This window comes from Pristiophorus japonicus, chromosome 1 (genome assembly GCF_044704955.1).
Source record: "Pristiophorus japonicus isolate sPriJap1 chromosome 1, sPriJap1.hap1, whole genome shotgun sequence".
NCBI classification, from domain to species: Eukaryota; Metazoa; Chordata; class Chondrichthyes; family Pristiophoridae; genus Pristiophorus; species Pristiophorus japonicus.
In genome coordinates this window covers 92,708,191-92,852,369 of record NC_091977.1, presented here as the reverse complement: position 1 = coordinate 92,852,369, position 144,179 = coordinate 92,708,191, and the positions used below count along the sequence as shown (strand labels likewise).

General features: G+C 44.4%; 2 protein-coding genes and 1 non-coding gene across 4 annotated transcripts in view; 1 reads left to right on the top strand and 2 right to left on the bottom strand.

The window, feature by feature from the left end:
• LOC139228082 (tyrosine-protein kinase transmembrane receptor ROR2-like) overlaps positions 1-30,142 on the bottom strand; it is a 304,606-nt gene extending 274,464 nt beyond the window's left edge. The window contains exons 1-3 of one of the 2 annotated variants that reach the window (XM_070859290.1): positions 3,044-3,336; positions 2,764-2,926; positions 4-40 (exon numbers count right to left, since the gene is read on the bottom strand). In XM_070859290.1, the coding sequence (XP_070715391.1) occupies positions 4-40; positions 2,764-2,926; positions 3,044-3,217 (374 nt within the window). In that variant the 5' untranslated portion in view covers positions 3,218-3,336. Of the gene's footprint in view, positions 1-3; positions 41-2,763; positions 2,927-3,043; positions 3,337-29,749 lie in introns of those variants that run through there. The other variant, XM_070859350.1, reaches the window with a different exon arrangement.
• A 48,264-nt stretch (positions 30,143-78,406) lies between these two features.
• sptlc1 (serine palmitoyltransferase, long chain base subunit 1) lies at positions 78,407-131,953 on the bottom strand. Its single transcript, XM_070881690.1, has 16 exons — positions 131,780-131,953; positions 131,478-131,675; positions 116,257-116,364; positions 116,074-116,168; positions 114,895-114,988; positions 114,448-114,520; positions 106,550-106,682; positions 103,743-103,872; positions 103,536-103,625; positions 103,218-103,325; positions 101,432-101,527; positions 100,787-100,883; positions 98,541-98,595; positions 92,632-92,749; positions 91,897-91,970; positions 78,407-80,325 (listed from the first exon to the last, which is right to left on the bottom strand). Exons 2-16 carry the CDS (start codon positions 131,529-131,531, stop codon positions 80,232-80,234), a joined length of 1,419 nt encoding a protein of 472 aa, XP_070737791.1. The 5' UTR covers positions 131,532-131,675; positions 131,780-131,953; the 3' UTR covers positions 78,407-80,231.
• A 288-nt stretch (positions 131,954-132,241) lies between these two features.
• LOC139279958 (U6 spliceosomal RNA) lies at positions 132,242-132,348 on the top strand. The gene has a single exon (XR_011596565.1). It is a non-coding gene; the product is annotated as a U6 spliceosomal RNA (small nuclear RNA).
• Positions 132,349-144,179: the final 11,831 nt, after the last annotated feature.

Here is a 144,179-nt window from a genome sequence, read left to right as displayed (position 1 = left end):
TACTGTGAACTGTGATGTGGACTGAGAGTTGGAGACTGACCTATAAAGAAAGGAATAGAATAAAATCAAAATTAATAGCAGACAAATTAAAATATTTGACAAAACATACATAATGTTTCAAACATGTTTGATCCATGCCATCATGTTTTATTGTCTGAAGAGTATTTACCTTCCAGAGTAATTCCCTTAAGATTTTCCCTCCCATCACAGGATGATCTCAGCTCCACTAAACATCTTCCAAAACAGTTCAAGATCAGAATGGGGTGGGGGTGGAACCAGTGACCTCCAATGTACCATGTCACTTGCAATCTTACAATATTCATGGTGTAGGTTATAAATTACATGCAAATGTAGCTGTGAAATATGAAAGGTCCATAAATAAGTTTTACTGCAGTAAGCACTGAATAATTTGTGTTGCATTATTTACTTTTGAAACATTCCTCCATTAATTCCCTGGTGACTTCATGATGCAGCATGGGGTCTCTATACTGCGCATCTTCACTGGCCAAAATGTCCTGACCAACCCTGCACCTGTGCAAAACACTGCCCATTTTCACAATACAATACAACCAGTTTACTGCAAGGCCAGCTACATAGATTTAAAGTAGTTGATAGAAGGATTAGAGGGGAGAAGAGAAAACATTTCTTCACCCAGAGGGTGGTGGGAGTCTGGAACTCACTGCCTGAAAGGATGTAGAGGCAGAAACCCTTATCACATTTAAAAAGTACATGAATGTGCATTTGAAGAGCCGCATCCTACAAGGTTATGGACCTAGTGCTGGAAGGTGGGATTAGGCTGGGTACCTCTTTTTCGATGGGCCAAATGGCCTCCTTATGTGTCGTAATTTTTCTATGATTCTACACACTTTTCAACTAAATGTCGAAGAGGAGTTCGACAGTTAGCTCACCCTTGCATAATATTCAGGCTACATTGTAAAAGCAGCTAAAAGCTGTTCTAATGAACCAAAGCTGATAAGTACTTAGATAAAAAAAACATTTTGCACAATTAACTACATTCTAAAGTACAGTCATTGTTGATGAAGAGGTATCAGACTTTATGGCAAGTTTAAATAGCCTGTTTTTGTTATTTTAGGTTTCCCAGTCACAAGCTGCCTTTGTTATTGGGGCTACTTAAGCCTCCATTGTTCCTGAGCCTCAAACTTATTTTGAAGTTTGTTTGCACAGTTCACAACAGACCGATCCTGTCACTGCTTTCGAAATGCATTGATATTACATCTTTAATAATTGATTCCAACATTTTCCCCACTACCGATGTCAGGCTAACTGGTCTTTCATTCCCTGTTTTCTCTCTCCCTCCTTTTTTTAAAAAGTGGGGTTACATTAGCTACCCTTCAATCCAAAGGAATTGAACCAGAATCTATAGAATGTTGGAAAATGACTACTAATGCATCCACTAATTCTAGGGACACTTCCTTAAGTACTCTGGGATGTAGAATATCAGGCCCTGGGGATTTATCGCCCTCAGTTCCTTTAATTTCCCTAACACCATTTCCTGACTAATAAGGATTTCCCTCAGTTCCCCCTTCTCACTAGACCCTCAGTCCCCTACACTGCACCCACCTCTCCTCCACCTTATTCAAAGACCAACCGCTGCGTTTGGACTTGTTGATTCCACCCCTGCCCACAGGCGGTGGCGCAGCATTTCTCAAGTTGGTACCAAGCTTATTCTTTCGAACATCTTGGGTAATGAGCACTTCTTGATGGTGGGGTGTGGGCAGGCCCTAATGTGGAAGGCCCGGTCTGGGGATTGGAGTGGGAGTGGCAGTTGATTCTGTCAATGGCTGTGTGGTCTGGGTGTGTTCCCTTATTGCAGCAGCCAACTGCGACATTCCCTCCCCTATGTGCCCTAACAGTGTCTCAACTACCTGCAACATTCCCTCCCTCGTGTTTGCCGACAGTGTATCAGCTACCTGTGACATTCCCTCCCTCATGTTCATCAGCAGTGTGTCAGCTACCTGCGACATTCCCTCCCTCATGTTCACAAACAGTGTTTCAGTTACCAGCGACATTCCCTCCCTCATGTGCCGGACAATGTTTCCATTTCTCGTGAGAGTGTTGTTACTTCTCCCAACAGTCCCGATACCTTATCATCTACCCTACTGATGGTGTCCAGGAGTGATCGCGTAAGGTCAATGCTCTCCATGCTCATTGCCAGCATCTGAACCACATCTGTTAGATCCTGCACCTCAGGAAAGCGCTGTTGAGCTCTCCTTCCCCTTCTCACCCTGGGTGTACCTCGCTGCATCCCACTGGGACCCGCAGTCTCGGACTGTGAGAAACTATGCAATGTCCCAACACTCGTACCACTCAGGAAAGAGCCTGGCACCTGCACCTCCTCCAGAGTGAGTACAAGAGTGGGGGCTTCATCCATCCCCTCCCCCTGCCCCTCCCCCATGCTCTTGGTCTAGAAGGTGGGATTGGAAGATATTCTCTTCAGACTCCTCCGCATCTGAATCTTCTTCTACATCGGCTTCAGCCTTGTCAGGGTTGGCCTTAAGTTCCGCAAACTATAACAGAACAGACAAATGGATAACAACAGAGGAGGGGGCAGGGTGGGTGGCATGAGTAGGCTCACACAGCGCAGGCCAGGCAGCAGGCTCATTTGATGGACCACGATGAACGATAGCACATTGCACCAACCAAAGCGTAGCTGACGCAGACATCCCCATGAACTGAAGCATAGCTAGCCAGCGCAGTACTTAACATTTAGCAAAGCCAGACTGTGGAATTTGCAGAACTTACCCTCTCCCTCGAGTGTGTGCCCAGCTTGTGCAGTGCTGGTTGCTTTTCTCCAGGCAGGACCCATCAAAGCAGTGACTCTGTCTTCTAAGGGTGTCAGTGGATGCAGATTTGTGGGGCCTCCTCCTGTTTGAGTTCTTTCCCTTTTGTTGTGTGCCACCTTCCTCTGCAAAGATGAAAATATAATTTTTTTCAGAAAGGGTGTCTATCTGCTCGTTGGGACATATCCAGATGGTCACGTTTACAATTTCAATTCCAGTGAATAAATGAAAATATTACTTACACTAACTACTTGACCAAGGTGGTCCTGCCATTTCTTTTTGCACTGGCCTCCAGACCCCGGGGTGGTCACCATTGCACAGTAATTTTCTGCAAGTTGGTTCCAGTATTTCTTCATTTCTTCATTTCTTTGGGTGAAACTTTTATGTGACCTCTGCTGGTGTCCACCTCGTGCCATCTGGCCTCAATTACAGTAACTAGTGCCTCCACTTCATCCCGTGAGAAATTCCTGGTCCTTGCACCGCATTGTATGGCAGCTCTGATTTTTCGACTGAGAATTAAAGTTCGCACACACAACTGGCTCTTCAAAAATGGCTGAATGCAGACCGGGAGCTGTACTGGGCATGCACGCCCATAGCAGTCACGTAAAAAACGTCTTTTTTTTTTGTGCATGCAAGAAGTAAATGAGCAAATGTTATCATGTTGTCATGAAATATGTAAAACGTTGAATCTATTTTAAAAGATTTTGAAAATCAGAAATTTCAGTTACTTAGCCAAAAGAAAGCTTGGCATTTTTTTTTTCCAAAAGCATTTTGAATGATTTAATTGCATCTATAAAAAACTGTGGGGTTGCTAGTTAAAAGCTGACATGTTGAGCTGTTTGGCCGGAATTAGCTGGGGAATTAATATTGGACAAGGTATAAGGAGAACTCCCCTGCTCACCTACAATTCATATATCAGTGCCTTTCCCCTACAACAAACTTTGTTTCCTTGCCACCGAATCCACCCACTTCTTGGGCACTGTTTCAGGTTGAATCAGACTGTTTGCAACCTTGGCGTCATATATGACCCCTAGATAAGAACATAACAAATAGGAGCAGGAGTAGGCCTTTGGCCCCTTGAGCCTGCTCTGTCATTCAATAACATCATGGCTGATCTGATCTTGGCCTCAACTCCACTTCCCTGCCCGCTCCCCATAACTCCTCTCTTATTGTTCAAAATACTGTTTATCTCCACCTTAAATGACCCAGCCTCCACAGCTCTCTGGGGTAGAGAATTCCAAAGATTCACAACCCTCAGAAGAAATTTCTCATCATTTCCATTTTAAATGGGTAACCCTTTATTCTGAAACTATGCCCCCTAGTTCTAGATGCCCCACAAGGGGAAACATCCTGTCTGCATCTACCCTGTCAAGCCTCCTCAGAATTTTATACGTTTCAATAAGATCACCTAAACTCCAATGAGTATAGGCCCAACCTGCTCAACCTTTCTTCATAAGACAAACCCTTCATCTCAGGAATCAATCTTGTGAACATTCTATGAACTGCCTCAAATGCAAGTATATCCCTCCTTAAATAAGGAGAATAAAATTTCACGCAGTACTCCAGGTGTGGTCTCACCAATACTCTGTACAGTTGTAATAGGACTTCCCTACTTGTATACCCCATCCCCCTTGCAATAAAGGCCAACATTCCATTTGACTTCCTAATTATTTGCTGCATCTGCATTCTGATTTTGTGTGTTTCAGAGGGAGAGCGAGGCCCATAAAAGGGCGGCAGTCGGGAAAGCGGCTCAACAGAGGCCTATAAAAGGGTGGCAGTCGGGAGAACGGCTCAAGAGAGGGAGAGCAAAGCCCATAAAAGGGCAGCAGTCGGGAGAGCAACTCAACAGAGGGAGTAGGTTCAGGTTCAAAAGGCAAAAAAGATATAGAAAGAAATCGAGTGTGACGTCACAGCCAAGCGGGTAAATGATTGGCTGCTCGATTGGTGAGTAGTTTTTCTTTTTTCTTTATCTTTTTCTTATCAGCAAGAAACCTTTGGCGTTGTTACCAATTAGGTTAATTTAAGGATTAAGTCATGGCAGGAGAGCCCAGACCTGAATATTGTAAACCAATGAATTAACCTTGGGAAAGTGAGTGGTAGTTAGACCTGGAACAGATATAATGTTGTTATTTGACAGTGTGCAGCATGAAATGTTACCTGTGAGCATAAATGTAACAGCCCAATACATGCCAGAAAAGTTTTGCCCAAGACTAAAGCATTGTACACACGATTGCTAGACACAATCCTGAGAAAAGCGAGTGACGCAGCAGTAGCAAGGGAGATCACAAGCAGCTGAGACACAAAGGGGGAAGACAGAGGAGATCTATAGGGAATGACGTATTAACTGGAACAAGTACAGGGACCTCTCTAGTAGATGCACTAAATATACAGGCAATCCAGGCAGGAGTAGATAGTTTGAGGGGAACTAGGGAGGTACTAATGAGGAAATAGGCCAGGACAGGGATAGAATCTTCAGAGTTCAGATCTAAAACATCAAAAATACTGCTAGAGGATATATCCATATTGGAAGACCATACACGAACAATTAACAAGGTAAATAAGCAGGAATGAGAGGACAATGCCGAGGACAGGAAAAGAGACACATGTCATGCCTATGGGAGATGGATGATCGGTCAGGTGAGACACAATATGGATCAGATACAAACCGGGCGAGTTCCAGATTGGATAAATAGCACCCAGTTGAACGAAATGACACAGCACACTGGTCCATTAGACGCCTGCACCCTGAAAGGAATGACTAAGGTGCATGCGGTTACAGGAAGATGTGAGGGGATACAAACATAATACGAGGGGAAGAGTGCATCCGCAATGGACCAGTATGAGACCAAAAAGAATGGAAATACAAGGGGAGTATCTTTATCCGGGTGCCGGAGAGAAGGATGCCAAACTATGTGCCCTCACCCAGTGGGAAACGGGAGCAAGGATAGCCGCAGGTTTGACAATACTACGGAAGGATGTGTCATTGGAATAAGCCCTGCCCGAACCGAACCCACATATTACACCTATCAAGGGCGAGGAGAATATTGTGTGGTAATTAGCATGGGAACTTACGATTACAGAGGCTTGACTTGTAACATTACAGTGCATCATTTTTTGCTTTACTCCCAGAGCGTCGGTGGCAGTGGGAAGAGCACGCATGACATATATACATGCCAGGAAGACAATGACATTAAATATAAGCGATGAGATGCAGCAAGATATTGATGATTACATGGAAGAGCAAGCATCACCAATTCCCCTGAAGATTTAACAGCTCAAAGGACGATTAAGAAATAACCTTAAAAGATATTATTAAAGGGTAAAGGCAAAGAACTGGACAGTGAAATAAAGAATAACCTGAAAAACCCGCCTTGATACTTGAGATTATACATCTGTGGATAAGGATCCTTTCACGTACCCTAGTGGCAGTACAGATAGTAATAGCCTTGAGTTGGTTGGTGATGTTATGTAACAAGTGCAAAGACAGGAGAGGCATACCCGAGTAAAGTAACAAGATAGGGATTAGAATTATATCCCATGTGTTAGTCCTAGTGCAGCAATATTGGTGCTGATGCTCCTGGGAGAATGTGCAGGCAGATACAAGAGACGCAGAGCGAAGAAGTTGGCCAAGGCCCGTAACAAAGAACGCAGAACGCCTTTGCTTGATCAAAAGAGGGGTAATCAAACACAAAGATGGCATGAATACCTGATATGAGTTGTGAGTGTCCCAATCCTACCGCCTGATCAACGGAACCGAGGCGGGAGACACACGAATCAAGACAGGAAAAGGAAAAATTGTTGTTCATGGTGGGTATTAGGGATTACAACCTGATCAAATGGGGGATTGTAAGGGCAAAAAACCTTAATTAGGGGTAAAGTAATTCGGTGTAATTAAAATAAAGTAAGAAAGACTGAGAGTAAGGTTTAAAATGCGTTCATGGTAGAATAGCTGAATTAGGCAGAAAAACTAAGGTCAGAGAAATTCTCTTAGGAGATAAGAACACCCACAAGATTTACGTAGACAGCTCACAGAAATAATGAGAGAAGGCCACGATGTTCTATACACAGGAGATAAGAGGGACAAAAGCCTCTTTAAAGCAGAGTGTAACCAGACTCTGCCAAAGATAACAAGCCTGGGAAGACGTTCCCAGGAAAGTACACATAATCTGCAGGGGCTGTTCCCTAGCAACAGCAGTCAGAACTGACTGCACCAATAGAATCATTAGAAATTACTGTAACCAATGAAATTGCCTGTAACCTGTATCAACCAATGTATTAGTAGTAGGTGGGCAAGGACTGGTAGCAAATAACCAATGGAACACTTCCCCGCCTAGTTTCTGTATTTCAACTCTATAAACATGTAATTGCACCGCCTGTCTTGTGAGATCGGAGTTGAGAGCACTCAGTAACGGTGCTGATGAGGCTGGATCTCCCTTGATTAATCAGGTTTTAATAAACAACTCTTTTCTCTATAAAAGACCTTTCGTGTGAGTGTTATATTTTTAATCCTCCACAACATGGAGCAACAGTTGTAAAGATAACAGCAGAACAAGGAATGCCTGTGAGCAAGGGAGGATGAGTTCTGTTCTGCTTATCATTCTAATTATCATCTACAAGGAATGCTTGTGCAAGGACACACCATAAGGTGATTACCTTTAGTGATTAGTGTAATAAACATATACAGTATACAGACGTGGACCATATACAGTAGACAGCTGTGGAAGCTGGGACATTGAATAAATTTAAGACAGAGAAAGACAGTTTCTTCATCATAGGCAGTCTCTCTCTGAATCGAGGAAGACTTGCTTCCACTCCTGAAGTGAGTTTTTGGTGGCTGTACAGTCCAATACGAGAGCCACATAACCTGTCACAGGTGGGACAGACATTCATCGATGGAAGGGGTGCGTGGGACTGGTTTGCTGCACGCTCCTTCCGCTGCCTGCACTTGATCTCTTCACCCTCTCGGCGTTGAGACTCGAAGAGCTCAACGCTCTCCTGGATGTACTTTCTCCACCTTGGGCAGTCTTTGGCCAGGGACTCACAGGTGTCAGTGATGATGTCGCACTTTATCAGGGAGGCTTTGAGGGTGTCCTTGTAACGCTTCCGCTGCCCACCTTTCGTTCGTTTGCCGTGATGGAGCTCCGCATAGAGCATTTGCTTAAGGAGTTTCGTATCTGGCATGTGAACTATGCGGCCTGTCCAGCGAAGCTTCAATGCTGGGGATATTAGCCCGGACGAGGACACTCCCATGGATCTTCTGGAGACATCGTTGGTGATATATCTCCAGCGACTTGAGGTGTCTTCTGTACATCGTCCATGCCTCTGATCCATACAGGAGGGCAGGTATTACTACAGCCCTGTAGACCATGAGCTTGGTGGTAGATTTGAGGGCCTGGTTTTCGAACACTCTTTTCCTCAGGCGACCGAAGGCTGCACTGGCGGCGTTGTTGAATCTCCGCATCAATGTCTGCTGATAAGAGGCTCCCGAGGTATGGGAAATGGTCCACATTGTCGCGGGCCACGCCTTGAATCTTGATGACTGGGGGGGCAGTGCTGTGCGGCGAGGACAGGCTGGTGGAGGACCTTTGTCTTACGGATGTTAAACATAAGGCCTATGCTTTCATATGTCTCGGTGAATACATCGACTATATCGTGGAGTTCAGCCTCAGAATGTGCGCAGACGCAGGCGTCGTCCGCGTACTGTAGCTCAACGACAGAGTTTGGGCCGATCTTGGACCTGGCCTGGAGGTGGCATAGGTTAAACAGCTTCCCACTAGTTCTGTAGTTTAGTTCTACTCCAGCGGGGAGCTTGTTGACTGTGAGGTGGAGCATGGCAGCGAGGAAGATTGAGAAGAGGGTTGGAGCGATGACGCTGCCTTGTTTGACCCCGGTCCGGACATGGATTGGGTCTGTAATGGATCCGTTGGTAAAGATCACAGTCTGCATGTCGTCGTGGAGCAGGCGAAGGATGTTGACAAACTTTTGGGGGCATCCGAAACGGAGGAGGACGCTCCATAGACCCTCATGGTTGACAGTGTCAAAGGCCTTTGTAAGATCGAAAAAGGGCATTTAAGGGAATAAGGAGTTATGGGGAACGGGCAGTGAAGTGGACCTGAGTCCATGATCGGATCAGCCATGACCGTATTAAATGGCGGAGTAAGCTCAAGGGGCCATATGGCCTACTCCTGCTCCTATTTCTTATGTTCTTATGTTCCTATGTAAGACAGCACCTCTGGGAGTGCAGCATTCTTTCAGTACTGCACTGAAATGTCAGCCTCTGCTCAAGTTCTTTTGTTCTTTCCTCTACTTGCCCTTTTCTCTGCATGTGTACATGCTTAAAACCAGTTACATCTCTAACTTTTTCCAGTTCTGATGAAAGATCAACGACCTGAAACGTTACCTTTGTTTCTCTCTCCACAGATGCCTGACCTGCTGAGTATTTCCAGCAATTTCTGCTTATATTTCAGATTTCCAGCATCTGCAGTATTTTTCTTTTGTATCTCTTATATAAGAGTCTGCAATAACTTCACAGCTAACTGAAGTACAAATGTAGGTTGCCTAGTTTACAACCAAGCTCACAGGGGAGGGCATTCTTCAGAATTGAATTTTGTAATTGGAGGTTAGGTCATAGATGTATTGTGTGAATGTGTGAATGGGTGAACAGCAGTGAGAGAATTGCTACAATTGAAAGAAAGCTGAGAATTAAAACTAACATTGGAAACTCACCATGTGAGAATTTCAGGCATGAATGAGAATCCGAATGCTCAGCATGCCCACTTACTACATGTGGTGCCACTAACTGCTGTCCACAACATTAAATAATAACTTGTGATGGGGTGGAAGGCAGGAGAGATTAAATGACAAAAGGGATGATGGTGCAAGGCAAAAGTGGATGGTAATGGGACAAGTAAAGCAACAAAAGATAGATCTAGAGGATGTGTAAATGGCATATTCGGGCCCCAGCACGGCCCACACCACCAGCAACAGCAGGAGAGCCACCATCGCCGCTCAAACCATGGTGTTTGGGGCCTGCACAGAGTTCTTCACCTATGCCCACAGCATTGGCAACAGCAGGCCGAGGACACCATCGACAGGTTGGCTGTGAATTCGGAGAGCATCGCCCAGCAACTGCAGATGACCAATGAGATGGCCAGTGAGATCATCGAGGTCCAGAATGCTACACTGAAGACCCAGGACGAAATTCTGCGCAATGGCAACACACTGAGGCACACGCTCCAGGAATCGACGCAAGGTGTACGGCAGGTATTCCGCGAGATGCAGGAGTCCACACAAGACATCGCCAGCTCTTTGCCGAGATCTTCCACCGCCTCTCGTACCTGCACCAGTTTGTCATGGTTGAGCCGTCCGCCTTCTACTCCTACCTCTGCAGTCTGCTGGCTTTCGCCGTGGTGTTCCTGCTCAACTCCGCCCAGAGCACCGCTGCCGCATGGTTGATGCTGTTTCTGCTGACTACCTTCAGTGTGTATCTGGAAAGGCTTGTATATTCATCAGAAATCGGGCTCTTGGAGTCGAGCTTTGAGTACACGGAGCGTATCTACTGCTGAATATGGCTGCTGCGGAAGGCGGTGATGTTCGCGGGAGCGCTGGTGTTGGCCTACTTCATCGCGACCTACCAGGACATGGCGAGGCAGAACCTGGAGCTCCTATGTAGCCTGAGGCAGACCCAGAGCAGCCTGCAGCACGTGATCAAGGAGGCGGGTGAGTGCCCCGTGAGCGTGGAGGCCCTGACCTGCGTGAGAACACCAGCGGCAGGTCGGAGCCATAAAAGGAGCGGCGTGGAGGCCTCAGAGAGCAGCATGGAGGCTTACTACTCCAGGGAGCAGCGCGAGTTGGTGCAAGAGGGCGACGGCAGGGAAGAGGGACGTCATCAAGGTCCAGGTCGGTGATTGGAGCATGGGCAGATACAGCAGGAGCGGCGAGGTTGGGGCGAAGGAGCTGTGAGAGACTGTGGAGGGACGTGATCGGGGCCCAGGGGAGGCGTGAGTTCGGGGCCAGGGGCCCAGGAGCAGCACAGGCCAGCCCAGACTGCAATATGTGTGCGCACTAGGTCCGTGCAGCAGAGCAGGTCTCCAGTCGTCTTGGTTAACCCTTGCCGCTGGACCAAGACCCAGCTCTGTCAAGCCCGTGTGGTGGCGAGTGTGCAACGGCCACCACACGTTAAAAAAATTCACGCATAGGCATTTTCCACCCAGATCCTTCATTGAAACACCTGTGAACTCATCCCTTTTTTGGCGTGGAAACAAGTCATTTGCGTTTCAAGGGACTGCCTATGATGATGATGATGATGCTCAAGTATCCAAAATGGGGGCTGAGCCGACCACCTTTTGACTCGAGGCTGATACCTGTCGGTATCGTCATTACAGTCTTTTGCTAAATAGTTTTAACAATAGGGCTAACAGCATTATTTCTTGCGCATTAATAGGAGAATTTTTTTTAAATGAGGGACCAGAAAATTTAATAGCATCATTTGATGAATCGCATGTTTAAGTAGATCTAGTCCATTATGTTCATTCTATTTTGTTGTCTAATAGAAAAACTAATTAACACTAGTCACTTCAATAGCGATGTTTTGTTGGACGATCTCCATTACTTGATAAATGTAATTTTACAGTCCTGGGCAGTCTATTGTGTTCTATTTTCTCCTCTGTTTCTATTTTTTCTATCACTAAATTACAGTTTTGGAGTTTAATCTTTTTATTCGGAGCCTGCATTCCTCATTCTCCTTCTTTATTCTTTGTCTTGCCTTTTTTAAATCGCTTCTGCTTGTACCCAATACCTCACTAAGCTAATTCTAAGCAAGTGATACAGAAACATTTGGGTTGAAATTCCGATAGAGGTTTTCTTGTGGGAAAACTAAAGAAAAAAAGGTAAAGAAACTGCGCCCGCTCGAACTTCCGAGCCTGTGCACGTTGGGACATACGCAGGGCTGGAACTGTAGTCACATGGCTCTGGGCAGCCAAGCAAGGTACAGTATTTTCTCATTCATAATAATGGGAACTCCGTAAGTTGGGAGTTCCCATTATTATGAACGAGAACCCCCCCCCCCTCAACACACAAGAAAAATCAATAAAAAATAGAAAAATACAAGACATATTTAAGAATCATTTAAATTAAAGTGGGGAGGGTTTTTAAACAATAAAGTATGTTTTCATATGTGTTTATTTAATTTAATTTTAATGTTTGTATGTATTTTTAAACACTTGCGCCTGTAAAAGTAGGCTATACTTTTGTCCGACTTTGTACGGACCCGGGACATTGGAATTTCAGGGAAAAATATTAGCCAAAGTTTTGAATTTCTTGATTATTTTTGGCAGCGAGTATAACTAACAGACTTTATTAATATAGCATAGGTGATCAATCTATATAATAGAGTAGCTTTGGGTCTCTCCCTCTCTCTCTGGCTCTCCAATTAGCCCTGGAAAAGTATCTTCCTTGCTCATCGTTGTTTTCTTACTTCAAAAAGGTACATTTCACAGATAAGACTTCATGATTTATTGTTCTTGGATCCTCTCAAGAACAGTGAACAGCTTATTTACGTAAATAGTCTTGGTTCTTTACTTCAAAAGGTACCTTCCACAAACAAGACTTCATGATTGATCTGTTCTCCAGAATACCTTAAGGATGGCGTATTTACCTAAATTGTAACAGACACACTCTGCACTATGTTTAATTGATCTCTCTGCTTATGTTTTAGATGCCCCCAAAGGTTCGGCACCATCCTCTGCCTGCTTCACAACGACATGCAGGCTGTGATCCTTACCAACGGATACATCACAGACCCAATCCACGTCCGGACCGAGGTGAAACAGGGCTATGTCATTGCCCCAACCCTCTTCTCAATCTTACTCGCCGCCATTCTCCACCTCACAGTCAACAAGCTCCCCGCTGGACTGGAACTAAACTACAGAACCAGTGGGAACCTGTTCAACCTGCGCCATCACCAGGCCAGGTCCAAGACCACCCCAACCTCTGTCGTCGAGCTACAGTACGCAGACGACGCCTGCGTCTGCACACATACAGAGGCTGAACTCCAGGATATAGTCAATATAATATATTTACTGAGGTGCATAGGCCTTAAGCTAAACATCCGTAAGACAAAGATCCTCCACCAGTCTGTCCTCACTGCACAGCACAGCACTGCCCCCCAGTCATCAAGATCCATGGCGCAGCCCTGAACACTGTGGACCACTTCCCATATCTCGGGAGCCTCCGATCAACAAGAGCAGGCATCGACGACGAGATCCAACACCGCCTCCAGTGCGCCAGTGCAGCCTTCGGCCGCCTGAGGAAAAGAGTGTTTGAAGACCAGGCCTTCAAAACTGCCACCAAGCTCATGGTCTACAGGGCTGTAGTAATACCTGCCCTCCTGTGTGGCTCAGAGACATGGACCATATACAGCAGACACCTCAAGTTGCTGGAGAAATATCACCAACAATGTCTCCGCAAGATCCTACAAATCCCCTGGGAGGACAGGCGCACCAACATCAGTGTCCTCATCCAGGCTAAGATCCCCAGCATTGAAGCACTGACCACACTCGATCAGCTCTGCTGGGCAGGCCACATAGTCCGCATGCCAGACACGAGACTCCCAAAGCAAGTGCTCTACGCAGAACTCCTTCACGGCAAACGAGCCAAAGGTGGGCAGCGGAAACGCTACAAGGACACCTCAAAACCTCCCTGATAAAGTGCGACATTCCCACTAACACCTGGGAGTCCTTGGCCCAAGACCGCCCTAATTGAAGGAAGTGCATCCGAGAGGGCGCTGAGCACCTCAAGTCTCAACGTCGAGAGCATGCAGAAATCAAGTGTAGGCAGCGGAAAGAGCATGTGGCAAACTGGTTCCACCCAACCCTTCCCTCGACGACTATCTATCCCACCTGTGACAGAGTCTGTGGCTCTCATATTGGACTGTTCCGCCACTAAAGGACTCACTTCAGGAGTGGAAGTAAGTCTTCCTCAATATCGAAGGACTGCCTATGATGAAGAAACTGTTTTTCTCTGTCTTAAATTTATTCAATGTCTCAGCTTCCACAGCTGTCTACTATATATGGTCCACGTCTGTATACTGTATATGCTTATTACACTAATCACTAAAGTTAATCACTTATGGTGTGTCCTTGCACAAGCATTCCTTGTAGATGATAATTAGTACTTGGAGCAGAACAGAACTCATCCTCCCTTGCCCACAGGCATTTCTTGTTCTGCTGTTATCTTTAGAACTGTTGCTCCATGACCAGTGAAAGTTATATAATTGGGTTTGATTATTAACTCTTAACTTTCCATCATGTCCAACAGAGATGAGGGAGGTGGAGCGATTTAGGAAGAAAATTCCAGAGTTTAGAGCCTTGATAGCATGGCCGCTAATGGTTGCCGAATGAAGTGGGGGTGTACATGAGGCCAGAACGAGGCAGGAACACCAAGTTCTTGGAGGATTGTATGGCTGGAGGTGGTTACAAAGGTAGGCAGGGCAAGGCTATGGACAGATTTAAACGCTAAGATGAGAATTTTAAAATCGAGGTGTTGGTGGACCGTAATCCAATACAGGTCAGCAAGCACAGAGTGGATGGATGAGCAGGACCTGGTGGTTAGGATACAGGCAGCAGAGTTTTGGATGAGTTCAAGTTCATGGAGGGTGGAAGATGAACATAAAAATATAAGAACATAAGAAATAGGAGCAGGAGTAGGCCATACGGCTCCTCAAGCCTGCTCCGCCATTTAATACGATCATGGCTGATCCGATCATAGAGTCAGGATCACGTCCCTGCCCGCTCCCCATAACCCCTTATCGGTTAAGAAACTATCTGTCTCTGTCTTAAATTTATTCTGCTATGTAACCAGTATTATATCGCCACCAGAGGGCATACCTGGTGGAGTCCCAAGGGATTCCTGCATCCCTTGGGAGCACTGTATATAAGCAGGCCTCCCAGGCTGTACCAGCACTCTGGAGTTAGAATAAAGGAACTAAGGTCACACTTACTCACGTCTCCAATACTTTATTTGAGACATAAAATATTCAATATCCCAGCTTCCACAGCTCTCTCAGGCAGCAAATTCTATAGATTTACAACCTTCAGAGAGAAGAAATTCCTCCTCATCTCAGTTTTAAATGGGCGGCCCCTTATTTTAAGATTATACCCTCTTAGTTCTAGTCTCCCCTATCAGTGGAAACATCCTCTCTGCATCCACCTTGTCGAGCCCCCTCATAATCTTATACGTTTCGATAAGATCACCTCTCATTCTTCTGAATTCCAATGAGTAGAGGCCCAACCTTTCCTCATAAGTCAACTCCCTCATCTCCGGAATCTAGTGAGCCTTCTCTGAACTGCCTGGCTAGGAGAACATTGGAATAGTTAAGTCTAGAGGTAACAAAAGCATGGATGAGGGTTTCAGCAGCAGATCAGCTGAGGCAGGGTTGGAGACAGGCTATGTTATGGAGGTGGAATTAGGTGGACTTTGTGACGGAGAGAATATGGGGCTGGAATCATGAAACTATAGACCAGTTAGCCTAACATCTGTCATTGGGAAAATGCTGGAGTCCATCATTAAGGAAGCAGTAGCGGGACATTTAGAAAATCATAATACAGTCAAGCAGAGTCAGCATGGTTTATGAAAGGGAAATCATGTTTGTCAAATTTGCTGGCATTCTTTGAGGATGTAACGAGCAGTAGTTGCTGTGTATTTGGATTTCCAGAAGGCATTTTATAAGGTGTCACAAGATAAGAGCTCAACAGGTTGGGGGTAATATATTAGCATGGATGGAGGAATGACTAACTAACATAAAACAGAGAGTCGGGATAAATGGCTCATTTTTAGGTTGGCAAACCGTAACTAGTGGGGTGCCACATGGATCAGTGCTGGGGCCTCAATTATTTACAATCTATATTAATGACATGGATGAAGGGACAGAGTGTAATGTAGCCACATTTGTTGACGATACAAAGATAGATGGGAAAGCAAGTTGTGAGGAGGACGCAAAGAATCTGCAAAGGGATATAGATAGATTGTGAGTGGGCAAAAAATTGGCAGATGGAGTATAATGTGGGAAAATGTGAGGTTATTCATTTGGTAGGAAAAAGAAAAAATAAAATTATTTAAATGGGGAGAGAATACAAAACGCTTAGATACAGAGGGATCTGGGGGTCCTTGTACATGAAACACAAAAAATTAGAATGCAAGAATGCAGGTGCAGCAAGTAATTAGAAAGTCAAATGGGATGGAGTATACAAGTAGGGAATTCCTGCTACAACTGTACAGGGTATTGGTGAGACCACACCTGGAGTACTGCGTACAGTTTTATTCTCCTTATTTAAGGAAGGATATACTTGCATTTGAGGTAGTTCAGAGAATGTTCACGAGGTTGATTCCTGAGATGAAGGGTTTGTCTTATGATGAAAGGTTGAGCAGGTTGGACATGTACTCATTGGAGTTTAGAAGAGCGAGAGGTGATCTTATTGAAACATATAAAATTCTGAGGGGGCTTGACAGGGTAGATGCAGTCAGGATGTTTCTCCTTGTGGGGGAATCCGGAACAAGGGGGCATAGTTTCAGACTAAAGGGTTACACATTTAAAATGGAAATGAGGAGGAATTTCTTCTCTGAGGGTCGTGAATCTTGCTATCTGTTTTTATATTTTGTGCTAGTTTACTTTCATCGTCTATCTTCCCTTTCTGAATCATTTTTTTAGTCATTCTTTGCTGGCTTTAAAAGCTTCCTAATTTTCTGTCCTCCCACTAGTTTTGGCCACTTTATTTCTTTAGTTAGCCACAGATGGCTATCTTTTCTTTTACACCCTTTCCTCCTCACTGGAATATATTTTTCTTGAGAGTTATGAAATATCTCCTTAGAGCAGTTAGCCGAACATCTGTGGTTGGGAAAATGTTGGAATCCATTATTAAAGAAGCAGTAGCTGGACATTTAGAAAAGCAAAATTCGGTCATGCAGAGTCAGCATGGATTTATAAAGGGGAAGTCATGTTTGACAAATTTGCTGGAGTTCTTTGAGGATGTAACGAACAGGTGGATAAAGGGGAACCAGTGGATGTGGTGTATTTGGACTTCCAGAAGGCATTTGACAAGATGCCATGTAAAAGGTTACTGCACAAGATAAAAGTTCACGGGGTTGGGGGTAATATATTAGCATGGATAGAGGATTGGCTAACAAACAGAAAACAGAGAGTCGGGATAAATGGTTCATTCTCTGGTTGTCAACCAGTAACTAGTGGGGTGCCGCAGAGAATAGTGCTGGGACTCCAACTATTTACAATCTATATAAACGACTTGGAAGAAGGGACTGAGTGTAACGTAGCCAAGTTCGCTGACGACACAAAGATGGAAGGAAAAGCAATGTGTGAGGAGGACACAATAAATCTGCAAAAGGACATAGACAGGTTAAGTGAGTGGGCAAATATTTGGCAGATGGAGTATAAAGTTGGAAAGTGTGAGGTCATGCACTTTGGCAGAAAAAATCAAGAGCAAATTATTATTTAAATGGAGTAAGATTGCAAAGTACTGCAGTACAGCGGGACCTGGGGGTACTTGTGCATGAAACACAATAGGATAGTATGCATGTACAGCAAGTGATCAGGAAGGCCAATGCTATCTTGGCCTTTATTGCAAAGGGATGGAGTATAAAAGCGGGGAAGTCTTGATACAGCTATATAAGGTATTGGTGAGGCTACACCTGGAATACTGCATGCAGTTTTGGTTTCCATATTTACGAAAGGATATACTTGCTTTGGAGGCAGTTTAGAGAAGGTTCACTAGGTTGATTCTGGGGATGAGGGGGTTGACTTATGAGGAAAGGTTGAGTAGGTTGGACCTCTACTCATTGGAATTCAGAAGAATGAGAGGTGATTTTATCGAAATGTATAAGATTATGAGGAGGCTTAACAAGGTGGATGCAGAGAGGATGTTTCCACTGATGGGGGAGACTAGAACTAAAGGGCATAATCTTAGAATAAGGAGCCGCCCATTTAAAACTGAGATGAGGAGAAATTTCTTCTCTCAGAGAGTTGTTAATTTGTGGAATTTGCTGCCTCAGAGAGCTGTGGAAGCTGGGACATTGAATAAATTTAAGACAGAAATAGACAGTTTCTTAAACGATAAGGGAATAAGAGGTTATGCAGAGCAGGCAGGGAAGTGGACTTGAGTCCATGATCGGATCAGCCATGATCTTATTAAATGATGGAGCAGACTCGAGGGGCCGTATGGCCTACTCCTGCTCCTATTTCTTATGTTCTTATGTACGCGACTGTTCATCCACCGTCATACACTTTAATCGATTTTCCCAGTCCACTTTCCCCAAAATAGTCGCCTTTATTTAAGCTTTGCACGCTGGTTTGAGAGCTAACTTTCTCACCCTCCATCTTAATTTGAAATTCAACCATGCTATGGCCACTCGTTCCAAGGGGATCCTTTGCTAGGATCAGATCTAAGATAGCCTGCCCCTGGTTGGTTCCGTTACAAAGTGCTCAAGGAAGCCGTCCCTTATGCACTCTATGATCTCTTCCTCAATGCTCCACTGACCAATATGATTTGTCCAATCAATATGGAGGTCAAAATCACCCATGATCATTGCTGTTCCCTTTTTACAAGCCCCCACTATTTCCTGGTTTATACTCCGACCAACAAAGTTGCTACTGTTAGGGAGTCGATAGACTACACCTATAAGTGATTTTTTTCCCCTTGTTATGCCTTATCTCCACCCAAACTGTCTTATGTCTGCCAGTTCAGGTGGATGAAAAAGAATTCATTGCACTTGACGAAGAGTAGAGAAATCTCTGTATCCTGGCGAACATCTATCCCTCAAGCACCAACAATAAAACAGATTATCTGGTCATTTTTCACATTGCTGTGCGCAAATTGGACACCATATTTGCCTACGGAACTACTTAATTGGCTTTGAAACACTTGGGACTACCCAACGACAAAAAAGGTTTTATATAAATGAATGCTTTCTTTCTTTCACTGAATTCTACTGGAATAAGTGCTGCAGTAACTAGTTAAACAGCCAAGTTTCCAGTCTCAGGTATGCTGCCACTGAGAGCTTCTGATAATGGAAGGGCCAACCCCAGTCAATTGCACTTATAATCGAATGACTGTCTCAAAGCAGCACTTGGACATATTGGAAACAAATTGGTGACAGGATGTGTATAAAGAGACTGCGGTAGAAATACAAATAATTCTTTTACATTTAAAGTATTTTCATCAGCTAATTCAATTATGAATCAGTTGCAGTGCAAATTAAGAATTGTGCATACACCATATCTTAATCTAGCACCCCCCCCCCAATTAAATTGTTCCATAACTTGAAATATTTTCCACTAGAATGCATCAAGCCTGAATCCATGCTCACAAAACTGTCCCTATAACTGAGCATGAACAGTATGTACAGTCTGTTCCTCTCAATTCAAAGTTGCTTAATTCAAGTTTACAAATAATTCAATTTTCTTAAGTACGAATTTCCTTATGTTACTCATATTCCTTAACTCATGTTCCTGTGTTAGTCATATTCTTTAATTCAATATTTTAGATAATTTAATTTTTGTAGTGCAAAATATGACTTTGAATTATCAGGAATAAGCTGTATTGTGATTCTAAAATTCAAGTATATATAGAAACATTTGCTACATAATAATTTTAATTTTTAAATGCATTTTCCTGTCAGTTTTCTTAGCTTCAAAGTTAAGTACAAGTCATGCCTGATAAACCTGATTTCTTGAAAAGGTGACTAAAGTAGTAGACAGGGAAATCTGTGAATGTTATTTATATAGACTGCCAGAAAGGCATTTGATAAAGTCCCTCACAAGAGACTGCTAGCTAAAGTTGAAGCTCATGGAATTGAAGGCAAACTATTGAACTGGTTTGGAAATTAGCTAAGTGGCAGGAGACAGAGGATAGGGATAATGGGCAGGTGCTTTAATTGGCAGGATGTGACTAGTGGTGTCCTGCAAGGATCTATGTTGGGGCCTTAATTATTCACCGTATTTATTAACGACTTCTATGATGGGATAAAAAGCCACATATCCAAGTTTGCTGATAACACAAAGATAGGCGGGATTGTCAGCAGTGTAGGTAGAAGCTTAAAATTACAAAGAGATATTGATTAAGTAAATAGACAAAACTGTGGCAAATAGATTTCAATGTAAGCAAATATGAAGTAATCTACTTGAGAACTAAAAAGGATAAAACACGAGTACTTTCTAAATGGTGAAAAACTAGAAACAGTGGCGAGACTTGGGGGTCCACATACAAAGATCATTAAAATGTCCTGAACTGGTGCAGAAAATAATTTAAAAAGGCTAATGGAATGCTAGCCGAGGACTAAAATACAAGGGGACAGAAGTTATGCTACTACTGTACAAAGCCCTGTTTAGACTACACCTGGAGTATTGTGCGCAGTTTTGGGCACCGCACCTTAGGAAGGATATATTGGCCTTGGAGGGAGTGCCACGTAGATTTACCAGAATGATACCTGGACTCCAAGGCTAGAATTTTGGGTTTTAGCGATTTTGCCCATTTTTGGCCAATAATCACAGCTAAAGACAATTTTTAGCGCTGGAGTACCTTTACCGCCAGTGCTCTCAAAATTCGCCAAACGTTTAAGAGCAATAGCTATAGCAATAAATCCGGCGTTGCACAACTGAATTTATGCATCGAAAAAAAGAATTAGACCGTCTGCGCATGCGCGAATTTTGGGGCGGGGAGAAGAATTTTTTTTGTCATTTTTCTTCTTCGCGCATTTCTGGTCAGCGGTTAGGGAATGCCCACGCGTGCGGAGTACACCCAGGGCTGAATCAGCCATTTTTAGATTGCATTCACGATGGAAGGAGATGGGAACAGGCAGCGGGCCAGAAAGTTTAGTAATGAGGCCAACGAGGCCCTAGTCACTGCTGTGGAAAGGAGATAGGCGGAATTAAACAGGAGGGATGCAAATAAACCCCTCCTGGCGGTTTTCGTCGCATTTGGACCAGCATCGCTGAGGAGGTGTCTTGTATCGACGACATCCGAAGGGCCCACATCCAGTGCCACAAGAGGTTCAGTGACCATTGCAGGGTCCTTAGAGTAAGTAATATTTTTATTGATGCACTCCTTCATTACTTAAATTATAAATCTCGGTAGGTAGGCTTAGTGTTGCACCTTATTTGCCATGAATGATCTTTACACATTATTAAGATTGTTTTCTGAGATCTTAAAAGATGTTTCTGCACTTTGATGTCATCCTCAGGAACCATGTGCAACTTCCAGGGCCATTAAACAGAGATCTGTATTAAATGCACACAGTATGGTATAAGTGTTTTGATGGCTATCTGTGTGTGCCACAAGTGCAGATGGGCCCTCTGGTAACCATTCCCATTGTCATCTTTGCAGGGAAAGATGTCCCACCACCGCCGGGAGCAGCGGCAGACAGGCAGCGGTCCACTCAGAACCATGTCTCCGACAGAGTGGCTGGTCTGATTGGTGCCTCAGGGAGGGCAACTGCCCATGGGGGCTGCTGAGCCCCTATTTGAAAGTGAGAGTAAATCCTGCAAAATCCCTGGGCTAGGTTCAGGTAATGTGATGTAATGTCTGTGGACTAGGGTTGGGGCAATGTGATGCAGTGTCTCTGGACTACATATAATGCAGTAGCGGCAGTCCTTCAAATGAGCCTGTGCTATGTGACCTTACTCATGTCACCCTGCCCCCTCCCCTGCTGCTAACCACTCGTCTGTTGTTTTCTATTCCCAGATGAGGAGTCGTCCTCCAATCCATTGGGACCGCTCCAGAATCCAGGGAATTTTGGTAAATTGCATCTACTGTCTCTGCAGCCACTTCTTTTAAGACCCTAGGACGCAGGCCATCAGGTCCACCATTCGTCCCATTAGTTTGCCTCGTACTTTTTCCTCTCATGATAGTGATTGTTTTAAGTCCCCCCCCCCCCCTCCCCCACTAGCTCCTTGATTATCAATTATTGGGATGCTTTTAGTGTCTTCTACTGTGAAGACCGATGCAACATATTTGTTCAAAGTCTTCGCCATTTCCCTGTTTCCCATTATTAATTCCCCAGTCTCATCCTCCAAGGGACCAACGTTTACTTTAGCTACTTGCTTCCTTTTTATATACCTGTAGAAGTTCTTACTATCTGTTTTTATATTTCTTGCTAGTTTACTCTCATAAGCTATCTTCTCTCTCTTTATCATTCTTTTAGTCGTCCTTTGCTGGTTTCTAAAAATTTCCCTCTGGCCCTCCACTGTTCTTTGCAACATTGTATGCCTTGGTTTTTAATTTGATACCATTCTTTACTGCCCTAGTTAGCCATGGAAGGTTCAACCTTCTCTTAGAATCTTTCTTTCTCAATGGAATATATCTTTGCTGATAGTTATGAAATATCTCCTTAAATGTTTGCCACTGCTTTTCTACAGTCTTACCCTTTAATATATTTTCCCAGTCCACTTTAACCAACTCTGCCTTTATACCTTTGTAATTACCTTTATTTAAATTCAGGATACGAGTTTGAGACCTAGCTTTCTCACCCTCAAACTGAATTTGAAATTCTACCATGCTATGATCACACTTCCCAAGAGGATCCTTCACAATGAGATCATTAATTAATCCAGCCTTGTTACACAATACCAGGTCTAAAATAGTCTGCTCCCTGGTTGGTTCCACAACATATTGTTCCAAGAAACCATCCCGCATACACTCTATGAACTCTTCCTCAAGGCTACCTTTGCCAATTTGATTGCTCCAATTAATAAGATTAAAATCGCCCATGAATATTGATGTAGCTTTCTTACAAGCCTCCATTATTTCTTTATTTATACTCTGTCCTTCAGTGTGGCTACTGTTTGGGGGGCCTGTAGACCACTCCCACCAGTGACTTCTTACCCTTATTATTGCTTATCTCCACCCAAACTGATTCTACCTCTTTTCTCTCCACAGATGCTGCCTGACCCGTGGAGATTTCCAGCATTTTCTGTTTTTATTTCAGATTCCAGCTTCCACAGTATTTTGCTTTATATTCTACATCTTGATCTTCTGAGTCAATATCATTTCTCACTACTGAATTGATCTCATCCCTTATTAACAGAGCTATCCCAACTCCTTTTCCTTTCTGCCTATCCTTATGAAATGGCAACGACCCCTGAATATTCAGTTCCCAGCCTTGGTCACCTTGCAACCACGTCTCTGTAATGGCAATCAGAACATACCCATTTATTTCTAATTGTGCCATCAACTCATCTATCTTGTTACGAATGCTGTGTGCATTCAGATATAGAGCTTCTAATTTTGTCTTATGTGTATATGCTCTGTCCCTTCCTGTCACACTCTGGTTATCATTATCCCTATCGCTACCCTGCACTTTTGCCTTCTTCATTCTGTTTGACCTTTTTAATTTCTGCTCACCGGATCCCTCCTCCCCACTATTTAGTTTAAAGTATCATTGACCAGTTATCACCATCATGCAACAAAAGTGCATCCAATTAAATTAATTCTGTTTCATTCCATTTGTTTCCAATACATACAAACTATTACATCAAGAAAGTTTTCTTCAAATGAGGAAATTTGTTGCCAGCCATCAATGGTTTATTGGCTGCACAGAAATGAAACCTTCAAGCATGCACACACAATGCTGCTCCCAAATGGGATCACATTAAGGAACTGTAGGCTTTTTTTCCTTTCAAAAATTCCTGTTGCAATGCCACTCCTTCCATTTTAACGTCTGCATAGTTAAATAAAATGCAGAAAATCTCTCTACCAAAATTAGCGTCAAGTGAATGCAATCATCTCATTCCTTGGGTACTAAAACCTTCGCAACCACATTACAAAAATAAATGAATCTGCTCTTATGGAAGACTTGCAAGTACAAAATGGAAATCTGGTGAAAATGTAACTCACAAACAGAAGTCAAATGTTAATCATATCATCATCATAATCACCGAGTTTAGCAACCTCTAAAAACAATTGCATTGCTTGTTAACGTGAAGCCAAGGACGGATTAAGGGAGGAGGGGGGCAGCAGATGGGGCAGTCGTCCGGGGTCCAAACCTAGAGTTAGAGTGGGGCCCATACATGGTCAGATTAAATGTAAGGGTGAGCAGTATTGATGTAAGTGGCATAGCAAGAGCAGAGTCAAGCCGCGAGGGCTTAGGTGTATGTTGTTCTCGACTTGATGCCTTTTTCTAGAGATGCATTCTACACACAAATCGGGGGTAGGGCAGTTATGTGAGGAGCAAAAGAGATGAGAAGTAGCTAAACTGCTTAAACTAGATCATTTTTTCCAACTAAAAATGCAAGATCATGAAGATGAAGGCCAAGACGACGCTGTGCAGTCAATTTCAACAACAGAACCACTAGTGGCACCGGACCCGGAGTTGGCCAAGTTGGAGTTCTAAGTCCAAAAAAATTGAAGATAAAGAATTCCAACTGGTGCATACAGAGCTGAAAGAGGCGCAACTTACGAGTGACATTGGGCTGTGGGGAGACAATATCTCAGAAAACATGCAAAGCCATTATATTGCAAAAGGTAGTGAGGACTGCCGAAACTGTGATAAAGACTTCCAAAACTCCGGCTTGATTCATGCCAAGGAAGGATGCTGCCGATGCTGCTCGAAGTCCTACTTCACACATGTGCATCCATTGACAGTGGAGTGTATGGAGTGAATGTGGCTCGGTTATTCACCTTCAAACTGTGTATACTGCTTTGCTTCCAAGGTCACAGTACAAACAAGTAGCCACTTTACTCATAGGTTTAATGACTGGAAGCATGGATAGGATTTCATATCACGAAAACAGCCACCAGCATAGAGAAGCCATAGTAGTAATGTGCACTAGACAAGCAGGCACTGGGTGTATGGATGGTCATATTATCTTCCAGTTTCAAAATGAACGGCAGTACTGGTACAAGGTGCTACAGGAAGGTTGTCTGTGTAATAACGTTTCTCCGTGAATTAGGTCTTTCATTGAGAGGCAGAGACAAAATCGTTGAGTCTCCAAGTAATGGTAATTATCTGGTTGTGTTGGAGGTTCTTGCAAACTACGATGCATTTCTTGCTGAACACATCAAGTGATTCACCGACAAAGGCAAGGGGCATACTTCATACTTGTCTTCCACCACTTGTGAAGAACTGATTAGTCTGATGGGTGGCAAAGTACTTGAGACGATTATCCAGCAATTGAAATCAGCAAAGTTCTATTCATTATCAGTTGATTCAATGCTAGATGTCACACACTCAGATCAGCTGACGTTTGTCATCCGCTATGTTCTACCGACTGGTCCTGAGTAAAGGATCCTAAAGCCCTTGCCGATATTCAGTCATACTGGACAAGAAATAGCAGAAATAATACTGGCCTTTCTGGATGAGAACGGTATCGACATACAAAATTATCACAATCTGATGATAATGCTCCAAATATCAGTGGGAAATACATTGGTGTCCAAATTATCATCAAAGAGCAATGCCCATATGCAACGTTTATACCATGCACAGCGCACTCACTCAACCTTGTGGGGAAAAACAGTGCCGAATGCAGCCCAGTGATCAACAGATTTTTTGACATTAAACTTTTCTCTCTATCGATTGCTAGCGACTGCTTTATGAAAAACGAAAGCCTTTAGGGCTGTCTGTTGTCAAACAACTTTCTGCTCCTCGATGGTCAGTGTCAGCCATGCTCATAGGTTACACTCCCATATGCGAAGTGTTGGAATCCCTGGCAACTGACGTGGAACAGCAAGTTGAATGCCAAAATAAGAACATAGGAACATAAGAAATAGGAGGAGGAGTTGGCTATATGGCCCCTCAAGCCTGCTCCACCATTCAATAAGATCATGGCTGATCTGATCATGGACTCAGCTCCACTTCCCTACCCGTTCCCCATAACCCCTTATTGTTTAAGAAACTGTCTATTTCTGTCTTAAATTTATTCAATGTCCCAGCTGCCACAGCTCTCTGAGGCAGCAAATTCCACAGATTTACAACCCTCTGACAGAAGAAATTTCTCCTCATCTCAGTGGCCCCTTATTCTAAGATCCTGTCCTCTAGTTCTAGTCTCCCCCATCAGTGGAAACAACCTCTCTGCATCCACCTTGTCAAGCCCAATCATAATCTTATACATTTCAATAAGATCACTTCTAATTCTTCTGAATTCTAATGAGTAGTGGCCCAACCTACTCAACCTTTACTCATAAGTCAACCCCGTCATCTCCGGAATCAACCTAGTGAACATTCTCTGAACTGCCTCCAAAGCAAGTATATCCTTTCGTAAATATGGAAACCAAAACTGCACACAGTATTCCAGGTGTAGCCTCACCAATACCCTGTATAGCTGTAGCAAGACTTCTCTGCTTTTATACTCCATACCCTTTGCAAAAAATGCCTAGATTCCATTGGCCTTCCTGATCACTTGCTGTACCTGCATACTAACCTTTTGTGTTTCATGCACAAGTACCCCCAGGTCCCGCTGTACTGCAGCACTTTGCAATCTTTCTCTATTTAAATAATAACTTGCTCTTTGATTTTTTTCTACCAAAGCGCATGACCTCACAATTTCCAACATTATATTCCATCTGCCAAATTTTTGCCCACTCACTTAGCCTGTCGATGTCCTTTTGCAGATTTTTTGTGTCCTCCTCACACATTGCTTTTCCTCCCATCTTTGTATCGTCAGCAAACTTGGCTACGTTACACTCAGTACATTCTTCCAAATTGTTTATATCGATTGTAAATAGTTGGGGTCCCAGCACTGATCCCTGCAGCACCCCACTAGTTACTGATTGCCAACAGAGAATGAACCATTTATCCTGACTCTCTGTTTTCTGTTAGTTAGCCAATCCTCTATCCATGCTAATATATTACCCCAACCCCGTGAACTTTTATATGATATAGTAACCTTTTATGTGGCACCTTGTCAAATGCCTTCTGGAAGTCTAAATACACCACATCCACTGGTTTCCCCTTATCCACCCTGTTTGGTACATCCTGAAAGAATTCCAGCAAATTTGTCAAACATGACTTCCCCTTCATAAATCCATGTCGACTCTGCCTGACCAAATTTTGCTTTTCCAAATGACCTGCTACTGCTTCTTTAATAATGTATTCCAACATTTTACCAACCACAGATGTTAGGCTAACTGATCTATAGTTTCCGGCTTTTTGTCAGCCTCCTTTTTTAAATAGGGGCGTTACATTTGCAGTTTTCCAATCTGCTGGGACCTCCCCAGAATCCAGGGAATGTTGGTAAATTACAACCAATTCATCCTTGACAAACTGAACAAATTAGATTCAGCTATTCTCATTGTTATTTGGAACACAGTCTTTCACCTGATCAATCTCTTGCTTCAAGAGACCAGCTTGAATCTGAATATCATGGTGGATAGGCAATGGCAAACATTTAAAATCGCATGGATGAACTTCAACAATTGTAAATCCCTGTCTGGCATAAAAATAAAACGGGGAAGGTGGCTCAACCGTGGCTAACAAGGGAAATTAAGGATAGTGTTAAATCCAAGGAAGAGGCATATAAATTGGCCAGAAAAAGCAGCAAACCTGAGGACTGGGAGAATTTTGTAATAAAGCAGAGGAGGACAAAGGGTTTAATTAAGAGGGGGAAAATAGAGTATGAGAGGAAATTTGCTGGGAACATAAAAACTGACTGCAAAAGCTTCTATAGATATGTAAAGAGAAAAAGATTAGTGAAAACAAACGTAGGTTCCTTGCAGTCAGATTCAGGTAAATTTATAATGGGGAACAAAGAAATGGCAGATCAGTTAAACAAATACTTTGTTTCTGTTTTCACGAAGGAAGACACAAATAACCTTGAGTATAGGAGCAGGGAGGTCTTACTGCAGTTGTTCAGGACCTTGGTGAGGCCTCATCTGGAATATTGTGTTCAGTTTTAGTCTCCTAATCTGAGGAAGGACATTCTTGCTATTGAGAGAGTGCAGTGAAGGTTCACCAGACTGATTCCCGGGATGGCGGGACTGACATATGAGAAGAGACTGGATCAACTGGGCCTTTATACACTGGAGTTTAGAAGGATGAGAGGGGATCTCATAGAAACATATAAGATTCTGACGGGACTAGACAGGTTAGATGTGGGAAGAATGTTCCCGATGATGGGGAAATCCAGAACCAGGGGACACAGTCTTAGGATAAGGGGTAGGCCATTTAGGACTGATATGAGGAGAAACTTCTTCACTCAGAGTTGTTAACCTGTGGAATTCCCTACCGCAGAGAGTTGTTGATGCCAGTTCATTGGATATATTCGAGAGGGAGTTAGATATGGCCCTTGCGGCTATCGGGATCAAGGGGTTTGGAGAGAAAGCAGGAAAGGGGTATTGAGGGAATGATCAGCCATGATCTTATTGAATGGTGGTGCAGGCTCGAAGGGCCGATTGGCCTACTCCTGCACCTATTTTCTATGTTTCTATGTGTCCTTACTTGAGTGCCTTGTCGATTTTGTCAAGACCCAGCGGACAGAGTTTGAGGACTTTGAAGACCTAGGGATTAAACTGTGTGGCCACAACGAGTACAATTCAGCTCAAGGCATGTCCGGGTATGCAACCACCGCTATAACAATGGAGATGCTGAAAACACTGTGCTGTCTCCCAAGGAGAAATTCAAAACTGAAATGTTCCTTGTCATCATTGATTAACTAATCAGTACCTTGAAACATCGTCTTGAAGCATGCAAGGAAATCAACTGTAAGTTTGGATTCCTGTCCAAGCTAGCCGTTCTCTCGACTCATGAGATCAAGCAAGCCGCAGCAAATCTTGCCCACTCCTTTCCCAATGATCTGGAACCTATGATTGAATTAATCCAGTTTTCTAGCTTGGTGGCATCCTCAACAGAGCTTCAATTTGTGTCAAACAAACTAAGTCAGCAGAGCTGAGAATGTACCAATTCCTCCATACACACGCCCTCATCCAAACCTTTTCTAACATTGAAATAGCTCTTCAGATATATCGGTCGATGATGGTATCATATTGCAGTGGTGAGCGGTCCTTCTCGAAACTAAAACGCATCAAGGATGAGGTCAGGAACCGAATGGAACACGATCGACTTAATAGTCTTTCAATCATGAGCAAAGACAGCGAAGTACTGAGAGGACTTGTCTTCTCGAAAATCATTGATGAATTTTGCCATCAAAAATCTAGGAAAAGACCAATGTAATGTTATACTTGTAGTTGCCTCTGTGGAGAAAATGGAATGCAAATGACAAATGATGGTCTTCCAAAAAAAAATCACACTGTCTTGTTCTAAATTGTTGTCATTGTCGGTTTAGTTTCACAGTGTAAAGATTTGTTTTTATTAAAGCGTTGTTGTTTACTGTTTAGACAGGGTTTTTATCAAGGTATCAATGTGATTGTTTGGAAACATAATAAAATATTAAATGTATCATCAAAGTATCAATGAGGACATAACCTGAGATGTGGACCTGAACTGACCTTGACTTGATTCATACTCGGTATAGTGCCCTGTGATAGCTCACCCGTGTCATTTACTGCAGGATGTGACTGGGAATAGGAGGCCCATAGCCGGGGTACTGGCCGGGGCCCGGGGCACCCTCAATCTGTCCCTGCGTGAAGCTTCCTGATTCCAAACATGCATTCGGCAAAACAGATAAGAAATGAGAAGAGTTTATTCGAGTTTACCTTTTCCAGCATTGTTTACTGAACACATAAAGGGAGAGATAACCCACAAGAACCTCGCGACTTTCTCGCTGCAAACATTTTACAGAAAGTGAGCCTGACGTTTGATGAGTGCACATAAACCCCGGAACTTTGTTTCAAAATGATTGCAGAGGCACAATGGGCCGAATGGCTTTCTATATTTATTGTTCTGTTCGGGGAGTTGTAAAATACAAGCAGAAGATTCAAGTTAATCAATCTATTCTTTCCTGCACTAAAATTACATTCTGTTGTCCGTCTTTTCTCTTTTAAAATCCTTACCTGTCGACATCTCGCCGAAAAGCGGGCAACACATAAACAGAAGTAGCACGAAGTGTTTTCCAAAACATGTTGACTTTATCCTTGTTTTGTACATCACTCGTTAGTTAAATGCAGACCACACTAAGTATAAAAAAGCGACCTGATCGTGATCATCCAAAGAGACCGAGCGGTCCCCCCGAGGGAGGCACAGAACCACGAGAAAGGGCAACACAAAAAAGAGCCGCTATACAAAGCCGTTCGCTTCTTCTTCACAATTAGCAGCAATCAGGGATAAAATTCTAAGTTGTTTGTAGAATTCGGATTATTCCTTTGCCGTCTTCTCAGGAAAGCTTTTGCAACATCTCCAGCAGCAGCAGTGAGAGAGCGGAAGATTTATGGTCCTGCGGACTGTCTCTTCTTGCACTCAAACTTTGTCTGTGTACGTGTGCGCGCGGAGCAAGACCTGGGCTGTGCGCGTGACCCAGCGCGCGCTGTGCTCGGTCTGCGCTCGCGATCCCAGAGCGCGCGCCCTGCCTTCTGCTGCCGCTCGAGGCCGGCCCTCAGTGTCCAGCTTTCCCCAAGTCTCCGCAAAAGTTAACAGCGCATCCTGGTGGGGGAAACCGTAGCACCATGGAACTTTGAAAGGATGCTCGAAATAACTGAAATAATGAATATAAGCAGCAACAAAAAATAGGAAATGCAAAGCACGTTTTGGATGGGCCCTTCATCAGATGTCGATTCTGTTGTTTCCATATGCACAGATATGCTAACCTAGAAAATTAGCAAAAGCTGACCAATAGTTTTTAAAAAGCTGACAACTGAAAAAAACAAAGTCACAAATGACATCCTATGTAATGGTGACTGTGATGAACTATTCCTCTTCATCCTTCTCCACCTGTCTGCAGCCTTTGGTAGACCACACTATCCTCCTCCAATGCTTATCCTCCTCCAATGTTCAGCTAGGTGGGTGAGTACCCTTGCTATCCACTTTGATAGGAAAAATTGAAAAGCAGAGTATTTTTTAAATGGTGAGAGATTGGGAAATGTTGATGTTCATAGGGACCTGGGTGTCCTTGTACATGAATCACTGAAAGTTAACATGCTAGTACAGCAAGCAATTAAGAAAGCAAGTGGTATGTTGGCCTTTATTACAAGAGGATTTAAGTATGAGTAAATATGTCTTACTGCAATTATATAGGGCCCTGGTGAGACCATACCTGGAGTACTGTGTATAGTTTTGGTCTCCTTACCTAAGGAAGGATATACTTGCCATTGAGGGAGTGCATTGAAGGTTAACCAGACTGATTACTGGGATGGAGGAATTGTCCTATGAGGAGAGATTGAGTAGACTAGGCCTATATTCTCTACAGTTTAGAAGAATGAGAGGTGATCTAATTGAAACATATAAAATTCTTACAGGGCTTGACAGGGTAGATGCAGGGAGGATGTTTCCCCTGTCTGGGGAGTCTAGAACCAGGGGTCACAGTCTCAGATTAAGGGGACAGCCATTTTGGACTGAGATGAGGAGAAATTTCTTCACTCAGAGGGAGGTGAATCTTTGGAATTCTCTACCCCAGAGGGCTGTGGAGGCTCAGCCGTTGAGTATATTCAAAACGGAGATCGATAGATTTTTGGATATTTAAGGAAATCAAGGGATATGGGGATAGTGCAGGAAAGTGTTGAGGTAGAAGACCAGCCATGATCTTATTGAATGGCGGAGAAGGCTCAAAGGGCCGAATCCTGCTCCTATTTCTTATGTTCTATCTATCCAGTCATAACTAGAAAATCTCCTGCAATGGCTTCTCTTTGAACAACGTTACCTCTGGCGTCCCCTAAAGATCTATCCTTGGCCCCCTCCTATTTCTCATCTACATGCTGCCCCTTGGTGGCATCATCTGAAAACACAGCGTCATATTCCACATGTACATTGATGACACCCAGCTCTACCTCACCACCACCTTTCTTGACATCTCTACTGCCTTTGACTTGTCACACTGCTTGTCCCATATCCAGTATTGGATGAGCAGAAATTTTCACCAGTTAAATATTGGGACGTGCAAAGCCATTGTCTTCGGTCCCCACCACAAATTCCTTTCCCTAGCCGCCGATTCCTCTATCCAGCCACTGTCAGAAACTGAACCTAACTGTTCATAATCTTGGCATTCTATTTAACCCTGGGCTGAACTTCCGACCCCATATCCTCTCCATCACTTAGGCTGCCTACTTCCACCTCCGTAACATCATCCATCTCCGCCTCTGCCTCAGTTCATCTGCCGCTGAAACCCTCAACCATGCCTTTATTACCTCTAGACTCGAATATTCCAATGCTCACCTGGCTGGCCTTCTACCTTGTAGCCCCCGTAAACTTGAGCTCATCCAAAACTCTGTTGCCCATATCCTAACTTGCACCAAGTCCTGTGCACTGCACTGCGCATGCGCAATTTTTATTTTGCTTTTTTTTTCAGAGAAGCTTTTCACCCACGATTTTAGGGGTCAGGGGTCACCCGCACATGCGCAAAGAGTTGAAGTCGAGGAAAAAAGAGTGAGAAGGAGCAGCAAGCTAGTCGAGGGTCAGTTGGTTTAATCACAAATTCCAGAGTTAAAAAATATTAATAACAAATAATAATTATACAATATGAACAATAGTAATACATATTTTATAAATCAAAAATCATATAATAATATAAATATAATGGAAATGCTCAAAAAGAAGTCAAAGCGCAGGAACATCGAGAAGGACAGGAGGTTGAGGGTGCTGCCTTCGCCGAGACGGAGCTACCTGCCCTGCTGGAAAATATTATGGAGAGATACTCTGACCTAACGAAGGATGGTCGTGGAAAGCTCCCCCAAAGAAGTACAACAGAATATGGAATGAGATCGGGGAGGCCATGTCCTCCACTAGTACCATGGTACGCACCGGGGAAAGGTGTGAGAGGTGAAACGACCTGGTGAGGGTAGCAAGAGTAAGTAATGATTTTATTTATGCACCCACCATGTGCCATGCACCAAGAAAATGTAAGTTCAGTGTCACATGGATGATGTTATTTATCCCAAGGTTACGGCGATGTATTTGTGCTTTCAGTCAATGACAAGAGGATCAACGCTGTGTTTTGATGTGTGTGTGTATGTGTCTGTGATGTTAAATGGATTGAAGATTTTTACTTTCATTTACTTCACTTTCTGCAGATGAAGGCATCTGCAATAGCAGCAGATCAGCGGCGTACGGGGGGAGGGCCCACAACACAAGAACCATTGATGGAGATAGAGATCCGTGCCCTGTCGCTGGTCGGGGATAGCAACCGTGCCACTACCAGCGTTGGAGCTGACCCACCCACACGGGATGTTCAGTTCAGTACAATCCCCAGTCTGTGTTGCGGTCCTGTAATGGTATGTAATATAACTTTAATGTTGGCCTCATGTAATGTAAGTTTATTGCACTGTAATATCGGGCTCATGTGATGTACTGCAATGTTGGGGGCATGTAACACAATGCATATGTATATGTATATATGTATTGTCTGCCTGCAATATGTAATGCAGTAATGCAGCAGTGGTGGACATTTAAGTAAGACTGCGCTACATCACTGTACTCATGTACTCATGTAACCCTGACACCCGCCCCTGGTGCCAAGCGTTTTTAAATGTTGTTTTGTATTTCCAGACTCGGACGATTCAGACCAGACCTCCGCAGAGAGACCAGACGACAGACCCACTGCCTCCACCTTTGGCATTACCCAGCCCTCTCCCGACTTCACCACTACCAGAGATGATGAATATGAAGAGGAAGAGGAAGAGTCGCTGATCCTGGAGCCGGTGGAGATGGAGGTGGAGATGGAGGAAGATACACCAGTTCCATCTGGGCCAGCTGGAACATCCTCCACCACCGAGTCTACATTCATGGGATTCCCCCATGGCTCCTCTGATTTTGCGGGACCAAGCGGTGCGCAGCAACGCACCCGCAGCGCCTTTTCCACAGCGACGGAGGTTGGTGCAGAAAAGGTCGGTTGCTGCAAGACAGATAGGTGTGTACCAGGATATGGTGCATCTGCCACAGGCCAGCGTCGACATAGGTCGAGAGCTGCTCAAGGCCATGGCTATGATAGCCGGAAACATCGCGGCGCTATCAGAACGACAGTTGGATGATATGTCGCGTCTGATCACCGCGATAGAGCGAACCGCCCACTCTGTCGATGCCATGCAGCAATTGACAGCATCGGGACATGGCACAGAATCCCGCCATGCCATACTAGTCAGGTCGACAGCACCTGAGGATGGGGAGCTGCCAGCAGATTCCAGCCCTAAAGCTATGCCTTTCGGATCATGAGCTTCTCCTGAGGCCCCATTCATTGCGCCTGCAATGTCTGACCCCCAACGACAGCAACAGCACTCAGGGTGCACTGCTGCATGCCAGCTTGGTACCACCACTGGGAGATCCGGGCTCAGGGGCAGTGAGAAAGGGAAGGGCGGGACTAAGAAAGGTGTCCGAAGGGTGGTGGAGCACACGGTTGAGGTCGAGGTCAAGATCGAGGTCGAGGACAGTAAAGGGTGTTTTTTGGAGTCAAGTGTTAATTGTTCATTTCAAATAATTGAAGTTTGATTTTTAAAAGTTTATTTCAAGTTTTTAAAGTTTTGTAAAAGTTGTTATTTAAGTTGTTAAAGTTGTTACAGCTGTTCAAAGTTATAGTTATAAGTTTTACAAAGTTTTAAAATTGTTGTACATTTTTTACATTTTTACGTAAACGTTTGAATTGAATTTAAGCACTCTCTTGTACAGTGTCAAACTTTTGGGGTAACAATCATCAGGGTCCCAAAACTCAGCTCTCCACATTCAAGCAAAGCGTTTATTTACGAGCTGCTGACATAACAATTTTGCAGTGGCATACACTCCGCATGCCCTCCGCTGTGGTGTTTGCGGGGGTGGGGGGGGGGCAGGGGCAGGGGGGATGCCATGGGTTCATCTGGAAGCTCCTCCTCATCCTCATTTTTCTCTTCTTCCTCCTCCGTCTCCTGTATTCTCTCCTCAGGTGGTCCCGCAGTCCCCTGTGGCAATTCCTGTCCCTGCATGATTGCTAAATTCTGCAACATGCAGCACCCCACTGTGAACTGAGCAACCTGCTCAGGGCGGTATTGCAGCCTGCCTCCCGAGTGGTCCAAGCATCGAAAGCACTGCTTCAGCACTCCAATTGTCTTTTCGATAATATTACGTGTGGCTATATGGCTTTTATTATATCATTGCTCGGCTTCTGTCTGAGGGTTCTGCAGGGGAGTCAAGAGCCAGGTGGCACGGCCATACCCTTTGTCCCCCAGCATCCAGCATTTACCTTATGGCTCAGACCTCAACAGGTCAGACACAGTGCTCTCACGCAAAATGTGTGCATCATTGGTGCTCCCTGGAAAGTAGGCATTCACTGCCATTATGCGCTGTTTGTGGTCGCAGACGAGCTGCGCGTTGAGGGAGTGGAATCCCTTACGGTTTCGGTACACCTCCGCCTCCTGTAATGGTGCTCGCAGGGCAATATGCAGCCAGTCAACAGCACCCTGCACCTTGGGGAAGCTGGCAATGCGTGTAAATCCCAAAGCCCTCTCACTCTGTGACTCCCTGGTCATTGAGAAGTTTATAAATTCCATCCGGCGTGCATACAGTGCTTCGGTTACCTGTCGAATGCAGCGATGAGTAGCGTACTGAGAAATACAGCATATGCCCCCAGCTGATGCCTGAAAAGAGCCACATGCATAAAGGAAAGTGCCGCAGTCACCTTCATCTCAACAGAGAGTGCAGTAATGTTGGTGGGACTGGGCTGCAGGTTTGCCTTAATGAGCTTGCAAATCTCATTGATCACCTCTTTTCGGAAGCACATCCTTCGAACGCACTGTCAATCGATCAGGTCCAAGAATGAGCGCTTCTCCATGAAAATCCTTTGGGGGTAAGGCCTCCTCCTCATCATCAGTCTGCAACCTCCTCCATTACCCTAATAACTCTGCTCCATAAATCTTCTCCCATCTGGATCCTGCATTAGACAAGTAGTCAGCAGTACAGGCTGAGATAGTACAGGCTCGATTCTTTTTAAATCTCCAGAAGATTTTTCAATGAAAAAAATATAACTAAAATGCCTTCTATCTTAATAATATACTCAATACCAATAGAAAATACCTTTCCCACTGTAAATCGCACTGTAAAGTCACTGTTTACCTCAGAAATACTGAGGTGGTGTTTTTGCTGACTGTTCCCGATTTCAAAATGGCAGCTCCGAGCACTACTACCCATTCTCACCCACTTAACATCGTGTAAAACCACCTTTTCCAGGACGTTATGCAGCTCCAGTAGTATGTCGGCGGTATGCCATGAAAATCGGATTTATTGGGCGGTATGCGAGTGGTTCTGCATGGCGGACGGTGTGCATACCACTCAGCAGTATGATGATGATGAATGATGAATATTCCGCCGAGCGGTATGTCAGCGGTATATACGTGTTTTTTGACCAAACTTGCATTTTTGGGCAGTAAGTGGGCGGCGGTATGTCGATGAATTTCGGGCCCCAGGAGTGCAGACCATCCGACTGAACCATTCACTCATTCTCAGGGCCTTGTCTATATCTTTTATTTCTCTCATTTCTCTCTTCATGCTTGCTGTTGTCTAATGCTTATCACTTCTGTCATTCAATCATGTTCTGTTCTCTACCTAATCATTTTACAGATCATTCTTTTTCTTTTCTTGTGTAATTTTTTCTCCCAACCTCCTTTACCCTTGCTCTGTTCCTCCTTATAAACTGTTCATTTGTAACATTTTACGGATCTGACAAGGGTAATTCTGGTTTTATTACATAGGATTCCAGTACTTTGGGGATCATATTCTAGAACTCTGTCTGCTTTTCTGCAAAAACTGAAACTGAAAGGTCTTGACTAAAAAATGAAAACAGTTACACTGAAATTACATTGGAACATGAAATAAGTCATACTTAATATTAAACCATTTGCATTACACAAAAATGTAAAAGTACACAAAGTGTATTTTTGCATACATAGGGCCCAAGTTTCCACACGCGCCTAGAACGGCGCAGTCCCGACCTGGATGCCCGTTTTACGCGCCACAAAGTGCGCCTAAAAAAATCCTCGGTATTCTCCAGCTCCCTGCAAGTCCTCTGGCCCTCGGCGCAGCGCAGCACGAGCTGTGGGGGGGCGGAGCCAGGTCCCTGCGCTCAAAACAGTGTCGGGACCTCTGCACATGCGCGCTACAGTGGGCGCACAAGTGCAGTAGCTCCAGGCGCCCGAAACTGTGTGGGAGGGGCCTGAAGCACGCAGCCCCTAACCCTGGCCGAATGGCCTCACTGGGGCTGCGTGAATAAGGCTCCTCCCACGCCCAGCTCCTGCTTCCCCCCCCCCCCGACCAGACTCGACACCCGCTCCCACCCCCCCCCCCCCGGACTGGACCTGACCCGATTCCCGCTCCCCGCCCCCCACCCCGGACCAGACCCGAACTGACCCGCGCTCCTGCTCCCCCCCCCCCCCCCCGATTGGACCCGACCCGACCCGACTCGACTCCTGCTCCCCCGACTGGACCCGACCCAACCCGCGCTCCTGCTCCCGCTACACCCCCCCCCCCCCCCGACTGGATCCGACCCGACCCGACTCCCGCCCCCCCGACCCAACCCCCCCTCCCCCGACTCGACTCCCGCTCCCGCTCCCAGTCCGCCCCCCCCACCCCCGACTGGACCCGACCCATGCTCCTGCTCCCGCTTCCCCCCACCCCCCCCCAACTGGACCCGACCCGACCCAACTTCCGCTTCCGCTCCCGCTCCCGCCCCCCCCCCGACTGGACCCGACCCAACCCGACTCGACTCCCGCTTCCCCCCCCTGCCCCCGGACTGGATCCGACCCGTACCTCCCCCTCCCTGACCTCCCCCTCCCCGACCTCCCCCTCCCTCCCCCCCTACCCCCTCTCTCTCCCTCCCTCCCCCCCTCTCTCTCTCTCCCTCCCCCCCCTCTCTCTCTCTCTCCCCCCCCTCTCTCCCTCCCCCCCCCTCTCTCCCTCCCTCCCTCCCCCTCTCTCTCCCTCCTTCCCCCCCCCTCTCTCTCCCTCCCACCCCCCGACCCGAACCGAGCCTCTCCGACCTGACCCAACGCCACCTACCTGTAAATCTGGTGCTGGGGACGGGCCCTGCCCGAAGTCTCGGACCGGCCTGTTCAGCCTTCGGTCCCGAAAGGCCTGCCTGAAGCACTTTCACACAGGTAGGAAGATGGTTTATTTAATCTTTTTTTTGCTTATAAATGTTTATTCAGGTTGGATTTATTTATATAATATTTGTATAAGTATAAATAAGGATTTATTATAGAATTTAATGACTTCCCTTCCCTCCCCCTCCCCCCCCACCTCGTTCTGGACGCCTAATTTGTAACCTGCGCCTGATTTTTTAATGTGTAGAACAGGTTTTTTCAGTTCTACAAAAATCTTCACTTGCTCCATTCTAAGTTAATTTGGAGTACGTTTTCACTGTGGAAACTTTGAAATCAGGCATCAGTGGCCGGACACGCCCCTTTTTGAAGAAAAAATTCTGTTCCAAAGTGGAACTGTTCTACCTGACTAGAACTGCAGAAAAAAAAATGTGGAGAATTGCGATTTCTAAGATATTCCGTTCTCCACCAGTTGCTCCTAAAAATCAGGCGCAAATCATGTGGAAACTTGGGCATAGAAATTTTTGAAAGGGGATGTGAGCACTGAACTTAATTCATAGATGTTGGGGAACTCTCCCCAACATCCTGCCCCCATCCTCACTGAAGCAAATTATGCAGTTTAATATTTTTTGATGCATTGTCAGTGCTTTGGAGTTTACTGTAATTCTGCTTTTGAAGGCAAAAAATAGCGGGCCTGAAATTCTGGCCTCACCGGGTCTGTACGAAGTATGTACGGACTCAGGGAGGCATCGCAAAAGCATACGTCGAAAACCAGCTTTTCAGATCTGTCAAGTTCTGGCTTGACAGATCCAACGCATCTTGGGGAGAAGAATATTCACATGGCGAGATTGCACTATTTGCCCATCTCTTGCCCAGCGAATGTCCTTAAAACTCTTGCACCTGGTAAAAGCAGGCGCATAGCCTACTTTTACCAGCATAAGAGTTTTAAAATATATAAAAAACATATAGAAATAAAATTTTAAAAAACACATTTTTATGTTAAAAACACTGCCCACTAAGGTAAGTTTATTTTAAACCCTAATTACAAAACTTTAAAAAAAAATCCAAAAAATATATATTTTTTATGACACATTTATTAACTTTAATTTAAATTAATGTTAAATATGTGAGGTGTGTTTTTTATTTTTTATATTGTGTTTAGTGTGTTTGTTTTTTCATCATTAATAGCAATAAGAACTCGTAGATACGGAGTTCTCATTGCTATTAATGAGAATACTATATCTGCACCTTCCGCGTCTGAACGTCGAGGACGGGAGCGCGCTCCGTAGCGCGGGAAGAGAAGGCCTCCCCACTGCAATCACAGGTAAATTCGGAAAAAATTCTCCGGTCGGAGGCATTCGTCCGAAAGAAGCCTCCGACTGTAATTTCAGGCCCAGCATCTCAAAAGGGTTACATATTTTAAAAAGTAATTGTTACAAGTTGTAATCGACTCTTGATTTTTGCACTATCGGAAGGTAATACATCGTGAGTATTAAATCAGAGAGAGAGTATCTGCAATACAGAATATTCAGACACAAGCATTATTAGTTTTAATTGAATAATGTACATTAATTGTTTGAGTTTTTTTAGTATGGAAAATCACCACTTGTATTCATACTCAGTGTTACTACCATCATTTTCAGAAGTGACCCAGTGGAGCGTAATCTGAAGGTACTTAGCAGAGAAAAGTTTGTATAAACCAAGCATGCAGTCGTACATGGCTGGTCCTGACTTTTCCTGGCTCAGGTCCCTTTGTGATAACAATGCTGGTGGGACAGATTGAATTCCATGCCAATGAACAGAGATACTGCAGGGCATATGTAAATATGTGCCCCATAAATCACATAATTTGAAATGCTCTGGGCTCAGCTGGGGAGACAAATGTTACGTCGTCATAGGGGAAAACTTGCACTTTGAATTTTTCCTATTTGCTTAATGTTTAGGCGGGGTGGGGATCGTGGGACCGGCACTTTCTCCACTGCTGAGAAAATGTAATTACAGCACAACAAATTTACATAGGTCATTTCCATTATAAATATGGACACAGGAATTATAATGGAAAAAGCTAACAGGAATTTATTCCTATGCAAGATTTTTAATGTATTAGAAGCAGATCTCTTGTATCATAACTCTTTGCCTCTGTGGCTGACATTTTGCTATTCCCTAAATCTATCTTTCTCTGCATTTTTCAATCCTGATCTGTGTAGCCCCTGATGTTTCCCTCTCTGCTTGATTTGTTTCTCTGTCCCTGACCCACCTCTCCATATCTTACTTTCATTTTCTCTCTCCTCAATATCTCTGTCCTTCCCCCTTTGATCCTTCTCCAGCCTCAATCTTTTACTCTCTTTCTATCCAATTGACCTCTGTTCAAACATGGAAACATAGAAAATAGGTGCAGGAGTAGGCCATTCGGCCCTTCAAGCTTGCACCACCATTCAATATGATCATGGCTGATCATACATTTCAATACCCCATTCTTGCTTTCTCTCTCTACTCCTTGATCCCTTTATCCGTGAGGGCCACATCTAACTCCCTTTTGAATATATCTAATGAACTGGCCCCAACAACTTTCTGTGATAGAGAATTCCACATGCCCACAACTCTCTGAGTGAAGAAGTTTCTCTTCATCTCGGTCCTAAATGGCTTACCCCTTATCCTTAGACTGTGACCCCTGGTTCTGGACTTCACCAACATCGGGAACATTCTTCCTGCATCTAACCTGTCCAATCCCGTCAGAATTTTATTTGTTTCTGTGAGATCCCCTCTCATTCTTCTAAATTCCATTGAATACAAGCCTAGTCGATCCAGTCTTTCTTCATATGTCAGTCCTGTCATCCCGGGAATCAGTCTGGTGAACCTTCGCTGCACTCCCTCAATAGCAAGAATGTCCTTCCTCAGATTAGGAGACCAAAACTGAACACAATATTCAAAGTGTGGCCTTACCAAGGCCCTGTATAACTGTAGTAAGACCTCCTTGCTCCTATACTCGAATCCTCTCGCTATGAATGCCAACATGCCATTTGCCTTCTTCACCGTCTGCTGCATCTGTATGCCAACCTTTAATGACTGATGTACCATGACACCCAGGTCTCGTTGCACTTCCCCCTTTACCAATCTGTCATCATTCAGATAATAATCAGCCCTCCTGTTTTTACCACCAAAGTGGATAACCTCACATTTATCCACATTATACCGCATCTGCCATGTATTTGCCCACTCACCTAACCTGTCCAAGTCACCTTGCAGCCTCTTAGCATCCTCATCACAGCTCACACTGCCACCCAGCTTAGTTTCATCTGCAAACTTGGAGATATTACATTCAATTCCTTTGTTTAAATCATTAATGTATATTGTAAATAGCTGGGGTCCCAACACTGAACCTTGCGGTACCCCACTAGTCACTGCCTGCCATTCTGAAAAGAACCTGTTTATTCCTACTCTCTGCTTTCTGTCTGCCAATCAGTTCTCTATCCACATCAGTACATTAATCCCCAATACCATGTGCTTTAATTTTGCACACTAATCTCTTGTCAAAAGCCTTTTGAAAGTTTAAATACACCAGATTCACTGGCTCTCCCTTGTCCACTCAATAACCCTTGTTTCCCTGATCTCTCAATCGTTGCTCTCTCTGATGATATCTGTGATTTTGTCTTCCCGTGATCTCTCTTTCTGTCTCTCCCATCGCTTTCTCTCTGTCCCTAGCTCTCTCTCTCTCTCTCTCTCTCTCTCTCTTTGCCCTGACTGTTTTTCTTTATCCCTTTTCTATCTTTCTGCTGCATCTCATATCTGTGCCTCTATTTCTCATTTCACATCTTACCCCTGATTTATCTCCCCCACCCATCTCTCTCTCTTGTTGCTGTTTTTCCCCTTTCTTTCGCTCTGTCTGCCCCCTTAATTTTTCCAATCTGTTTTTTCTTGATGGTCTATCCCTCTGCAATGAGCCGTATGAATTTGCTGCTTTGCTCTACAATCCTTCAAGTAGCTGCCAGGGAAGTGGTGATCTTACTGTTTGTGGTGAGGAGCTCATGGACTTCTTTGTCACTAAGATTGAGATTATCCGATCAGCGGCCTCTGTCTCCCTTCCCCTAGTCCACTGGGCCAAATTTCCTGTAAGGTTCCCCCCTACCCTAGCCCTGAATTTGCATCTTTCTCTAGTTTCTCTCCGACCTCCCCTCATGCCCTCGCCTGCTCCCTCGACCTTATTCCCACTAAACTGCAGACGACCCAAATTCCCTTCCTGCCTCCCATGATATTGTTAACAGTTTTCTCTCTTCAGGTACTATCCCCCTCTCCTTCAAATCTGCCATCATCTCCCCTCTCCTCAAAAAAACAACCCTTGATCCCTCCGTCTTTGCAAACTACCGCACCATCTCCAATCTCCCTTACCTCTCCAAAGTCCTTGCTGTCGCCTCCCAAATCCATGCTCATCTTTCCCGGAACTCCATGTTTCAATCCCTCCAATTAGGATTCTGCCCTTGCCACAGTACTGAAACGACTCTTATCAAAGTCACAAGTAACATCCTACATGACTTTGACAAAGTTAAACTATCCCTCCTCATCCTTCTCAACCTGTCTGCAGCCTTTGACACAATTGACTGCACCATCCTTCAACGCCATTCGACTGTTGTCCAGCTGGGTGGGACTGCACTCACCTGATTCCATTCTTATCTATCTAATCGTAGCCGGAGAATAAACTGCAATGGCTTCTCTTCCAACCCCCGCATCGTTACCTCTGGGGCTAGACTTTCCACTTAAATCGCTAGTTCCCCAAAAATGGGCAATGTTCCAGCCTTAGCAATGTTTCAGCCTTCATGATCACTGGAACATCGTTCATTTTTGGGATTGCGACTTTTGGCTTTTTTGGGGGGAGCGATAGCCCAGCAATAGCCCAGCGATGTGAAATGGGCCCTAGCAATGTGAAACGGTCCTCGGCAATGTGAAATGGGCCCTAGCAATGTGAAACGGTCCTCGGCGATGTGAAATGGGCCCAAGCAATGTGAAACGGTCCTCGGCGATGTGAAATGGGCCCTAGCAATGCGAAACGGTCCTCGGCGATGTGAAACGGTCCTCGGCGATGTGGAAGGCAAGGCTTTCCTAGCAACGGCCTTCTGTGCATGCGTTTTTTTTTTGCAACCTAGTTTTCCTGCGATTTGGAAGGTCAGGGGGTCATCCACGCATGCGAAGAAGGCAAAGGGAGGGAGAGAGAGATGGAGAGAGAGGAGGAAGGCAGAGACAGATATGAGAGAGAAAAGAGCAGTTTGAGCAATAAAATAGAGATAAAGAGCAGTGTTTTTTGAAATGTCGGATTCCGATAGCGTGCAAGATGTGGAAGAGGGCCAAACCCTTTAGTGACGAGACTAATGAGGCGCTGGTCCAGGAGGTGCATTCCCGGTAGGCCCAATTAATCCGGGGTGGGCGTGGGAAACCCCCACCCTGGGCCTACAGAAAGATTTGGGGCGAGATCGCCGACCTGGTCTCTTCGGCGTCCCACGAGGCAAGGGGGTCCGACCAGTGCCAGAAGCGTTGGAACAGCCTGGTTGCTTCAGCAAGAGTAAGTATAGATTTTAAATTGTAATGATGCCAATTGTAATTATAAATCTCCCGGATTGAAATTAAGCTTCTTATTCTTACATATATTCCCTGCTAAGATCTGGACAGGGCTATGAACCTGTGCCCTGTTTAAGTCTCTCCGGCTGCTGTCACTTACACAGTGACCCAGCCTGGACTGGGGGAGAATTACCCTGACTCACTGTCCAGCTCTTGTTATTGGCGAGTTCACCAGCTATCCTGATTCCCACCACTCCCGGGGGCCCTTCAATGGAGATTGTAGTCGAGAGAAATGTTTGTGTCAAGCATTAGATCCTAAACACGATCTTTGTTATAACCATGCATCAATTGTGGATACAAACCCTATTAGCATATAACGTTGGAGACTGCTGTCTTTCCATGATAGTACCGAGTCAATTAGCTTATGCCATGCTCTTGTCATGTTTGCAGAGGAAGTTATCAAAGGCCCTGCCCAGCTAACTCCAATCACGGAATTAGAGGAACGCGCTGCGGGACTGGTCGGAAGCCATACTCAGTCGGCCACCCATGGTGAGGCAGAGCCCTCACTTGCGTCACGTGAGTAATGCGTCAAGCAGTGTTAAACATCATTTAATTATAATATACGAATGATTCCCATGCAGCCTCTGTGCTACTCTCAGGTTGACAACATAAGAAATAAGAGCAGGAGCAGGCCATCTGGCCATCTGTCCCCTTCTCTGTCTGCTCACCATAAACCTTCACTCCCTTATCATTCTGTCTTTTTCCGACTGATCTGGCCTCCACAGCTCTCTGGATTACTGAATTTCAACTTGGATTTACTATGTACTACGGTGTTATGCGTTATTATGTAATGTCTCTTGGTCTCATTGTAGTAGTGCTGCTATTCCTTCATATGCCAGCACAGAGCAAGAATGTGTACCCTCCCATTCTAATGTACCAATGGATGTGGTGTATTTAGATTTCCAAAAGGCATTCGATAAGGTGCCACACAAAAAGTTACTGCAGAAGATAGAGGTACGCGGAGTCAGAGGAAATGTATTAGCATGGATAGAGAATTGGCTGGCGAACAGAAAGCAGAGAGTCGGGATAAATGGGTCCTTTTCGGGTTGGAAATCGGTGGTTAGTGGTGTGCCACAGGGATTGGTGCTGGGACCACAACTGTTTACAATATACATAGATGACCTGGAAGAGGGGACAGAGTGTAGTGTAACAAAATTTGCAGATGACACAAAGATTAGTGGGAAAGCGGGTTGTGTAGAGGACACAGAGAGGCTGCAAAGAGATTTGGATAGGTTAAGCGAATGGGCTAAGGTTTGGCAGATGGAATACAATGTCGGAAAGTGTGAGGTCATCCACCTTGGGAAAAAAAACAGGAAAAGGGAATATTATTTGAATGGGGAGAAATTACAACATGCTGAGGTGCAGAGGGACCTGGGGGTCCTTCCCCAAAAGTTAGTTTGCAGGTGCAGCAGGTAATCAGGAAGGCGAATGGAATGTTGGCCTTCATTGCGAGAGGGATGGAGTACAAAAGCAGGGAAGTCCTGCTGCAACTGTATAGGGTATTGGTAAGGCCGCACCTGGAGTACTGCGTGCAGTTTTGGTCACCTTACTTAAGGAAGAATATACTGACTTTGGAGGGGGTACAGAGACGATTCACTAGGCTGATTCCAGAGATGAGGGGGTTACCTTATGATGATAGATTGAGTAGACTGGGTCTTTACTCGTTGGAGTTCAGAAGGATGAGGGGTGATCTTATAGAAACATTTAAAATCATGAAAGGGATAGACAAGATAGAGGCAGAGAGGTTGTTTCCACTGGTCGGGGAGACTAGAACTAGGGGGCACAACCTCAAAATACGGGGGAGCCAATTTAAAACCGAGTTGAGAAGGAATTTCTTCCCCCAGAAGTTTGTGAATCTGTGGAATTCTCTGCCCAAGGAAACAGTTGAGGCTAGCTCATTGAATGTATTCAAGTCACAGATAGATAGATTTTTAACCAATAAGGGAATTAAGGGTTACGGGGAGAGGGCGGGTAAGTGGAGCTGAGTCCACGGCCAGATCAACCATGATCTTATTGAATGGCAGAGCAGGCTCGAGGGGCTAGATGGCCTACTCCTGTTCCTAATTCTTATGTTCTCATGTACGATTGTTTTTCCCTGTAAGTTCGTCGGGTGTATGTTCTCCTCCTCCGCCTCCGCATTAGTCTGCCACCTCTTTGATTGGGCCCTTCACTAAACCCAACTTCAGACTCCAGCATATGAGCATTTACAAGTAATGGTAGAGAAGTTACAGACTCCATCATCTATCACTATTCTATAAATGCCCTCTGTACTAAAATAAATATAAATATAAATGTGAGTGGATCAATCAGTAACTAAGGCCCTTAAATAACTCACAAATTATCAGCCCCTTCTTTAAGCAGCCTCTCACTTCCTCCAATGTTCAAAATGGCATCTGTAGTGCCGAGTTCTGTGAGAAACGTCAGGTAAGAGCAGCTTTTCTCCAGCGATATCCAGCGATCTTCTCGGCGAGTGATCAGCCCAGCGATGTGTGGGCGATGTGCCGAAAGTTGCGCTGGGCGATGTGTGGGCCGGAATATTTTGGCGATGTTCCGGCCCAACTTTCCACTTTTCAAGCGAAATGGGCGATAGCCTGCCTTTTTGGGCGATAAATAGGCCTAGCCCACCGATCTCAAGTGGAAAGTCTAGCCCTTGGTGTCCCCCAATGATCTATCCTTGGCCCCCTCCTATTTCTCATCCACATGCTGCCCCTCAGCGACATCATCTGAAAACACAGCATCAGGTAGTTCTACATGTAAGCTGATGACACCCAGTTCTACTTTACCACCATCTCTCTCAACCCCTCCACTGTCTCTAAATTGATAAGACTGTTTGTCCGACATCCAGTACTAGCAGAAATTTCCTCAAACTAAATATTGGGAAAAAATAAAGCCTTGCATTTATATAGCACCTTTCACAACCAGCAGACGTCTCAAAGTGCTTTTTAGCCAATGAGGTATCCCCCCCTCCAGGCAATTGTTTGAGGCTGAACCATACTGTTTGCAACCTTGGTGTCATATTTGACCGCGAGATGAGCTTCCGACCACATATCCATGCCATCACTAAGACCACTTACTTCCATTTCCAGAACATCGCCCAACTGCGCCCCTGCCTCCACTCATCTGCTGCTGAAACCATCATCCATACCATTGTTATCTCTAGACTTGACTATTCCAACGCACTCCTGGACAGCCTCCCACATTCTACCTTCCGTAACCTTAAGGTCTTGCAAAACTCTACTGCCCATGTCCTAACTCACACTAAGTCCCTTTCGCCCATCACCCCAAGATTGGCTCCCAGTAAAGCAATGCCTTAATTTTAATATTCTTAGCCTTGTTTTCAAATCCCTCCATGATCTCCATTATCTGAATGGTGACAGATTAGGAAAAGGGGAGGTACAACGAGACCTGGGTGTCATGGTACATCAGTCATTGAAGGTTGGCATGCAGGCACAGCAGGCAGTGAAGAAGGCAAATGGCATGTTGGCCTTCATAGCTAGAGGATTTGAGTATAGGAACAGGGAGGTCTTACTGCAGTTGTACAGAGCCTTGGTAAGACCACACCTTGAATATTGGGTTCAGTTTTGGTCTCCTAATCTAAGGAAGGACGTTCTTACTATTGAGGGAGTACACCGAACGTTCACCAGACTGATTCGCGGGATGGCAGAACTGACATATGAGGAGAGACTGGATCAACTGGGCTTGTATCCACTGGAGTTTAGAAGAATGAGAGGGGATCTCATAGAAACATATAAAATTCTGACAGGATTGGACAGGTTAGAGGCAAGAAGAATGTTCCCGTTGCTGGGAATTCCAGAACCAGGGGTCACAGTCTAAGAATAAGGGGTTAACCATTTAGGACCAAGATGAGGAGAAACTTCTTCACTCAGAGAGTGGTTAACCTGTGGAATTCTCTATCGCAGAAAGTTGTTGAGGCCAGTTCATTAGATATATTCAAATGGGAGTTAGATATGGCCCTTACGGCCAAAGGGATCAAGGGGTATGGAGAGAAAGCAGGAAAGGGATACTGAGGTTGAATGATCAGCCATGATCTTATTAAATGATGGTGCAGGCTCGAAGGGCCGAATGGCCTGCTCCTGCTGCTAATTTCTATGTTTCGATGTTTCCATATCACTTTAATCTCATCCAGTCCCACAACCCTCCAAGAAACCTGTGCTCCTCTAATTCTGGCCTCTTCAGCATCCCCAATTTTAATCATTCCACCATTGATGACCATGCCTTTAGCCTTAAAACTCTCTGCCTCTCTACCTCTTTTTCCTTCTTTAAGATGCTCTGTAAATTTCCTCTTTGACAAGCTTTCGGCCATCTGCTCTAATATCTCATGTTGCTCGCTAAATTGTGTTTTATAATGCTCCTGGAAGTGCCTTGGGATGTTTTACTATTTAAAGGCGATAGAATTTGTTGTTGTTAAGCAGCTGGAACACATGATGGGAGGAGTAGAAGAGGCAAGAAAAGGAAAGGTTTTCAATATTAGGTCAGAGATTCTCTGGCTTCACTGAGAATTTCTTACTCACCACATCTGGTTTTGCATCAGCCATGAATGCAACAGTGGATTAATCGTAGCAGAAATAATATTTAGCAAATAAACATTTATTCATTGTGAAGTAATATTTCCAGTGAGGGGAAAAACAAAAGATCAACAAAGTCAGGTTAGCTGATCTACAGTAGTGCAGGAACTGGATGATGGTTCAGAAGACATGCTGCTGGGATCCCAGCAGTGGGGGTGGAACTACAGCATGTCAAGCTTACATGGGCTAAACCCATTTTTAACATGGATATTGTCATTTATAATGGATAAAATTTGACACAAAAATTGAGAAAAACATGACATGAAGTCAAGTGGAGCAGACAGGAAGTATGCACAGATATACTGGTGGGACCAGTACAAACCGGATGGTCTGCACTTGGGCAGGAACGGAACCAATGTCCTAGGGGGAGTGTTTGCTCGTGCTGTTGGTGAGGAGTTAAACTAATATGGCAATACAGGGAGACAGAGGGAAACAAAAAGGAGACAAAAACAAAAGACAGAAAAGAGATGAGTAAAAGTGGAGGGCAGAGAAACCAAAGGCAAGAAACAAAAAGGACCACTGAATATAAAAGGGCTGCAGGAGGGGTAAAAACTAAAAATCATGGTTTAAAAACTAGGATGAAAACACTCTACCTAAATGCACGCAGCATTAGAAATAAAGTAAATGAGTTGATGGCACAAATCATTACAAATGGGTTGCAAGGTGGCCAGGACTGGGAATTAAATGTACAGGGGTATCTGACGATTCGGAAAGATAGGCAGGAAGGGAAGGGAGGTGGGGTAGCTCTGTTAATAAGGGATGATATCAGGGCAGTTGTGAGGGCTGATATTGGCTCCATTGAACAAAATGTTGAATCATTGTGGGTGGAGATTAGAGATAGTAAGGGGAAAAAGTCACTGGTCGGCGTAGTTTATAGGCCCCCAAATAATAACTTCATGGTGGGGTGGGCAATAATCAAGGGAATAATGGAGGCATGTGAAAAAGGAACGGCAGTAGTTATGGGGGATTTTAACCTACATATCGATTGGTCAAATCAAATCGCAGGGGGTAGCCAGGAGAAGGAATTCATAGAATGCATACGGGATTGTTTCTTAGAACAGTATGTAACAGAGCCTACAAGGGAGCAAGCCATTTTGGATCTGGTCCTGTGTAATGAGACAGGAAAAATAAACGATCTCCTCGTAAAAGATCCTCTCGGAATGAGTGATCACAATATGGTTGAATTTGTAATACAGATTGAGGATGAGGAAGTTGTGTCAGAAACGAGAGTACTATGCTTAAACAAAGGGGACTACAGTGGGATGAGGGCAGAGTTGGCTAAAGTAGACTGGAAACAAGGACTAAACGGTGGCACAATTGAGGAACAGTGGAGGACTTTTAAGGAGCTCTTTCATAATGCGCAACAAAAATATATTCCAGTGAAAAAGAAGGGCGGCAAGAGAAGAGATAACCAGCCGTGGATAACCAAGGAAATAAAGGAAAGTATCAAATCAAAGACCAATGCGTATAAGGTGGCCAAGGTTAGTGGGAAACTAGAGGATTGGGAAGATTTTAAGCAAGAGCAAAGAATGACTAAAAAAGCAATAAAGAAAGGGAAGATAGATTACGAAGGTAAACTTGCGCAAAACATAAAAACAGATAGTAAAAGCTTTTACAGATATATAAAACGGAAAAGAGTGACTAAAGTAAATGTTGGTCCCTTAGAAGATGAAAAGGGGGATTTAATAATGGGAAATGTGGAAATGGCTGAGACCTTAAACAATTATTTTGCTTCCGTCTTCACAGTGGAAGACACAAAAACCATGCCAAAAATTGCTGGTCATAGGAATGTGGGAAGGGAGGACCTTGAGATGATCACTATCACTAGGGAGGTAGTGCTGGACAGACTAATGGGATTGAAGGTAGACAAGGCCCCTGGTCCTGATGAAATGCATCCCAGGGTATTAAAAGAGATGGCGGAAGTTATAGCTGATACATTTGTTATAATCTACCAAAATTCTCTGGACTCTGGGGAGGTACCAGCGGATTGGAGAGCAGCTAATGTAACGCCTCTGTTTAAAAAAGGGGGTAGGCAAAAGGCAGGTAACTATAGGCCGGTTAGTTTAACATCTGTCGTGGGGAAAATGCTTGAAACTATCATTAAGGAAGAAATAGCGGGACATCTGGATAGGAATAGTGCAATCAAGCAGACGCAGCATGGATTCATGAAAGGGAAATCATGTTTAACTAACTTACTGGAATTCTTTGAGGATATAACGAGCATGGTGGATAGAGGTGTACCGATGGATGTAGTGTATTTAGATTTCCATAAGGCATTCGATAAGGTGTCACACAAAAGGTTACTGCAGAAGATAAAGGTACGCGGAGTCAGAGGAAATGTATTAGCATGGATAGAGAATTGGCTGGCGAACAGAAAGCAGAGAGTCGGGATAAATGGGTCCTTTTCCGGTTGGAAATCAGTGGTTAGTGGTGTGCCACAGGGATCAGTGCTGGGATCACAACTGTTTACAATATACATAGATGACCTAGAGGAGGGGACAGAGTGTAGTGCAACAAAATTTGCAGATGACACTAAGATTAGTGGGAAAGCGGGTTGTGTAGAGGACTCAGAGAGGCTACAAGAAGATTTGGATAGGTTAAGCGAATGGGCTAAGGTTTGGCAGATAGAATACAATGTCGGAAAGTGTGAGGTCATCCACCTTGGGAAAAAAAACAGTAAAAGGGAATATTATTTGAATGGGGAGAAATTACAACATGCTGCGGTGCAGAGGGACCTGGGGGTCCTTGTGCATGAAACTCTTTTGGAGTCCTTGTGCATGAATCCCAAAAGGTTAGTTTGCAGGTGCAGCAGGTAATCAGGAAGGCAAATGGAATGTTGGCCTTCATTGCGAAAGGGATGGAGTACAAAAGCAGGGTGGTGTTGCTGCAACTGTATAAGGTATTGGTAAGGCCGCACCTGGAGTACTGCGTGCAGTTTTGGTCACCTTACTTAAGGAAGGATATACTAGCTTTGGAAGGGGTACAGAGACGATTCACTAGGCTGATTCCAGAAATGAGGGGGTTAACTTATGATGATAGATTGAGTAGACTGGGTCTTTACTCCTTGGAGTTCAGAAGGATGAGGGGTGATCTTATAGAAACATTTAAAATCATGAAAGGGATAGACAAGATAGAGGCAGAGAGGTTGTTTCCATTGGTGGGGGAGACTAGAACTAGGGGGCACAACCTCAAAATACGGAGGAGCCAATTTAAAACCGAGTTGAGAAATAATTTCTTCTCCCAGAGGGTTGTGATTCTGTGGAATTCTCTGCCCAAGGAAGCAGTTGAGGCTGGCTCATTGAATGTTTTCAAGTCAAAGATAGATAGATTTTTAAGCAATAAGGGAATTAAGGGTTACGGGGAGAGGGTGGGTAAGTGGAGCTGAGTCCACGACCAGATCAGCCATGATCTTATTGAATGGCGGAGCAGGCTCGAGGGGCTAGATGGCCTACTCCTGTTCCTAATTCTTATGTTCTTATGTTCTTATAAGATTTTTAATAAAATATAGATCGATTGTAAATAGTTAGAGCAGCTGCATTTCTTTTATATATCTGTACTTGAAACAGAACCCAAATGTAACCAACAGAAAAAGGCTGAACATTGGAGCAGTAAATTCTGGAGGGACTGGTTCATTATGTAAGTTTGTGGGGAGATTTTGAATAATTTAAACATGTTTTTTTAAGCAGATCCTTTTAGTTACACTAAGTACTATTGCAGAGATATTCAGAAAAGATGAATATTGAATTAATTTACATCTCTTACATTTTATATTTTTTGGTCCCAGTTATATAAACACAGATCCCGAGCAAATGGGCCCATTCTAGATAATGTTCTGCTGTAACTTGTCTCAGAAAGTTTTTGAAGGGAAATATAATTGGTGTTATTTTTGCTCAAAACATTATATTTTATACCCCTCATCAACAAGGAGGAACTGTATGGCAAAATATTCATATTTATAGCTGTGTTTGAAACTGAAGGCAAAATTGTTGGTTAAAACAGGGAGCTGTAAAGTGGTTTACATGCTTTTGTTCCTGTATTCTACAACAGTTTAATGTATATTTTATATTTGTGACTTTTAGTTTCCTGAGAAAATTTCCAGGGGATGAAATTCAACTTTGATAGGGGCACAAAATGGGCAGTAACAAATTGTCTGACTGATTTTCCTTTCCATTCACTTCAGCTTATTGTATCTGTTCTGGTTCTTTGTCGAGCGCAAGCTCATTGCTTTTCTAACATCATGACCTGTATGAGCACAATTTATAATAAATCAGGAAGACAGAACCATCATCTTTGACACCAACACAAATTCTGCTCCCTTACCACTTCCATTTCATTCTTCAGCCATTCCCTCATGTTGAACTGCATGGTTCACAGTCTTGGCATCCTGTTTGAGACATTGACCCTCCATGAACTCTGACTTGTCCAAAATTCAGTTGATCTTATCCTATCCCACACTAAGTACTGCTTATTCATCACTCTGGCCTTGCTAATGTACACTGGGTCCATGTCTCGTTACATGTTAAATTCAAAATTCTTGTCCTTGTCTATAATTCCCTATATGGCCTTCCTCATAATCTCTGCAATCTCCTCAAGCACTATATGCCCTGCAGAACATTCTGTTCCTCTGGCTTCAGTCTTCTGAGCACCCCACGTCCCTTCGTCCAACCATTGGTAGGAGTGCTTTCAGCCATATCAGTCCTATTCTTTGGAATTTCCTCTCTAACTCTCTCTACCTCTAGACCTATTCCTCCATTTTTATAAATCTCCTCAAGATCCATCTTTTCCACCAAGCTTTTGATCATCAGCTTAATCTCTGCCTTCCTGGTGTCCATTTTCCTTCTGCCTATTGGTTAAGTGCCTTGAGATATTAAAGGCATTATATAAATGCAAGTTGTTGTGATTGAACAAAAGCAGAAAATGCTGGAAATACTCAGCAAGTGAGGCACAGCATTTGTGGAGAGAAGCAATTGCCCATCAAGCCTGAATCATTAACTTTGCTTCTCTTCACAGATGCTGTGTCTGACTTGATGAGTATTTTCAGCATTTTTTGCTTTTGTTTTCGGTTTCCAGCATCTGCAATATTTTATATTTTGTGTCAGGAGAACTAGCTTGGAAGAATTACTAAATGTTTGAAAGTTGAATTCACATCAGGAGACAACAGCGTCTTCAACCCAAGATGTTTTAAAGATCATGTAATTTCAAACACTTTAATTTATCCATCTTCACACAGTCTTCTTCAGTTAATCCTCAAAGAAAGTTCAACTGACATCATCAGTGCTTACTACTAACCAAAAAATATGAAAAAAACAGAAAAAATAATTGTTAGTTAATCTTTGTAATATTTAGGGGCCGAAATTTAGTAGCACAATAAAGCTGGCGCACTTATGGTTTTTTTTGGGTGTATTTACCGCAGGGATCCATGATGCGGTCGGAAGATCGATTTTCAAGACTTTGACATTTTTTTAAAGTGGTGACGTCACAGCACATGTGCATCACCACATTCTCTCCCCTCCGTTAAAGGGGAGAAAATCGGGCATTTTAAATCTTTGGCCACTGGACCACCAGGGAGGGTTTCGACCGAGCCAATGCCCTGGCACTCAAGAGGGGGTGTCAGGCTGCCCGTTGGCGTCCCGGCCGAACCCAGGGGCATTATTTTGCCGTCCAATCGGGAAGTCACCGGCAAAAATAAATACATGGCGGCCGCGGCAGGGGCCCTCCCCTTGAAGGGCCGCTGCACTGCCGGGCCGCACACAGTCAGCAGAAGGTGCACCAACAGAAAAACCTGTCAAGCTGAATTTTGGTCGCAGCATTTTTAAGGTGAGGGAAAGCGGCAGTGCGCATTCTGATGACATGCTTGCGGCGGTCATCAGCACGGGTGGTATCGGGTCCAGGCCTAAAAATCCCCGACCTGAATTTGGGTCGGGTCAGCCAGTTGACCACAAAGCGGCGGCCATGGGATTCCGACACATGGCCACTGCAAATGGATAGTAACAGGTCTTTTTGAGACCCTGAATTTTGGCCCCTTAGATTTTTATAAAGAGTACTGTTGATGTAATTATTTTTTTTTACTTTTGAAAATTAAAAAACTCTTCTTATGTAAAGTTAAAGAAAATGAAGTTGGAAGATGATACATATATTTCAGAAATTACATTCTATTTTGTGCATGTTTGTTTATTTTTGTTTTCCTCTACTCAAGGCTGATTCTTAGAAAAGTTAAAGAAATACAGTACAGTTGTCCATGACAGTTGAATGTACTAATCTGTTTTTCATTTTGTAATGACACATCACCTCTATTTTCAAATATCTTGCAATGGTAACCCAATAATTGTTTATTCAAACAGACTAGTTTAACAACTTGATATCCCGGTCTAACTATGGAAATGGAATTACAGCAGATAGCTCCGATGTGGACCTAGCACCAGCAGAAGCATGATGGGATGAAAGGCCTCCTTTCACGTCCTTATGAAAATACGACATCTTTAAAATAATTCATAAATTATTACAGGATTTTAAAAAAAATAGTTTGATGGTTCCAAAAACTTTGCAGAAATTAAATGTACAACATTGTTTGAAAAACAACAGGATCATTGGACCCAAATTTTCCCATGAGTTGCTGTTTTTTTTTTGGAGCAACTTGATTTTTCTGGAGTATCTTAAAAATCCCCATTCTGCACGTTTAATTTGCGCCAGTGGAAGTGAATTCATTAGGATTTGTTTTAGTTTAGTTTATTTTTCAAAAGGACAAAGGGTGTTAAAAAAACAAGCCTGAAGGCTTTGTGTCTTAATGCAAGGAGTATCCGCAATAAGGTGGATGAATTAACTGTGCAAATAGATGTTAACAAATATGATGTGATTGGGATTACGGAGACGTGGCTCCAGGATGATCAGGGCTGGGAACTCAACATCCAGGGGTATTCAACATTCAGGAAAGATAGAATAAAAGGAAAAAGAGGTGGGGTAGCATTGCTGGTTAAGGAGCAAATTAAGGCAATAGTTCAGAAGGACATTAGCTTGGATAATGTGGAATCTATATGGGTAGAGCTGCAGAATACCAAAGGGCAAAAAACGTTAGTGGGAGTTGTGTACAGACCTCCAAACAGTAGTAGTGATGTTGGGGAGGGCATCAAACATGAAATTAGGGGTGCGTGCAATAAAGGTGCAGCAGTTATAATGGGTGACTTTAATATGCACATAGATTGGGTTAACCAAACTGGAAGCAATACGGTGGAGGAGGATTTCCTGGAGTGCATAAGGGATGGTTTTTTAGACCAATATGTCGAGGAACCAACTAGAGGGGAGGCCATCTTAGACTGGGTGTTGTGTAATGAGAGAGGATTAATTAGCAATCTCGTTGTGCGAGGCCCCTTGGGGAAGAGTGACCATAATATGGTGGAATTCTGCATTAGGATGGAGAATGAAACAGTAAATTCAGAGACCATGGTCCAGAACTTAAAGAAGGGTAACTTTGAAGGTATGAGGCGTGAATTGGCTAGGATAGATTGGCGAATGATACTGAAGGGGTTGACTGTGGATGGGCAATGGCAGACATTTAGAGACCGCATGGATGAACTACAACAATTGTACATTCCTGTCTGGCGTAAAAATAAAAAAGGGAAGGTGGCTCAACCGTGGCTATCAAGGGAAATCAGGGATAGCATTAAAGCCAAGGAAGTGGCATACAAATTGGTCAGAAATAGCAGCGAACCCGGGGACTGGGAGAAATTTAGAACTCAGCAGAGGAGGACAAAGGGTTTGATTAGGGCAGGGAAAATGGAGTACGAGAAGAAGCTTGCAGGGAACATTAAGACGGATTGCAAAAGTTTCTATAGATATGTAAAGAGAAAAAGGTTAGTAAAGACAAACGTGTGTCCCCTGCAGTCAGAATCAGGTGAAGTCATAACGGGGAACAAAGAAATGGCGGACCAATTGAACAAGTACTTTGGTTCGGTATTCACTGAGGAGGACACAAACAACCTTCCGGATATAAAAGGAGTCGGAAGGTCTAGTAAGGAGGAGGAACTGAGGGAAATCCTTATTAGTCGGGAAATTGTGTTGGGGAAATTGATGGGATTGAAGGCCGATAAATCCCCAGGGCCTGATGGACTGCATCCCAGAGTACTTAAGGAGGTGGCCTTGGAAATAGTGGATGCGTTGACAGTCATTTTCCAACATTCCATTGACTCTGGATCAGTTCCTATGGAGTGGAGGGTAGCCAATGTAACCCCACTTTTTAAAAAAGGAGGGAGAGAGAAAACAGGGAATTATAGACCGGTCAGCCTGACATCGGTAGTGGGTAAAATGATGGAATCAATTATTAAGGATGTCATAGCAGTGCATTTGGAAAGAAGTAATATGATAGGTCCAAGTCAGCATGGATTTGTGAAAGGGAAATCATGCTTGACAAATCTTCTGGAATTTTTTGAGGATGTTTCCAGTAGAGTGGACAAGGGAGAACCAGTTGATGTGGTATATTTGGACTTTTAGAAGGCTTTCGACAAGGTCCCACACAAGAGATTAATGTGCAAAGTTAATTCACATGGGATTGGGGGTAGTGTGCTGACATGGATTGAGAACTGGTTGTCAGACAGGAAGCAAAGTGTAGGAGTAAATGGGTACTTTTCAGAATGGCAGGCAGTGACTAGTGGGGTACTGCAAGGTTCTGTGCTGGGGCCCCAGCTGTTTACACTGTACATTAATGATTTAGATGAGGGGATTAAATGTAGTATCTCCAAATTTGCGGATGACACTAAGTTGGGTGGCAGTGTGAGCTGCGAGGAGGATGCTATGAGGCTGCAGAGTGACTTGGATAGGTTAGGTGAGTGGGCAAATGCATGGCAGATGAAGTATAATGTGGATAAATGTGAGGTTATCCACTTTGGTGGTAAAAACAGAGAGACAGACTATTATCTGAATGGTGACGGATTAGGAAAAGGGGAGGTGCAAAGAGACCTGGGTGTCATGGTACATCAGTCATTGAAGGTTGGCATGCAGGTACAGCAGGCGGTTAAGAAAGCAAATGGCATGTTGGCCTTCATAGCGAGTGAATTTGAGTACAGGGGCAGGGAGGTGTTGCTACAGTTGTACAGGGCTTTGGTGAGGCCACACCTGGAGTACTGTGTACAGTTTTGGTCTCCTAACCTGAGGAAGGACATTCTTGCTATTGAGAGCGTGCAGCGAAGGTTCACCAGACTGATTCCCGGGATGGCGGGACTGACCTATCAAGAAAGACTGGATCAACTGGGCTTGTATTCACTGGAGTTCAGAAGAATGAGAGGGGACCTCATAGAAACGTTTAAAATTCTGACGGGGTTAGACAGGTTAGATGCAGGAAGAATGTTCCCAATGTTGGGGAAGTCCAGAACCAGGGGACACAGTCTAAGGATAAGGGGGAAGCCATTTAGGACCGAGATGAGGAGGAATTTCTTCACCCAGAGAGTGGTGAACCTGTGGAATTCTCTACCACAGAAAGTTGTTGAGGCCAATTCACTAAATATATTCAAAAAGGAGTTAGATGAAGTCCTTACTACTAGGGGAATCAAGGGGTATGGTGAGAAAGCAGGAATGGGGTACTGAAGTTGCATGTTCAGCCATGAACTCATTGAATGGCAGTGCAGGCTAGAAGGGCTGAATGGCCTACTCCTCCACCTATTTTCTATGTTTCTATGTTACCAGCCACCTACGCCTGTTGTGGACTTTTAAGCTAGTTAGGACAGCTAATAGTTGCTCCAAACTAACAGGCCAGCGTATGTGGTCACTTGTGGCCGCACAGAAAACCCTTGCTGAGAGTTAAGAAATCAGCGCAGGTAGCCAGAGATAGGGGGAGGGGGAAGGGAAGTGAGAGGACCTTGCAAAGCACTAAACACCTTCACAACAACATTAAAGAAGCATAAAAACCATCAATAATAAATAATAAATAATTCAAAAATAAAAAGTAAAACTTAAGTCACCAAGGGCTCAAGGCTGGGCCAAACAACGTACATTAGTTCACACAGATTAACTATTCTATCAACATTAAATGAAAACTCTTTTATAGTCTAAAATGCTCTGTCCATTTCAACATATTGACACCCAAAATCTCGTTAAACGATGGATTGACCTAAGAGTTTCTCACTGAAATTAAGCAGCATCGATGCCAGCATGTCTTTGGACTAGCTATGACTTCCATCTCTGGATAGCATATTAATGTTTCAGATCACCACTAGCCTCGCTCTATGCTGCTAGCTTATTGTTACGAAAATTCAGAATTTACAATTACAGAAATATGTTTAACTGCATCAGAACTGGACTTTCCTTTAAAGTCAAAATGCTATCCCTCCCACCCGGCTAGAAAAAAAGTTCCTTGTACGCGAGTCCCAACGGCTCATGTATGCAACTGTGCACACTCTGCTAAGCAATTCACTATGGCTGCTGGTGCTTCTAAACAACAGGATTCCATGAACTCTGTGGGAACCTGTCTGACAGACATGCCACTCCTGCTCACCCCTAACTTAATTCAACCATGGCTCTGTGTTGTGCAGCTTAATTTACCAGTGCAGTGCTGTTAAAGAGTATCGGGTCATCCCTTCGGCCAGGGATAAGGGCGGCGAACCTCGGGTTATCCCTTCGGCCAGGGATGGGGGCGGCAAGCATCGGATCAGGCTCACAGCCTGCAGGACAAGCTGGGAGGGCGAGGAGCGCAGACTCCACTGCACATGCGCGCAGCTGCCAGCACTGTTTTCGTCGCAGGGCTGTAGCTCCGCCCCCCCCACTGCTTTTGCCATGCCACGCCAAAGCCTATGACGGTCCACGGAGCGGGGAGAATACCAAGGTAAATTTTCGGTGCCGTTTTTGGAGTACAGTCGGTGCACCTCAGGCAAGTGTGCTGTTTTAACCGGAGGGCCAAATTTTAACCCATTAGAAGTAATCCAAAATTCACCACTAAACCAAGATAGATTAATTACAATTAATGTTCTTTAGTTCATTATTTTAATTATATTTAATATTGTTTAATTAATTCACATCCATGTATGGTATAAACAGAATATATATAGAATAACATGACATAAGATTTATGTCTCACAAGGGTGCTGGTCATAGCTCATTTGTGACTTTGGTACACATGAGTTATCAATTCAACTTATGGCCGGAATCTTCCCAGCCCTGCGAGTGCAGGTTTGGAGGCAGGCCCGCTGTCAAAATGGCCCTGATTGATAGTGGGCCAGTATCCCACTCTGAATCCGCCTCCGTGTGAGTTTCTCAGCTGTCAGATGAGCGCTCAGATAGCAGACCCAACAGCAAGCGGCAGGACAGGTAATTAACATCATTAGAAGGTACTTAAATGCTAGTTAAGAGGCTTAAAAGCAGGCACTTACAATTTTACCAACCTTTTGATGGGTTTGTCATGCCTCGGATTTCATGCTAGGTAAGTGGAGTCGGGTTCTCAGTGACTCTCTATTGCTTTGGTTAGTTGATAGCTGCAGAAGTGGTATAAAAGCTACCATTTCACAGCTGTTCACTTTCCAATGTCAGAAGCTGAAGCCTTCAGGTTTTGGAAGAATATTTGAGCTGTATGCAGTTTGGAAGTATTTGCAGTGAACTCTCTATTCACTGTCACCTCCTTGGAGCAACCTTTCTCATCATTGATGGAGGTACAAGGTAAGTTGGTATGAGTAAGATTTTGCAGGGAAGAGTAGGGAAGGCAGAGTGATGGGGATGTGATAAGTGGCACAGCAGGATGAGGTTGAGTGTAGCTTTGCAGTAACGTTTTGAGATCTACTGAGATCAATGAAAGGTTTGTACCACTGCAGCCAGCTCCTCCCGATGATATCCCTGCTTGTACCCTCATGTGCAATATGCAACCAGGCTGCATTGGTGTCCTGGGGAGGTCTCTTCCATCCATTGGAAGGGAAGAGAACCTCCCTGGGTGCTGTGACTCCCTCCATGGTTGATTAGGTTGGGCCTCTACTCAGTGGAATTCAGAAGAATATGAGGTGATCTTATCAAAATGTATAAGATTATGAGGGGGCTTGACAAGGTGGATACAGAGAGGATGTTCCCACTGATAGGAGAGACTAGAACTAGAGGGCATGATCTTAGAATAAGGGGCCGCCCATTTAAAACTGAGATGAGGAGAAATTTCTTTTCTCAGAGGGTTGTAAATCTGTGGAATTCACTGCCTCAGAGAGCTGTGAAAACTGGGACATTGAATAAATTTAAGACAGAAATAGACAGTTTCTTAAACGATAAGGGGATAAGGGTCCATGATCAGATCAGCCATGATCTTATTGAATGGTGGAGCAGGCTCGAGGGGCCGTACGGCCTACTCCTGCTCCTATTTCTTATGTTCTTATAAGCATCTGGAGAGAGTCATGGGAGAGCCTGGGTGTAGCCGTGCTCCTTTGTGCAGTGTTTGTCAGTGTTTGCAGTAGCTCAATGCTGCAAAAGACTGAGAGAAAAACTGTAAAAAAAAAGTTGGGAATGGTCCCTTTAAGGAAACTGGCTAATGACCCGTCATCAGATGACATCATCAGACTGGCTTCCAGTAAATTGAGCGGGAAGCCCACAAGCCCCAGCCACGAAAGATTGAAGGGAGAGAGCGGACTGCACTTCGGAATGGGTTTCCCACGCGGTACCACTGCTGCCCACATCGAACTCGCCTCTGTTGGCCAAATCCCAGCCTTTGTGTGGGATATAAATCATGTCCCATGTAGCTCATTAATGTATCTTCTATGTGTATTCAAAATAAGTGAATAAAACATTGTTGAAAATGGATTGTATCATGTATTGTTCTCGGAGACCTACTGCAGTTTTGGACATTAAAGATAACAGTATTAATTGTATGTCAAAAAGCTGTTTTCAGTCGAACTTCTTTAGCTTAGTCTTTTTACAGCTTGAAGTGACATTGGATTGTTGCTAAAATAGTTTGAGAATGAGTTTCAAATACAAAATTTGCTCAGTTTCTTTACGTGGAATGGCTATGAAAAATAAGGGTACATTTTATGAATTCGGGCTCCCAACAGGCAAAGCTTGTAAAATTATCCCGTATTGTTCAGAAGAAAATACTTCGATATTTTTATTTGAACGTGACATTTCTGACAAAAAGGGGGCAAAATTTGCATCATTTGTGCCTCCTGTAACAGCGTGCTAACGGCACATAAATGATTTCTCGCCCAGGGTGTAGAGCCGCTACCGCCTCCCACAAAATTCCGCGGGAGTTAGTGGCGGTGCAAACCGGCAGAACCCGGCACTCGTCAGTAGCACCCCGGGCCTATGCGCTGGCGATGATGACGTCATTGGCGTGCGCAGCGACTTGTTTTTGCCCCGGAGCGGAACTTCGGGAGTGCCCCATCAGGCCGCCATGGATGATGTCTGCGCCAGCCTTGCAGGTCGCGAATGGGGCCATACTCTGCTCACGGGGTGAAAATTAAAGGGGAGGTGTGTGGTACCATTTTTTTTCAATGGCTGACCTACCATTGCATTGACGAATTCGCAGGGTCCATGCCACCATGTTGCAGCCTGGCACCTTTTCCTGTGCCGGACTGCTGCCACGGCACCCTGCTCCCAGGTGGTGAAGTGGCGGCTCCTCGCCCTATTGCAAAGCTTTCAACGTGCCCTCCCTTTTAATGGAAATTCCAGAGCTTAGTGCCCCGGTCCTGCCCCCGAGAGAAAGTGGAGCGCTCGATATTATGCTCCATTTCCTCTTGGGGCGGTAACCACAATTTCGCGGCTGGGGCGGGACTTTTGTGCCAGGTGCAGTAAGTCATGCCTCGCCTCGGTTACCGCCCCCAAACGGGGCGTTGCCGAATTTCGGCTCCAAAGTCTTTTGTTTTAACAAAAAACATTGGAGACATTACATAGAATTTACAGCACAAAAACAGGCCATTTGGCCCAACTGGTCTATGCCAGTGTTTATGCTCCACATGATCCTCCGCCCACTCCATTTACTTCATCTCCCCCTATCGACCTATTCCTCATTCGGGCAGATGTTTTAAACAGACCATTAAACAAGCATTTCTCACGAGGTGCATTATTAGCACTTGATTGATTGTTAATTTACTGATCTTGCCTGATTTTGTGGAGTCAACTTCATTTACATAATGTAGCCAAGCTCTCAGTCCTGATGTTAGGACTCATCAGGAGAGCCAGTTACATGGGGTGATGCGTAAATTTAAAGGGATTCAGTCACATAACAGTAGGTAGCCACATATGGAACACAAATGTTGATATCCTTTAAGAAGGTCGCTATATTTTTAATGAAAAGATATTTCAGCCTTTGCAAAAGTTGTCTGCGTCCAAACAATAACTGTCCCCAAACACTTGGCACAAAGCTTCCTGACCAACTGAGTAGAAGCAGAAAAGAAACAAGAGAAGTTCAGAAAAGGTTTCCAATTGCTTCCATGAATCTAACAATGGGGGTCTTTAAATTTACTTCTGTAAATAGCACAATACCTGGCAGCCCTAGAAACGCAAGCCTATAATTTCTGCTCCTTTCTAGGGAAATATCAGATATTCCAGGAGCGAAGGGTTTAAAATTTGGGCAGAATCTATCTCAAAGTTATCACCTCTTACTCACTAAGTGGCTTTATACCTACTTCCTGCATCCAGAATCATGACTATACCCACCCCCTGCGATCGGAGACCCCCTCACAAGGCCTCTGATCACCTTCCCAGACCTCTCCCTCTCACGCCAGACCTCTTCCCCAACGATGATGATGAGGCCAGCCCCGAACCTCTCACCCTCGCCCCCCCCCCCCAGCTGATCCCTGGTCGACCATGCAACCACTGCGATCCCCGCCCCCTGCTGATGCTCTTACTCCTCCCACCCTGATTCCCGACCCCTTGCCGATTCTCCTCCCGTGATCCCTCCCCTGCATTAGCCTCTCGATCTGGCTGGCTGCGGGTGGGAATCAGGCCTCACATTCAAATCAGGCCCTGCAGGAAAAACTAGTCTTCCGGGCCCCCTGCCCCCAACCCGCCTCCCTTGAGAAAATTCTGGCCATTGTCTCCTTCATGAAGTGGAAGCAACAAAGAGCTTATGTTGAAGGGCAGGCAGGGCAGTGTGGACTTACAAGAAAAGATGCGGAATTTATTACAGCTCCAAAATTTTCTTTGTGACTATAAATAAGCAAGCTTGTTTTTTTTTGGAAATTCGTAGCCAATCGTTCCAATTCTTTGTCAAATCACAAACGCCAGAGGTCACCTTGGGCCCATTCAAGAATCACTCTGCGCCAATGCTCTTAGCCAAAAGGCCTAGAGCCACTGCACCGTTCCTGGAAGTACTGCAATACCAGGTTCGTGCCATGGAGGTGGATGGATCAGGTCCCCCACACACCTCCGTGGAGGTGGATGGGTCAAGCCACCCCACCCACCTCCTATATAAATAAGCAAGCTTGTTGTGCAGCTTCAAAATAACGATACAATTCTTCTGCTGCCAAATCCAGTGTGCGTCACTGCCAGTTTACCTGTCTCATTCCATGCTGTGCATGTGCTGGCTGCAAGGGACTACTACATGAACCTTAAGATCTTCATAATTAGCAACATTGGAGATCAAAAAGGAGAGCTACGCATGGAGGCAGAGGATATGGCTAAAGTACTAAATAAGTAATCTGTCTTGGGATGCATCCTAGGATGCTGAGTGAAGGAAGGAAGAAAAGTGAAGTAGGAAATCGCGGAGGTACTGGTCATAATCTTCCAAACCTCATTTGAAATGGGGTTGGTGCCAGAAGACTGGAGAATTGCAAATGTTACACTCATGTTCAAAAAAGGGTGTAAAGATAAACCCAGCAACTATAGGCTGGTCAGTTTAACATCGTTAGTGGGGAAGCTTTTAGAAACAATAATCAGGGACAACTCTTTTAGGGAGTACAAAACAAACATTAGATCGAGTGCCCCCCGATCTGGGGGACACTCCAGACACTTATACCTGCCCTCTTTTTTTGTTTTTTTTGGTTTTTTTTAATACTTTTTTTTGGTGATTTTTTTAGGCAATAAAATCATAAAGTTTACAAGTGCCCCCTATAAAAGGGGAGGGGGGACACTAAAAACCCCGGCAATTAAAACAAATTAAACTTTAAATCATAAAATCAAATTAAAATTTGGTTGCCGGGCGTGATGATGCACTCCAGTCCCTCCGGCGCTCACCTCTCGCGGAAGGCCACGAGCGTACCGGTGAACACCGCGTGCTCCATCTCCAAGGACACCCTGGCCCGGATGTAGGCGCGGAAGAGAGGCAGGCAGTCAGGCTGAACGACCCCCTCGACCGCCCGCTGCCTGGACCGGCTGATGGCACCCTTGGCCGTGCCCAGGAGCAGTCCTACGAGGAGGCCCTCGGACCTACCCGCTCCTCTGCGCACAGGGTGCCCAAAGATCAGGAGTGTGGGACTGAAGTGCAGCCAGAATTTCAGGAGCAGCCCCTTTAAATATTGGAACAGGGGCTGCAACCTCGCACACTCCATAAAAACATGGAACACGGACTCTTCCAGACCGCAGAAATTGCAGGCGGCCTGGGAGCCCGTGAACCGACTTAAATATTTGTGCACGGGACTGCTCCGTGCACCACCCTCCAGGCCAAGTCCCCGATGAATAGTGGGAGGACTCCCGCTAGAGTGCCCTCCATCGGGGACCCCCGCCTCCTCCGGACGGCAAGATGGTACGCCATGGCATGTCCGGACGGCAGGCGAGGATGGCAAAGTAGAGAGTGTGCAGGAGCAGCCCGTACAGGAAATCCCTCCGCGCAGAACTGAAAGGCACGGAGGGGATTTCCCCGAGGCGGCTCAAGTTGTGAGGCGCCGGCTCCCGAGGGAGGTTCCGGGGTTTGGCGCCGATGAGGAATTCCGTCCGGACGGGGGTCAGTTCGGACGGGATCTCCCCACATGCTTGAGCCTCCTCGATACATCTAACGGAGTCAGGGCCCAGAGCTGTTTTTAGCGACTCGATGGCATCGGCCGAGCGGCGGACGTCGGCCGAATTTAGGCGTCGCGCCAGCGTGTCTGGCGCCATCCAGCCCGCTCCTCCGCCGTCGAGCAGGTCCCTGACCCTGGTCACCTCACCAGCCACAGCCCTCTCGTCCGACTGCCACCTAAAACCTCAGTCATGGAGGTACGGATTCCCGAGCAGCGGCTCTTGCAGGACAGCCGCCACTCCAGCCGGTGGAGAGCTGCGCTTGGTGGAGACTTTGTTCCAGACCCTGGTGAGTTCCTTGTAAAAGACAGGCAGCTCCCGGAGGGCGGTCCTGACACCCCCCACACTCACAAACAGGAGCTGCGTGTCGTAGTTGAGGCCGTGCTGCTGGCGGAAGAAATACGTCGCCAGCGCACGCCACCTAGGAGGGGGCTCGACGTAAAGGTATCTCTGCAGGGTCTGAAGACGGAAAGTCGCTAGCTGTGTGCTGATACACACCAACGACTGACCGCCCTCCCTAAGCGGGAGACTCAAGACCGCGGCAGAGACCCAGTGCTTCCTGTTGTCCCAGAAGAAGTCCACCAGCTTCTTCTGTATCTTGGCGACAAACACAGGGGGAGGGGTCAAACTGACCAGCCGGTACCACTGCATCGCGGCCACCAGCTGGTTTATGACTAGCGCTCGACCCCTGTAGGACAGCACTCAGAGCAGTCCTGTCCAGCGCCCTAGGCGAGCGGCGACCTTGGCCTCCAGCTCTTGCCAGTTTGCCGGCCAGGCTTCCTTGTCGGGGCTAAGGTAGACTCCCAGATAAAGGAGATGGGTCGTGCTATAATCAGGGACAAAACTAACAGTCACTTGGACAAGTGTGGATTAATTAAGGAAAGCCTACACGGATTGGTTAAAGGCAAATCGTGTTTAACCAACTTGATCGAGTTATTTGGCGAGGTAACAGAGAGGGTTGAAGAGGGCAATGTAGTTGACGTGGTGTACATGGATTTCCAAAAGGCGTTCGACAATATAATAGGTTTACCAGCAAAGTTAAAGCCAATGGAATACAAGGGACAGTGGCAGCATGGATAAGAAATTGGCTAACTAGCAGGAAACAGAGTGTAGTGGTGAACGGTCGTTTTTCAGATTGGAGGAAGGTTTACAGTGGTGTTCCCCAGGGGTCAGTACTAGGACCACTGCTTTTCTTGATATATTTAATGACTTGGATGTGGATGTACAGGGCACAATTTCAAAATTTGCAGATGACACATAACTTGGAAGTATAGTGAACAGTGAGGAGGATAGTGATAGACTTCAAGAGGACATAGACAGGCTGGTGGAATGGCCAGATACGTGGCAGATGAAATTTAATGCAGAAAAGTGAAGTGCAGGAAGGAAATATAAACTAAAAGGTACAATCCTAAAGGGGGCGGATGAACAGAGAGACCGAGGGTATGTGTGCACAAATCATTGAAGGTGTCAGGGCAGGTTGAGAAAGCAGTTAAAAAAGCTTACGGGATCCTGGGCTTCACAAATAGAGGTATAGAGTACAAAAGTGTGGAAATTATGATGAACCTGTCTAAAACACTAGTTTGGCCTCAACTGGAGTATTGTGTCCCATTATGGGCACCTCACTTTAGGAAGGATGTGAAGGCCTTAGAGAGGGTACATTTTACAAGAATGATTCCAGGGATGAGGGATTTCAGTTATGTGGATAAACTGGAGAAGCTGGGATTGGTCTCCTTAGAGCAGAGAAGATTGAGAAGTGATTTGCTAAAAGTGGTCAAAATCATGAGGGATCTGGACAGAATAGATAGAAAGAAACTGTTCCCATTTCAGAAGGACCGAGAACCACAGATTTAAAGTGATTGGCAAAAGCACCAAAGGCGACATAAGAAAAAACCTTTTTACACAGCGAGTGGTTAGTATCTGGAATGCACTGCCTGAAAGGCAGACTCAATCACTGCTTTCAAAAGGGAGTTGGATAAGTACCTGAAGGAAAAAGATTTGCAGGACTATGGGGAAAGGGCAAGGGAGTGGGACTAACTGAGGTGCTTTTGCAGAACTTCGACATGGGCTCGATGGGCCGAATGGCCGCCTTCCGTGCTGTAACCATTCTATGATTCAATGATTCCATTCTCCCCTCAAGTTCCTGGCCTTCCCCCTACCCCGAGTTCCTGAATTTCTCCCCTGAATTCCTGATCTTCATCCCCCAAGTTCCTGATCTTCTCCCCTCACCGCCCCCCCCCTCCCCAAAGTAATTGCCACTTCCTTATTTTAGAGACAGATTTTCTAATAAGTTACACCCAATAATTAGGTGAGAAATGTGTTTCATTAATTGTAAAAAGAGGTGGAGATCAATGTTTTGCATGGTGTAGGAATCGCTTGCTACTTTCTAGCGTATTAGTCAAAAATGCAGTGATTTGCGGCACTGCCTTTGTTTTCCAATGTCTGCACAATGGCCTGAGTTTCTCCATGGGAATCCCCCTTTACTTGTACTTTTTTGGGGAAAATAGGAAGATGCCCATCATTTCTCTGCCAGCTCTCCTGCGCAATCGTGGCATGCTATTTGTCTCTAAGCTAAGCCTTCTACCTGATATTCTCTCTATCAGAATGGCTTCCTACTTCCACCTCTGTAATATTGCACATCTCCACCCCACTTCAGCTCAAATTCTCATCCATGCCTTTGTTACCTCCAGACTCGACTATTTAAATGCTGTTCTGCCAGCCACCCATTTTCCACACACTATAAATTTCAACTGATCCAAAACTCTGCGACCCATCTCCTATCCTGAATCAAGTCCCACTCACTGAAACCTCCTGTCCTTCCTGCCTACATTGGCTCTCAGTGTCCCAACACCTCAACTTTAACTCCCTTCATGGCCTACATTAAAGGCACTATAGAAATGCAAGTTGTTGGTTGATTACATACTTGAAGCAGAAATGTTCTGATGGTTTCTGAGAATTATGAATGTGTTTTATACTGTGCTTGCTCCCAAAGATGTACATCTACAGTAAAATATAAGAAATTATATTAATTACCAATAAGAATATAATAGAAATTCTCAGACTGGAGGTAATCAATCAAGTGCTTCTGAGAGTAAATTATTCAGTTCCCCACTTCAGTTAATGGGAACCACATTTTTCTTTTGTGTATTTTACATTTTTTAATGATTGCAGTATATGATGATAGAATTACCATTTTTTGATATATTTGGAAGAGCATATAGGCTCGCAATTGGTCTTGGTGGCAATAGTGGATGAAAGCTTAACATGTTTGTTTGAATTTCTCTACCTATTACTTTAACGGATCATGTTAACCAATTATTTTTGACTTTATCCTATAAAGTTGTATACAACTAGTTTTATTTTCATATTTAAAATATCTGTAATCCTTCCATGGGAAAGTGGATAGATTTCTGGTATATAATAAATCAGAAAAATAGATGATATCCCCCTGCCTCTGATTTGCACCCCCAGTGTTGCTCCTGTTTCTTCTCCTAAAGTTTTTAGGATCTGCATATTATTGCACCTCAGGGAGATGTTTGTATTGAAATTGAATGTAAATATAGCGCCAGTGATATCTTCCTGCCCTGTGACCATTTCCCCAGTATTTCCACCAGTCAGAGACCAAGTGCTGTTTGTCCTCATTTATGTTGATTGCTGTGATCCAGGAAAGTCCAAGTTTTAGTCACTGACACTGAGGGAACCATTGCAAAACGGCCTTTGTTTCAATAAAAGATAGTTAGATTTGCAATGTAATATTTTTAGGGGCTTGTAGTTCCCAGCATTATTTAAAAACTTTGGGCCCAAAATTCCAGGGTTAGGGAGGGCAGAAAATGTCCACACCCCTGGGAGGGCTGTAATTTGGATGGAATCCAGATTGATCAGGTTCAACCTGTAGGTTTGTCCTATTATGTCCATCAGGCACCTTTGGGGAATATCTGGATGCATTTCCAGGCTATCCCAGGAACTCAACGCAGCTTGTCACCTGAGAGGCCCAGTGGGACCGATGCTTGCTGAGAATAGGCTTAAGTCCTGTTTTGGGCCATTAAGAAAGTTAATCAACCCCAGATAGATCAATTACACTTAAAAGCCTGCTGTTTTACTCCCTGAAGAACATTTAGAAAATGTTGTAAATATATATTTTTGGGCCATTTCTGGCCTTGCATTCCTCCTGTTGGGAGTGACTCTGTCACATATTAAAATGACTCCCTCCCTGGGATTGAAGACCGAGTCAATGGCATTGATAGGTGGGCCATCCCATCCCTCTCTTAGTCTGATATCAACATAAGAACATAAGAATTAGGAACAGGAGTAGGCCATCTAACCCCTCGAGCCTGCTCCGCCATTCAACAAGATTATGGCTGATCTGGCCGAGGACTCAGCTCCACTTACCCGCCCTCTCCCCGTAACCCTTAATTCCCTTATTGGTTAAAAATCTATCTATCTGTGACTTGAATTCATTCAATGAGCAAGCCTCAACTGCTTCCTTGAGCAGAGAATTCCACAGATTCACAACCCTCTGGGAGAAGAAATTCCTTCTCAACTCGGTTTTAAATTGGCTCCCCTGTATTTTGAGGCTGTGCCCCCTAGTTCTAGTCTCCCCAACCAGTGGAAACAACCTCTCTGCCTCTATCTTGTCTATCCCTTTCATTATTTTAAATGTTTCTATAAGATCACCCCTCATCCTTCTGAACTCCAACGAGTAAAGACCCAGTCTACTCAATCTATCATCATAAGGTAACCCCCTCATCTCTGGAATCAGCCTAGTGAATCGCCTCTGTACCCCCTCCAAAGCTAGTATATCCTTCCTTAAGTAAGGTGACCAAAACTGCACGCAATACTCCAGGTGCGGCCTCACCAATACCCTATACAGTTGCAGAAGGACCTCCCTGCTTTTGTACTCCATCCCTCTTGCAATGAAGGCCAACATTCCATTTGCCTTCCTGATTACCTGCTGCACCTGCAAACTAACCTTTTGGGATTCATGCACAAGGATCCAAAAAGAGTTTCATGCACAAGGACCCCCAGATCCCTCTGCACCGCAGCATGTTGTAATTTCTCCCCATTCAAATAATATTCCCTTTTCCTGTTTTTTTTCCCAAGGTGGATGACCTCACACTTTCCGACATTGTATTCCATCTGCCAAACCTTAGCCCATTCGCTTAACCTATCTAAATCTCTTTGCAGCCTCTCTGTGTCCTCTACACAACCCGCTTTCCCACTAATCTTTGTGTCATCTGCAAATTTTGTTACACGACACTCTGTCCCCTCTTCCAGGTCATCGATGTATATTGTAAACAGTTGTGGTCCCAGCACCAATCCCTGTGGCACACCACTAACCACCGATTTCCAACCCGAAAAGGACCCATTTATCCCGACTCTCTGCTTTCTGTTCGCCAGCCAATTCTCTATCCATGCTAATACATTTCCTCTGACTCTGCGTACCTGGGGCATTGGAACCGGTTCTGGGGGAGGTGGGACCAGTACAATCCGGACGGTCTGCACCTGGGCAGAATCGGAACCAATGTCCTCGGGGGAGTGTTTGCTAGTGCTGTTGGGGAGGAGTTAAACTAATATGGCAGGGGGATGGGAACCAATGCAGGGAGATAGAGGGAAACAAAAAGGAGGCAAAAACAAAACACAGAAAGGAGATGAGGAAAAGTGGAGGGCAGAGAAACCCAAGGCAAAGAACAAAAAGGGCCATTGTACAGCAAAATTCTAAAAGGACAGAGGGTGTTAAAAAAACAAGCCTAAAGGCTTTGTGTCTTAATGCAAGGAGTATCTGCAATAAGGTGGATGAATTAACTGTGCAAATAGATGTTAACAAATATGATGTGATTGGGATTACGGAGACGTGGCTCCAGGATGATCAGGGCTGGGAACTCAACATCCAGGGGTATTCAACATTCAGGAAGGATAGAATAAAAGGAAAAGGAGGTGGGGTAGCATTGCTGGTTAAGGAGGAGATTAAGGCAATAGTTAGGAAGGACATTAGCTTGGATGATGTGGAATCTATATGGGTAGAGCTGCAGAACACCAAAGGGCAACAAACATTAGTGGGAGTTGTGTACAGACCTCCAAACAGTAGTAGTGATGTTGGGGAGGGCATCAAACATGAAATTAGGGGTGCGTGCAATAAAGGTGCAGCAGTTATAATGGGTGACTTTAATATGCACATAGATTGGGCTAACCAAACTGGAAGCAATACGGTGGAGGAGGATTTTCTGGAGTGCATAAGGGATGGTTTTTTAGACCAATATGTCGAGGAACCAACTAGGGGGGAGGCCATCTTAGACTGGGTGTTATGTAATGAGAGAGGATTAATTAGCAATCTCGTTGTGCGAGGCCTCTTGGGGAAGAGTGACCATAATATGGTGGAATTCTGCATTGGGATGGAAAATGAAACAGTTAATTCAGAGACCATGGTCCAGAACTTAAAGAAGGCTAACTTTGAAGGTATGAGGCATGAATTGGCTGGGATGGATTGGCGAATGATACTTAAGGGGTTGACTGTGGATGGGCAATGGCAGACATTTAGAGACCGCATGGATGAACTACAACAATTGTACATTCCTGTCTGGCATAAAAATAAAAAAGGGAAGGTGGCTCAACCGTGGCTATCAAGGGAAATCAGGGATAGTATTAAAGCCAAGGAAGTGGCATACAAATTGGCCAGAAATAGCAGCGAACCTGGGGACTGGGAGAAATTTAGAACTCAGCAGAGGAGGACAAAGGGTTTGATTAGGGCAGGGAAAATGGAGTATGAGAAGAAGCTTGCAGGGAACATTAAGATGGATTGCAAAAATTTCTATAGATATGTAAAGAGAAAAAGGTTAGTAAAGACAAACGTAGGTCCGCTGCAGTCAGAATCAGGGGAAGTCATAACGGGGAACAAAGAAATGGCGGACCAATTGAACAAGTACTTTGGTTCGGTATTCACGAAGGAGGACACGAACAACCTTCCGGTTATAAAAGGGGTCGGAGGGTCTAGTAAGGAGGAGGAACTGAGGGAAATCCTTATTAGTCGGGAAATTGTGTTGGGGAAATTGATGGGATTGAAGGCCGATAAATCCCCAGGGCCTGATGGACTGCATCCCAGAGTACTTAAGGAGGTGACCTTGGAAATAGTGGATGCGTTGACAGTCATTTTCCAACATTCCATTGACTCTGGATCAGTTCCTATGGAGTGGAGGGTAGCCAATGTAACCCCACTTTTTAAAAAAGGAGGGAGAGAGAAAACAGGGAATTATAGACCGGTCAGCCTGACATCGGTAGTGGGTAAAATGATGGAATCAATTATTAAGGATGTCATAGCAGTGCATTTGGAAAGAGGTGACATGATAGGTCCAAGTCAGCATGGATTTGTGAAAGGGAAATCATGCTTGACAAATCTTCTGGAATTTTTTGAGGATGTTTCCAGTAGAGTGGACAAGGGAGAACCAGTTGATGTGGTATATTTGGACTTTCAGAAGGCGTTCGACAAGGTCCCACACAAGAGATTGATGTGCAAAGTTAGAGCACATGGGATTGGGGGTAGTGTACTGACATGGATTGAGAACTGGTTGTCAGACAGGAAGCAAAGAGTAGGAGTAAATGGGTACTTTTCAGAATGGCAGGCAGTGACTAGTAGGGTACCGCAAGGTTCTGTGCTGGGGCCCCAGCTGTTTACACTGTACATTAATGATTTAGATGAGGGGATTAAATGTAGTATCTCCAAATTTGCGGATGACACTAAGTTGGGTGGCAGTGTGAGCTGCGAGGAGGATGCTGTGAGGCTGCAGAGCGACTTGGATAGGTTAGGTGAGTGGGCAAATGCATGGCAGATGAAGTATAATGTGGATAAATGTGAGGTTATCCACTTTGGTGGTAAAAACAGAGAGACAGACTATTATCTGAATGGTGACAGATTAGGAAAAGGGGAGGTGCAAAGAGACCTGGGTGTCATGGTACATCAGTCATTGAAGGTTGGCATGCAGGTGCAGCAGGCGGTTAAGAAAGCAAATGGCATGTTGGCCTTCATAGCAAGGGGATTTGAGTACAGGGGCAGGGAGGTGTTGCTACAGTTGTACAGGGCATTGGTGAGGCCACACCTGGAGTATTGTGTACAGTTTTGGTCTCCTAACCTGAGGAAGGACATTCTTGCTATTGAGGGAGTGCAGCGAAGGTTCACCAGACTGATTCCCGGGATGGCGGGACTGACCTATCAAGAAAGACTGGATCAACTGGGCTTGTATTCACTGGAGTTCAGAAGAATGAGAGGGGACCTCATCGAAACATTTAAAATTCTGACGGGGTTCGACAGGTTAGATGCAGGAAGAATGTTCCCAATGTTGGGGAAGTCCAGAACCAGAGGTCACAGTCTAAGGATAAGGAGTAAGCCATTTAGGACCGAGATGCGGAGGAACTTCTTCACCCAGAGAGTGGTGAACCTGTGGAATTCTCTACCACAGAAAGTTGTTGAGGCCAATTCACTAAATATATTCAAAAAGGAGTTAGATGAGGTCCTTACTACTAGGGGGATCAAGGGGTATGGCGAGAAAGCAGGAATGGGGTACTGAAGTTGAATGTTCAGCCATGAACTCATTGAATGGTGGTGCAGGCTCGAAGGGCCGAAAGGCCTACTCCTGCACCTATTTTCTATGTTTCTATGTTTTATCTTCTGCAGTAACCTTTTGTGTGGCACTTTATCGAATGCCTTTTGAAAATCTAAATACACCACATCCATCGATACACCTCTATCCACCATGCTCGTTATATCCTCAAAGAATTCCAGTAAATTAGTTAAACATGATTTCCCCTTCATGAATCCATGCTGCGTCTGCTTGATTGCACTATTCCTATCTAGATGTCCCGCTATTTCTTCCTTAATGATAGTTTCAAGCATTTTCCCCACTACAGATGTTAAACTAACCGGCCTATAGTTAACTGCCTTTTGTCTGCCCCCTTTTTTAAACAGAGGCGTTACATTAGCTGCTTTCCAATCCACTGGTACATTGCCATAGTCCAGAGAATTTTGGTAGATTATAACGAATGCAGCTGCTATAACTTCCGCCATCTCTTTTAATACCCTGGGATGCATTTCATCAGTACCAGGGTACTTGTCTACCTTGAGTTCCATTAGCCTGTCCAGTACTACCCCCCTAGTGATAGTGATTGTCTCAAGGTCCTCCCTTCCCACATTCCTGTGACCAGCAATTTTTGGCATGGTTTTTGTGTCTTCCACTGTGAAGACCGAAGCAAAATAATTGTTTAAGGTCTCAGCCATTTCCACATTTCCCATTATTAACTCCTCCTTCTCATCTTCTAAGGGACCAACATTTACTTTAGTACAGACCCAGAAAAACTGTGGATGAGCCACGCAGAGTGCCTCTTTATCTATATTAAATGTGGAAGGATAAGGATGAACTGGATGCCGTATTAGAAGTCAGACACCACCAAAAGTGGAAGGTGCATGTATGCTACTGCCCAGCAACACGAATATGCTGGCCAGGGATGGTATCCCGAAGCCTTTCTTGGGAACAGTGACTTAGGTGCTGCAGCTTCAGTAGGGAAGTTATATGGAAGCTCAATGATCTGCTGAGGGGTGACCTACAGCCTTTCTGCATGACTTTCTCTATCACCATGAAGGTAACCATTGCCTTTAACCTGTTTCTAGAAGCTTTTGAGAGGTCCAGAGGACATGGAAACATCTGTCAAGGTGCACATTTACATCACGATCCTCATGGAGGCCCAGGTGCAGCAGACACAAGCTGTAATGTTCAGGATAACTGGGACAATGGGTGGAACACATGCCTCTACAATAAGAGTGCTCTATATCAGATGAGGAAGATAGCACCAAGCAGGATCTGGAAGCAGTGCCAGCACATCGGCCAGTCAAGCACTCCAGACCACCAAGCACCAGCCCAGATACATCTAATTGGGGGAATTAGAGACAGGAGAGATCACCATGTGAGGCTTTTAATGGGGTAATGCTTGTCCGGTTGTGAATGAAGAAAGTCGTCCAGGTAAAGACTGGGGGTGTAAAGGACACCATGATCTCCTGGGCATGATCGTAAGCTCTTTCAATACTTTTAGTTCGTGCAACATCAGATGATTGTAATTTGCTGACATGTTTGAGACAATGTATTCTTGGAAGGGGTGACTGGCTCCTCTTACCTTGCCAAACCTGTTAAGGTCGTTAAAAGTTTTTATGGCACTGACTGCATTGGAGTCATCCTTCCACAGCTGCTGTGCCTCCCTCCTCTGCTGTGCTTCATGAAAAGCTGCCAGGGCTTTCTCTTTGAACCTGAAGGCTTTGGTCCCTTCTCCAGACATTGGTTCTTCAAGAAAAAGTTACATTTTGTTTCTGAATCCAAAAATAGTTTTTGTCCCTTTGAGCTGCTGCAGGCCTTTAAATTCTGCAGCAGTAATTTAGCTCTCCCTCCTGCAAATGGGAAGCTCCTAATGACTGGAGTTTCTAACATGAGTACCTTACTATCATTATGAGAATTAGGCTGACTCCAGAAACTGTCACATGCTGAGACTTCTCATTTGCCATTTTTCTGCTTGGGATTTCACATGAGCAAATGGGGGGCATTTCAACCACCCCATGACAAAAGGAGAGGATCCGGGGTGAACGATTAAATGGATAAATGTGTGAAACCCGACCGCAACACACTACGAAGTTGGCTACTTCACGTTTAACCGCGGCAGAATTTGGGGCGTCTGAGTTACCCGCTGTAGAATTGTGGGTCCCTTCCTCACATTTTGGGAGCCATTTGAGTTTAACAACTATCGGCCGGGTTGGGAAACCCAGCAACTAAAGGGAGGTGGGAGCTGGCAGATCCAGCAGATATGTGCTTTTTCTAGCCCTCCTTGTAGACCAAGAGTGCTTCTCCCGGCCCCTCAACCAAATCTTTTGCCGCAATCTGCCAACACCATCCCCACCTCACCAGCAATCAACCTTCCTCCCCCTGGTCTTCAGATTACCTCCATTGATCTTTCAACCATCCCCACGATCTCTCCCTCCCTCTTCTCCAATTGCCAGGGATCTGCCCCAGCGATCTCTGGCTACAGCCTTCTATCGCTGGCTTTCTCAACCAGCATCCATTCAGCCTCTAAATCTGTCAGGCTGCAGGGTGAGAAATGGAGTAAAAAATGCTAATGCATTGCTGCCAACAAATTCAGCAGGACCTCAGCATTCCCAGCCATAGACAGGCTCCCCATAAATATTGGGGTCGATGTGTCTGCAGACTATTCAATTGTGGATGGCATCACATCTCAGTCGGATCTTATCCTTAGCCTCAACCACACACGCATAGTTTTCAGCAGGAGTCACTGGATAACAATTATGAGCAGGATGTCTGGCTGATTTTTTTTTTTTCATCCTCCCTAACCCAGCAGTGTGGTGTAGTGAAGGTTGAACTATTTCAAAAGTACATCATATACCTAGTCAGAAAGCTGGACTCTGCACAGGTAAATGCATCTCAATTTTTCTCTGAGAACAATTATTTCTTCAGGCATATGTTTTGATGTTAACTGTGAATTTAAGTAGAAAACGCCTTACACACAATGCAGATAAATGTATTTCGTGTGAAAGTTTACTTAAACCCTTGGCACCACTCAGTGCAAAACATTGCAGTCTTTTTTCACAAAAGTTTGGAATTCTGGCATGGTATTATCAGACACAACACATCTTAGTGCAGCTTCTAGGTAAGACTGTCAATTCATCGCAGTTAACTCCTGTGATTAACATTAAAAATATAATTGGCAACAAAATTAACATTACGCGGGATGCGGGGATGGAAAGCTTGAGAGAGGCCGCCATACGACGAGGGCAGAAACGGGAAAGCCTGAACCATTTAGCAGTGTTCTGGATCGAGCAGCATGCCACACATTTCAGTTACACCACACATTCTACTCAGGAACTCAGTGAATCATATGCAGCAAATGGTCTGTCATCCAAGGTTCAGATCAGCTCATCCTCCTGGATCCTAAGGAAGTTTTAAACAGTGAGGCCAATAGCATCGCCAATATTTTTGTGAAAATGCCACAGCAACTTTAGTCGCGCATCTGTCCCTTCCTGAACACGGAAATCACAAAGTTGCTGTCCGAAAACTCCGCTGTTAGTTTCGTGAAAACGGCATCTTGCTGGCGGGCTCCTTATTTCAACTGCATTGAGCAGCGTGAAGTTCCTGTACTTGGACTGTACATACAAAGTAAACTCGCCACAGAAAGTTAATTAATTTCCAAGTCTAAATGTCCTTTTAACAGCGTGATGTCTCAATTACTGCCAGTCTTCCTCTTTGGCACTGAAAAGTAACTATAAGTGTCAAAATTGTTGGGTAAACATTTTCCTTTCGGTCTTTTTCTCTCTCTCTCAATTCAGATTTTCTTTTCCTCTATTTCTCTTTCTACCCCAATTGACATTTAATTCACCCACTCTAACTTACCCTCATCAGTCCTTGCACTATTAATGCTTCAATCCGATTGATTAAGGAGATACGCAGTTGTTTGCCCTATTCACTCAGATCCGAGATGCCCTGTAAGTCATCGTGGTGTTTCCATCTTGCACTTCCAGTAATTTGCAACATAAAATATAGTCGACATTAAACGGGCAAGGGTACAGGACATTTTGAGCCAGTGTGTTTAATTCAAAATGTCATCATCATCATAGGCAGTCCCTCGGAATCGAGGAAGACTTGCTTCCACTCCTGAAGTGAGTTCTTTGGTGGCTGAACAGTCCAATACGAGATTCACAGACTCCGTCACAGGTGGGACAGATAGTTGTTGAGGGAAGGGGCGGGTGGGACGGGTTTGCCGTATGCTCTTTCCGCTGCCTGCGCTTGATTTCTGCATGCTCTCGGCGTTGAGACTCTGTGCTCAGCACCCTCCCGGATGCACTTTCTCCACTTAGGGCGGTCTTTGGCCAGGGACTCCCAGGTGTCAGTGGGGATGTCACATTTAATCAGGGAGGCTTTGAGGGTGTCCTTGTAACGTTTCCGTTGCCCACCTTTGGCTCACTTGCCATGAAGGAGCTCCGCGTAGAGTACTTGGTTTGGGAGTCTCGTGTCTGGTATGCGAACTATGTGGCCTGTCCAGCGGAGCTGATCGAGTGTGGTCAGTGCTTCAATGCTGGGATGTTAATCTGGACGAGGACGCTGATGTGGGTGCGCCTGTCCTCCCAGGGGATTTGTAGGATCTTGTGGAAACATCGTTGGTGCTATTTCTCCAACGACTTGAGGTGTCTACAATGTGCAAGTGCCTGTTAGGTGTCTAAAGCAACAAGTCTCGGCTGGGGCGTTGGTGAATTGAGGGAAAGTGGGAGATGAGATTCCAATATAAAGTGTAAATCTGTGCGTTATGATCGAGGATATACTGCATCATTTGAGGATCATGAAGAGACCATTAACAGAATTTAGGTTAGGATCAGGTTAAAAATGACAATGCTTCAGACTGCACTCAGTATAAAATTTTATTGTGGTACACATTCTGGCAAGAATTAAAAAAATATAAAACACACACTTTTACTCGTGATTTTTGGTTTTATTATGCAGCTGGCAAGTCAACTGCAAGGTTATATAATGGTACCTATATTTTAACTCCAATGAAAATATCAGTCGCAATTTCACATATTGTTACATATCTGACTAAGTGTTGTGCAATTTTCCAGTGCACATGTACAGTGCAGTTATGAAGCAGAGGTATATAACAAATGCAGCTGTAAATAGACAAGCCCTTTCCCCTGAAAAAAATCCTAAGTAGGAAAGACTTGATGTTTTTAAGTCCTGGATAAAGTAGTGCACTACATCTAACAGTAAAAAGCACAAATTACAAAAATAACCTTCCCAATCACCAAGAGTGCAGAACACTTCTAAAGCACAATTTGCTTACCTCTTTTCACTCAATATTTAAATAAGAACTTTTTAGCAATTACTCTTGCAGTTACAAACATTTGAAAAATCTTGCACAGTTTTCGCATTTAGTGCTGCAAATCTTGTAAACCAGTATTAAAATGGACATGAAACCAATTTCATCTGAAAACTAACATCTCTATACAAATCTCCTGAATAGCACAAAAATGTCACACTTTTCTGGATTTCCTACACTTGCCAAAACAAAATGCTGCTGATGGTAACCTTCAGTAATGTCAAGGTACAAATCTATAAATTTACTGTGCAAAGTTCTGCATGACAAAGTTATCAGCAGTAAGCCAGACTTTAAAAGGAACACTGCTGAATCCTGATGGAAGCACAACTAATTTGTTGAGAAATGTTGTACATGCTATTACATAAAGGACTGGACCAGTGCATTGCAAGGTTGAACAGGACCATGTATACCCTTATTCCACTGTATTTTACAATAATTTGGAAAAAGGTCAGACTCTGCAGAGCTAATCTATAAACATTTGGGGCTGGGAAATTTAGCCAGGTCCTTCTCCAGTTAGAGCCTTGCAAGAGAACTTTGCGCACAGACATCCTGTCAGCCAGTAGTACTATATTGCCCAACTGCTCTCAACTTACTGTATCTCTCTAGCTCCAACTAAAATTAAGCACTCTACTACCACTTTTAAAATATGGGTTGATCACATGGCCAATTAGTATTTTTTTTAAACCTAAAATTAAGTTGACAAGTAATAGTTCTTCAGGTACCTCCACCCTAATATCAAACAGGATAAATAATATAATACATGCACACCAATGTGAATGAGGGTAATTGTTCTTGTAAATGTGTGGCAAGCATAAAAACAGCCAAATTCTCTTACAGCAGATACTGAAATTAGTTTTATAGTATAATTAGTAAAGTTGGTAATCTTAAATAGGCAATACAATTGAGTTCCATATACAATCTTACAAAAACCATTACACCACATTCTCATTTAAATATGAATTTACCAACCAATTCCTTTAGGAATTTCCCTACAGCTCATTTAGGCACAGAGTTATGAATGTTGCAAAAAATACATTTATTACTACAAAATGAAAGAACATTTTGGACAAGAAACTGCAGGATAGAAAGTTTTCTGGGCCCTTAGCTGACCACACTTTGAAACAATCATTTTTTTTGCACTTATTTGTAAGACAAATGTACTCAAGTTCATTCGTACAATTTCCATAATTTTAACAAAATATGTAAAAAATAAAATACATTAAGTTCATTTACTGTAGTTCGGTCATCCTTATTTTCCATAGATAGTGATCTGTTTCTGCACATTCTGCAAGTACAGTCCTTTAGGGCACGACATCCCTGTGCGATTTCTGGTCCACAAAGATCATAAATATCAGGCCATCCTACTGAAGGATGCATTCCGATGCTTCCTTGATTAATGCTGCTGCCTTGTCCAACTCTTCCTTCGTCAGATCTACAGTAACCACCACCCGCACACTACGGAATACATTTGAAAAGCTATATTAATATTTTGCAGACCTGCAAATGTTACAATGGGTCCACTGGTCTATGAGAGCTAATTACTATAGTATCTGTATACAGTTGAAACAAATTATTATTTATAACAGAATTATTCAGCAGACACCTCCTTTTAGTCATGTGTAAATTGGGATTGTATACTCCAGTCTTTTCTTTTATGAAAATACCTTGGGATACCACATCATTCTCAAGAAACTATGGGGCCAAGTTTCGGCCTGAGTTGCTCCTGTATTTTTTGGAGCAACTGGTTTAGAATGGAGTATCTTAGAAATTTGAATTCTCGGCATTTAGTTTGCTCCAGTTCTAGTCAGTTAGAACAGTTTCACTTTGGAACAGAATTTTTTTTCCCAAAAGGGGACATGTCCGGCCACTTACGTCTGTTTTCAAAGTTTAGGCAGTGAAAACTTACTCCAAACTAACTTAGAATGGAGTAAGTGAAGATTTTTGTACGTTCGAAAAAACCTTGCCTACACTTTAGAAAATCAGCCGTAGGTTACAAATTAGGCGTAGGGAATGGGGGGGGGGGGGGGTTTAAAGGGAAGTTTACAAACATTAAACACTTCAGTTTTACAAATAAAAAGCCATCATCAATAATAAGTGATAAATACATCAATAAACCAACCAATAAATCAATCAAAAAAAAATAATAAAAATTAATTTAAAAAAAAATCAATAAATAAAACATTTTCTACTTACCGACTGCAGCACCGGGAGTCCTCCAACAGCGTGCTGGGACGGCCCCCCCAGTGTGTCTCTCACTCTCTGTCAGTGTCTATGTTTCTGACAGCGAGGGGGGGGCGGGGGGGAGAGGGGCGAGGAGGAGAGAGAGGGGCGAGGAGGAGAGGAGCGGAGGGAAGAGGAGCGGAGGGAAGAGGGGGAGAAGGGGAAGAGGGGGAGAAGGGGAAGAGGGGGAGAAGGGGAGAAGGGGAAGAGGGGGAGAAGGGGAAGAGGGGGAGAAGGGGAAGAGGGGAGAAGGGGAAGAGGGGGAGAAGGGGAAGAGGGGGAGAAGGGGAAGAGGGGGAGAAGGGGAAGAGGGGGAGAAGGGGAAGAGGGGGAGAAGGGGAAGAGGGGGAGAAGGGGAAGAGGGGGAGAAGGGGAAGAGGGGGAGAAGGGGAAGAGGGGGAGAAGGGGAAGAGGGGGAGAAGGGAAGAGGGGGAGAAGGGGAAGAGGGGGAGAAGGGGAAGAGGGGGAGAAGGGGAAGAGGGGGAGAAGGGGAAGAGGGGGAGAAGGGGAAGAGGGGGAGAAGGGGAAGAGGGGGAGAAGGGGAAGAGGGGGAGAAGGGGAAGAGGGGGAGAAGGGGAAGAGGGGGAGAAGGGGAAGAGGGGGAGAAGGGGAAGAGGGGGAGAAGGGGAAGAGGGGGAGAAGGGGAAGAGGGGGAGGAGGGGGAGAAGGGGAAGAGGGGGAGAAGGGGAAGAGGGGGGGGAAGGGGAAGAGGGGGAGAGGGGGGAGAGGGGGGGGAGAAGGGAGGGAGGGAAGGAGAGACGAGGGAGGGAAGGAGAGACGAGGGAGGGAAGGAGAGACGAGGGAGGGAAGGAGAGACGAGGGAGGGAAGGAGAGACGAGGGAGGGAAGGAGAGACGAGGGAGGGAGAAGTGGAAGGGGGGGGGGAAGAGGGGGAGAAGGGAGAGAGGAGGGAGGGAGGGAGGGAGAGAGGAGGGAGGGAGGGAGGGAGGGAGGGAGGGGAGGAGGACAGGAGGGAAGGGAAGGAGGGAAGGGAAGGAGGGAAGGGAAGGAGGGAAGGGAAGGAGGGAAGGAAGGAGGGAAGGGAAGGAGGGAAGGAGAGGGAAGGGGAGGGAAGGAGAGGGAAGGGAAGGGAAGGAGGGAAGGAGAGGGAAGGGAAGGGAAGGAGGGAAGGAGAGGGAAGGGAAGGAGGGAAGGAGAGGGAAGGGAAGGAGGGAAGGAGAGGGAAGGGAAGGAGGGAAGGAGAGGGAAGGGAAGGAGGGAAGGAGAGGGGGTAGGGGGGAGGGAAGGAGAGGGGGTAGGGGGGAGGGAAGGAGAGGGGGTAGGGGGAGGGAAGGAGAGGGGGTAGGGGGGAGGGAAGGAGAGGGGGTAGGGGGTAGGGAAGGAGAGGGGGTAGGGGGAGGGAAGGAGAGGGGGTAGGGGGGAGGGAAGGAGAGAGGGTAGGGGGGAGGGAAGGAGAGAGGGTAGGGGGGAGGGAAGGAGAGGGGAGAGGGAAGGGGGAGGGAAGGAGAGAGGGTAGGGGGAGGGAAGGAGAGGGAAGGGAAGGGAAGGAGGGAAGGAGAGGGAAGGGAAGGGAAGGAGGGAAGGAGAGGGAAGGGAAGGAGGGAAGGAGAGGGAAGGGAAGGAGGGAAGGAGAGGGAAGGGAAGGAGGAAGGAGAGGGAAGGGAAGGAGGGAAGGGAGGGGGTAGGGGGGAGGGAAGGAGAGGGGGTAGGGGGGAGGGAAGGAGAGGGGGTAGGGGGAGGGAAGGAGAGGGGGTAGGGGGGAGGGAAGGGAGAGGGGGTAGGGGTAGGGAAGGAGAGGGGGTAGGGGGAGGGAAGGAGAGGGGGTAGGGGGGAGGGAAGGAGAGAGGGTAGGGGGGAGGGAAGGAGAGAGGGTAGGGGGGAGGGAAGGAAAGGATAGAGAGAGGGGAGGGAAGGAAAGGAGAGAGGGGGGGAGGGAAGGAAAGGAGAGAGAGGGGGGAGGGAAGGAAAGGAGAGAGAGGGGGAGGGAAGGAAAGGAGAGAGAGGGGGGAGGGAAGGAAAGGAGAGAGAGGGGGGAGGGAAGGAAAGGAGAGAGAGGGGGGAGGGAAGGAAAGTAGAGAGAGGGGGGAGGGAAGGAAAGGAGAGAGAGGGGGGAGGGAAGGAAAGGAGAGAGAGGGGGGAGGGAAGGAAAGGAGAGAGAGGGGGGAGGGAAGGAAAGGAGAGAGAGGGGGGAGGGAAGGAAAGGAGAGAGAGGGGGGAGGGAAGGAAAGGAGAGAGAGGGGGGAGGGAAGGAAAGGAGAGAGAGGGGGGAGGGAAGGAAAGGAGAGAGAGGGGGGAGGGAAGGAAAGGAGAGAGAGGGGGGAGGGAAGGAAAGGAGAGAGAGGGGGGAGGGAAGGAAAGGAGAGAGAGGGGGGAGGGAAGGAAAGGAGAGAGAGGGGGGAGGGAAGGAAAGGAGAGAGAGGGGGGAGGGACGGAAAGGAGAGAGAGGGGGGAGGGACGGAAAGGAGAGAGAGGGGGGAGGGAAGGAAAGGAGAGAGAGGCGGGAGGAAAGGAGAGAGAGGCGGGCGGGAAGGAAAGGAGAGAGAGAGGGGGGAGGGAAGGTAAGGAGAGAGAGGGGGGAGGGAAGGAGAGAGAGGGGGGAGGGAAGGAGAGGGGAGGGGGGGTGAGGGAAGGAGAGGGAGGGGGGGGTGAGGGAACGAGAGGGGGGGGGTGAGGGAACGAGAGGGGGGGGGTAAGGGAGGAAGGAGAGGGGGGGGGAGGGAAGGGAGAGAAGGAGGCTGAACGCTGAACCGCCGGGCGCAAGAGCGCCGGGCTGGATTTCCAGGTAGGTGGCATCGGGTCACGGAGGTCCGGTGGGGGGGGGGGTCGCAGAGGTCCGGGGGGGGGGGGGGGAGAGAGAGAGGAAGAGTGCGGGGGTCGGGTCCGGTGGGAGGAGCCTTATTCACGCAGCCCCAGTGAGGCCATTCGGCTAGGGCTAGCAGCTGTGTGCTTCAGGCCACGCCCACAGTTTTGGGCTACTGGAGCTAATGCACATGCGCACGCACTGTAGCACGCATGTGCAGAGGGTCCCGGCACTGTTTTCAGCACACGGACCTGGCTCCGCCCCCAACAGCTCGTGCTGTGCCGCGCCCAGCTCCAGAGGACGTGCAGGGAGCCGGAGAATAGGCAAGTTTTTTTTAGGCGCACTTTCTGGCGCGAAAAACAGGCATCCGGCGCGGCCCGAAACTTGGGCCCTTAGATCCATGCATATGATTTAAATGAATAGCTCACCATCTCATACAATCACACTTTGCCCAACCCACTCTTCGTTCTCAGAGTTCCACTATCTTTACATGTAATTCTGCTTTTTGCATTGATTCCTACCAAGACATCCAGGGAACTTCATACTTTATTTTGCATGAGCATAGTGTAGCAAAAGCAGTTCACCCTATCTGCATACCAAACACGGTACAAACGTGATTCTACTGAAGAATGGAACTCACCAACTCTTCAAGTACCAGAGGGGATGGAGTATAAAAGCAGGGAAATCTTGCTACTGTTATACAGGATATTGGTGAGGCCACACCTGGAATACTGCGTGCAGTTTTGGTTTCCATATTTACGAAAGGATATACTTGCTTTGGAGGCAGTTCAGAGAAGGTTCACTAGGATGATTCCAGAGATGAAAGGATTGACTATGTTAGGCCTCTACTCATTGGAATTCAGAAGAATGAGAGGTGATCTTATCGAAACATAAGATTATGAGGGGACTTGACAAGGTGGATGCAGAGTGGATGTTTCCATTGATCGGGGAGACGAGAACGAGGGGTCTTAATCTTAGAATAAGGGACCACCCATTTAAAACTGAGACGAGGAGAAATTTCTTCTGAGGGTTGTAAATCTGCGGAATTCGCTGCCTCAGAGAGCTGTGGAAGTTGGGTCATTGAATAAATTTAAGACAGAGATAGACAGTTTCTTAACTGATAAGGGTATAAGGGGTTATGGGGAGCAGGCAGGGAAGCGAACCAGAGTCCATGATCAGATCAGCCATGGTCGTATTAAATGGCAGAGCAGGGTCTCAGGGCCATATGGCCTACTCCTGCTCCATTTTTTAATGTTTTTATACAAAGCTCTGGTTAGATCACACCTGGAGTACTGTGTTCAGTTTTGGGCACCACACAGTAAACATAGAAACATTGAAAATAGGTGCAGAAATAGGCCATTCGGCCCTTAGAGCCTGCATCACCATTCAATAAGATCATGACTGATCATTCCCCTAGTACCCCTCTCCTGCTTTCTCTCCATACCCCTTGATCCCTTTAGCCGTAAGGGCCATATCTAACTCCCTCTTGAATATATCCAATGAACTGGCATCAACAACTATCTGTGGCAGGGAATTTCACAGGTTAACAACTCTCTGAGTGAAGAAATTTCTCCTCATCTCAGTCCTAAATGGCGTGCCCTTTATCCTAAGACTGTGTCCCCTGGTTCTGGACTTCCCCAATATCGGGAACATTCTTCCCGCATCTAACCTGTCCAGTACCGTCAGAATCTTATATGTTTCTATGAGATCCCCTCTCATCCTTCTAAACTCCAGTGTAAAAGGCCCAGTTGATCCAGTCTCTCCTCATATGTCAGTCCAGCCATCCCTGGAATCAGTCTGGTGAACCTTCGCTACACTCCCTCAATAGCAAGAACGTCCTTCCTCAGATTAGGAGACCAAAACTGAACATAATATTCCAGGTGGGGCCTCACCAAGGCCCTGTACAATTGCAGTAAGACTTCCCTGCTCCTATACTTAAATCCCCTTGCTATGAAGGCCAACATACCATTTGCCTTCTTCACCGCCTGCTGTACCTGCATGCCAACTTTCAAGGACTGATGAACCATGACACCCAGCTCTCGTTGCACCTCCCCTTTTCCTAATCTGCTGCCATTCAGATAATATTCTGCCTTCGTGTTTTTACCCCCAAAGTGGATAACCTCACATTTATCCACATTATACTGCATCTGCCATGTATTTGCCCATTCGCCTAACCTGTCCAAGTCACCTTACAGCCTCTTAGCATCCTCCTCACAGCTCACACCGCCACCCAGTTTAGTGTCATCTGCAAACTTGAAAATATTACACTCAATTCCATCATCTAAACCATTAATCTATATTGTAAAGAGCTGGGGTCCCAGCACTGAGCCCTGCGGTACTCCACTAGTCACTGCCTGCCATTCTGAAAAGGACCCATTAATCCCGACTCTCTGCTTCCTGCCTGCCAGCCAGTTCTCTATCCATGTCAGTGAATTACCACCAATACCATATGCTTTGATTTTGCACACCAATCTCGTGTGGGACCTTGTTAAAAGCCTTTTGAAAGTCTAAATACACCACATCCACTGGTTCTCCCTTGTCCGGTCTACTAGTTACGAGTTGCATCCTCAAAAAATTCCAGAAGATTTGTCAAGCATGATTTCCCTTTCATAAATCCATGCTGACTTGGACCAATCCTATCACTACTTTCCAAATGCGCTGCTATTTCATACTTAATGATTGATTCCAACAGTTTCCCCACTACTGATGTCAGGCTAACCAGTCTATATTTACCCATTTTCCCTCTCTCACCTTTTTTAAAAAGTGGTGTTACATTAGCAACTCTCCAGTCCATAGGAACTGATCCAGAATCAATCGACTGCTGGAAAATTATCACCAATGCATCCACTATTTCTAGGGCCACTTCCTTAAGTACTTTGGGATGTAGACTATCAGGCCCTAGGGAGTTATCGGTCTTCAATCCTGTCAATTTCCCACCTAATAAAGATCTCCTTCAGTTCCTCCTTCTCACTAGACCCTTGGTCCCTTAGTACATCCGGAAGGTTATTTGTGTCTTCCTTTGTGAAGACAGAACCAAAGTACTTGTTCAATTGGTCTGCCATTTCTTTGTTCCCCATTATGAATTCACCCGAATCCGACTGCAAGGGACCTACGTTTGTCTTCACTAATCTTTTTCTCTTCACATATCTATAGAAGCTTTTGCAGTCAGTTTTTGTGTTTCCGGCAAGCTTCCTCTCATACTCTATTTCCCCCCTCTTAATTAAACCCTTTGTCCTGCTCTGCTGAATTTTAAATTTCTCCCAGTCCTCCGGTTTGCTGCTTTTTCTGGCTAATTTGTATGCCTCTTCCTTGGATTTAACACTACCCTTAATTTCCCTGGTTAGCCACAGTTGAGCCACCTTCCCCATTTTATTTTTTACTTCAGACAGGGATGTACAATTGTTGAAGTTTGTCCATATGATCTTTAAAGGTTTGCCATTGCCTATCCACCGTCAACCCTTTAAGTATCCTTTGCCAGTCTAATCTAGCCAATTCGCGCCTCATACCGTCAAAGTTACCTTTCCTTAAGTTCAGATCCCTAGTTTCTGAATTAGCTTTGTCACTCTCCATCTTAATAAAGAATTCTACCATATTATGATCAGTCTTCCCCAAGGGGCCTTGCACAACAAGATTGTTAATTAGTCTCTTCTCATTACACATCACCCAGTCTAGGATGGCCAGTTCTCTGGTTGGTTTCTCGACATATTGGTCGAGAAAACCATCCCTAATACACTCCAGGAAATCCTTCTCCACCGCATTGCTTCCAGTTAGGTTAGCCCAATCAATATGTAGATTAAAGTCACCCATGATTACTGCTGTACCTCGATTGCACACATCCCTTATTTCTTGTTTGATGCTGTCCCCAACCTCACTACTACTATTTGGTGGCCTGTACACAACTCCCACTCGCGTTTTCTGTCCTTTGGTATTCCGTAGCTGCACCCATACCGATCCCACATCATCCAAGCTAATATCCTTCCTTACAATTGCATTAATTTCCTCTTTAACCAGCAACGCATCTCCGCCTCCTTTTCCTTTCTGTCTATCCTTCCTAAATGTTGAATACCTTGGATGTTGAGTTCCCAGCCTTGGTCACCCTGGAGCCATGTCTCCGTGATGCCAATCACATCGTATCCGTTAACTGCTATCTGCGCAGTTAATACGTCCACCTTATTCCGATTACTCCTCGCATTGAGGCACAGAGCCTTCAGGCTTGTCCTTTTAACACACTTTGCTCCTTTAGAATTTTGCTGTAAAGTAGCCCTTTTTGTTTTTTGCCTTGGGTTTCTCTGCCCTCTACTTTTACTATTCTCCTTTCTATCTTTTGCTTCTGTCTCCCTGCATAGGTTCCCACCCCCCTGCCATATTAGTTTAACTCCTCCCAAACAGCTCTAGCAAACACTCCCCCTAGAACATTGGTTCCGGTCCTGCCCAGGTGCAGACCATCCGGTTTGTATTGGTCCCAACTCCCCCAGAACTGGTTCCAATGCCCCAGGAATTTGAATCCCTCCCTTCTGCACCACTGCTCAAGCCACGTATTCATCTGAACTATCCTGCGATTCCTACTTTGACTAGCACGTGGCACTGGTAGCAATCCTGAGATTACTACTTTTAATTTAACTCCTAACTCCCTAAATTCGTCTCGTAGGACCACATCCCGTTTTTTTACCTATCTCGTTGGTACCTATATGTACCACGACAACTAGCTGTTCACCCTCCCTTTTTAGAATGTCCTGCACTCGCTCCGAGACATCCTTGACCCTTGCACCAGGGAGGCAACATGCCATCCTGAAGTCTCGGTTGCGGCCGCAGAAACGTCTATCTATTCCCCTTACAATTGAATGCCCTATCACTATCGCTCTCCCATTCTTTTTCCTGCCCTCCTGTGCAGCAGAGCCACCCACGGTGCCATGGACTTGGCTGCTTGCTGCTCTCCCCTGATGGGTCATCCCCCTTAACAGTACCCAAAGCAGTGTATCTGTTTTGCAGGGGGATGACCGCAGGGACCCCTGCACTACCTTCCTTGCACTGCTCTTCCTGTTGGTCTTCCATTCCCTATCTGGCTGTGTACCCTTTTCCTGCGGTAAGACCAACTCGCTAAACGCGGTTTCACGTCATTCTCAGCATCATGGATGCTCCAGAGTGAATCCACCCGCAGCTCCAGTGCCGCAATGCGATCTGCTAGGATTGTCAGGCAGATACACTTCCCGCACACACCGGAAGCGTCCCTGACTTCCCACATAGTACAGGAGGAGCATAACACATGTCCGAGCTCTCCTGCCATGACTTAACCCTCAGATAAACTTAATTTGGCAACAGTGCTAAAGGTTAATTACTGATAAAAGAAAAACTTCTTGGCTGTGACGTCACCTTTCGATTTCTTTCTACTTTTTTGCCTCCCCGCTGCAGTTGCACCGGCTGGCCTCTTGTAGGCCTCTCGCCGATCTGCCACCCGAACTCCCACCTCTCCGAGCTCCTTCGTAGTAAGGATATATTGGCCTTGGAGGGCGTACAACATAGATTTACCAGAATGTTCTTCGGCAGCACCTCCCAAACCAGTGGCCTCTACCACCTAGAAGGAGAAAGGCATCATCATCATTGGCACTCCCTCAGAATCGAGGAAGACTTGCTTCCACTCCTGAAGTGAGTTCTTTGGTGGCTGAACAGTCCAATACGAGAGCCACAGACTCGGTCACAGCTGGAACAGACATTCGCCGAGGGAAGGGTTGGGTGGGACTGGTTTGCCACACGTTCCTTCCGCTGCCTGTGCTTGACCTCTTCACGCTCTCAGCGTTGGAGATTCGAAGAGCTTAACGCCCTCCCAGATGCACTTTCTCCACCTAGGGCGGTCTTCGGCCAGGGACTTCAGTGGTGATGTCGCACTTTACCAGGGAGGCTTTGAGGGTGTCCTTGTAACGTTTCCACTGCCCACCTTTGGCTCGTTGCCGTGAAGGAGCTCCGCATAAAGCATTTGCTTCGGGAGTCTCGTGTCTGGCATGCGAACCATGTGGCCTGCCCAGCGAAGCTAATTGAGTGTAGTCGTGCTTCAATGCTGGGGATGTTAGCCTGGATGAGGACACTAATGTTGGTGACTGGACACTGGTTTGATGAAAATGATCAGGAGATCCAAGAACTAATAGATCGCAAGCGCAGAGCATTTTTGAGCCTCAAGCAACAACCCAACTTGGGAGTAGCAAAGCAACGTTACAGGCTGAGATCCAACAAAAAACCCGGGGCCTAAAGAACAGGTAGTGGATTGAGAAAGCACAGGAGATACAACAACTGGCTGACAGCCACGATATGTGAGGATTCTTCATTGCAGTCAAGGCCACCTATGGTCCAAACTCCCAAGGCCCCACCCCACCCCACTCCTGGCTAAGTACGGGGAAACACTCATCAAGGACACCAAAGCTGTCAGGGCCCGCTGGAAGCAGCACTTCGAAGATCTCCTCAATCGAGACTCTGTCTTTGACTTGAGTGTTCTCGACTCCATCCCGCAGCATGCGACCTGCCACCACCTCAGTGAAACCCCAACGTTGCACTAGGTAGGCAATGCCATAAAACAGCTCAAGAATAACAAGGCTACGGGTGCAGATGGAATCTTTGCTGAGGCGCTGTTGGCACAGATACATGACCTCATCTCTCTCATCTGAAGGGAGGAGAGCATGCCGGGAGATCTCAGAGATGTAGTAATCGTGACCATCTTTAAAAAAGCAGACAAGTCTGACTGCAGCAACTATAGGAGAATCTCCCTGCTATCATCCACTGGGAAAGTTGTCGCTAGAGATCTCCTCAACCGTCTTCTCCCTGTGGCTGAGGAGCTCCTCCCGGAATCACAGTGTGGATTTCGTCCTCTACGGGGCACAACGGACATGATCTTTACAGCACGACAGCTGCAGGAAAAAATGCAGGGAGCAGCGCCAGCCCTTATACATGGCGTTTTTCGATCTTACAAAGGCCTTTGACACAAGGGCAGCAGGCGTATGAGTTCACCATCACCTGCAAGTTCCCTTCCAAGTTACACACCATCCTGACTTGAAAATATATCGCCGTTCCTTCATCAGTGCTGGGTCGAAATCCTGGGAGTCCCTCCCTAACAGCACTGTGGGAGTTGCTTCACCACACAGACTGCAGTGGTTCAAGGGGGCAGCTTCTCAAGGACAATTAGAGATGGGCAATAAATGTTGGCCTTGCCAGCAACGCCCACATCTCGGAACGAATTTTAAAAATACCTGGACTCGAAGGGTTAAATTAAGAGAAGAGATTACACAAACTAGGGTTGTATTCCCTGGAACTTAGAAGGTTATGGGGCGATTTGATCGATGCTTTCAAGATATTAATGGGAAACCAATAGATAGAAACTATTTACACTGGTTGGAGGTTCTTTAACTAGGGGACATAGCCTAAATATTAGAGCCAGTCCTTTCAGGAGTGAAGTTAAGAAACATATCTACATGCAAAGGTTTCAGAAGTTTAGAACTCTGTTCCGCAAACAGCAATTGAAGCTAGGTCAATTGTTAATTTTAAATCTGAGATTGATAGATTGTTGTTAACCAAAGGTATTAAGGGATATGGAGTTAGGTCACAGATCAGGCATGGTCTCATTGAATGGCGGAACAGGCTCGAGGGGCTAAATGGCCTACTCCTGTTCCTATGAACTGTATCCTCATGAAACTGTATCCAAGTAAGGATTCAATGCCAGGAGAGAGAAAAAGAGAAGATTGATAAAGAAAATAAAAAATCATAAAGTCCAAAAGAATGTTGGTGCTGGAAGCAGTCCTAAATGACAGCAAGTTTGATAGGATTGAACAGTGCTTTTTGTTTCTAGATTGTTTATGGATCAAGTGGGTAGAGTGGTTTTACCATGGAACATTTTTTTTACTAAATAAAGCTCCTTTAATGTAAATGAAACAAAGCCAGCACAGGAATGGAACAGAAAAAGCAAAAAGAGCGCAAAATCTCAAGATAGTGGCAACTAATGCTGAGAAAACTAACTGGCAAAATAGAGATCATCTTTTCATTATATATAATACAAACAACATTTACCTTGGTGGAGGTAAAAACCTTTCCTCCTTGTCTAAGTAACGTGCTTGAGTTAATGCAATCCCTCGGTTCATGCACTGTTAAACAAAACACCATGATCAAAATAGTATAGTAAAAAAATAAGCATAGTATCTAGTGTAAAAGATCATCTATTTTATTCGACATCCTTAGAAGATTTATGCTACAAGTAATATTTTATTAAAGCTTGCCACGCATCATTAATACAAATTAATCGCTAAAGTTTTGTGGCAATCAACTGCAAATTTACAGCACAATTTTGACAATTGTTAATTGAGTTGTGAAGATCATACCTATGTACAAATACAATTTTCAAACAGTAATTTAATCTTCGATGAGAATTCTGAAACACCCCACTTGTGATCTCATAGTTTGGGTCATTACTTGAACTCCTTGATCACCACCTTGCAATCATACAATGATATCTATTGCATATCCTGCACTAGTCAAAAATCCCAAACATTTTATGGAGATTGGCCACGATTGCTAAACTACTGCTGTTAACAGATTGACAAGTAATTCTGGGGAGGTGGGAAATGGAAAAGTTGTTTCAAGTTGATTATAAACTTTAAAATTGTACAAAATAAATGTATACCACAACATGTTGGCACCATCTTTTTCACAATAGTGAATTGAGATTACTACCAGAGCACGTTCTGTCAGGCCCAGTGCATGACCATTCAAAACATTTGCACATTGTTGCTTGAAAAAAATACTCACATAAACGACTATTTCTTGCAGCAATTTAACATCATTTTCTCGTGATCCTCTGCTCCTTGCTAACTGCAGATGAATGGCTGGAGAAAATGATTCACCCACAACTTTCAGACCAGAGATACTGCGTAAGATCAAAAGAAACTTCAGCATAATTCCATTATACAATCATCTGAAAAGCTGAAAGATGCAACGTCACATAACATAGAATAACCAGTCAGTTAATATTAGTTACTCAACTAAACTTTACTGGTACGCTAGATTAGTCAGCTTGGTTCAGTTAGTAAGACTCTCATCACTGAGTCAGAAGGCCATGGGTTTAAGCCCAATATCAGGACTGGAGTTTATAAATGGAGGTTGACACTCCAGAAGAGTATCAATATTGGCCTGTTCAGGTGAACATTCAAGTTCCCATGCCACTGCTCATAGAGCAAAGTTCTACTGGTGTCCTGGCCAATATTACTTCTTTATCCAATATTTGCGAATTATTTTTACGAATAATACTACAAAAGCCAGTCCCTAAAATTACATAGGTCAATAAAAAAAAAACACAGAAATGGCTCCCTTTTGTAGCATGACCAAGCTCTGCTTCTATCACAGTACAGGTGCAGTGTCCAGAATCCGGAGGCAGGGTCATCCGGAATCCGTAAAATGTTCCGGAATCCGGACCAGACAACCCTGCCGAACTTGGGCCTCGCCGCCAGCCTCGCCCCACTTACCCCGGACAGCCCCAAAAGCTCCTCGGCAGTAACCCCCGGCCCCTTCTGGCGTTCCGAAATCCGGAAAGACCCAAACCTGGGCTCGGGTGCTGCCGGATTCGTGACGTCAGAAAGACAATCCAAAGTTCGGAAAACGCGGAACAGCCTCGGCTGAGGGTTCCGGATTCGGGACGCCGCACCTATATCTACAATTCAAAAAGGGCTTAATGCTCACAAAAGTAAACAACATTTTGCTTCAAATTATGGAAGCAAAGTGATAAATCAAAATAAGTATACAGTTATACAACTGATTTGCTGGAGGCTTTAGATATATATGAAACCATTAGTGCAGCGGCAGGTCAGAGTGCAAAGGTAAGAGTTTGGTAAGTGGGAGAACTTTAAGGGTTAATCCTTTTTAAACCATTTCAAGGTTGGTGTAAATTACTAGTGACAATTTCTAGTAGCTTCTAAAGGTAAAATAAGATTACAAGTTTAAGTAAAACTGCAATATTAAATAGATAGGATTCTTGTAGGTTTAAGCAGAGACAAACAAGCAAGCTAGCTTAGTTAATTGGACAGCTAGTAAAAACTGGTTCCCTAAACAGGCCAGTGGTGAGTCAGCCAGGAACAGCATAAAAAGAGGGGGCTTGGTGCAGTCTTGCTCAGAGTGCAGCGGCAGGTCAGAGTGCAAAGGTAAGAGTTTGGTAAGTGGGAGAATTCGGGCAACTGGGAACAATGGCGTTGCTTTGTCTTGTTTTCCCCACCAGTGCTGACTCCCCGACCTGGGAGGAAAAGAAAACGAAGTGTGACATCACAACAAGAGGTTCGGGGACGTCAGAGTGGCCTATAAAGGTCAGCTGCAGCAGGGAAAGAAGGCAAAAAAGTAGAAAGAAATCGACAGGTGACGTCACAGCCAAGGGAGTAAGTGAGTGGTGAGTAGTTTTTTCTTTTTCTTTATCAGTAAATAACCTTTAGCATTATTGTTGCCAAATTAAGTTAATCTAGGGGTTAAGTCATGGCAGGAGAGCTCGGACACGTTATGCTCCTCCTGTACTATGTGGGAAGTCAGGGACACTGGACGACTACATATGCGGGAAGTGTATCCGACTGCAGCTCCCGACAGACCGCATTGCGGCACTGGAGCTGTGGGTGGATTCACTCTGGAGCATGTGCGATGCTGAGGATGTCGTGAATAACACATTTAGTGAGTTGATCTTACCGCAGGTCAAGGTTACACAGCCAGATAGGGGATGGGTGACCAACAGGAAGAGCATTGGAAGGAAGGTAGTGCAGGGGTCCCCTGCGGTCATCCCCCTGCAAAACAGATACACCGCTTTGGGTACTGTTGAGGGGGATGACTCATCAGGGCAGGGCAGCAACATCCAAGTCCATGGCACCGTAGGTGGCTCTGCTGCACAGCAGGGCAGGAAAAAGAGTGGCCAAGCTATAGTGATAGGGGATTCTATTGCAATGGGAATAGATAGACGTTTCTGTGGCTGCAACCGAGACTCCAGGATGGTATGTTGCCTCCCTGGTGCAAGAGTCAAGGATGTCTCGGTGCGGGTGCAGGACATTTTGAAGAGGGAGGGTAAACAGCCAGTTGTCGTGGTGCATATAGGTACCAATGATATAGGAAAAAACTGGATGAGGTCCTACAAGATGAATTTAGGGAGCTAGGAGCTAAATTAAAAAGTAGGACCTCAAAAGTAGTAATCTCAGGATTGCTACTAGTGCCACGTGCTAGTCAAAGTAGGAATCGCAGGATAGCTCAGATGAATACGTGGCTTGAGCAGTGGTGCACAAGGGAGGGATTCAAATTCCTGGGACATTGGAACCGGTTCTGGGGGAGGTGGGACCAGTACAAACCGGACAGTCTGCAACTGGCAGGACTGCAACCAATGTACTAAGGGGAGTGTTTGCTAGTGCTGTTGGGGAGGGGTTAAACTAATATGGTAGGGGGATGGGAACCTATGCAGGGAGACAGAGGGAAGTAGAATGGGGGCAGAAGCAAAAGATAGAAAGAAGAAAAGTAAAAGTGGAGGGCCGAGAAACCCAAGGCAAAACAAAAAGGGCCACATTACAGCAAAATCCTAAATGGGCAAAGGATGTTAAAAAGACAAGCTTGAAGGCTCTGTGCCTCAATGCGAGGAGTATTCGGAATAAGGTGGACGAATTAACTGCGCAGATATCAGTTAACGGATACGATGTGATTGGCATCACGGAGACATGGCTCCAGGGTGACCAAGGCTGGGAACTCAACATCCAGGGGTATTCAACATTTAGGAAGGATAGACAAAGGAAAAGGAGGTGGGGTGGCGTTGCTGGTTAAAGAGGAAATTAATGCAATTGTAAGGAAGGACATTAGCTTGGATGATGTGGAATCTGTATGGGTGGAGCTATGGAATACCAAAGGGCAGAAAACACTAGTGGGAGTTGTGTACAGACCAGCAAACAGTAGTAATGAGGATGGGGACAGCATCAAACAAGAAATTAGGGATGTGTGCAATAAAGGTACAGCAGTTATCATGGGCGACTTCAATCTACATATTGACTGAGCTAACCAAACTGGTAGCAATGCGGTGGAGGAGGATTTGCTGGAGTGTGTTATGGATGGTTTTCTAGACCAATATTTCGAGGAACCAACAAGAGGGCTGGCCATCCTAGACTGGGCGATGTGTAATGAGAAAGGACTAATTAACAATCTTGTTGTGCGAGGCCCCTTGGGGAAGTGACCATAATATGGTAGAATTCTTTATTAAGATGGAGAGTGACACAGTTAATTCAGATACTAGGGTCCTGAACTTGGGGAAAGGTAACTTCGATGCTATGAGACGTGAATTGGCTAGAATACTTAAAGGATTGACGGTAGATAAGCAATGGCAAACATTTAAAGATCACATGGATGAACTTCAACAATTGTACATCCCTGTCTGGAGTAAAAATAAAACGGGGAAGGTGGCTCAACCATGGCTAACAAGGGAAATTAAGGATAGTGTTAAATCCAAGGAAGAGGCATATAAATTGGCCAGAAAAAGCAGCAAACCTGAGGACTGGGAGAATTTTCTAATACAGCAGAGAAGGACAAAGGGTTTAATGAGGAGGGGGAAAAGAGAGTAGGAGAGGAAGCTTGCTGGGAACATAAAAACTGACTGCAAAAACTTCTTTCGATATGTGAGGAGAAAAAGATTAGTGAAAACAAAACAAAATATTCAAAAAAGGAGATAGATGTAGTCCTTACTACTAGGGGGATCAAAGGGTATGGCGAGAAAGCAAGAATGGGGTACTGAAGTTGCATGTTCAGCCATGAACTCATTGAATGGTGGTGCAGGCTCGAAAGGCCGAATGGCCTACTCCTGCACTTATTTTCTATGTTTCTATGTAGGTCCCTTGCAGTCAGATTCAGGTGAATTTATAATGGGGAACAAAGAAATGGCAGACCAGTTGAACAAATACTTTGGTTCTGTTTTCACAAAGGAAGACACAAATAACTTTCCGGAAATACTAGGGGACCGAGGGTCTAGTGAGAAGGAGGAACTGAAGGATATCCTTATAAAGCGGGAAATTGATGGGATTGAAGCCCGATACATCCCCGGGGCCTGATAGTCTCCATCCCAGAGTACTTAAGGAAGTGGCCATAGAAATAGTGGATGCATTGGTGATCATTTTCCAACAGTCTATCGACTCTGGATCAGTTCTTATGGATTGGAGGGTATCTAATGTAACATCACTGTTTAAAAAAAGAGGGAGAGAGAAAACGGGTAATTATAGACCGGTTAGCCTGACATCAGTAGTGGGGAAAATGTTGGCATCAATTTATTAAAGATGAAATAGCAGTACATTTGGAAAGCAGTGACAGGATCGGTCCAAGTCAGCATGGATTTATGAAAGGGAAATCATGCTTGACGAATCTTCTGGAACTTTTTGAGGATGTAACTAGCAGAGTGGACAAGGGAGAACCAGTGGATGTGGTGTATTTGGACTTTCAAAAGGCTTTTGACAAGGTCCCACACAAGAGATTGGTGTGCAAAATCAAAGCACATGGTATTGGGGGTAATGTACTGACATGGATAGAGAACTGGTTGGCAGACAGGAAGCAGAGAGTCGGGATAAACGGGTCCTTTTCAGAAAGGCAGGCAGTGACTACTGGAGTGCCATAGGGCTGAGTGCTGGGACCCCAGCTCTTTACAATATACATTAATGATTTAGATGAAGGAATTGAGTGTAATATCTCCAAGTTTGCAGAGGACACTAAACTGGGTGGCAGTGTGAGCTGTGAGGAGGACGCTAGAAGGGTGACTTGGACAGGTTAGGTGAGTGGGCAAATGCATGGTAGATGCAGTATAACGTGGATAAATGTGAGGCTATCCACTTTGGGGGCAAAAACACAAAGACAGAATATTATCTGAATGGTGGCAGATTAGGAAAGGGGGAGGTGCAACGAGACCTGGGTGTCATGGTTCATCAGTCCTTGAAAGTTGGCATGCAGGTACAGCAGGCGGTGAAGGCGGCAAATGGTATGTTGGCCTTCATAGCTAGGGGATTTGAGTATAGGAGCAGGGAGGTCTTACTGCAGTTGTACAGGCCTTGGTGAGGCCTCACCTGGAATAGTGTGTTCAGTTTTGGTCTCCTAATCTGAGAAAGGACATTCTTGCTATTGAGGGAGTGCAGCAAAGGTTCACCAGACTGATTCCCAGGATGGCGGGACTGACATATGAGGAGAGACTGGATCAACTGGGCCTTCATACACTGGAGTTTAGAAGGACAAGAGGGGATCTCATAAAAACTTATAAGATTCTGACTGGACTGGCCAGGTTAGATACGGGAAGAATATTCCCCATGATGGAGAAGTCCAGAACCAGAAAACACAGTCTTAGGATAAAGGGTAGGCCATTTAGGACTGAGATGAGGAGAAACTTCTTCACTCAGAGAGCTGTTAACCTGTGGAATTCCCTACCGCAGAGAGTTGTTGATGCCAGTTCATTGGATATATTCAAGAGGGAGTTGGATATGGCTCTTACGGCTAAAGGGATCAAAGGTATGGAGAGAAGGCAGGAAAGGGGTACTGAGACATTAATCAGCCATGATCTTATGGAATGGTGGTGCAGGCTTGAGGGGCCGAATGGCTACTCCTGCACCTATTTTCTATGTTTCTGAAAGGTTACAAAGCACAATATACAGCTTGCTTATTTCACACTACTTTAACCAATAAGCACTTACCCCTGCAATGCACAATGAATATGCTGACATTTTTCTGTTAATACTCTGAAAATATCTGCAAAACATTTTAAGCATTTGTATTTTACATTATTTTATGTTAACAAATGCAAGATAAATCACATTCATACCCAACTATAAAATGTTTATATAATTCACTTCACTGAGCAACTGTTAGGTCATAAATAATGTTCTTTACTTAAAAACATTTCAAACAGATGCTTAGAAATCAAATATAGCATATTGAGTGCCAAGACAAGGCTGAAGTGTTTGCATACATCTTCAGCCAGAAGTGCTGAGTGGATGATCCATATTGGCCTCCTCCTGAAGTCCCCACCATCACAGAAGCCAGTCTCCAGCCAATTTGATTTACTCCACGTGATAAAGAAATGGCGGAGTGCACTGGATGCAGCAAAGGCAATGGGCCCAACAACATCCCAGCTGTTGTGCTGAAGACTTGTGCTCCAGAACTAGCTGCACCTCTAGCCAAGCCGTTCCAGTACAGCTACAACATTGGCATCTATCTGACAATGTGGAAAACTGCCCAGGTACGTCCGGTCTACACAGAGCAGGACAAATCCAATCTGTCCAATTAGCACCCTGTTACACTCAATCATCAGCAAAGTGATGGAAGTTGTCATTGACAGTGCCATCATGCGGCACTTACTCACCAATAACTTGCCCACCAATGCTCAGTTTGGGTTCCACCAGGACCACTCGGCTCCAGACCTCAATTTCAGCCTTGGTCCAAACATGGACAAAAGAGCTGAATTCCAGAGGCGAGATGTGGCATCACGGAGCCCTAGTAAAAATGAAGTTGAAGGGAAACAGGGGGAAAACTCTCCACTGGCTGGAGTCATACCTAGCACAAAGAAAGATGGTTGTGGTTGTTGGAGGTCAATCATCACAGCCCCACGACATCGCTGCAGGAGCTCCTCAGGGTAGTGTCCTAGGCCCAACCATCTTTAGCTGCTTCATCAATGACTTCCCTCCATCATAAGGTCAGAAGTGCGGATGTTTGCTGATGACAAGCAGTGTTCAGTGCCATTCGCAACTCCTCAGATAATGAAGCAGTCCAATACCCGCATGCAGCAAGACCTGCACGAGATTCAGGCTTGGTCAGATAAGTGGCAAGTAACATTTGCGCTGCACAAGTGCCAGGCAATGACTATCTCCAACAAGCAAGAGTCTAACCACCAACCCATAACATTTAACGGCATTACCATCGCCGAATCCCCCACCATCAACATCCTGGGGGTCACCATTGACCAGAGACTTAACTGGACCAGCCACACAAATAATGTGGCAACAAGAGCAAGTTAGAGCTGGGTATTCTGCAGCGAGTGTCTCACCTCCTGACTCCCCAAAGCCTTTCCACCATCCACAAGGCACAAGTCAGGAGTGTGATGGAATACTCTCCATCTGCCTTGATGAGTGCAGCTCCAACAACACTCAAGAAGCTTGACATCATCCAGGACAAAGCAGCCTGCTTGATTGGCACCCCATCCACCACCTTAAACATTCACTCCCTCCATCACCGTGGCTTCAGTATGTACCATCTACAATATGCACTGCAGCAATTCACCAAGGCTTCTTCGGCGGCACCTCCCAAACCCGCAACCTCTACCACCTAGAAAGACAAGGAAAGCAGGCGCATGGGAACACCATCACTTTCAAGTTCCCCACCATCCTGACTTGGAAGTATAGCACCGTTCCTTCATCGTCGCTGGATCAAAATCCTGGTACTCCCTCCCCAACAGCACTTTGGGAGTACCTTCACCACACGGACTGCAGCAGTTCAAGCGATGGGCAATAAAGGCTGTCCTTGCCAGCGATACCCATGTCTCATGAATTAATTTTTTTTAAATTGTGACTTCAAGTCTGGCACTATATTGAGAAAATCTTTTTTGTAAATAAAAAAAATACCAATATTTTTCTTGACTTTGATACACCATTTACTGCTGAAAACGTGGTTAATCAAAACTTTGTCAAGGATGCCTTGAATTCAAGCACTTGAGGACACATATGTACTGCACAAGGTTGACTTAAGTTTGATCTCTTCTCTTCTGTAGAAAAAAATCTCAGCTTCTGGTTGCTGTTTTCTCTCAGTAATACAACAAGAATTATAAATGAAAAGGGATCATGGACTAGACATGTCAATCTGTGAGTTATTACCTTGGTACACCAACAAGCAGTGCTACATACAAATAAAGTGGCTCACAATACCTCAGAATTAGCCATTTCAATACCTGGGTCATCCTCCATAATGTTGAGAGCCTCTATAGCAGCAGAAGCAAGCATTGGTGGTAAAGATGCTGAGAAACAATAGCCTTGTCCGGAAAGCCGCTTCAGAGAAGAAAAACATTGAAAAGCGTCTTTAGTAAAAGCTCACATCAAGAATATAATGATCAGGATTTCAGAAAAACTAGCTATCTGTTTTCAAATTAACTAATTAAACATAATTCTATTCAAATGAACAAACAAGGCAAGAATTTAAGTCTTCTCATATAATGTAGCAAGTAGCCAGTTTGAGCAAGAGTGTCTAATCCAAATGTCAACTGCTTTATTAAATTATCATACCCAGGACAGATTCATTGGGGAAAAAATAAGCGATTTAAAAAAATCTAGCAGGGGCATGTAGTTTCTATGTATAATGAGCTTTTAATATAATAAAATAATTCAAAAAGCTTCCATTTGCTTCAACATTAAGATTTATTTTCCCCTGTCCCCTAATTTTCTTTTGCCCGTTGGGCACTGTTTCACAGACGCCAGTTACCTTCTGCTAACTCACCCAAGTGCCCACTCTTTATGTATGAACCTAGACAGTGATGCTGGTGAGGTATTAGATCTGGGGGAAGAACAGACAATTCAACGTGTAAGCTTAGCGGACCTACCTGATGATCAATAACAAAGGATCTTCCACAACAGAATCCTCCAATGGAGGCCAAGGAATTCTCCATATTTGAACTGATAAGGTCAATGTCATTAATCTGTATTATTTCAATTGAGAAAGGAAGAGAAGTATGAAATATTTTTCCTGCAAGATGGAAGTATCTATATAAAAAAAACTGCCTGGTTGCAACATTCCAAAGGCATTGCACGAATCGATGGCTTTGTCAGCAAAACTTCACACCCTCTAACCCTGCTTCACTTGTAAAGTGCTGTGGTTTTGACACCCCAAGTGCAAAACCATGAGAGATGAACTAGTTATTTAGAAAACTGAAATTACAACACTCAAAACAACCTGCTGCATAACTTGCATTTGTATAGCATCCTACGTCTTTACAAAACATCTCAGAACAATCTTTTGTTCTCTGGGTGAGAGCGGTGCTTGCAACTGGAATTTATTATCCTACCATTGAGGTGGTGGGTTTTCTTTAACTGCTGTAGTTCTCTGTGCCAGTTTGATACTGCTGAGTGGCTTGATAGGCCACTTGAGAGGTTAGTTAAGAGTCAACCATGTTGGTGTGGGACGGGAGTAACATATTTGCAGGGCTATGGAGACAGAGCAGAGGAGTGGGACTAATTGGATAGCACATTCAAAGAGGCAGCAGACACAATGGTCCGAATGTCATACTTCTGTACTATTGATTCAATGACATATAGGACAGACTGGGTGTAAGGGGTATAGAGGTGTAGCAGGCAAAGAGCAGACAGATAGGTGGTCAAGAATAGAGATACTGAAGGTAGTGAATTGATCTGACACGTAAAATGGTCTAGATTAAGAGGGCTTATCAGTATTAGGAGGGTCCGAGGAATCGGTGAAGTTCCTCTACCTTACGGTATGGATTATAGTTGCCTATTGTATGTAACACTTGCTTATAACACAATTAAGCCTGATGGTTAATGAACCATCCTTAACCTTAGTAACACATAACAAAAGCAGGTGGTCAGCAGTTAAGATACATTTTGACTAGAGTCTCTGGGGAAGAGTTAAGAAAGCCAGTTTGGGAACAGAGTTACTTCAGGCGTCATGGGGACTAAAGCAAAATTCACATCACTGAACAAACACAATTAACATATGATGGGAGATGGATAGTTGGGAAACACCACTCAGAGCCAGTCTGATAAGAAATGACAAATCAATGTAACTTCACTGATAAGCAGTAAACCAACCGGTGCTTTTGTGGGAGATGCACACACTTCAGTTTGTTGTATAAATTGTGGGTGAGAACCACTGTTCTGGGAAGGTTCATGTTTGAACTCTTCCCTTGCATGTGCTCGAATAAACTAGTTGAATCAAAGGTTTCGTCTGATTGATTCCGTGGTCGTTATGCGAACAGCGGGGGTGTTGATTCCTTATATCAGGAAGTCCACCTTGAAGGAGATTAAGTCTTCTTTTAACCCCTACACTGGGTAACATAAGAAATAGGAACAGGAGCAGGCCATAGGGATGGGCCATTTCCTTCCCTATAAGACATCAGCGAACCAGTTGGGTTCTTATGACAATTTGACTGTTTTATGGTCACTTTTACTGATACTAGCCTTTTATTTCCAGATTTTTTAAAAACTGAACTCAAATTCTCAAACTACCATGGTGGGATTTGAACTTTAATTATTAGTATACTGCTCTGGATTACTAGTCCAGTAATTTAGCCACTATGTCACTGTACCAATGCAGTTATTGTTGTTATGAAGGCAAATGGATTTGTAGAACACATGATGCAAGAAAAAACTTACATTCACTCCAAAATGTTCAGTTACACCTCGTCCATGCTCTCCTAGAACCCCAAAAGACAAGCTTTCTTCCAAGAATATCCGCACTTTGTATTTGTATTTTAGTTTTACCTGCACAGCAAGAAGGTATGAAAGGATATTTTAAAACTTTTACCAGGATAATTTCAGAACATTCTCAAGAGTTTAAGAACACCAAAATACACTAATATTTTCAGTTCGTCATTATGGTGACTATATTTCCTTCCCACACACAAGCCATGTTTTACTTGAAATGAAAGCAATACAAATTATTTATTTTTTCCCGCTACCCTTTTCTCTTACCAATTCTGGGAGTGGGCAAATGTATCCAGTGTTCATGTACAATCCTTCCACTACAAGGAATCGTCGGGTTACACGTGCTTTGCGAGGATTCTTGAAAAATAATTTTCAATGGATTTTTAAAATATATACAGCTAAAAGATGGCTAACATTTGAAACAAAGTACTTTTGTTGTTCTATTTGGTTCCAACAGGATTAAATGCATCTTACTTTCTGGTCCTCAAGTTCTTGTTCTTTCAGCAGCCGTTCTAGGTCATCCATATCATTGTGTTTAAAATATTTTATGTTACTACGTGAAGCTTGCAAGCCTTTTTGAATGGCAAAGCATGCGGCTTCATCCCTGTAAAACAAGTTTAAACCATCTAAATACAAGTCCTCTAATGATGGATATGATGCAGGAAGTTTGAGCACAAATATTCCTTTCAAAATAACTAATCGAGTACAGTATGTTTTTCCTGTCAACTTCATTTATTTATTTTTTTACCAATTCTCCCCAAAGGCATATTCTTTAAGTGCGTGCTTAGACAATAAGCGATGGCAGGCCATATGACTGTGGGGACACTTCAGCGGAGTCTGATCCCTGTCCTTACCAGATGTTCACTTATGCACAGTTCTGAGAGGAGTTTCTGGAGGGCAATCAGCAACAAGATTTTCTCCTCTCGAAATCAGGGGCACTAAGGCACTGTAGTCCTCTTACCATCACCCTGGCTGAGATCAGTTAACTCTCTACAATTCGAGGATCAAACATGATGCCTTCCTGGTCTGTGTTGCTTAATGACTCACTGCAGTAACCAGTCAAGCTATTGGAGGAGTGTTTTATGTCAAACTTTTAATGTTTGTTCAAACAGCATGTCATCAGAGAGAGGATCAGCTTGGAGAAATTATTGTCAGAGTAAAGGAGCAAAATTAAAAAGGCCCCCCAAACTATTCTGAATTAATGACCTGGCTCCTGCTATTGATTCATATTCCTCATATTATTCAGGCTCAAAGTTCACACTGTCCTCTCTTCAGGATCTTATCAGACTAGTTGAACAAATTTGTTAGTTGTCCATCCCCTAAAAAAAAGTTTTAAAATCCTATTGCCAAGGTGTCATCTAATATATTTCTAGAGGAGTGACCAAAAAAGTGAAATGAAGTGTAATGTATTCTGGCACTTCCCTATACATTACTGCTGCAGCCCATATTTATTTCAGGTTAGGAAAATTAAACAAATTAGGAGCACGTTGTCTTCATCATACCCTATTCATACGGAAATGTTATTGACCAGCTATTATAGGAAGGGACCTGAAATATTGGTATAAGAAGTCTAGTTTTTAAAATTGGTATTAACCAAGCTATTTTACACTGTTGAATTATGACAAATACATTACTTGAGTAGATGATACCACATAACTCGCAAGCATACAGACCTCAACGCAAGCCTGTTATGTTCCTTAATCCACCACTCCTTAACATGTATTCTTCATATGTGAAGCATACACTAATTTTATATAATAAAAAATAATGCACACTATACTTCCCTCCCCAATTATTTTAGCAAAACATACCAGCATAGATTTCATGATTAGAAAGGCGTACACAAAACAAAAGTTTTAAAAGAAATAAAGTAATTTTTCTCTTGCCAATACTTTTCAAAAACAAATCCTTATGGCAGCTCAATGGAAATATAAACTAGTCTAGCTCATACTTGTGTTATATAAAGGTAGCATATGGCAGAGTCCTTGTTCCTCTATCAATTTGGTTTATCCACCTCAAAAAAATCATGTGGGTTTGATAAAATAATGTGCCAGATTTTGCAGTCAGCGGCGACATTGGTTACAGTTGCACTCTGTCCATAGACTTTTTATAGGCTTTTGCACTCAAAGATCCGGTCAGTCAAACATCCAAAAAGCACAGTACTCTCTACAGAGCATCTGGGGCCTGTGTAAACAAGGCAACTGTGTATCTCCTAAACCAATCAGACTGAAGATTTGTTAATGAGCAGCGCAGAGTCTGAACCAGGAAGTATCAGTTGGAATATTGAATTCAAATTCAAATCAGGTACAGAAAGTGAAATAAATGTGTAAAGATTAGATTGAGAGAGAAGAGAGAAAGAAAAAGTATTAAAAAAAAACTTTTAAAATCTTCAATAATTAAAAGCTGAAAACTACACTTGTAAAAGTTACATTTCAGTGTCAAAGTGATTGTTTTGCAATAATTAAGACTTATCAAACCATTAAAAATGGAATTTTACTGTAATCAGCAAGCTAATTTAGTGTACATAAATCAGGCAAGTGCAGCAACTTCACGTGGTTCCATGTATTTCAATGGCGAGTCTCTGGACTGGATACTGGTAAAGCACAGCTTTTGGTGGAACAGGTCATCTTAGACAGCAACGTCCTGATTTCTGCATTTAACTATGCATGTGCGGTCACTGGAAATTACTGTCTGATTTACATGTTAATAATCATCAGCGCTGTTAGCCTCACCATTATTTCTACCGCAAAATCTGGCACAATGATTCTAAGGACTACAGGCACAACGTCCTGAATCCGGAATTCCGAAAACCGGAATTGTCCGAAAACCAGACAGTTTTGAGGCGGCCAAGGTGGCAACATCGGGCGGTGAGGGACAATGAAACAGGTAAATAAATGTAGTGCCGGAAGGCCGCGGGAATCGGCAAGCGGAGAGAGGCGGGGAGCGTCAACAGCGAGGTCAGAAATCTGGCAAACCCCAAAACCGGCACGGAATCCCAAGGATTCCAGATTTCAGACGTTGTAGCTGTACTTGGAAAACTTGATAGAAAAATCCAAACATATCATTGTTAGGGAATGGGAGAAGCTGAAGAGAAGGGTTAGAATTCAGGATGTCATTATATAATTCCCTCCAGTTTCATCATAGAAGATCTAGATAAAATCGTAGCAATTTTTAACTTTATTAACTATTGTTCCATTTCTCTTATTTGCGCCAGTTGGAGAAAGCAGCTAGCTTACGTGCATGCACGCATTAGGTTTGAATTAAGTAAGAAAAAGACTTACACAAACATAAGATCTCCTCTCTTTGAGTATGCTGGAATGGCACTTGCTATTGTAGCAAATCCATATGAATAAATAATAGCTTCTTCTGTTCTCATAAACTTGGCAATTCTATCTTCTAGTTCTAAATGAACATCTGATCAGAAAGGAAAACAGTAAGAATAAAATGCTGGTAAACATGCACTTAAATGTCAAACTTTGTACTATTGACAACACATGGAAACAATTTGAAGATAATCCAAAGTCAGAGGTAAACCACATTTGCTGGCAAGTCACAACCACAGTATTGTACTAGCAAGTAACAAAGAGGACTGCAGTAAGCCGACTAAGGAGATAAGTTTCAAAATCTTTTGATTTGTATAAAAAAGCCATTTTGTCTTTATCCTCACAGCAGGGGCCCACAACAGGCCCTGACCTTCCTGAATGGTGGCAACATGATTTTGTATTGATTAATATAGTTAATTGGGATAGAAATCAACATTTTTTTAATCCAATATAGGCTATAATTTATCAGTTTCAGGGAAAAAGGAAGCACAAAGCAAGATAGGGCTTGGGTCTAGCAATCATGTGGGGAAATGAAACTATGTTGAGAGTGATGCTACAGTTTTGGCATATTTTAATGTATTTTATATACAGCTGTACACAGCATCACCTTTTTCAACTGTGATTTTAGCAGAATTATTTGTTTAGTCGCTGTCACCACAATGCCTGCCACGTTTGGCCAGGTAACAGAGTTGAGCTGATAGTAAAAAAAAATGTAAACACTTAAAATTACAAATATACAGCACACAAACATCTAGTGAAGTGAATGCCCATATTACTGAAATATGAATGATATGGTACAACTGTGATGCTACCTTTGGGGGTCCTTAATGCTTACTTATTTATGCTCATTCTCCATCTCTCTGAATCCCTCCAGCCGTATGAGATCTCTCCGCTCCTCTTGTTCTGGCCTTTTGCGCATCCCCGATTTTAATTGCTCCACCATTGATGACCGTGCCTTCATTTGCCTAGGCCTTAAGCTCTGGAATTCCCCGCCCCCCCTAAACCTCTCCCCCTTGAAGACTCTCCTTTAAACCTACCTTTCGCCTGTCCTAATATTTGCTTATGTGGCACAATGTCAAAATTTGTTTGAGAACACTCCTGTAAAGCGCCTAGAGACCTTTATCCCTTAATCAATATTACAAAAACAAATTATCTAGTCATTACCACATTGCTGTTTGTGGGAGTTTGCAGTATGCAAATTGGCTACTGCGTTTCCTACATTACAACAGAGACTACAGTTTAAAAAAAAGTAAAGTGCTTTGGGACATCCGATGGTCATGAAAGGTGCTATATGAATGCAAGTTATTGCTGTTGGTTACATAATCCAGTTAGTCTATATCCAATACTAAAAAAAGGGTTGGATACTGGTTCTGACCTCCTGAGCAGTGGAAAGTAAGCCAAGAAATGCTTTTGAAGATGAGAGGCGCCTGTAAAAAGGACCTAACATTGTACATGGCAGCTTCCAGTTACCCAGATACTGACTGGGAAATCAGCAGTGGATGAACTACAGAAGGGTGCATGTTTCTTGGAGGTAGTGCAGGAGTTCTTTCCTGCTCCGTTCATCGAGCAACCAAAAAGTCAAAGCTTGTTTGGGATATAATCACAGGAAATGAGCCGTATTAGAACCTAAGAAATAGGAGAAGGAGTAGCCCATTTGGCCCATCGAGCCTGTTCTGCCATTCAATAAGATCATGGCTCATCTGATCCTGGCCTCAACTCCACTTTCTTGTCCCCTCCGCATAATCGTCGATTCCCTTATCGTTCAAAAATCTGTCTATCTCCACCTGAAATACATTCAATGACCCAGCCCCCACAGCTCTCCGGGGTAGAGAATTCCAAAGATTCATGGCCCTCAAGAGAAGAAATTCCTCCTCATTTCTGTTTTAAATGGGCGACCCCTTATTCCGAAACTTTTCCCCCTTGTTCTAGATTCCCCCACGAGGGGAAACATCCTCTCTGCATCTACCCGGTCAAACCCCCTCAAAAACTTATACGTTTCAATAAGATCACCTCTCAGTCTTCTAAACGCCAATGAGTATAGGCCCAACCTGCTCAACCTTTCTTCATGATAACCCCTTCATCTCAGGAATTAATCTCGTGGACCTTCTCTGAACTGTCTCCAATGCAAGTATATCCTTCCTTAAATAAGGATACTGAAACTGTACGCAGTATTCCAGTTGTGGTCTTACCAACGCCCTGCACAGTTGTAGCAGGTCTTCCCTACTTTTATATTCCATCCCCCTTGCAATAAAGGCCAACATTCCTTTTGCATTCCTAATTACTTGCTGTACCTGCATACTAACTTTTTGCGTTTCATGTACAAAGACCCCCAGATCCCTCTGTATCACAGCATTTTGTAATCTCTCCCCATTTAAATAATAATTTGTTTTATTTTTCCTACCAAAGTGGATAAACTCACATTTTCTCACATTATACTCCATCTGCCAAATATTTGTCCACTCACTTAGCCTGTCTATATCCTTTGTAGATTATTTGCGTCCTCCTCACAACTTGCTTCCCCACCTATCTTTGTATCAGCAAATTTGGCTACATTATACTCGGTCCCTTCATCCAAGTCATTAATATAAATTGTAAATAGTTGAGGCCCCAGCACTAGTTACAGTTTGCCAACCTGAAAATGATCCATTTATCCCGACACTCTGCTTTCTGTTAGTTAGCCAATATTCTATCCACGCTAATATATTACCCTCAACCCGAGCTCTTATCTTGTGCAGCAACCTTTTATGTGGCAGCTTATCGGAATGCTTTTGGAAATGCAAATTCATGACATCCCCTTCGTCCACCCTGTTCGTTACATCCTCAAAGATCTCTAGCAAGTTTGTCAAACATGATTTCCCTTTCATAAAACCATACTGACTCTGCTTGACTGCATGATGATTTTCTAAATGTCCTATTACTTCCTTAATAATGGACTCCAGAATTTTCTCAATGACAGATGGTAGGCTAACTGGTCCATAGTATCCCTGTTTTCTGTCTCCCTCCTTTCTTAAATAGGGGTGTTACATTTGCGGTTTTCCAGTCCGCTGGGACCTCTCCAGAATCCAGGGAATTTTGGTAGATTACAACCAATGCATCGACTATCTCTGCAGACTTTTACGAGAATGGAGATTTTCCAGCAATGACTAAGGAAAGGCAAGGCAGGGTGCTGACAATGATGGAAATATTTATTCAGGCTGAACCTCTTTTATCCAGAACCCTCGGCACCTGGCCTGTTCTGGATAAGGGATTTTTCCAGACGGGGGTTGTCACATTAAATTGGATGCTACAGGTACTAAGCAAAGGGATTTCGGGGCTAGCTGGCTTGGGGCTGGGAGTGCAGCAGAGAGATCATGGGGGGGTGGGGGGGGGGTGAAAAAAAGAGGAAACGGTGGATCCCGGGGTCATGCAAGTGATTGCGGGAATGGGCAGCGAGGAAGGACTTCAATTTGTTCATGTCAGAGTTCTGCGCATGCGCCACCCGTCGGCCAGGAATGGTTCTGGACGAGGGGTGGTTCCGGACGAGGGGTGGTTCCGGACGAGGGGTGGTTCCGGATAAGGGGACTAGAAACATAGAAATTAGGTGCAGGAGTAAGCCATTCGGCCCTTCGAGCCTGCACCGCCATTTAATAAGATCATGATTGATCATTCAACCTCAGTACCCCTTTCCTGCTTTCTCTCCATACCCCTTGATCCCTTTGGCCGTAAGGGCCACATCTAACTCCCTTTTGAATATATCTAACAAACTGGCCTCAACAACTTTCTGCGGTAGAGAATTCCACAGGTTAACCACTCTCTGAGTGAAGAAGTTTCTCCTCATCTCGGTCCTAAATGGCTTACCTCTTATTCTTAGACTCTGACCCCTGGTTCTGGAACTCCCCAGCAATGGGAACATTCTTCCATAGAAACATAGAAAATAGATGCAGGAGTAGGCCATTTGGCCCTTCAAGCCTGCATCACCATTCAATAAGACCATGGCTGATCATTCCCTCAGTACTCCTTTCCTGCTTTCCTGCCTCTAACCTGTTCAATCCCGTCAGAATTTTATATGTTTTTGAGATCTCCTCTCATTCTTCTAAACTCCAGTGGATACAAGCCCAGTTGATCCAGTCTCTCCTCATATGTCAGTCCTGCCATCCCGGAAATCAATCTGGTGAACCTTTGCTGTACTCCCTCAATAGTAAGAACGTCCTTCCTAAGATTAGGAGACCAAAACTGAACACAATATTCCAGGTGTGACCTCACCAAGGGTCTGTACAACTGTAGTAAGACCTCCCTGCTCCTATACTCAAATCCTCTAGCTATGAAGGCCAACATGCCATTTGCCTTCTTCACCGTCTGCTGTACCTGTATGCCAAACTTCAATGACTGATGTACCATGACACCCAGGTCTCGTTACACCTCCCCTTTTCCTAATGTCACCATTCAGATAATATTTGTCTTCCTGTTTTTGCCACCAAAATGGATAACCTCACATTTATTCACATTATACTGCATCTGCCATGCACTTGCCCACTCACCTAACCTGTCCAAGTCACCCTGCAGTCTCTGAGCATCCTCATCACAGCTCACACCGCCACCCAGCTTAGTGTCATCTGCAAACTTGGAGGTACTACATTCAATTTCTTTATCTAAATCATTGATGTATATTGTAAATAGCTGGGCTCCCAGCACTGAACTCTGCACCACCCCACTATTCACTGCCTGCCATTCTGAAAAGGACGTGTTTATTCCGACTCTCTGCCAACCAGTTCTCTATCCATGTCAGTACATTACACTCAATACCATGTGCTTTAATTTTGCACACCAATCTCTTGTGTGGGACCTTGTCAAAAGCCTTTTGAAAGTCCAAATACACCACATCCACTGGTTCTCCCTTGTCCACTCTACTAGTTACATCCTCAAAAAATTCTAGGACATTTGTCAAGCGTGATTTCCCTTTCATAAATCCATGCTGACTAGGACCGATCCTGTCACTGCTTTCCAAATGTGCTGCTATTCATCTTTTAATAATTGATTTCAACATTTTCCCCACCACCGATGTCAGGCTAACCGGTCTATAATTCCCTGTTTACTCTCTCCCTCGTTTTTTTAAAAGTGGTGTTACATTAGCTACCCTCCAGTCCATAGGAACTGATCCAGAGTCAATAGAATGTTGGAAAATGATCACCAATGCATCCACTATTTCTAGGGCCACTTCCTCAAGTACTCTGGGATACAGCCCAACAGGCCCTGAGGATTTATCAGCCTTCAATCCCATCAATTTCCCCATCACAATTTCCTGACTAATAAAGATTTCCTTCAGTTCCTCCTTTTCGCTAGACCCTTGTACCCCTAGTATATCCGGAAGGTTATTTGTGTCTTCCTTAATGAAGACAGATCCAAATTATTTGTTGAATTGGTCTGCCATTTCTTTGTTCCCCATTATAAATTCACCTGATTCTGACCGCAAAGGACCTACGTTGGTCTTCACTAATCTTTTTGTCTTCACATATCTATAGAAGCTTTTGCAGTCAGTTTTTATGTTCCCTGCAAGCTTCCTCTCATACTCTATTTTCCCCCTCCTAATTAAACCCTTTTGTGCTCCTCTGCTGAATTCTAAATTTCTCCCAGTCCTCAGGTTTGCTGCTTTTTCTGGCCAATGTATATGCCTCTTCCTTGGATTTAATACTATCCCTAATTTCCCTTGTTAGCCACAGTTGAGCCACCTTCCCCGTTTTATTTTTACTCCATACAGGGATGTACAATTGTTGAAGTTCATCCATGCAATCTATAAATGTCTGCCATGGTCTATCCACTGTCAACCCTTTAAGTATAATTTTCCAGTCTATCCTAGCCAATTCACATCTCATCTCATCGAAGTTACCTTTCCTTAAGTTCAGGACCCTAGTCTCTGAATTAACACTGTCACTCTCCATCATAATAAAGAATTCTACCATATTATGGTCACTCTTCCCCAGGGGGCCTCGCACAACAAGATTGCTAATTAGTCCTCTCTCATTACACAACACCCATTCTAGGATGGCCAGCTCTCTAGTTGGTTCCTTGACATATTGGTCTAGAAAGCCATCCCTAATACATTCCAGGAAATCCTCCTCTACCGCATTGCTACCAGCTTGGTTAGCCTAATCTATATGTAGATTAAAGTCTCCCATGATAAGGGAGGTGAACCTGTATTTATAATAAGTTAGATGCTCTGAAACCAAAAGTACCAAGTCCAAATAACACCTGCCCCCGTGTTTTAAACAAAGTGTGAATAGAAATTAGCAAGGATTTAATTTTTATTTTAAATTCAACTGAAATTTGAAGAATGGAATGTGACAAAATGTAACTCTTCTTAAAGTTCAGGAAATGTGAGTGCCCTTCAAAGTTTCATTTTAGATATCCAAAATGATATCCAGTTCTTGGGAATCCAAGTAATGAGGACATGTTAAGAAGTTAGATTTGTTCTCAATAAGAAATGAGAGATTTTGATATAACCCACAGAAGTTTTCATTATTATATAAATGGAATTGACAACACTGCTCAGATTAAGCTTTCAAAAACTACAGTTAACACTTAAAGATTAGGAAATTAGAAGTAAATGGAGAATTCAATCAGAACTATTTCGACACAAGGTAACACACACATGACCTAAGTTATCACTGAAGCAAACAACACAGGTGGGTCCAAGAAACAATTGGATCAGCTACTGAAGAGAGAGAGATTTGATGGGCCAAATAAATAAAAAGAACTTGCATTTTATATAGCACCTTTCACAACCTCAGAAAATCCCAAAGCATTTTACAGCCAATGAAGTACTTTTAAAACTCAGTCACTGTTGTAATATAGGGAACATGGCAGCCATTTTGCACATAAGGTCCCACAAACAGCAATGAGATAATGACCAGATAATCTATTTTAGTGATGTTGGTTGAGGGATAAATATTGGCAAGGAAATCAGAGAACTCCCACATCCCTCAAAATAGTGCCATGGGATCTTTTACATCCAACTGAGGGGGCAGACGTTTAGCATTTAATCCAAAATATGGCATCCAAGACAGTGCAGTGTTCCTTCAGCACTGCACTGGAGTGTCAGCTTAGATGTTGTGCTCAAGTCTCTGGAGTGGGACTTGAACCCACAACCTTATGACTCAAGAGTGTGTGTGATATGGCTGACACTTGTGTATTCCTTACCCTAAAAACTTTGTTCTTCAGGATTCAGCTGGATAGGTCATTTTCAAGTTATAATTTACCTTCTTTTTAAATTGCAGGCATTAACTATTTATTTCCTGGTGAACAAAGATGAATTTTCAATAAAGCATTTATAATTAGATCTAGTAATAAATGAATAACCCATTTATATTGTAGAACTGCTTCCAGTAGAATAAATCCTAGTTCTCTTGCTGCTGAATTTGCCTTTATACTGTGGTTGAACAATGGATAACTTCACAAATTAATTTCATGCTTTAGTCAATCAGGCCAGGACCTTTTCTGATATCAGGGGAAGATGAGTACAGGCTGGCAAAGCTTAAATGCTTTGCTGACACGTACAAGGGAGCAGAGAGTCAGCCAAATCTGTAGTCACACCCTCATTGGCAGATGAGCATATGCTATTGCCTGCACTTAAATTAGCTCTAGGGAAAACTCCTTCACAAGAGGAGCATTTATGCTTCTGCTAACATTGGCATTGCTATATTATTCAGGGTTGCCTCCACCTGTGAAATAAATTTGGAATATGACTTGGTGTGTAACAACCGGTGCTACAAGTACTACAAAATACTTTCGTCACCTACAAAAAAGGCTTGCAAAAAGATAAAAGGTGTGATCAGTATCTTAAAAATGCAATTTGATTAGCTTTAAAAATAATTTTAACTTACCAAATGTTCCATAAAACCCTCTAGGTCCACATGTACCAACACCATATTTTTTCAGTGAAGCCAAAGCTGCATTCTGTGTATGAACAAAAATGTATTTTTTAAAACCTTGAATCAAGTTAAATTTACTTCTTACTCAACTTATTTCAAATGATGATTCTCTCATTCAATTTTTAAACTAAAACTTTGAATTAGCAGGAAACTAATAAAAATATAGCAATCATCTACATTCTAGACGTATTGGTGTACACAACCCTTTAGTCCGCATTCATTTCAAAAATTACATGACCCCATTACAAAAAGGCCCATTCTACGATTCCATTACAATGGAGCCCATTTAACACTGAAACTTTTCTTAAGAATTACCACTTCAAATCCCCTCCCCATCTATAATCCACAAGTTTAATACTAAAGCACATTTTCTTTAGATCAATACAGCAATAAACTCACCTTGACTTTTTCATTGTCTAGCAAGCCAAGGAAATTAAAGGACGCAAAGTTTATACACTCTTTGCCATTAACCACTATGTTGTGAGTTGGAGGACTGAAAATATTAAATAAATAAAATTAGCACAATTCACTGAAATTTCACAAAGCTCAGACAAAAGAAAAGGTACAAACATTTTAAGCCATCAATAAAGTTATAAAAGAAATTGAGGTTTGTTTGAAACCAGATTTCAATCCAAACAAGAAGACATTCAAAGGGCAAGACAGTTAATGACAAGCGTTAATGACGAGCATTAAAGACAATCAGGGAAGTGTAAAATACAGAGCAAAAGTATCAATATACAATACTATGAGCCAAATCCAAAAATACATTAAACTGAAAAACAATATTTTGATTATGAATTTTTAGGTTTTTTTTGCAATTCGTTTCCCTTTGCTCTCCTGAAAACAGTAATCCAAGCTGGGGCATGCTGAGAGCATGCAGAAATTAAGCGCAGGCAGCAGAAAGAGCGCACAGCAAGCCAGTCCCACCCGCCCCTTCCCTCAACGACTATCTGTCCCACCTGTGACAGGGACTGTGGTTCTTGTATTGGACTGTACAGCCCACCAAAGAACTCATGTTAAGAGTGAAAGCAAGTCTTCCTTGATTCCGAGGGATTGCCTATGATGATGATGATGATGTTCTGCAGGCACAAGAAGCCCTCCAGTGCCTCACTCAACCGGTCATTCTTTGCTGGATGCATGCCAAAAAACCCAATTGAGATACAGCAGTTTAATAGCAGAAAGTCTGAGGAAAATTTGGGCCAATGGGTTTTCAGTAGGCTAATTGAGCAGTGGAGGGCTCCCCTGCCCAAGAGGCTAAAGCTAACTGCACGGCTTTTAGTGCTAGCCTGGCTGCAATCAGCTAACTTCGCATAGACAGGGTTTATTCTTGGGACTTTCCCAGTCTCTTTGGCTCAGCATACCTTTAGTCAGTGAGCCATTAATTAAAAAGTGCTTTAAAACTGTAACACGTTTAAAAAAAAACTTTCATATAGAAAAAAATATGCATTTTCCAGTGACTTTGTCATTTAGTTGTTAAAAACAAAAGAATTAAGAGAACACTGAATCAAACAATCACATTTTTGCGCACAATTAAAAGTTAAGAACCATTGTAATATAGCCCAAAAGTGTTTTACATACCCTGAGACAATGTTATTGTTAAGGGCAGGGTGGTCTTTTGATACTGGTGGGACAAGTGGCTCCGGCTGCCATTCCTCAATGAGCTCTTCTTTTTCCTGTTAGAAAACATACATAAAACAATTATGAGAAGCTATAATACTAAAAAGGGCAATAGATCTTTTTTTTAAAATTCTACTTGATTACCTTTTCGGTCAGGTCAGAACGCTCCTGAAGTTTGTAGGTTTTGGAGAAAAGTAGTCTCACTATCCACAAAATGAGAATTCCTTCCAGAATTAGATGGTAAGCTGGGGCCTATAAAAAAATAACTCTGCTAATTAGATGCCACATCGCTCCATGTTACATCAAAAAATAGAGAATACCCTAACTGTGACAAAAGAAAAGTTATGGAATATAATAGGGTTAGATTTTGCGACTGGATTTTCGCTGCGATTTGACCCGAGTTAGAACAAACACAGAGGTTAATTGTGGAATTCTACACTTTATTCAGAAATACAAGAAACGGAGAGATTGTTCACACCAGTCTGGAAAAGATTTCATGTCTGTGAATTTTGCAATAAAAACCTCAATTGATTGAGGCTCACTCATCCTTCTGGCATGGAACCACACCTCGAGGAGTACTGTAAAATTTGATGCACAAGTGATACATAAATCCCAAAGCCCAGATATTTAGTGCATTACTGTGCACTTTTTGAAAAGGAAATATACAACTGTCACTGGACAGACTATTCAGAAATCAAGCAGCCGTTTAGGCAGGAGAAACTATTTGGGAATCTTATAACCTAACTATATACACTTATTCACTAGCTCACTTTTAAGATGCTTCAATGAGATTAGCGCTAGTGATGCATTTGGATGATTAATATCTTGAAACTTGACATATAGTAAATGTTTTTGCAAGAGAATTGTAATGATCAATGTCAATGATAAATTGAATGTGATTATTTTGTCAGATATAACTGTTAACAGCATTGTAACAAATCTATTAAGGAACACAATTTATCTTGCTCAGTTTTCCCTGCTTGTCCCCATTTTGATTTCTGCTGTTCGCACTACTTCACTGTCAATATGTTTTCTCTGCAGTCAAAAAGAAGTCAAGGTAAATTTAAGGAATCCACATTCACTTGCAGTTATGAGTTATTCTGCTGGTTTAAGTAGTGATGTCAAAACAAGGAAGGAAAATCTGGTGAGCAGGGGTGGAGACAGGCGAGGTTACAGAGGTGAAACTCTGTGTTTTCTGTACTGGAGAGAATATGGAATTGAACGCTTACTTTGGGGTCAAAAAGGACAGCGAGTTTGTGAACAATCTGCTTCAATCCGCGACAGTGGCCGGGGAGATGGAATTCGTTCAGTGACGGAATCAGTCTGGTGGCATGGGGACAGAGTTTGTGGTGGAAGGCAAAGACAATGGCCAAGGAGAAAATTGTGGCTACTCAAAGACTAGACGTTGGACAAGCAGTCTGACAGCACAGAGGCAGTGGATAGAGATGAGAGGTGGAACTGGTGTTGTCACTGTACATGTGGAAGTTAATCCCATGTCTTCAGATGATGTCTCCAAGGGGCAATATGTAGATGATGGCGCGGTTGGGGGGTGCAATGATAGATCCATGGAAGACTCTGGATGTGACGGTGTGGGGCCAGGAAGAGAAGCCATTGCCGGAGATGCTCTGGATAGATAAGAGTGGAACCAAGTGAGTCAATCACACTGAACTGGACAATCGAACAGGATGGGAGTGGTCAACCATGTCAAAAACTGCAGAGATGTTGAGGACAACGAAATGGAAAATACACCACAGTTACAGTCACAGAGAATCTCATTTGTGACTTTGATTCGGCTCGTTTCAGCGCTGTGGCAGGGACAGAACCCTGATTAGTGAGATTCAAACATGTAGTTGGTGGAAAGATGAGGATGGATTTGGGATGCAACAAAAAGCACAAGGACTTGAGAGAAAAGGGAAATACAGTACTTCTGGATCATCATGGTCACTTTTCAAGACTGAAAAGCCCAAATTTCTCCAGTTTTTCCTCATTCGACCGCCGAGACTGGAGATCATCCTTGTGGCTCTTCTCTGTATGCCTCTTACATTTGAACATCTTCCTTATTTCTTGGCAACCAGAACTGAATGCAGTAGTCAAACTGTGGTCTGACAAGAGCACTGTACAATTTGATCACAACTTCCTTTGATTTATATTCTATTGCTTTGGCTTAGATTATTGCTCTGTATTAATTGAAAATGTTGAATGCTGTCTACTAACATTCCTAGGTCTCTTTCAACTTCACCATTAACTATGTTAGTTGATGCTCCTGCCATCATGGTGTGGAGCAAGTTTAATGGACCAGCCGGTCTTTTCCTGACCATCAATTTTGTATGTTTAATACAACTCATGTAGTATGTGTGTTGTCCATTATTACTTTACATGCGCTGTATTTATATTTGTATTAAATTTCCCTCTGCCATTGTTCTGCCCACTCACATATTTTGTCCAACTCATTCTGTAATTTCTAAGCTGCCTCCTCTAATTCCACTGCCCCTCCTCGTTTGGTATTAGCTGCGATCTGACCAGTTTGCATTGAGTTTCAGAGTCCAAGTCATTGTGTAAATTAGAAACAGTTTTGGTCCCAACACCAATTCCTGGCACAACTCACTCAACACTTCTCTCCCACCTCAAAAGGTTGTACTGTATGGCTCTGACACCAACATGCTCATTTTTAACATTGAAGGAGAGGTGGTCTATTTTTCCTCTCACTTTCCTGATCTCACTAGGGTATGTCACTGTTGCAAACAATCTGGTAGAATATACACTGTGACCATCTATAAATAATTTGTCAACCCGTTATGGAAAGTGGCTAACCTCTGTTCAACCTTTCAGCAGAGCAACACAGACAAGACCAGCAGTACTGGAAAATCTTGGACAGAAATGTATATTTCTTGGTGACATTTGTTGGTACACTAATATAAATGAATAAAAGTTGGAACAAATGGGTCTGCTCAGGACTGCAGCGAGGGAAGCTTACCGTTTCAGCTGCAATGTGCAAATAGGTTTCATTTTCAGCGATGCACTAATTGAACGATGCCTTGTATTATAGTTGGTCATATGTCAACTTCTTCACATGCTCTAAATCACATTTCCATAACAAGTGCAATATCAATGGAATAATGGGCAGCAGGGAGCAAGTTACAAAACTGTAATTTTATTAGATTGGTGAGGTGGAACATAGGGATTGATGAGAATAAAATACAAAGCACACAGGGCTAGAAATGCGGTGATTTTGCGACCGGGTTTTTGGTGCTATTTCACCTTTTTTTGGCAAAAACCTGGTCAGTGGAAAATGCGGAGACTTTTGCGGCGGTGGTTTTCAAATATCACTGGAGAGGAGGGCCGCCATTTAAGACTTGAAATATCACGTTCACCAAAAATTTGGCTCTGTGCGCAGCTGTATTTTGTGCGAAAAAGACCGCCAGGGAAAAAGCTGCCTTGCAGCCCTTGGAGCAGCGGTAAATATGAAGACCCGCAATAAAAGGTAAGTTAAACTTTTAAATGTTTTTAATTCTTTTGCAGTGATTCGCTAGATAAATATCTTGTAAATGTTGTGTGCTTTTTTTCCCCCTCCAATTTATTTTTAGGTGTTTTTCCACCCTCCCTAGGCCCAACTTGCAGAGGTATCGGCCTCGGACTAAAGTTGGCGAGGATCGCGGTTTGCACTGCGAATCCTCGTGCAACGCCGATTTTTAACGCTGCGCAAATTAAACCTCGAGTTTACGGCCTCATAGAAATAGCGGTAATTTTGGCGAAAAAAGTTATTGCTGAGAACTGAATTTGTAGCCCATAGTCTAATAAGAACATAAGAAATAGGAACAGGAGTCGTCATACGGCCCCTCGAGCCTGCTCCGCCATTCAATAAGATCATGGCTGATCTGATCATGGACTCAGCTCCACCTCCCTGCCTGCTCTCCATAACCCCTTATTCCTTTATCATTTAAGAAACTGTCTATTTCTGTCTTAAATTTATTCAATGTCCCAGCTTCCACAGCTCTCTGTGGCAGCAAATTCCACAGATTTACAGCCCTCAGACGAAATTTCTCCTCATCTCCGTTTTAAACGGGCGGCTCCTTATTCTAAGAACGTGCCCTCTAGTTCTAGTCTCCTCCATCAGTGGAAACATCCTCTCTGCATCCACCTTGTCAAGCCCCCTCATAATCTTATACGTTTCGATAAGATCACCTCTCATTCTTCTGAATTCCAATGAGTAGAGGCCCAACCTACTCAACCTTTCCTCATAAGTCAACCCCCTCATCCCCGGAATCAACCTAGTGAACCTTCTCTAAACTGCCTCAAAAGCAAATATATCTTTTCGTAAATATGGAAACCAAAACTGCACGCAGTATTCAAGGTGTGACCTCACTAATAACTTATATAGCTGTAGCAAGACTTCCCTGCTTTTATACTCCATCCCCTTTGCAATAAAGGCCAAGATACCATTGGCCTTCCTGATCACTTACCTTTTGTGTTTCATGAACAAGTACCCCCAGGTCCCGCTGTACTGCGGCACTTTGCAACCTTACTCCATTTAAATAGTAGCTTGCTCTTTGATTTTTTTTTTGCCAAAGTGCATGACCTCACACTTCCCAACATTATACTCCATCTGCCAAATTTTTGCCCACTCACTTAGCCTATCTATGTCCTTTTGCAGATTTTGTGTGTTCTCCTCACACATTGCTTTTCCTCCCATCTTTGTATCGTCAGCAAACTTGGTTATGTTACACTCAGTCCCTTCTTCTATAGACTGCAAATAGTTGGGGTCCCAGCACTGATCCCTGCAGCACCCCACTAGTTACTAGTTGCCAACCAGAGAATGAACCATTTATCCTGACTCTGTTTTCTGTTTGTTAGCTAATCCTCTACCCATGCTAATATATTACCCGCAACCCCGTGAACTTTTATCTTGTGCAGTAACCTTTTATGTGGCACCTTGTCAAATGCCTTCTGGAAGTCCAAATACATCACATCCACTGGTTCCCCTTTATCCACCTTGTTCGTTACATCCTCAAAGAACTCCATCAAATTTATCAAACATGACTTCCCCTTCATAAATCCATGCTGATTCTGCCTGACCGAATTTTGCTTTTCCAAATGTCCTACTACTGCTTCTTTAATAATGGACCAACATTTTTCCAACCACAGAGGTTAGGCTAACTGGTCTATAGTTTGCTGCTTTTTGTCTGCCTCCTTTTTTTAAAAAAAATAGGGGCATTACATTTGCAGTTTTCCAATCTGCTGGGACCTCCCCAGAATCCAGGGAATTTTGGTAAATTACAACTAATGCATCCATAATCCCTGCGCTACTTTTCTTAAGACCCTAGGATGCAAGCCATCAGGTCCAGGGGATTTATCTGCCTTTAGTCCCATTATCTTACCGTAAAGACGGATACAAAATATTTGTTCAGAGTTTCTGCCATCTCCATGTTTCCCCATTACTAATTCCCTGGTCTCGTCCTCTAAGGGACCAACAATTACTTTAGCCACCCTTTTCCTTTTTATATACCTATAGAAACTCTTGCTATCTATTTTTATATTTTGCGCTAGTTTACTTTCATAGTCTATCTTCCCTTTTTTTTTTAGGAGCGGGAGGATCGAGAGGCCCATAAAAGGGGCCTGCGAGTCGGAGGAGCCACAGGAGCAGGAGTGGGAGGATCAAGAGGCCCATAAAAGGGGCCTGAGAGTCGGAGGAGCCACAGGAACAGTAAACAGTAGTGGGAGGATCGAGAGGCCCATAAAATGGGCCCCAAGAGTCAGAGGAGCCAGCTGGTGCAGGGACAAAAGGTTTTTTTTTAAATCAAAATCGAAGTGCGAGGTCACAGCCAAGCGGGTAAGTGATTGGCTGGTGGATTGGTTAGTATTTTTCTTTTTCCTTTCGGTATGAAACCTTTGGCATTGTTTAGTAGCATCTGCCAGTAAATATATGTGATCTTTATTATCCAAGGAGAGCCAGTTAATTAAATCGGCAGTTTGCTGCGTAGCTGCTGTGTGTGTTGTGCTAAGGTTTAGAACTTAGTTCTACTCGATAGTTGCGAGTGTAACTAGAGGGATGGCAGGGGAGCTCAGTCCCGTGGATCGCATATCCTGTGGCATGTGGGAAGTCCCGGGTGCTTCACGCAGCCAGGGCGGGAAAGTTGTTGAGGCCAATTCACTAAATATATTCAAAAAGGAGTTAGATGAGGTCCTTACTACTAGGGGGATCAAGGGGTATGGCGAGAAAGCAAGAATGGGGTACTGAAGTTGAATGTTCAGCCATGAACTCATTGAATGGCGGTGCAGGCTAGAAGGGCCGAATGGCCTACTCCTGCACCTATTTTCTATGTTTCTATGTATGCAGGAGGTGTCTCCGGTTGCACCAACTCGAGCTCTGTATTTTGGAGCCTGAGCAGCAGCTGGGGTCACTGCAGTGCATCCATAAGACTGAGAGCAACGTGGATAGCACGTTTCTAGACGCAGTCACCCCACAGCTTAAGAGTGTGCAGGCAGAGAGGGAGTAGGTAACTGCCAGACAGCAGAGGAGTACTAGGCAGGTAGTGCAGGAGCCCACTGAGTCCATCTTGCTCTCCAACCCGTACTCTGTTCTGAGTACCGGTGGGGGCAATGGTGGCTCTGGGGAGTGCTGCCAGAGCCAAGTCCATGGCACCATGGGTGGCTCAGCTGCACTGGGGTGGGGGGGGGGGGGGGGGGAAAAGAGAAGAGAAGAATGGAAGAGCTATAGTGGTAGGGGATTCAACAGTCGGGAGCAGACAGGCGTTTCTGCGGCGGCAGATGTGACTCCAGGATGGTATGTTGCCTCCCTGGTGCCAGGGTCAAGGATGTCACTGAGCGGCTGCAGGGCATTCTGGGGGGAGAGGGTGAACAACCAGAGGTCGTGGTCCACATCGGTACCAATGACGTAGGTAGGAAGAGGGATGAGGTCCTGCAGGCAAAGTTCAGGGAGCTAGGAGAGAGATTAAAAAGCAGGACCTCAAAATGTAGTAAACTTCGGATTACTCCCAGTGCCACAAGCTATTGAGTATAGAAATAGGAGGATAGAGCAGATGAATACATGGCTGGAGAGATGGTGCAGGCGGGAGGGCTTTAGTTTCCTGAGACATTGGGACCGCTTCTGGAGGAGGTGGGATCTATACAAGGTGGACAGGTTGCATCTCAACAGAGCCGGGACCAATATCCTCACGGGGAGATTTGTTAGTGCTGTTGGGAAGCGTTTAAACTAGCTTGGAGGGGGATGGGAACCTGAAATTAGATTCAGTAGGGAGGGGAGTAAAGCTGGAATTAGAAAGCAAAAATAAACATAGAAACATAGAAAATAGATGCAGGAGCAGGCCATTCGGCCCTTCGAGCCTGCGCCACCATTCAATATCATGGCTGATCATGCAACTTCAGTACCCCACTCCTGCCTTCTCTCTATACCCTCTGATCCCTTTAGCCGTAAGGGCCACATCTAATTCCCTTTTGAATATATCCAACGAACTGGACTCAACAACTTTCTGTGGTAGAGAATTCCACAGGTTCACAACTCTCTGGGTGAAAAAGTTTCTCCTCATCTTGGTCCTAAATGGCTTACCCCTTATCCTTAGACTGTGACCCCTGGTTCTGGACTTCCCCAACATCGGGAATATTCTTCCTGCATCTAACCTGTCCAATCCCATCGGAATGTTATTGCTTCTATGCGATCCCCTCTCATTCTTCTAAATTCCAGTGAATATAAGCCTAGTCGATCCAGTCTTTCTTCATATGTCAGTCCTGCCATCCCGGGAATCTGTCTGGTGAACCAAAGAAAGTGAGTTTGAAAGAGAGAGGAAACAAGCAAGAAAAAAGGGTAAAAAAAAAACAAACTTAAAGGCACTTTGTCTAAATGCACGTAACATTTGTAACAAGATAGATGAGTTGACGGCACAAATTGAGACAAATGTGTATGATCTGACAGCCATTACAGAGACGTGATTGCAAGGTGACCAGGACTGGGAATTAAATATTCAGGGGTTCTTCACAATCCGGAAGGACAAACAGAAAGGAAAAGGAGGTGGGGTAGCTCTATTGATAAAGGATGGAATCACTGCAATAGTAAGAAATTATATTGGCTCAAATGATAAGGGTGTTGCAACAGTTTGGGTGGAGATAAGGAATAATAAGGGGACAAAGTCACTGGTGGGTGTAGTCTATAGACCCCCTAACAGTAGCAACTCTGTTGGTCGGAGCATAAACCAGGAAATAGTGGGGACTTGTAAAAAGGGAACAGCAATAATCATGGGTGATTTTAACCTCCATATTGATTGGACAAATCAAATTGGTCAGTGTAGCCTTGAAGAGGAGTTCACAGAGTGCATAAGGGACGGGTTCCTTGAGCAATACGTAATGGAACCAACCGGGGGCAGGCTATCTTAGATCTGGTCCTGTGTAATGAGACAGGATTAATAAACAATCTCCTAGTAAAGGAACCCCTCGGAATGAGTGATCATAGCATGATTGAATTTGAAATTCAGATGGAGGGTGAGAAAGTTGGATCTCTAACCAGCGTACTAAGCTTAAATGAAGGAGACTATGAAGGTATGAGGGCAGAGTTGGGTAAATTGGACTGGGAAAATAGATTAAAGTGTAGGACGGTTGATGAACAGTGGTGTACATTTAAGGAGATATTTCACAACTCTCAAGAAAAATATATTCCAGTGAGGAGGAAAGAGTGTAAGAGAAAAGAGAGCCATCCATGGCTAACTAAAGCTTGGTATCTAATTAAAAGCAAGGGCATACATAGTGGCCAAAACTAGTGGGAGGACAGAAGACTGGAAGCTTTTAAAAGCCAGCAAAGAACGACTAAACAAATGATTAAGAGATGATTAGAAATTCACCTCAGCCTAAGATTTCTCTGCAACCAGTGATTTAAAAAAATACAACACACAGTGGACAGTTTAGTACTACAGTCATAATTCTTAAAGTTTATGATTGGGATATCACTCATCTCTGTGTATGTGATGTAAACTGTTAACATAACATTCTGCGACATGATATTCACAAATTGAATTTAAATTCATTGGGGCATACTGGAATTTTAAAATAATAAGTTATGAGAGAGAGATATTCTATCTCCACTTCTATTTATTTTTGAAAAGTGTTTAATTTCACATCTCCCACAAGCCATTACTGGAACTACTCAGCAACTCCAAAGAGTATGATATAAATCAGAAGTACACGTCATGTATTGTGATTTACGATTGCAATAATTATGTTTTAGCATATTCCTTACTGACATGGGGGATTCAGAGCCGGGGAAGGTATAAAACAAAGCTGAATGTTGCAATCAGCACAATAAAACATTCATTACAATTCGTAGACAAGTTATTTTCGGAACGCAAACTTTTGAAATGCAACTGTGCCAGGTGTCAGTCGGATCACATTACATGCTGTCTAATTAAATATCATTTTGTTAGACTGGAGTTAGATTTAGGCTTTGACTATGCTGTTCAATAATGTATTCATCCCCCCCCCCCCCCCCCCAATAAGGCAGCTACATTGTTTACTGTTTTAAAAAAGCTACAACCTAAGATTGTAAAATGTAAGCCCACAGAGCCCACTATATCAGAAATCTTGGCTAGAAAAGGACGACAGGTACTTCAGTCATGTTTCTGATTTGCAGTCAACCATGGAAGAACCCAAGAGCATCTTTCCAGGTCCTGGTTGCCAATCCTGGCACACAGTCTCAGTACCAGTTAGGAAACTCAAACATACCAACTCTGATGGAAGATTGAAAAAAAATACAAACATTTTACATTGATGACTTGGATCTATGCAACTTAGGCTCCCTCAACTGCAAGATGAATTCCAATAGGTTTTGGTAGCTGAAGTGCTGAGGTGATAGTTAGGAGTCAAGAAAATCATTTCCATGAAAAGAGTTAATGGATAATGAGCCATATCAGATGGAAAGGTTAGATCACATGTCAAATCCTGATTTTATCTGAAGACTTGCCAGAATCAGAAATTCTATGCAAGGAGAAGAATGAGATCAGTCAATAAGGTCCTTTGTAGCAAACATTTTATAATATGAAAACTGGTTTCGAGCTCCAGTCTGTGCATCCCTTGTGACATGGGCTGTTCAAAGGCCAAGAAGATCAGCTCAGATGGGACCTTGCTGGCAGCCTCATTACTGTGAATTGCATAGGTCAAAGGAAGGAAAACATAACATGCTTTGAAGAGATTTTGCTGATTACAACATGGCTGTAGGGCAGTGAGCCTTACTTGGTGGAGGGAAATAAATATATGTCTGCAACTCCAGAGAGCTGCTGCTGTTTTATTCAAAAGGAACAAGACTTGTTTGACAATTTTAAAGTTAACCTCATGGCTGAAGAGAAACTGGCTGATGTTTGTGGACAATCGTGTGGAGGAGCTGATTCTTGCTGGTTCTTGGAATCTGTCCAAGTGGTGAGTGAATATTGCTGTGTTTTCTTCTTAACCTAATATTCTGTTTTTTAAAAAAGCTTTGAAACAGACCATCACCATATGCCTTTTTAGACAAACACTAAGTTTAATTTTATTTCAGTATATTTATGTTGACTTTAGTGAATAAGTGTATGCCACTAAATGGATTTTTTTTTTAAATTGTTCACTGGGTATCAGTGTCACTGCTAAGGCTGAATTTGTTGTCCAGCTCTAGCTTCCTGGAAATGATGAACCTCACCATCCGCTGCTTCCTCCCCTGCTAAATGGCATGAGTGTGAGGACAAAACTTAGGCTCGGCTATGGTGCCTTGCTGAATAGCCCACTGAGCCTCGGGCAGGAACAGCAAGAACAATTTGTATTTATATAACACAAGGTGCGTTCTAAAACAAAATTTGACCGAGTCACATAAGGAGATATTAGGGCAGGGTCAAAGAGGTAGGTTTTAAGGAGCGTCTTAAAAAGGAGGAAAGAGTGGAAGAGATGGCCATGTTTAGGAGAGAATTCCAGAGCTTAGGGCCTTGGCAGCTGAAGGCATGACCACCAATGGTGGAGAAAATAAAATTGGGGCTGCTCAGGAGAGCAGATGTCTTGAGGGTTGTGCAGCTGGAAGATTTGAGAGAGATAGGGAGAGGTGAGGCCATGGAGGGATTCGAAAAGGATGAGCCAATGTAGGTCAGTGAGCACAGGGTGATGGGTGAGCGAGACTTAGGACACAGGTAGCAGAGTTTTGAATGACCAACTTTATGGCAGGTAGATGATCAATGATAAAGAAACTGAAGATGGTCATGTCGAGGACACTCCAACAAACATGAGCATCTTCCTGTCCATCATTTATGACTCCAGCCATCTCTTTACTGAAGATTGAGTGGCAGCAGTTGTCTGGATTAAATTATTTGTGGATAGGACATATACAGCCAATTTCCCGTACTTTTGAGTAGATGCCAGTGTCTGCACTGGAACAGCTTGGCTATGGTAGTTGTGTTGTGCAGGTTCTCAGCACCTCAGACGGGGTGGTGTCACTGCCAATAGCTTTGAGAGTCCGGTGCAGTCAGCCACTTCTTAATGTCATGTGGTGTGAATGGAATTGGCTGGACACTGGCCCCTATAATGGCAGGGGCCTAGAGAAGAGATCAAATAGACCATCCACTTGGCACTTTTGGCTAAAAACACCTTTTGGTCTTGTCTCTTATATTCTAGTTTTGATCATGCTTGAGGATGAAGATATTTATGGAGCCTCTTCCTCCTGTTAGTTACCTAATTATCTACCACCATTCTCAACTAGATGAGGTAGGGCTGCAGAGCTGGATTCCGATCAGTTGGTTGTGGGTCTGCTGCTTTTGGTGTTGAGCACTAGTATAGCTTTACTAGCTTGATACTTCATTGTATGCCTGGTACTGCTCCTGGTACAAATTGTGGTGATTTACAATTCTGCTGCTGCTGATGGCCCAGTGCCTCATGGGATAGCTAGATCAAATCTTACTGTGTCCCACTTAGTTCAGCAGTTAAACTACACTACATGACGGAGGATGTCCTCACTGTAGAATTGAAACTTTCCCTTCACAAGGACTTTGTGATGGTTATTCGTACAAATGCTATTATGGTCAAGCCAATCTGTGACAGGTAGGCTGGCAAGGACTAGGTAAAATAGTTAGCCTTTCATAATAGTTCCCTCACCACTGACACAGGCCTCGTCTGGCAGCTGTATCCTTCAGGACTCAATCAGTAGTGATTCTACTAAGCCACTCTTGGTGGTAGACATTGATGCCCCCCACCGAAAGTATATTCTGTGCCCCTGCTTCTCTCAGAATCCCGTTCAAGCAGTGCTCAACATAGATGAGTACTGATTGTTCAGCTGAGAGGGGTGCAAGAGGTGATCAAAAAGACATTTCCTTGGCTTTATTTGATCTGAAGCCTTCATGGGATCTGTAATCAATGAAGACTCCCAGGGCCACTCCCATCCCACCCACAAATGCAAGCCACTGTGCCCCCACCTCTGATGAAGCTACCCTGCCAGTAGTTATAGGACATACCCAGAGATGGTGGTAGAACAGTCTCAGATGTTGACAGATATAATTCTTCGAATAGAACGCAGACACTGTTGCTTGACTAGTCTATGAGAATACCAGATGTTAGTGAAGTAGAGTTTGATAAGTAGACTGGGTTGGAATTACTGGAATTTTGTTCTAATGTGATGGTCTATCTGATTTTTCTCTTATTGTACTGAACTTTGTAGCAACTGTATACAACGGAGTGGCTTGATATTAAGAAATCAGCCACATATAGCGTGACATTGGAGTTACATACAAGCCAGACCAGATAGGGGTGGCAGATTCCCTTCCATGAAGGACATTAGTGAACCAGTTGGGACTTTACCATGAAACCTGCTGGATTGTTGGCAATTATTATGGTGCCAGTTCACAAATTAACTGATTTACTGAAATCAGTTTCACAACTGGTCAAGGTGGGATTTAAACTCAACTTCTGGATATATTTGGGAATCAATTAATTATGATTTGAGTAGGTATTCTGCTATAATTTATCAGTGGTGGGGAAAGTCCATGTTTAAGTTTTAGGGATATTAGAAGGAAAAAATTGTGTCTGTGTGCCATTTGCTTTCGGGGTTAATTATTTGATCTATACTTATGAAATGTATAAATAAAGGCTGTTTCCTTATTAAAATTTAAAATCAGGTGGAGAGCATCCTTAATAAGTCTGATTGAACCAACTGTCTTTCCTTTTCATGATCTTTCCCAACATTAGTACGCAAGAGTCAAGGCTGAAGAAGCTGCAGTTGAACTAAAAAAATGAACATGAACGAATTAACTGGATTGTTCATACAATTTATAAAACACATTACTTTAAAGAGATCTGTTAGTGTCAAATAGACAAAGGAAATTACGAGAGCAATGCAAATAAATCGGCTCATTAATACAGAAAAGCAAAATTAAGAAACTGCTTTTAAAATTACAAAATGTTAAATTATAAATCTGATGGGATGATTTTAAAGGATTATGGTATTTCACAAACCAAAATGAAAAATCAAGTTGAGAGAACAGAGTAGATAATGGAAAGTGTCAATTAAAAATAATTAAAGTTGGCCATGATCAATATCAAAAGTTGCAATGCAAATATCTCCCAGGTAGTAACTAGCAATCTACAAAACAGATGAGAAGAAATATGAACTTGTTTATCCAGTAAGTGCAAGAATTGATCTGACCCTCCACCCATTATGTTCTCCCATAATGCTATGAAGTGGTACACCCATATGAAGCATCACTACTGAATATATTTAATGGTTCCCTCAAAAGTAAACCATTTTAAATTTAGAGAACAAATTTCTCTGTAGTTTTGAGGCTTATTTTAATACAACATCCTGACTTGTGCATATATCACTGTTCCTTGATCATCATTGGGAACTCCAATTGGGAACAGCATTGTGGGAGTACCTTCACCTGTAACTGTTCCAGAAGGCAGCTTCACCACCTTCTCAAGGGCAACTAAGGATGGGCAATAAATGATGGAATTGCTAGCAATGCCCATATCCCAAGAATGAATTAAAGAAATATATAAAGATATGGTTTGAATTTATACTTTACTCCCCCCAAAGACATGGGACTCCAGAATACAGTTCCACATGCACTCACCTTCCCAGTAGCCATTATTCATGTATGAACATTAAAAAGTAATTATATACTATATATACACACACATCTGTAGATGTCACAGCCAAACCTGATCCTGCTATTAATACATAAAAAGCACCGAGGACGATTATAACATTCTGACAAAGGGTCATCAACCTAAAAAGGTTTACTCTGCTTCATCTCCACAGATGCTGCCTGACCTGCTGAGATTCCCAACATTTTCTGTTTTTATTCCAGATTCCAGCATCCGCAGTATTTTGCTTTTGTATAACATATAAATTGCCCAACACACCATAGATTTAGAAAATGCTGGAAATACTCAGCAGGTCAGGCAGCATCTGTGGAGAGAATCAGTTAACGATTTAGGTTGACATCGACCGAAAACGTTAACTCCGTTTCTCTTTCCACAGATGGTGCCTGACCTGCTGAGTATTTCCAGCAGTTTCTGTTTCAGATTCCAGCATCTGCAGTTTGCTTTTGTACACCACAGATGATTTGTGTGACTGATTGCTTAACTGCTGAATGCAGAACAGGAGTAGCCCATTCAGCCTCTCGAGCCTGTTCTACCAGTCAGTTAGATCATAGCTGATCTGTACTTCAACTCCATTTAACTGCCTTGTTTCCATAACCCCTAATACCCTTGCCTAACAAAAACCTATCAATCTCAGTCTTGAAATGTTTTAACTCACCTAGCCTCAATAGTTTTTTTTTGGTGGGGAGGGGGAAGAGTTACAGATTCCCACTGTGTAAAGAACTGCGTTCTAACATCAACCCTGAACATCTACTGCCAATTATAATTAGTAATAGACTACAGTAGACTATGTAGCAGTAGACTTTATCAGCACCATAACTTTATCATTGTTTTAATATGCATGTAATAAATAGTTCAATGAACATTTCAACTCAAGACCCCTGGTTTCTCTCTCTTTCCATCCACATAGACTCAGTTCTTACTTCACTTTCATTGATTACTTTGCTGGTCTGTGACATCACAATCTAAGCGCTACCCCCACATCTTTTCCCCATTGGTTGTCCGACACAACAAACCACGCCGTACGCAACGACGTATATGGGAAGCTGAATTGCTATTGGTTCGTTCAGCGGTCAATCAACAAACGCAGCCGATTTCCAGAACTTCCTCCTAGTAATATTGGTTCAACAGTTCAGCACAGACCCGGGTCACCGCATCCCTCAGCTTTTCACTTCACCATGTGACTTTCGTTATTTTTTAATAACGATGTGCCGAGCGCAGACTTTTAAAGTTATTTTCTGCAACCAGTTTTATCTTACCTCATAAAAGGCCTGGACCATCTCCACCAACACCCACTGTTGTCCCGTCGCCATCTTGCTACCTGACGTCAATTGCCAGCTTCAAAGATGGAAAGAACAAAGTGGTGCGCATGCGTATACCAGGCCGGTTGAACGAAGTGCCGCCATCTTTGATATAGGCACATGGCCAGCTCAGATCACGTGGCGCCTGCCAACGGTCTGGTGCAGAAAGGAAGATAAACAGAAGTGGCGCCGCTGTCGTTGTCAAACCATATCGATGGAAATAAATAATTTAGACGTTTATTGGGGGGAAGTATACTGACCTGCCGAGTCACTTTGTTTTAAAGATGTAGCCTCCTGTGACAATCACAGCTCTTCCTAGTTTTTTAAGTGACCCTACTTCAAGGCCTCGTCACAATATTAAGTTTGCAGCACTAACAATTATAAGCACACATATTGGGGCAGAGGGAGGTGTGAATACCCGCGGGTTTTAGTTATTAAACAGCACGCTGCAAGAATCTGCTTCCCATTGGTCCAGCGGCAGTCAGCGCATCTCATTTACATACAGCCGGCACCCACAATTCCACAGCAAGAATTGTCATGTAATTAGTCGAGTAAGATTAAAATGCAAGGACCAGTATGCAAGAAGACGATATATTGAATGTTACTATAAGAAACAAATGTTATATAACCGGCAAATATCAAAATGAAATACATGATCACCATAACTATACAAAATTGAGCCACCTGGTGCTTTATATAGCTTTCGGACTGTTATCAAGTTCGTGCTCGCTTCGGCAGCACATATACTAAAATTGGAACGATACAGAGAAGATTAGCATGGCCCCTGCGCAAGGATGACACGCAAATTCGTGAAGCGTTCCATATTTTGCCACTTCAAGCTGTTTACTGTGCAAAGTTTACCACGGTACATATTTAGGAGATCAGTTTTGAAATTCTTCAAGTCATTCCAGCCCACCACTGCAGGACACACAGAAGTGGAAATCAGGAATAATATGAGGAAAAAGTCACTGGTGGGTGCAGTCTATAGGCCCCCTAACAGTAGCTACACTGTTGCATGGATTATAAAGCAAGAAATAATGGAGGCTTGTAAAAAAAGGAACGGCAATAATCATGGGAGATTTTAACCTTCACATTGATTGGACAAAGCAAATTGGCCAGGGTATCCTTGAGAAAGAGTTCAGAGAGTGTATCCTTGAACAGTATGTTGCGGAACCAACCAGGGAGCAGGCTACCTTAGATCTTGTACTGTGTAATGAGACAGGATGGGCCCTTTGAAGATGGGTCGATGTATTTACTGAGGTGTACGAAAGCATGGGCCTCACGCTAAACATCAGCAAGACAAAGGTCCTCCACCAGCCTGTCCTTACCGCACAGCAATACGGTGGAGGAGGATTTCCTGGAGTGCATAAGGGATGGTTTTTTAGACCAATATGTCGAGGAACCAACTAGGGGGAAGGCCATCTTAGACTGGGTGTTGTGTAATGAGAGAAGATTAATTAGCAATCTCATTGTGCCAGGCCCCTTGGGGAAGAGTGACCATAATATGGTGGAATTCTGCATTAGGATGGAGAATGAAACAGTTAATTCAGAGACCATGGTCCAGAACTTAAAGAAGGGTAACTTTGAAGGTATGAGGCATGAATTGGCTAAGATAGATTGGCGAATGATACTGAAGGGGTTGACTGTGGATGGGCAATGGCAGACATTTAGAGACCGCATGGATGAATTACAACAATTGTACATTCCTGTCTGGCGTAAAAATAAAAAAGGGAAAGTGGCTCATCCGTGGCTATCTAGGGAAATCAGGGATAGTATTAAAGCCAAGGAAATGGCATACAAATTGGCCAGAAATAGCAGCGAACCTGGGGACTGGGAGAAATTTAGAACTCAGCAGAGGAGGACAAAGGGTTTGATTAGGGCAGGGAAAATGGAGTACGAGAAGAAGCTTGCAGGGAACATTAAGGTGCATTGCAAAAGTTTCTATAGGTATGTAAAGAGAAAAAGGTTCGTAAAGACAAACGTAGGTACCCTGCAGTCAGAATCAGGGGAAGTAATAACGGGGAACAAAGAAATGGCAGACCAATTGAACAAGTACTTTGGTTCAGTATTCACTAAGGAGGACACAAACAACCTTCCGGATATAAAAGTGGTCAGAGGGTCTAGTAAGGAGGAGGAACTGAGGGAAATCTTTATTAGTCGGGAAATTGTGTTGGGGAAATTGATGGGATTGAAGGCCGATAAATCCCCAGGGCCTGATGGACTGCATCCCAGAGTACTTAAGGAGGTGGCCTTGGAAATAGCGGATGCATTGACAGTCATTTTCCAACATTCCATTGACTCTGGATCAGTTCCTATCGAGTGGAGGGTAGCCAATGTAACCCCACTTTTTAAAAAAGGAGGGAGAGAGAAAGCAGGGAATTATAGACCGGTCAGCCTGACCTCAGTAGTGGGTAAAATGATGGAATCAATTATTAAGGATGTCATAGCAGCGCATTTGGAAAATGGTGACATGATAGGTCCAAGTCAGCATGGATTTGTGAAAGGGAGATCATGCTTGACAAATCTTCTGGAATTTTTTGAGGATGTTTCCAATAAAGTGGACAAAGGAGTACCAGTTGATGTGGTATATTTGGACTTTCAGAAGGCTTTCGACAAGGTCCCACACAGGAGATTAATGTGCAAAGTTAAAGCAAATGGGATTGGGGGTAGTGTGATGACGTGGATTGAGAACTGGTTGTCAGACAGGAAGCAAAGAGTAGGAGTAAATGGGTACTTTTCGGAATGGCAGGCAGTAACTAGTGGGGTACCGCAGGGTTCTGTGCTGGGGCCCCAGCTGTTTACATTGTACATTAATGATTTAGATGAGGGGATTAAATGTAGTATCTCCAAATTTGCGGATGACACTAAGTTGGGTGGCAGTGTGAGCTGCGAGGAGGATGCTATGAGGCTGCAGAGTGACTTGGATAGGTTAGGTGAGTGGGCAAATGCGTGGCAGATGAAGTATAATGTGGATAAATGTGAGGTTATCCACTTTGGTGGTAAAAACAGAGAGACAGACTATTATCTGAATGGTGACAGATTAGGAAACGGGAAGGTGCAACGACACCTGGGTGTCATGGTACATCAGTCATTGAAGGTTGGCATGCAGGTACAGCAGGCGGTTAAGAAAGCAAATGGCATGTTGGCCTTCATAGCGAGGGGATTTGAGTACAGGGGCAGGGAGGTGTTGCTACAGTTGTACAGGGCCTTGGTGAGGCCATACCTGGAGTATTGTGTACAGTTTTGGTCTCCTAACTTGAGGAAGGACATTCTTGCTATTGAGGGAGTGCAGCGAAGATTCACCAGACTGATTCCCGGGATGGTGGGACTGACCTATCAAGAAAGACTGGATCAACTGGGCTTGTATTCACTGGAGTTCAGAAGAGTGAGAGGGGACCTCATAGAAACGTTTAAAATTCTGACGGGTTTGGACAGGTTGGATGCAGGAAGAATGTTCCCAATGTTGGGGAAGTCCAGAACCAGGGGTCACAGTCTAAGGATAAGGGGTAAGCCATTTAGGACCGAGATAAGGAGAAACTTCTTCACCCAGAGAGTGGTGAACCTTTGGAATTCTCTACCACAGAAAGTAGTTGAGGCCAATTCACTAAATATATTCAAAAGGGAGTTAGATGAAGTCCTTACTACTCGGGGGATCAAGGGGTATGGCGTGAAAGCAGGAAGGGGGTACTGAAATTTCATGTTCAGCCATGAACTCATTGAATGGCGGTGCAGGCTAGAAGGGCTGAATGGCCTGCTCCTGCACCTATTTTCTATGTTTCTATGTTTCTATGTTAGCACTGCTCCCCAGTCATCAAGTTCCATGGCATGCCCCTGGACAACGTGTACCACTTCCCATATCTCAGGAGCCTCCTCTCACCAAGAGCAAGCATTGACGACGAGATCCAACACCGCCTCCAGTGCAGCCTTTGGCCGCCTGAGGAAAAGAGTGTTTGAAGACTAGGCTCTCAAAACTTCCACCAAGCTCATGGTCTACAGGGCTGTAGTAATACCTGCCCTCCTGTATGACTCAGAAACATGGACCATGTACAGTAGACACCTCAAGTCACTGGAGAAATACCACCAATGATGTCTCCGCAAGATCCTACAAATCACCTGGGAGGACAGACACACCAACATTAGCGTCCTCGACCAGGCCAAGATCCCCAGTATCGAAGCACAGACCTCACGTGACCAGCTCCACATGCCAGACATGAGACTCCCAAAGTAAGCGCTCTACTTGGAACGCCTTCACGGCAAACGAGCCAAAGGTGAGCAGCAGAAACGTTTCAAGGACACCCTCAAAGCCTCCCTGATAAAGTGCAATATCCCCACTGACACCTGGGGTCCCTGGCCAAAGATCGCCCGAAGTGGAGGAAACGCAACTGGGAGGGCAATGTGCACCTCGAGTCTTGTCGTCGAGAGCGTGCAGAAATCAACAGCGTGCGGAAAACCAGTCCCACCCACCCCTTCCCTCAACGGCTATCTGCCCCACCTGTGACAGAAACTGTGGTTCTCGTATTGGACTGTACAGCCACCTAAGAAATCATGTTAAGAGCGGAAGCAAATCTTCCTCGATTCCGTGGGACTGCCTATGATGATGATGAATGAAACAGGATTAACAAATGATCTTCAAGTAAAGGATCCTCTAGGAATGAGTGACCATAACATGGTTGAATTTCAAATTCAGTTGGAAAAAATTGGATCTCTAACCAGTGTCCTAAGCGTAAATAAAGGAGACTACAAAGGTATGAAGACAGAGTTGGCTAAAATGGACTGGGAAAATAGATTACAGAGTGGGATGGTTGATGAGCAGTGGCAGACATTTAAGGAGATATTTCATAGCTCACAAAATAAATATATCCCAATGAGAAGGAAAGGCTGGAAGAGAAGGAATAACCATCCGTGGCTAATTAAGGAAATAAGGGATGGTATCTGTTGTGTATCTGTAAAGCATGCACTCCCACGTTCCATCACCAGGGAGTGCATCCCCTGAAGTCCCAAGGGATCCCAGCATCCATTGGGAGCAATGCAAATAAGCCAGTCCCTAAGGCCTGTTCCTCACTCTGGAGTGTTTTAATAAAGACTAAGGTCACTGTTACTTTAACCTCCCTGTGTGCAGTCTCATCTGTGTTAGAAACACATTAACTGACGACAAGTATACGAATCCAATGCAAAGATGCAGCAAACTGTGGACATCCTGGAGAAATTCTCGGAGGGTTAGGACTGGGAAGTCTATGTCGAATGGCTAGACCAGTACGTTGTAGCCAACGAGCTGGACGGAGAAGGAAGCGCTGCAAAAAGGAGAGCGGTCCTCCTCACAGTCTGTGGGGCACCGAGCTACAGCCTCATGAAGAATCTTCTGGCTCCGGTGAAACCCACAGATAAGTCATATGAGGAGCTGTGTTCACTGGTTCGGGAGCATCTTAACCCGAGGGAGAGCGTGCTGATGGCGAGGTATCGGTTCTACACGTGCCAGCGATCTGAAGGTCAGGAAGTGGCGATACGTCACCGAGCTAAGGCGACTTGCAGGACAATGTGAGTTTGATGGCTGCTTGGAGCAAATGCTCAGAGACTTTTTTGTACTGGGCATTGGTCACGAGACCATCCTACGAAAACTTTTGACTGTAGAGACACTGACCCTCAGTAATGCCATTGCGATAGCACAGGCATTTATGTCCACTAGTGATAACACCAAACAAATGTCTCAGCACACAAGTGTCAGCAATGTTCATAAATTAACTGGAACTGTGTTTGCGAGCAGAAATGTACAGGGCAGAAACCATGAGTCTGCAACTGCCAGCAGGCCTCAGGTGACCCAGATGACTCAGAGTCCGCAACAAAGGATGAATGCAAGGCAATTTACACCTTGTTGGCGTTGTGGAGGATTCCATTCAGCCTATTCATGCCGCTTCAAAGGGTATGTTTGCAAGAGCTGTGGAACAATATGGCACCTCCAACGAGCTTGCAGACGAGCTGCAAGCTCTGGAAAACATGCTAGCCACCACGTGGCAGAGGAACGTCGGTCCATGGTGGATCAAAGCAATTTCGAGCCTCAGAGAGAGGAGGCAGATGCTGAAGTACACGGGGTGCACACATTTCCGCTGAAATGTCCACCTATAATGCTAAATGTAAAATTGAATGGCTTACCCATAGCCATGGAACTGGACACTGGCGCTAGCCAATCCATCATGAGTAAAAAGATGTTTGAGAGACTGTGGTGCAACAAGGCACTCAGACCAGCCCTGAGCCCCATCCACACGAAACTGAGAATGTACACCAAAGAGCTTATCAATATCTTGGGCAGCGCCATGGTCAAGGTCACCTATGAGGGCACGGTGCACGAACTGCCACTCTGGATTGTCCCAGGTGATGGCCCCACACTGCTTGGAAGGAGCTGGCTGGGCAAAATCCGCTGGAACTGGGATGACATCCGAGTGCTATCACATGTCGATGAGGCCTCATGTACCCAGGTTCTTAACAAATTTCCTTCCCTTTTTGAGCCAGGCATTGGAAACTTTTCTGGGGCGAAGGTGCGGATCCACTTGGTCCCAGAGGCACGGCCCATTCACCACAAGGCGCGAGCGGTACCTCACATGCTGAGGGAGAGAGTGGAAATCGAGCTGGACAGGCTGCAACGCAAGGGCATCATCTCCCCAGTGGAATTCAGCGAGTGGGCCAGCCCGATTGTTCCAGTACTCAAAAGTGAAGGCATGGTCAGGATTTGCGGCGATTATAAAGTAACTATTAATTGTTTCTCGTACAGGACCAATACCCACTACCTAAGGCAGACGACCTACTTGCAACGCTGGCAGGAGGCAAGACGATCACCAAGTTCGACCTGACTTTGGCCTACATGACACAGGAGCTGGAGGAGTCTTCGAAGGGCCTCACCTGCATCAACACGCACAAGGGACTGTTCATCTACAACAGATGCCCATTTGGAATTCGGTGGGCTGCAGCGATCTTCCAGAGAAACATGGAGAGCCTACTCAAGTCAGTACCATGCATGGTGGTTTTTCAGGACGACATATTGGTCACGGGTCGGGACACCGTCGAGCACCTACAAAACCTGGAGGAGGTCCTCCAACGACTGGATCACGTAGGACTGCGGCTGAAGAGGTCGAAATGCGACTTCATGGCAACAGAAGTGGAGTTTTGGGGGAGAAAGATCGCGGCGGACGGCATTTGGCCCACAGATGCCAAGACAGAGGCTATCAGGAATGCGCCCAGGCCACAGAACGTCACGGAACTGCGGTCGTTCCTGGGACTCCTCAATTATTTTGGTAACTTCCTACCGGGATTAAGCACCCTCTTAGAACCCCTACATGTGTTATTGCGTAAAGGTGAGAACTGGGTATGGGAAAAAAAACAAGTAATTGCTTTTGAGAAAATCAGAAACATTTTATGCTCCAACAAGCTGCTTGTATTGTATAACCCGTGTAAAAGACTTGTGCTAGCATGTGATGCGCCGTCGTACGGAGTTGGGTGTGTATTACAACAAGCTAATGTTATGGGGAAGTTGCAACCTGTCGCCTATAGAAACATAGAAACATAGAAAATAGGTGCAGAAGTAGGCCATTCGGCCCTTAGAGTCTGCACCACCATTCAATGAATTCATGGCTGAACATGCGGCTTCATTCTCCATTCCTGCTTTCTCGCCATACTCCTTGATCCCCCTAGTAGTAAGGACTACATCTAACTCCTTTTTGAATATATTTAGTGAATTGGCCTCAACAACTTTCTGTGGTAGAGAATTCCACAGGTTCACCACTCTCTGGGTGAAGAAGTTTCTCCTCATCTCGGTCCTAAATGGCTTACCCCTTATCCGTAGACTGTGACCCCTGGTTCTGGACCTCCCCAACATTGGGAACATTCTTCCTGCATCTAACCTGTCTAAACCCATCAGAATTTTAAACGTTTCTATGAGGTCCCCTCTCATTCTTCTGAACTCCAGTGAATACAAGCCCAGTTGATCCAGTCTTACTTGATATGTCAGTCCCGCCATCCCAGGAATCAGTCTGGTTCTTGTCTAAGGCCGAGAGGGCCAACAGCATGATTGAGAAAGAGGCATTAGCGTGTGTGTTCGGGATAAAGAAAATGCATCAGTACCTGTTTGGCCTCAGATTTGAGCTGGAAACCGATCACGAGCCCCTCATATCCCTGTTCGCTGAAAACAAGGGGATAAATACTAAAGCCTCAGCCCGCATACAAAGGTGGGCACTCGCCCTATCAGCGTATAACTATACCATCCGCCACAGGCCAGACACCGAGAACTGTGCGGATGCTCTCAGTCGGCTACCAGTGCCCACCACGGGGGTGGAAATGGCGCAGCCTGCAAACTTGTTGATGGTGGCGCAGCCCGCAGACTTGTTGATGGGCATGGAAACGTTTGAAAATGATAAATCACCTGTCACGGCCCACCAGATTAGGACTTGGACCAGCCAAGATCCTCTGCTGTCCCTAGTAAAAAACTGTGTACTGCATGGGAGCTGGGCCAGCATCCCCATTGAAATGCAAGAGCTAATCAAGCCGTTCCAGTGGCGAAAGGATGAGCTATCCATTCAGGCAGACTGCCTGTTGTGGGGTAACTGCGTAGAGTTACCCAAAAAGGACGTGAGACATTCATCTCGGATCTCCACATCACACACCCGGATATAGTAATGATGAAAGCGATAGCCAGATCCCTCGTGTGGTGGCCCGGTATTGACTCTGACTTCGAGTCCTGTGTATGGCAATGCAGCGTGTGTGCTCAGTTGAGCAACGCGGTCAGAGAGGCACCACTAAGTTTGTGGTCCTGGCCCTCCAGACCATGGTCAAGGATCCATGTCGACTATGCGGGCCCGTTCCTGGTAGTGGTGGATGCTTTTTCAAAATGGATTGAGTGTGAAATAATGTTCGGAAGCACTGCCACCGCCACCATTGAAAGCCTGAGGGCCATGTTTGCCACCCATGGCCTGCCTGACATACTGGTCAGTGACAACAGGCCATGTTTCACCAGTGCTGAATTTAAAGAATTCATGACCTGCAATGGAATCAAACATGTCACCTCGGCCCCATTTAAACCAGCCTCCAATGGGCAGGCAGAACGGGCACTACAAGCAATCAATCAGCCTTAAACGAGTTACAGAAAGTTCACTCCAAACCCGCCTGTCCCGAGTACTGCTCAGCTACCGCACGAGACCCCACTCGCTCACAGGGGTGCCCCCGGCTGAGCTACTCATGAAAAGGACACTTAAAACCAGACTCTCGCTGATTCACCCCAACCTGCATGATCAGGTCGCGAGCAGGAGGCAGCAACAAAATGAAAACGATGGTCGCGCCACTCTGTCATGGGAAATTGATCTGAATGGCCCTGTGTATGTGCTAAACTATGGACATGGTCCCAAGTGGATCACGGGCACGGTGATAGCTAAAGAAGGGAGTAGGGTGTTTGTAGTCAAACTAGATAATGGACAAATTTGCAGAAAGCACCTGGACCAAACGAGGCTGCGGTTCACAGACTGTCCTGAGCAACCCACAGCAGACACCACCTTTTTCGAGCCCACAACACACACCCAAAGGATCAACAACACCATCCCGGACCAGGAAATTGAACCCATCATGCCCAACAGTCCAGCAAGGCCAGGCTCACCCAGCAGCCCTGCAGGGCCAACAATACGCCAGCCCAGCGAGGGCACAGCCAATACACCAGAACAGACAATTGTACCAAGGCTGTCCACCAGGGAAAGAATGGCTCCCGACTGCCTCACCTTGTAAATAGTTTTCACCTTGACTTTGGGGGGGAGTGATGTTGTGTATCTGTAAAGCATGCACTCCTGCATTCCGCCACCAGGGAGTGCATCCCCTGAAGTCCCAAGGGATCCCATCATCCCTTGGGAGCACTGTATATAAGCCGGCCCCTAAGGCCTGTTCCTCACTCTGGAGGTCACTGTTCCTTTAACCTCCCCGTGTGCAGTCTCATCTGTGTTAGGAACACAATAGTATTAAATTGAAAACAAGGGCATACAATGTGGCCAAGACTAGTGGGAGGCAAGTGGATTGGGAAACTTTTAAAAGCCAGCAAAGAATGATTAAAAAATAATAGAGCGAAGATACATTATGAAAGTAAACTAGCACGACATATAAAAACAGGTAGTAAGAGTTTCTACAGGTACATTAAAAAAAAAGAGTGGCTAAAGTAAATGTTGGTCCCCTAGAGGATGAGACTGGTGAATTAATAATGGAGAACAGAGAAATGGCAGAGACTTTGAACAAATATTTTGTATCGGTCTTCACAGGAGAAGACACTAAAAACATCCCAATAGGGGATAATCAAGGGGCTATCGGGACGGAGGAACTTTACAATCACTATCGCTAAAGAAGTAGTACTCGGTACAATAATGGGATTAAAAGCGGACAAGTCCCCTGGACCTGATGGCTTGTATCCTAGGGTCCTTAAAGAAGATGCTGCAGAGATAGTGGTAGCATTGGCTGTAATCTACCAAAATTCCGCGGATTCTGGTGACGTCCAAGCAGATTGGAAAACCGCAAATGTAACGCCCTTACTTAAAAAAGGAGGCAGACACAAAGCAGGAAACTTTAGACTGGTTAGCCTAACATCTGGGTTGGGAAAATGCTGGAGTCCATTATTAAGGAAGCAGTAGCAGGACATTTGGAAAAGCATAATTAAATCAAGCAGATTCAGCATGGTTTTATGAAAGGGAAATCATATATGACAAATTTGCTGGAGTTCTTCGAGGATGAGTGAGGCCCATAAAAGGGCGGCAGTTGGGAGAGCAGCTCAACAGAGAGAGAGCAAGGCCCATAAAAGGGCAGCAGTCCGGAGAGCAACTCAACAGAGGGAGAGCGAGGCCCATAAAAAGGTGACAGTCGGGAGAGCAGCTCAACAGAGGGAGAGCGAGGTCCATAAAAGGGCGGCAGTCGGGAGAGCAGCTCAACAGAGGGAGAGCAGGTTCAGGTTCAAAAGGCAAAAAGGAAGTAGAAAGAAATCGAGTGTGCCATCACAGCCAAGAGGGTAAGTGATTGGCTGGTCGATTGGTGAGTAGTTTTTCTTTATCTTTTTCTTTTCTTATCAGTAAGAAACCTTTGGCGTTGTTACCAATTAGGTTATTTTAAAGGTTAAGTCATGGCAGGAGAGCCCAGATCCATGTCATGTTCCTCCTGTGCTATGTGGGAAATCAGGGACACAAACAGTGTCCCTGACAATTACATGTGCAGGAAGTGTATCCAGCTGCAGCTCCTGTCAGACTGGAGCTGCGGATGGATTCACTGTGGAGCATCCGCGATGCTGAGGATGTCGTGAAAAGCACGTTGAGTGATTTGGTCACACCGCAGGTAAAGGTTACACAGCCAGATAGGGAATGGGTGACCATCAGGAAGAGCAAGGGAAGGCAGGTAGTGCAGGGGTCCCCTGCGGTCATCTCCCTCCAAAACAGATACACCGTTTTGGATACTGTTGGGGGAGATGACTCATCAGGGGAAGGCAGCAGCAGCCAAATTCATGGCACCATGGGCGGCTCTGTTGCAAAGGAGAGCAGGAAAAAGAGTGGGAGAGCTATAGTGATAGGGGATTCTATTGTAAGGGGAATAGATAGGCATTTCTGCGGCCGCAAACGAGACTCCAGGATGGGATGTTGCCTTCCTGGTGCAAGGATCAAGGATGTCTCGGAGCGGCTGCAGTGCATTCTGAAGGGGGAGGGTGAACAGCCAGCTGTTGTGGTACATATAGGTACCAACGATATAAGTAAAAAATGGGATGAAATCCTCCAAGCTGAATTTAGGGAGCTAGGAGTTAAATTAAAAAGTAGGACCTCAAAGGTAGTAATCTCAGGATTGCTACCAGTGCCACGTGCTAGTTAGAGTAGAAATTGAAGGATAGCTCAGATGAATATGTGGCTTGAGGAATGGTGCAAGGGGGTGGGATTCAAATTCCTGGGACATTGGAACCGGTTCTGGGGGAGGTGGGACCAGTATAAACCGGACGGTCTGCACCTGGGCAGGACCGGAACCGATGTCCTAGGCAGAATGTTTGCTAGTGCTGTTGGGGAGGGTTTTAACTAAAATAGCAGGGGGATGGGAATCTATGCAGGGAGGCAGAGGGAAGTAAAAAGGGGGCAGAAGCAAAAGGTAATAAGGAGAAAAGCAAGTGTGGAGGGCAGAGAAATCAAGGGCAAAATTTAAAAAGGGCCACATTACAACATAATTCTAAAAGGACAAAATGTTAAAAAAAAACAAGCCTGAAGGCTCTGAGTCTCAATGCGAGGAGCATTCGTAATAAGGTGGATGAATTGATTGTGCAGATAGCTTTTAACGGATATGATGTAATTGGGATTACGGAGACATAGCTCCAGGGTAACCAAGGCTGGGAACTCAACATCCAGGGATATTCAATATTCAGGAAGGACAGACAGGAAGGAAAAGGAGGTGGGGTAGCATCACTGGTGAAAGCGGAGATTAACGCAATAGCAAGGAAGGACACTAGCGTGGAAGATGTGGAATCTATATGGGTAGAGCTGCGGAACACCAAAGGGCAGAAAACGTTAGTGGGAGTTGTGTACAGACCACCAAACAGTAGTAGGGAGGTTGGGGATGGCATCAAACAGGAAATTAGGGATGCGTGCAATAAGGGTACAGCAGTTATCATGGGTGACTTTAATCTGC

Coding starts and splice junctions, on each gene's coding strand:
- sptlc1 (XM_070881690.1), bottom strand. CDS start 131,531: ATGGCGACGGGACAACAGTGGGTGTTGGTGGAGATGGTCCAGGCCTTT. Junction 114,989..116,073: donor AACAATAACATTGTCTCAGG/GTATGTAAAACA, acceptor TAATATTTTCAG/TCCTCCAACTCACAACATAG. Junction 80,326..91,896: donor AGGTTTTTACCTCCACCAAG/GTAAATGTTGTT, acceptor TGTATTCCGTAG/TGTGCGGGTGGTGGTTACTG.